The 120509-nt window shown below is 33.2% G+C and overlaps 14 protein-coding genes and 4 pseudogenes across 29 annotated transcripts; 8 read left to right on the forward strand and 10 right to left on the reverse strand.

Moving 5' to 3' along the window:
* The first annotated feature begins 5855 nt into the window (after window positions 1-5855).
* On the forward strand, window positions 5856-8214 carry LOC142556093 (putative WRKY transcription factor 40; annotated as a pseudogene).
* A 4897-nt stretch (window positions 8215-13111) lies between these two features.
* Window positions 13112-15127, forward strand: LOC142556092 (putative receptor-like protein kinase At1g80870; annotated as a pseudogene).
* Window positions 15128-15602: 475 nt separating this feature from the next.
* Window positions 15603-16476, reverse strand: LOC142556094 (early nodulin-like protein 17). The gene is made up of 2 exons (XM_075667343.1): window positions 16179-16476; window positions 15603-16086 (listed from the first exon to the last, which is right to left on the reverse strand). The coding sequence occupies exons 1-2, from the start codon at window positions 16348-16350 to the stop codon at window positions 15743-15745; spliced, it is 516 nt and encodes a 171-aa protein (XP_075523458.1). The 5' UTR covers window positions 16351-16476; the 3' UTR covers window positions 15603-15742.
* Window positions 16477-18117: 1641 nt separating this feature from the next.
* Window positions 18118-19787, reverse strand: LOC142556095 (chaperone protein dnaJ 8, chloroplastic-like). The gene is made up of 3 exons (XM_075667344.1): window positions 19358-19787; window positions 18821-18889; window positions 18118-18494 (listed from the first exon to the last, which is right to left on the reverse strand). Exons 1-3 carry the CDS (start codon window positions 19580-19582, stop codon window positions 18336-18338), a joined length of 453 nt encoding a protein of 150 aa, XP_075523459.1. The 5' UTR covers window positions 19583-19787; the 3' UTR covers window positions 18118-18335.
* Window positions 19788-24114: 4327 nt separating this feature from the next.
* Window positions 24115-27789, forward strand: LOC142556096 (proteasome subunit beta type-4-like). Of its 2 annotated transcripts, none has more exons than XM_075667346.1 (7): window positions 24115-24260; window positions 24351-24415; window positions 24920-24996; window positions 26307-26436; window positions 26560-26719; window positions 26826-27011; window positions 27466-27789. In XM_075667346.1, the coding sequence occupies exons 1-7, from the start codon at window positions 24249-24251 to the stop codon at window positions 27577-27579; spliced, it is 744 nt and encodes a 247-aa protein (XP_075523461.1). In that variant the 5' UTR covers window positions 24115-24248; the 3' UTR covers window positions 27580-27789. The 2 variants fall into 2 exon arrangements, with proteins under 2 accessions (XP_075523461.1, XP_075523460.1); XM_075667345.1 differs by having other exon boundaries at window positions 24161-24260; window positions 24342-24415.
* A 4825-nt stretch (window positions 27790-32614) lies between these two features.
* On the forward strand, window positions 32615-36684 carry LOC142556099 (AP2-like ethylene-responsive transcription factor At1g79700). 2 transcript variants are annotated; one of them, XM_075667348.1, is made up of 8 exons: window positions 32615-33021; window positions 33174-33256; window positions 33435-33443; window positions 33646-33734; window positions 33850-33923; window positions 34194-34244; window positions 34900-34976; window positions 35859-36684. In XM_075667348.1, the coding sequence occupies exons 1-8, from the start codon at window positions 32870-32872 to the stop codon at window positions 36377-36379; spliced, it is 1056 nt and encodes a 351-aa protein (XP_075523463.1). In that variant the 5' UTR covers window positions 32615-32869; the 3' UTR covers window positions 36380-36684. The 2 variants fall into 2 exon arrangements, with proteins under 2 accessions (XP_075523463.1, XP_075523464.1); XM_075667349.1 differs by lacking the exon at window positions 33435-33443 and having other exon boundaries at window positions 35859-36683.
* A 165-nt stretch (window positions 36685-36849) lies between these two features.
* Window positions 36850-39655, reverse strand: LOC142556098 (tubby-like protein 8). The gene is made up of 9 exons (XM_075667347.1): window positions 39089-39655; window positions 38771-38885; window positions 38469-38645; window positions 37993-38045; window positions 37821-37917; window positions 37389-37478; window positions 37216-37311; window positions 37059-37126; window positions 36850-36970 (listed from the first exon to the last, which is right to left on the reverse strand). Exons 1-9 carry the CDS (start codon window positions 39547-39549, stop codon window positions 36895-36897), a joined length of 1233 nt encoding a protein of 410 aa, XP_075523462.1. The 5' UTR covers window positions 39550-39655; the 3' UTR covers window positions 36850-36894.
* Window positions 39656-42606: 2951 nt separating this feature from the next.
* On the forward strand, window positions 42607-50470 carry LOC142556100 (uncharacterized). 7 transcript variants are annotated; one of them, XM_075667353.1, is made up of 21 exons: window positions 42607-42736; window positions 43344-43525; window positions 43894-44148; window positions 45147-45271; window positions 45663-45707; window positions 45795-45876; window positions 45981-46049; window positions 46131-46301; window positions 46411-46476; window positions 47002-47070; window positions 47163-47345; window positions 47434-47483; window positions 47871-48032; window positions 48355-48464; window positions 48569-48663; window positions 48741-48782; window positions 49293-49415; window positions 49496-49544; window positions 49626-49675; window positions 49836-49897; window positions 50157-50470. In XM_075667353.1, the coding sequence occupies exons 2-21, from the start codon at window positions 43361-43363 to the stop codon at window positions 50224-50226; spliced, it is 2043 nt and encodes a 680-aa protein (XP_075523468.1). In that variant the 5' UTR covers window positions 42607-42736; window positions 43344-43360; the 3' UTR covers window positions 50227-50470. The 7 variants fall into 7 exon arrangements, 6 of the variants coding, with proteins under 6 accessions (XP_075523468.1, XP_075523466.1, XP_075523467.1 ...); XM_075667351.1 differs by lacking the exon at window positions 42607-42736 and adding an exon at window positions 42889-43213; XM_075667352.1 differs by lacking the exon at window positions 42607-42736 and adding an exon at window positions 42889-43055.
* An 8830-nt stretch (window positions 50471-59300) lies between these two features.
* On the forward strand, window positions 59301-63055 carry LOC142556101 (very-long-chain aldehyde decarbonylase CER3-like). Its single transcript, XM_075667357.1, has 11 exons — window positions 59301-59458; window positions 59568-59788; window positions 59884-60116; window positions 60280-60499; window positions 60756-60883; window positions 61036-61286; window positions 61497-61604; window positions 61926-62132; window positions 62243-62353; window positions 62502-62675; window positions 62801-63055. Exons 1-11 carry the CDS (start codon window positions 59342-59344, stop codon window positions 62954-62956), a joined length of 1926 nt encoding a protein of 641 aa, XP_075523472.1. The 5' UTR covers window positions 59301-59341; the 3' UTR covers window positions 62957-63055.
* Window positions 63056-65767: 2712 nt separating this feature from the next.
* LOC142556102 (4-coumarate:CoA ligase 1-like) lies at window positions 65768-68637 on the reverse strand. The gene is made up of 5 exons (XM_075667358.1): window positions 67576-68637; window positions 67174-67372; window positions 66499-66712; window positions 66298-66400; window positions 65768-66016 (listed from the first exon to the last, which is right to left on the reverse strand). Exons 1-5 carry the CDS (start codon window positions 68569-68571, stop codon window positions 65903-65905), a joined length of 1626 nt encoding a protein of 541 aa, XP_075523473.1. The 5' UTR covers window positions 68572-68637; the 3' UTR covers window positions 65768-65902.
* Window positions 68638-71296: 2659 nt separating this feature from the next.
* LOC142556103 (uncharacterized) lies at window positions 71297-73846 on the reverse strand. Its single transcript, XM_075667360.1, has 5 exons — window positions 73789-73846; window positions 72448-73297; window positions 72202-72363; window positions 71864-72099; window positions 71297-71519 (listed from the first exon to the last, which is right to left on the reverse strand). Exons 2-4 carry the CDS (start codon window positions 73267-73269, stop codon window positions 71884-71886), a joined length of 1200 nt encoding a protein of 399 aa, XP_075523475.1. The 5' UTR covers window positions 73270-73297; window positions 73789-73846; the 3' UTR covers window positions 71297-71519; window positions 71864-71883.
* Window positions 73847-77537: 3691 nt separating this feature from the next.
* LOC142556104 (chromophore lyase CRL, chloroplastic-like) lies at window positions 77538-81128 on the forward strand. The gene is made up of 9 exons (XM_075667361.1): window positions 77538-77798; window positions 77875-77924; window positions 78412-78472; window positions 78567-78602; window positions 78806-78856; window positions 79604-79696; window positions 80521-80625; window positions 80729-80821; window positions 80903-81128. The coding sequence occupies exons 1-9, from the start codon at window positions 77601-77603 to the stop codon at window positions 81035-81037; spliced, it is 822 nt and encodes a 273-aa protein (XP_075523476.1). The 5' UTR covers window positions 77538-77600; the 3' UTR covers window positions 81038-81128.
* Window positions 81129-81393: 265 nt separating this feature from the next.
* Window positions 81394-87404, reverse strand: LOC142556105 (putative beta-1,4-xylosyltransferase IRX10L). Its single transcript, XM_075667362.1, has 4 exons — window positions 86908-87404; window positions 83458-83846; window positions 82634-82875; window positions 81394-82175 (listed from the first exon to the last, which is right to left on the reverse strand). Exons 1-4 carry the CDS (start codon window positions 87011-87013, stop codon window positions 81662-81664), a joined length of 1251 nt encoding a protein of 416 aa, XP_075523477.1. The 5' UTR covers window positions 87014-87404; the 3' UTR covers window positions 81394-81661.
* A 1291-nt stretch (window positions 87405-88695) lies between these two features.
* LOC142504504 (pentatricopeptide repeat-containing protein At5g50990-like) lies at window positions 88696-91474 on the reverse strand (annotated as a pseudogene).
* LOC142556106 (mitochondrial import inner membrane translocase subunit PAM16 like 1-like) lies at window positions 91336-93800 on the forward strand. Of its 2 annotated transcripts, none has more exons than XM_075667363.1 (4): window positions 91336-91475; window positions 92767-92854; window positions 93227-93357; window positions 93455-93800. In XM_075667363.1, the coding sequence occupies exons 1-4, from the start codon at window positions 91473-91475 to the stop codon at window positions 93578-93580; spliced, it is 348 nt and encodes a 115-aa protein (XP_075523478.1). In that variant the 5' UTR covers window positions 91336-91472; the 3' UTR covers window positions 93581-93800. The 2 variants fall into 2 exon arrangements, with proteins under 2 accessions (XP_075523478.1, XP_075523479.1); XM_075667364.1 differs by having other exon boundaries at window positions 91353-91475; window positions 92205-92854.
* Window positions 93801-94850: 1050 nt separating this feature from the next.
* On the reverse strand, window positions 94851-105637 carry LOC142556107 (protein BONZAI 1-like). Of its 4 annotated transcripts, XR_012822525.1 has the most exons (17): window positions 105327-105637; window positions 103623-103670; window positions 103051-103199; window positions 102898-102947; window positions 102059-102114; window positions 101347-101532; window positions 101119-101253; window positions 98665-98726; window positions 98484-98586; window positions 98292-98406; window positions 96711-96787; window positions 96496-96633; window positions 96257-96421; window positions 95941-96054; window positions 95706-95802; window positions 95436-95624; window positions 94851-95285 (listed from the first exon to the last, which is right to left on the reverse strand). XR_012822525.1 is itself a non-coding variant. In XM_075667365.1 (16 exons), exons 1-16 carry the CDS (start codon window positions 105465-105467, stop codon window positions 95191-95193), a joined length of 1731 nt encoding a protein of 576 aa, XP_075523480.1. In that variant the 5' UTR covers window positions 105468-105637; the 3' UTR covers window positions 94851-95190. The 4 variants fall into 4 exon arrangements, 3 of the variants coding, with proteins under 3 accessions (XP_075523480.1, XP_075523483.1, XP_075523481.1); XM_075667365.1 differs by lacking the exon at window positions 95436-95624; XM_075667368.1 differs by having other exon boundaries at window positions 94851-95592.
* Window positions 105638-106938: 1301 nt separating this feature from the next.
* Window positions 106939-111561, reverse strand: LOC142556108 (uncharacterized). 4 transcript variants are annotated; one of them, XM_075667372.1, is made up of 6 exons: window positions 111397-111542; window positions 109787-110026; window positions 108698-109157; window positions 108277-108390; window positions 107779-108170; window positions 106939-107473 (listed from the first exon to the last, which is right to left on the reverse strand). In XM_075667372.1, exons 3-6 carry the CDS (start codon window positions 109145-109147, stop codon window positions 107227-107229), a joined length of 1203 nt encoding a protein of 400 aa, XP_075523487.1. In that variant the 5' UTR covers window positions 109148-109157; window positions 109787-110026; window positions 111397-111542; the 3' UTR covers window positions 106939-107226. The 4 variants fall into 4 exon arrangements, with proteins under 4 accessions (XP_075523487.1, XP_075523484.1, XP_075523485.1 ...); XM_075667369.1 differs by lacking the exon at window positions 109787-110026 and adding an exon at window positions 111213-111294 and having other exon boundaries at window positions 111397-111541; XM_075667370.1 differs by lacking the exon at window positions 109787-110026 and having other exon boundaries at window positions 111397-111561.
* A 1212-nt stretch (window positions 111562-112773) lies between these two features.
* Window positions 112774-119636, reverse strand: LOC142556109 (uncharacterized; annotated as a pseudogene).
* Between the last annotated feature and the right edge of the window lie 873 nt (window positions 119637-120509).

The following is a 120509-nucleotide window of genomic DNA, read 5'->3' on the forward strand; positions in this document are numbered from 1 at the left end:
CATGATTTACTCATGTTCGACAATCAACAAAAATCCAATCAATCTGGGTAAACTTTGTACTGTGCCAGATACTTGGATATAAGTACTTGATGGATGTACCTGGGATACTTTATTATACTAATATGATGCACGTTTGTTGCACGTAATATCATTTTATTATTAAAATTTAAAAAATTTGATTTTCTAAAAAACAATTTAAATCACCAAATTAAAATTCAAGCGGTTGATTTTACGTTATATAATAAATTGTAACGAATATAATATATTGAACAAAATAAACTGAAACAAAGTATGGATAAATGACATTGTTTTTCAATTGTGCAATGACAAAATTAATCTTCTATACGCACTTCAAGAATAGAATGTAAGCCTTATATTAATTTTATCAAATAACTCATCTATAGACTAGCATGATGCACGTGCGTTGCACGTGATATCAATTATATCATAAAAATTAAAAAAAAAATGATTTTCTAAAAAACAATTTGAAGTATTTTGTTACTTACTTTCAAATTTGTTTTTCAAATTAAAATTCAAGCAATTGATTTTATGTTTATAGTAAATTGTAATGAACATAATATATAGAACAAAATGAACTGAAACAAATTTTTAAAAAAATATATTCAAACACTACATATAAAGCATAATAACCTAAAAATTAATTAAATTATAGATTTTATCAATGTATAAATCATAATCTACAAAAGCGAAGCGTACTAAAGACAAATAATTATTAATTTAAAATCACTGTGACCAACTCATAAAAACAATATTAAAACAAATGAAATAGTAATATTGATAGTAAAATATAACTCATAATATTTAATTTAACCAACTAAAAAAAATTCTTTTTTATTTTTACAATTTTATATCATGGATAACAAATTCTATATATCGATCTTTCGTAGACTAACATTGATGACTATTAATTTCTTGTTAAATAAGTTCTAAAATAATAAATAAATCAACGTATATAAAGAAATTTAGGTTCAAATAGATTATATAATAAATATCAAATAAACTCATGTAATAATTATTAAATATATATTTTAAACTATTGATATGATTTTCACCATTAAAATTTGAAATATAACAAAAAAAATAAACTTTCATAAAAAAATATTATTTTTGTTCAATTGAATTAATTAGTTTGATTTCAAAATAATTAAATAAAGTCATTAAATATCATACGTAAAAATTCTGATACTTTGACAAATGCTAATCAATAATCATTATAATTATATTCATTATAAAGATTATATCATATATTGTTTTTACAGTAGAAAATAATTTAGAGTCTTTTTATTGCTCATTAAATCTTTTTTGATGAATTACATATTCAAAATTTTGATTGATGATTGATTTTACAAGCAATACAAGTAATTTTTTAGTTATACAATTTAATAAAAATAATTATGCCTATAAAATATATATTCGTTATAGATGATTTTTTTATATTTTTTTGAAATCGTATTATCTTTTAAAATCAAAATTAAACTCTTTACTTTCAATTTTTTATTAAAAAACTCATAAAATGTGTTAGTTATTCTACTATTGCACGTACAGTTATAAATTTTTCATATATCTTTTTGTGAAACTATAATTTATTACTTAATTGGAAATTGCACTAAAAATATAATTACAAAATTACAATAAAATCATTAGAAAAAAATATAGAGAGAAAATTAAAATTATAAAACATTTAAATGTAGTATAAAGATGAGTTATTTGATAAAATTATAATATAGGAGTTACATTCTATTCTTGAAATGTGTATAGAAGATTAATTTTGTCATTGCACAATTGGAAAACAATGTCATTTATCCACACTTTTATATGTATATAGATAGATATGCTAACGTAGATCCGAAAAACAAAACCCATACACCGAATTTAACATGATTAATGATCGGATCTCGATCGTATCCGATATAAACATATATTTTTTGTTATGTAAATGTATTTTTAAAAATAGTAGGTTTTTTGTTAGATAATTTTTATAGTATTGAATATCTTAATTTTAAATTTTATCATCTGCGATTAGTTTGTTTCGGTATCGCCTCATCATCGTCATCATTCATCACACGAGGGGATCAAGTCACGTAATATTCCATGAAGAAGACTTCATCCCTTTACCAATTCCACGTTGAAATTTTGACGGTTTAACAGGTGAAGCACTTAAAAAACAGAAAGTGAAGACAATGTTTGATTTCTCGACTTTTTCCTAGTGTGAATAAGTAAACGACACTTTTTCATTTTCACTACTAAATGTATTTTGAGGCTAAAATTGGGTATTTTAGTGACCAAATGTTTTCATCTTATCTTACGTGATAATGGAATAATATAGGTAACATGGATAATTTTAGAATAATCTTTTATTAAATCGTAAAGGCATAGATCTTCCTTTTCAAATATCTGATTTAGTCAGGCACGTCAAAGTATGGAGTTAAGGTCTCAAGTTCGAGTCTCATAAAAACATTATCTGCTCAAGTCGGTCTTCAGTTTTCTAAGAGTTTATTTGATGTACGTGGCTAGTGAACTTTTGCATATTTTCATAATTCAAGCGATGCTTGTTGTAGGTTTATGTCCCAAATAAAGCGGTGACCCTCCAATCTGAGTTATAATGTTGTGTTACGGTTTTCTCAAATTGTTCATTATGGGAAAAAAAATCTAAATAAAAATATAATATATGTAGAAGTTATTATATTTATTTAATATAAATAAAAGTGAAAATATTCAGTGAATATGGACATGAGGAGTTAACCAGATGTTGCAATTGGTTATTCAACGAACACGACGTCCATCACCTAGTTGTACCTGATCTAGTCTTGGTCCATGCCCAAAGTCTTGGTCTGAGTTTACTTCATCCGACTTTTTTGACAAATTCCTTTTTTCAATATTCTTACTTTCGATATATCAATTATCTATACTTTTGTAAAAAATTTAAAATTTCTAAGAAGTTAAATTTCAGTGTGCTAATATATAATGTAAAAATTTTATTTAGTGCGAAAAAAATAAATAAAGAGGGGAAGGAAAAAACAGTCATACTTACCCTTTTTTTTTTACTTAATTACAACTTGGAAGTAATCTTGGTTAATTCATGCTGATTTGAGTGATGACATCATTACTATGACCTATCAATATCATACTACACTTTAATTAATATCAATTATTTTGTATTTGTTGGGTTACAGTTACGTCAGCACTTCAATAAAAAATGACTAAAATGACAAAAAAATATAATGTAATTTATTAAGTATGTAAATTGATCGACAACATGATAAAAAATAAAAATAAAAATATATTGCATAACCAAATAATCGGTATGATTTAGTTAGGGCCTTTCTTCTATTTAAATATTTATCTAACATAACTTAATATAGTCTGAGTGTAGTCCAAGTCTTCCCATGGGCATAAGAAACATTTTTAATGTAGACTGTATTTGTATGATGGAAAAAACTTGGTCCTAGTTATGTAGCTTGTGCCAATGAAAATATGGTATGGTGCTTAAAATCACGTGCACGTGTAGCTAGATATCCGTAGTTTCCGCGAAAATTCAATTTAGAAATGGCAAATACTCCTCTGAGACCGTCTCACAGGTCGTATTTTGTGAGACATATATTTTATTTGGGTCATCTATGAAAAAATATTAATTTTTATGCTAAAAGTATTACTTTTTATTGTGAATATCGGTAGAGTTGACAAGTCTCATGGATAAAGATTTGTAAGATCGACACACAAGAGATCTACTCTTTAGAATCTCATAAGAAACATATATACGAGAAATTGCTTGTTTATTTTGTTAGGAAATTGGTTATTGGGGAATAAATATTGTTCGTACCGGAACAACAATCTAAATATGACATTTATGATTCATGAAAATTATAGTTTTTATTATTAACAATGAAACGATAGATTAAATCTTAAAATCATATCATATTTATTTATACATTAGTTACATAGAATGAATTTCAAATGCATATATTATTTGGTGAACTTGAAATTCATGTCAATTAACATGAAACATTATATATTTGAAGTTTATGATTACATTTCAAAATTTTAGATTAAATATTTTATCTAGTCGTGAATTATATCCACACATGTATTTTACGAAACTCCACGAAACAAATCTATTTTTAATTTAATTAATTAATTTATGACAACGTGTTAAAATCAGAATATATATGAAGTTCATCATACATAAATTCATTTAATTAGTCAATTAAAATATAACTTTAAGAATAGATTTTTTGTGAGACGGTCTCACGAATCTTTATCTGTGAGACGAGTCAATCATACCGATATTCACAATAAAAAGTAATACTCTTAGTATAAAAAGTAATAATTTTTCATGGATGACCCAAATAAGGGATCTGTCTCACAAAATACGACTATGTGAGACCGTCTCACACAAGTTTCTGTTTAACTTTAACGAGTATTTGTGCACTTAATAATAAGAAAATTTAGTAATTTGATGATATAAATTGTTATTAATCAATATTGACAATTCATTAATAATAAGATTTAATGGTGGAAAACGCGAATACAAACGTGACGGGACAGTCAAGCAATGCCATAAAATAAGGCCCACGGACGATTAATACTTGGTTATTAATACAAAAAAAATAAAATATTATTATTTGGAGGTAATCAAGGTTCGCACGTTCTAATTCGGTCAAAGGTGGGCGACGACTTTGACTTATATAACCAATATTTGAAAGGTCTTCAACACCGTTTCTTCATTTAATAAATGCGATCTTGAAAACTATTTTAAAACGAATAGAAGAAATTTTGTTTGCTTTTTTTTTTTTAAGAAAAATAATTTTGGATTTTTTTGTCTTTCGTATTTTTAGAAAATTACTTAATTTTTTAAAAATTAAATCTGAAAATATTATATTCATATATTTTTTAAAACAATTACTTAAAAATTTATCGTTCTCGCTTGTTATGAAGTTTGAAATTTGAAGTTTGAAACAATAATACAAGAATTAATCATTTTCAAGGGAAAAATGGAAAACTACGTAATCCAATAGAACTGATCCATTCCCTCCCTCTCACTCTGAATTGAATGTTATTTCGGTGTTTGTTGAAAAATTCGAAATTTAAATATATTTTAAACTTTACGGTAACTCATAACACTTTAAAATATTCTACTTGTCTCCATTATATAGATTTGTTTGTTTTAACATACATATATATTAAGAAAAATCAATGGAAAAATAAATTTACATACAAACTTCCGATTTTATCCTTATTTAATTAATTCAAAAATAATTGTTCGTTTTTCAAGACTTAGTTAGTAAAAATATATTAATAAAAAAAATATTGTTAAATACGGTACAAACTTATAAATTTGATACATACAAAAAAGTGAACTGTATAATATAATGACAAAATTTGTGTGAGACGGTCTCATGGGTCGTATTTTGTGAGACAGATCTCTAATTTGGGTCATCCATGAAAAAATATTATTTTTTATGCTAAGAGACCATATCAAAAGAGACGTACTCTAATATAATTGAGAGGAATGTAGTGTTAAATACATTTATTTTGACATCATCGACTCATTAAATGTCTGTTTGCAATAATTGGGAAAACAAAACATATACTATCAGCACAGTTTCGAAACCGATTTATTTGATGTACTTTACAAATGATCTTATGTGTTGCTTACTAGAAAGTTGAAAGACCCAAACCTTAAAATTTTTAAGGAATTGATTTCAGCTTGGATTACTCCATATCTCTGATTTTCTTTTCAATTTTTATTTATTTATTTTTTGCCAATTTTATAATCAGCTAGCCGACCCGAGTCTTAACTTCTTGCTATATCCAACTAAATCCAAACTACTCCTCATCTTTCAGGAATCCATCCATCCATCCACCTCCCTACTACTTGTCGGTTCAGTTGTATTTATTTACTGTTTTTTTCTTTCTCTATATGTATCTATCTATACACACACACACACACGCATAAACATATGATATTGATCTCTTCAATGTATTGACTATTGGGCAGCCAAACGTTACACTATTGAATATATTGAACATATCAAAGAGAACCATTTCTAGAAGAAATAAACTGCTTTAAATTGTTTGGAAAACACCTTCTTGAATCTGCGGGAGATATGGAGTTCTTTAGTTTGTTGAATACTTCATTAGATCTGAATTTGAAACCTCTTCGAATTCTTGATGAAACTCCCGAAATGGTTAGTATGTACTCTTTATTAGTAGTCATTTGTGATGGTAAATTGAATGCAGTTCAAGTTGTATTTGGTTATGCAGGTTTGGTGATTGATTTTGTTTGTTCTGGATTTCAGAAACATGAAGTGGATAGCAGTTTGAAATTGGGTGTCAGTACCGTAGGAGTGAAACAAGAGGTTAGAACATGCAGCGTTTAGTCTCAGAAACACATAGTAACATGCAACACACACACACAAGACACACACATATAGACACACTGTAGCAACTGAGTAGCAATTATGTTTATATGGGATTATGGAAGAAATTTTGTGGGTTAATGGGACATTTTTCATTTGGAATGTGATTGAAAACTCAAATTTGGTTTCCTTTAATTTCTCCTTTTGTATAGGTAAACATATCGATGTAATTATGTAAACATTCTGAATTCACCTCTGACTGTGTTCGAGTTCTTGAAAGTAATGGCCAAGAAAAGCATGAGTGAAATTCGTGTTTAGTTGCCGCCCCGTCAAATGAAAACGCAACACACACACACACACACACACACACACACACTGCTGAATTACCTTTGATATTGATGGAGCGAATCAGAGTTCTCGTAAAGATTTCCTGAGTAACTTTATTGTATTTATTTCTGGTCATACAGAGTGGTGCTTTGTTAGAGAAACTAAACAGGGCGAGTGCTGAAAACAAGAAACTGACTGAATTATTAACAGTCATGTGTGAGAATTACAATGCATTACAAAAAAGATTAAAGGAGTACACGATCAAGACTTCGGAGTTGGATTTGATTTCAAGAAAGAGGAAACCTGAGAGTGGTATCAACAATATTCATGAAGCAAACATTAGTGGCTCTTCTGAAAGCAGCTCCGGCGATGAAGAAAATGTGTGCAAGAAACCAAGAGAGGAAAAAGAAAACAAAGGAAAAATATGGCGGACTCGTGTTCGAACCGAAGCATCTGATGCAAGCCTTGTAAGTTGTAACGAATATAATCACCGCAAATTCAAGAAATGAAAGACAGTAACTTCTTTGAATCAAATTTTGTTAAAAAAAAATTGGTATGTTTCTTGTATTCAAAGACTGCAAATTTAAACGGTTTCAGATAGTAAAAGATGGTTATCAATGGAGGAAATATGGGCAGAAGGTGACTAGAGATAACCCTTGTCCACGGGCTTACTACAAGTGTTCTGACGCTCCAAGTTGCCCAGTCAAAAAGAAGGTAATTCAACATGCCTATCCTCTACAAGCCAATATATAGACATGATATCATGGTGTGATTATTGGTGATACATACATGGTAATAGCACTAAGATTAATGTTATCGTTTTCTTTTCATTTACGTGTACCATATTTTTCTGATTATGGTATTGCATTTTTGTCTATTCCCGTCTTGTGCATGCAAATGTATCTAATATGATTCCATCTTTTGCTAATGTAGAAAAATAAGTTGCTCTCATGTACAAATTAAATCAATTTCAAAGGAACTAACCTCTACTTTGTATACACTCTCACAGGTTCAAAGAAGTATAGAAGATCGAACAGTTGTAGTTGCAACTTATGAAGGGAAGCATAACCATCCTCAGCCGTCGGCAAATTCCACCCCCAACAGGAGCGTGACTCTTGGAAACATGCCACGCTCGACCTCTCTTAGTTCATTCGGACCAACGGTCACGCTCGATCTCACAGTGGCAAAGACTAGTCACGACGGAAACTACAAGGAGTAAGTCAAGAGGCAAGATTGCTGCACCGGAGCGCCGACACTCTTTGGTGGCACATATGGCTTCTACTTTAACAAGAGATCCAAATTTCAAAGCAGCTGTGGCAGCTGCCATCTCTGGAAAGTTTCTTCAGCTAAATACTCACACACAAAAGTGGTAGAAATTTTTTTTTCGCTTGTCGTTTATCGGTTGTTAAGATTAGAAATACATTTGAGATAGAGATTTACAAAAGATGTCACGCGAAGCGTGGAATCCACATGATTCTCCAAAATTACAAATCAAATTTCCAAGAACACCGAATCTCGTATTGTAAAAAAAAAAAATATATATATATATATATATATAAACTAGAAATTAATTTCTTTAGATTGATGTGAAAGCATTCCAGTTATAATCGAATAATTGAGAACATAAGATGCTTCTACTAGAGTACAAGAAACAACTTTGTCTTGAACGAAAGTTACCAGCCCCAAAATTGCAAATCATAACTCAAGTCAAATTAGGGACTAAAATGCTAAAAATCCCAATGGGACAACTAATACCAATCCTTTAGAAATATCCCATCAAAAATTAGATCAAAATGATTCCACCTAGGTACTATATCAGGGTTCTCTCAAGGACAAAATAACTGTCATTTTCTTGCAATAACTGTACTTACTTCTCTTGCAATTTTAGTAATTTTTTTTTGTCTGAGTGCTTAATCACCAATATAGCGTCGACATGGTGTAATGAATCCTGCTCTTGCAGGTTATCCATAGTTGTTGAGTCCAGTCTAAGATGCACAAATATCCTGTGGCCCCTTTTGTCATCCACTGGCCATGTTCTCTGGTTTCGTTCTCCCAAGCACAGAGAACACGATAATAGATGATAATGAAATATATCGAGTACCTAATATTTGTTAAGATATCTCAATTAAGTCATTGCTAGTTGTATACATGAATTTGGACAATTTTCTTCTCTAATTTTCGAGTTGTATTTGGTCCAAATCCCAAATCTTATCTAACGAAATTTATCAAGTAACCTAATATTGGTATAATTCAATATATTCTCATTTCGAATTAATGCCATAAATCACGATGCTTTAAAATACAAAAACATTAATCTAACTTTGTAAACAAAAATACAAAAGCTACTAAGACAAATTAAAATAAAAACAAACAAAAAGATATTTACATAAATATTTTATATATATATATATACACACACTAGCATGATGCACGTGCGTTGCACGTAATATAAATTATATTATGAAAATTAAAAAAAAATTGATTTTCTAAAAAACAATTTGAATCATTTTGTTATTTATCTGGGCTTAATTTCTTATCATATTAGACGATTTATAAGAATTTATATAACTTACTTTCAAAATTATTTCCCAAATTAAAATTCAAGCAATTGATTTTATGTTATATAATAAATTGTAATGAACATAATATATAGAACAAAATGAACTGAAACACATTGTTTTAAAAAATTATATATTCAAACACCATGTATAAAGCATAATAACCTAAAAATCAACCAAATTATGGATTTTATCAATGTATAAATCATAATCTACAAAACCGAAGGATACTAAATACAAATAATTATCAATTTAAAATCAATGTGACTAACTCATGAAAAAAATATTAAAACAAATGAAATAGTAATATTGATAGTAAAATCTAACTCATAATATTTAATTCCACGTCCTAAAGAATTTTTGCACTTTTTATTTTTACAATTTTATATCATGGATAATAACTTCTATATATCGATCTTTCGTACACTAACATTGATGACTATTAATTTCTTGTTAAATAAGTTTTAAAATAATAAATAAATCAACATATGTAAAGAAATGCACATTCAAATAAGATTATATGATAAATATCAAATAAACTCATATAATAATTATTAAATATAGATTTTAAATTATTGGCATGATTTTCACCAGTTAAAATTTGAAATATAAAAAAAATAATATAGATTTTAAACTATTGGTATGATTTTCACCATTAAAATTTGAAATATAACAAAAGAAATAAACTTTCATATATCTTTTTGTGATACTATAATTTATTACTTAATTAGAAATTGGACTTAAAATATAATTAAAAAATTAAAATAAAATCATTGGAAAAAAATGTAGAGAGAAAATTAAAAGGATAAAACATTTAAATATAGTATAAAGATGAGTTATTTGATAAAATTAATATATGAGTTAAATTCTATTCTTGAAGTGTGTATAGAAGGTTAATTCTGTCATTGCAAAATTGGAAAACAATATCATTTATCTACGCTTTTATAGGTACTAGCATGATGCACGTGCGTTGCACGTAATATAAATTATATTATGAAAATTAAAAAAAATTGATTTTCTAAAAAACAATTTGAATCATTTTGTTATTTATCTGAGTTTAATTTTTTATCATATTAGACGATTTATAAGAATTTATATAACTTACTTTCAAAATTGTTTCCCAAATTAAAATTCAAAGCAATTGATTTTATGTTATATAATAAATTGTAATGAACATAATATATAGAACAAAATGAACTGAAACACATTGTTTTAAAAAAATTATATATTCAAACACCATGTATAAAGCATAATAACCTAAAAATCAATCAAATTATGGATTTTATCAATGTATAAATCATAATCTACAAAACCGAAGGATACTAAATACAAATAATTATCAATTTAAAATCAATGTGACTAACTCATGAAAAAAATATTAAAACAAATGAAATAGTAATATTGATAGTAAAATCTAACTCATAATATTTAATTCAACGTCCTAAAGAATTTTTGCACTTTTTATTTTTAGCAATTTTATATCATGGATAATAACTTCTATATATCGATCTTTCGTACACTAACATTGATGACTATTAATTTCTTGTTAAATAAGTTTTAAAATAATAAATAAATCAACATATGTAAAGAAATGCACATTCAAATAAGATTATATGATAAATATCAAACAAACTCATATAATAATTATTAAATATAGATTTTAAACTATTGGCATGCTTTTCACCATTAAAATTTGAAATATAAAAAAAAATATAGATTTTAATCTATTGGTATGATTTTCACCATTAAAATTTGAAATATAACAAAAGAAATAAACTTTCATATATCTTTTTGTGATACTATAATTTATTACTTAATTAGAAATTGGACTAAAAATATAATTAAAAAATTAAAATAAAATCATTGGAAAAAAATGTAGAGAGAAAATTAAAATGATAAAACATTTAAATATAGTATAAAGATGAGTTATTTGATAAAATTAATATAGGAATTACATTCTATTCTTGAAGTGTGTATAGAAGGTTAATTATGTCATTGCAAAATTGGAAAACAATGTCATTTATCTACGCTTTTATAGGTACTAGCTTGATGCACGTGCGTTGCACGTAATATAAATTATATTATGAAAATTAAAAAAAATTGATTTTCTAAAAAACAATTTGAATCATTTTGTTATTTATCTGGGCTTAATTTCTTATCATATTAGACGATTTATAAGAATTTATATAACTTACTTTCAAAATTGTTTCCCAAATTAAAATTCAAGCAATTGATTTTATGTTATATAATAAATTGTAATGAACATAATATATAGAACAAAATGAACTGAAACACATTGTTTTAAAAAATTATATATTCAAACACCATGTATAAATCATAATAACCTAAAAATCAACCAAATTATGGATTTTATCAATGTATAAATCATAATCTACAAAAGCGAAGGATACTAAAGACAAATAATTATCAATTTAAAATCAATGTGACTAACAAATGAAATAGTAATATTGATAGTAAAATCTAACTCATAATATTTAATTCAACGTCCTAAAGAATTTTTGCACTTTTTATTTTTACAATTTTATATCATTGATAATAAATTCTATATATCGATCTTTCGTACACTAACATCGATGACTATTAATTTCTTGTTAAATAAGTTTTAAAATAATAAATAAATCAACATATGTAAAGAAATGCACATTCATATAAGATTATATGATAAATATCAAATAAACTCATATAATAATTATTAAATATAGATTTTAAACTATTGGCATGATTTTCACCATTAAAATTTGAAATATAAAAAAAAGAAATAAATATAGATTTTAAACTATTGGTATGATTTTCACCATTAAAATTTGAAATATAACAAAAGAAATAAACTTTCATATATCTTTTTGTGATACTATAATTTATTACTTAATTAGAAATTAGACTAAAAATATAATTAAAAAATTAAAATAAAATCATTGGAAAAAAATGTAAAGAGAAAATTAAAAGGATAAAACATTTAAATATAGTATAAAGATGAGTTATTTGATAAAATTAATATAGGAGTTACATTCTATTCTTGAAGTGTGTATAGAAGGTTAATTTTGTCATTGCACAATTAGAAAACAATGCCTTTTATCCACACTTTTATAGGTAATAAATATATATATATATATATAGATAAGGACATACATACATCCCGTGCTACCAAAACACTACCACAATACTGTATGTAAAAGACTAGGGCATATTGCAGAGAGACTCTTTTTGACGATTGAACTTTAAAAATTATAGTACTTTTTATGAGTTAAAAAGACATTATCATTATTGTTATGTTCAATTAACCAAGACAAGTAATTTGGAGTACTATTTATTCAAAATATGTAATTAATATCTCTATATATGCAAGAACACTTTCCACCGATGTTCAATTAACCAAGACAAGTAATTTGGACTACTATCTATTCAAAATATCTAAAAAGAGTTAAATTTTTAGTTTTGTTATATATTTCATTGATGTTCAATTCCAATAAAAATAGTTATATATTTCATCCATTAATGGTAATGGTGCATAGTTAATAAAAGCCTTGGTTGCGTCATGGAAGGCCTTTATATATTTTCAACCGGACAAAGGCTGATATGGTCGAGTTATTTTTAAGGCAATATACTTCGATTGTTTTTTGAAAAAAGTTGATGAAAAAGAAAATAGAGGAAGCAATATTAGCATTATCTCTATGCACCTTCAAATTCTCACCCCAATATTAGCATTATATCCATATTTTACCTTAAATTAATAGGAAATGCTAACCAAAATACTTGTTTAATGCGTGGAATTATAATAATTGAAGTAATATATACCCTTTTCACAATAATAATGTTTTTAGCTAACGTATGCATGGACAAGTTGCTTCCTTCCCTTCACTTATTTTCTTAAAATTTTGAAAATTGAATACTGAAATATTATCTCAACTTTGCCTGTCTCATCCCTGTGATTGTGAATGACTCATATGGACTACTGTATATCACATATGCTTTGTTGGTACTCATCCATTGCATGGTATATATATATGAGTAAATCAAGGAATCAGGCATCAAGAACGTTCCACCACATTCTACCTGAAAAGAAAAATGGCTTCAAGACAGCCATTTCAACCAAATTCATGCCCAAAACCAAGCATTATTTTACTTGCAATTACGGTCTCCACTTCTCTCGTTGTTTTGTTTTCCATTCTGTATTTTCTTTATTATCTTTGGTACTCTTTGTTGCGCAAATCACGCACTAGCCCGTTGGATTCCCCCTCACCGTCACACAAGCTACGAAGATTCAATTACAAAGAGCTCAAGAACGCAACCCACAACTTCAGTGACTCCAACTCAATAGGTAAAGGGGGCTCTGGTACCGTTATCAGAGGTATTCTAAAAGATGGGATTGCAGTAATTCTTGATGTTGCAAGGGCATTGGCTTTCTTGCATCTTGAGCGCGAGCCTCCAGATCCATGGAGATGTGAAGTCAAGCAATGTGCTGCTTGATTCAGAGTTTAGAGCCAATATTTCGGATTTCGGGCTATCAAGACTGAAGCTTGAGGGTAAATTTGGAGTTGATTTGTTTAGCCAAGACTTGGGGAGAAGCCAAGAATTGTGGAAGAGTCAAGAACTTTCGGTTAACTCGAATGCCAGTGGAGTAGGTGAAGCCATTGGTACACCAGTGGAAAGCCATGAAAACGATGAGGTAAATTTTGCTTTAGCCTTACAAGCATCTACTTGTTCCTAAAATAGTTGTAAAGTTTATCATAATGTGATGGGATTAGGATAGGCAATTAACTCTTTAAATTTTAACTGTAATCTTGGTAATGAGATTGATGATAAGTGTGAAAATTTGAAGGGGAGGGGGTTGTCGACTTTGGAAAATGATGGGGATGATTGGAACGTGTTTGTGCCTTATGATGATGAATTGAGTAGTAATGATCATAGTAAGGAGTTGAATTTGAACGTTGCTTTGGTTGATTATGATAATAATTGCATTAACGAGGGTGCCAAACAATGGGGGAAGGATTGGTGGTGGAGGCAGGATGGGGATGGCGAATTGTGTAGTAAAGATTACGTGATGGAGTGGATAGGGAGTCAAATATATATGTCCCTCGACTAATAACGGTTGGGATGAAGAAAAGGGTGGTACCACAGAGAAAACAAACTTGGATAACTCTACAAAGTTGGATACATGTGAGGAAGTGAAAGAGACTAAGGTCCGAGAACATAGGCTCAAGTCTATTAATGGTGTCGTTGACAGGGACGAGTCGAAAAGGTGGAAAGTGCGCGTCAAGAAGCATCGAAAGTTGCACGAATGGTGGAGAGAAGAGCACTTGATGAACTCAGGAAGAAAAGTGACAAATCAAAGAAGCTTGATATACTCAAGAAAACGTTCAAAGTACCTCATTTCAGTTTGGCAAAACGCTTACGATTCAGAAAGAGAAAGTTTCATCAAGAAAACAACAATACCAGTGAATCGAACGAGAAGTTTAGCTTCGGAGGCATTTAGCTCACGGTGGGAATGTGCTAGAGCTCGTGGACGAAAGAATTAGAGATGAATATGAATAAAGCAAGGTTGTGCATCAACTTGGCAGTTGCTTGTTTGCAGAAAATGCCCCAGTTGAGACCGGATATCGGGGACGTTGTCAAGATATTGAAAGGCGAGATGGAACTCCCATCGCTCCCCTTTGCGTTGTCACCTTCTCCTCCTTCCAAGTGTTTTAGCATATCAAGGAAGAAACAAAAGGGAAATCAAGAATATTAGCTATTGAAAGTGTAACACAATAATGTAATGATGTGAGTTAAAAATATGGTGTAGTTTCATATAAAATAGCGGTCTTATACATATTTTAGGTGCTTCAATGACCTGCTTTGTAATTGTCCCTTTTTTTCGTTCACATTGTTCTTTTAGATAATCCATTTTTAGAGTTAGATCAGTTAAATACATAAAATTATTTAAAACTTATTGAAATGATTTTTTTATATAAAATTGTTAATAAATAGTAATAATCTTATTTTGATTATTTGATTTTTTTAAGTGTGATCATTATTTAGAGTAACTGTTATAACATTGGCCAATGTTAAAATCTCAATCTAGCTTTCAGATAGCAATTTAACTTCCAATTTTGCCCCTTTAATTTAGATAAATTTGAACTATCCCCAAAACTTCAAAGATGGTTCGGGTCCCACCCTGTCCTATAATTTTACTCTAATTATTGCATTTCATTCATTGTACCAATAAACAGAATTTTTTGACATATTTAAAAAGTTTTCATCAAAATAATATATTATAAAAAAATATTTATTAGTATAATATACTTCCGCCACAAATTTAAAAAACCAAAATACGTGCTTGTTGTTCTCAAATTAAAACAATGAATGAGCAAATGGAACAGACTTGTAAAATTGAAAAACAGAAACTAGAAAACTAAAGGAAAAAGATTATTTAAAAACAAGCACTCAGTCACCGCCACGGCCACCGCCGGAGCACCGCTAGAACAGTCCAAATCCAAACCATGTCGTGAACAAGCCACTCAAAACAGCTCCAATCAAGTCCCATCCACCAACAAGCGCCGTCGCCGGAGCAGAAGAATCCTTAGGGCCCCCAGCCAAGGCAGCTGTCGGCGGCGGCGGAAGCGCGTGGACGAGCACAGAGACCTTCATGCCGCTGAAGCATCCCCCAGTCCCACAAACGAAATAGTACCTCTTCGCCTTGTTGAGAGGGATGAAGTCCTTCCCGCTGCTCCAATTTCCCGTCGCGCTTTCGACGGTGCAGTTATCGTACCCTGTCTGGTTCACTTCAAACACATTGTACTGTGTTTTCTGGTACCTAAATGCTACCCAGGGAAAAAAAATTGTATAGAAATCAGTTAAAAATTATTCAGATACCTCAAGAGTCATTAATGAAAGAGAAATAAAAGTAGTTTACAAATGAGGTCGCCCACGTAGAACGTATGGTTGTTGGCCCAAAGAGTATAGTTGACGCCGGGGTTCCATCCCTTGTTGGCACCGACAATGTGGTCCGTTGCTGCGGCGCAGTGGGGGAGGAGGCAGAGCAAAGCGGCGGCGAGTTGGAGGATAAGGGAAGATGAGGTGGCCATTACTAAATTTGTGGGTGTGGCCAATGGATAGCCAAGGGGATTTGATTTGTTCAGATTAACAGTTATTTCAACGGATACAAAAAAGTTATTTTATGATTTCAAATTTCTACTTCATGCGTCGTATATAATAAACATTTATGTAACTTTTATTTCCTTTTTTTTGTAATATAAGTTGGGTAAAAATGTTTCTGTATTCAGTAGTCCATGTATAGCTGGTGTGTGTGTAATTAAGAATAATTGACGTAATAAATCAAAATGGAAAAGTGATCTGGATCGCAATCAGATAATGCAAGTGGCCGATATCAGATTTGAAGTTGCGAATGTCAGACAGCTAGCTCACGCGTGTCGTAAGACACACCTCAATCATCTCTACCCTTTTCTCTTCAGAGCAACGGAAAAGTTCAATACACTTATTCAAGTCCCCCTGTTTTCCATAACCCACAATCATCGCACCCCATTGTCACTGTGTTCTTTGTTTGTCATCTCGTCAAAAACAATTTGTGCTAAATTTGCATCATCGGATTTGGCATACAACTCAAGAAGAGCGGTGCCAACATAAACACTACTAGATGCCAAAAACCCTTGTTTGATGGAGTCAGCATGAAGTGGAGAACCAAATCAAATATCTCCTAAAGAAGCACAAGCAGAGAGGACAGCCACCATGGTCACGGGATCAGGCTGAAGGATAGTGGATCTCATTCTATTAAATAATCTCAGAGCTTCGTAACCATAGTTATTTTTAGAATATCCGCCAATAATCGAGTTCCAAGAAATGACATCCTTGTCTACCATAGAGTCGAATAGACAAACGGCTTCTTGCATCCTACGACATTTTGCATACATGTCCGCTAGAGCATTCATCACATTAGCATCATCCATCTCAATCTTAATCCCTAGACCATGAACTGATGAACCCAATTTAAAATTGCCCGACTGTGCGCAAGCTGAAAGAACGCTAGCCCATGTGTCTGAACTGGGAGAAATGTCCAGCCATTTCTTGTTTGTGAACAACACCAATGCTTCGTGAGCATAGCCACTTCGAGCATAACCTACTATCATTGCCGTCCATGCAACAAGATCGATGGTGGAACAAATGGCGGGAGTTCTTAACCTGCCCAAACAAACCGTAAAGACCGAGCTACTTGACTTCTAGTGAAGGGTCATCCGCTTCTCCGCTGACAATTAAAAGAGCATGGATTTTTCGGAGAGAAGTGAAGCTTCTGCAGGAGATTTAACAGGCAAAAGAATGGATTTTTTGAGAATGATTCGATTAGAGGACAGTGGTGGATGAACTTCGAGCTTACGGGTCGGTTCATGAGCAAAGGTTGTGAGATGAGGGTGTGATTTTGATAGCGCGAGACGAAGGGTGTTTCTGTGTACTGATGAGAACAATTTCGTGTTCGTTATTTGTATTTGCTTTGCTTGCTAAAATCTGCCGCCATGAGGAATCTTCTGTATTTTGGGAGCAAAGCCCAGTTCCAGTTAAACTTTTAAATAAAAAAATTGAGTATGATCTGGTCCCAAATGGAACATTCAAAATGATAGCCACCCACAACACTAGAAGAAGCCCCTCTTCCACTATTTGTTGAAATTAATTAATTAATGTCACATTCACGAGAATTGTTTTTTATCCCTTTAATGCGGTGATCTCCTTCATTTGTTGAAAATTAGCATCTATTAAAATATATCTGCAGACAGAATCTCATAGATGGAGCCATCGTCTTTATGCTGAATCTTTTTATTTTTCACAAGTTTACAACAAAATGGTAAAATAATCATCGTAAATTCATTATATCAAAGTTGAGAACACCACGTACCTAAATCCTCGAAGAACCGAAATATGTGCACATAAAAAGAAAATAAATATGAACATTATTTCTATGCAATCATCTTCTCTTGCTCAGAATACTGCAAAGATGATTTTCCCAAGACAGAACATTTACGCTTAGTAAACATTGAGTAGACATAAATTGTTCATTGTCCGATCAGATGTAAGGATTGATGTGGGATGAATAGTCCCGAATCCCGGCTCCTTCCCATCCCATCCATTCTTCCCAAAGATCCCATTCTTGATCTACCATCCCCTCGTCCACCTCCGAGTCGTACGTCTCCACCTCTGGTTCTCTCAAATTTCTCATCACAACCTGTTCATCACAAACATGGTCAGGCGGCATAAATTTGTTTTTTCGATTCTTATGTCTATTTTTTCAATTATTATTATTATTTCGTTGTAATAACATCTTTTGTTGTATATTGAAAACACATCACATCGCTAGCAAATACATCGAAATCAATCACAAGAGGGTCCACTCAAGTTACGTCACAAACTTTAAAATTATTATATTATAGCATTTGTACTTATTTTAATATTTATAATTATATTTTAAAATACTTATCTAGTTGAAAAGTGAGCTAAACACCTATAAAAAAGAAAAGGGCATTATTATTAACTATTGAGTTAAATACTTACATTATAAGCCTCGCTAATGTGGTGAAACTGGACTCCACAGTTGTTTCCTCGGCATACATCAGGATGATACTGCAATCATACAACACAACCAGTGATCAGAATATTACCAAATAAAGGTTATCGACAGTCAATTTTAATTTGTGGCAGATCATAGAGAGACCTGAATTGGTAGAAGACTTCAGTTCATTTGCATTTTTTGAACTCACAAGACATTCAATTCAAGAAATTTGAAAAACAGAACAAACTTTTGTCTGGCTTTGAATGGCTTAAAAAAACAAAATTATCTCTATTTCTATTATTAATATTAATAATAAAAAAGGGGAAATCATCCACCAATAATAGCATCACTGTTCTCATCAGTGCATTAAATTTAACCAAACAAACAAAGCGCTGAGTCCCGTGGATTGTAAACTAATTTCATCCCATTATAACATCTTTAGATCTTCCCCAAAGACCAAATCTTCAGTAAGAAGTTGGATTTAAAAAAAAGATTAAAAATATTTCACGTAATGTGGATTGTGGAGTCAAACGAATCACCTGCAGAGCGAGGCGTCTAAATGCCTTCTTCACCTCAGATTCAGAAGCACAAGGGTCGATTCTCAGCGTCTCGTACGGATCACCGACAGCAGGCGAGGAAGAAACACACGACACCCTGACTTTTTTCTTGCTATTATTATTCCTCAAATTTCTCAGCGATGAAGTAGAGTCTTTCAGTTGACCCCACGAATTAGATGTAGGAGTACAACCCACAGCAGCGGCCATTAAATATATTTACAGGAATTCTCAATCCAAGAAATAAGCAATTTGAATATCCTTAAAACGAGTTCTGAAGAGGGAATGAATTCAATGATTTATATCAAGTCAATCAAGGGAAAAAAGATCCGAGTGTGTCCGTAATAATCGAAACGGAAAGAAGGAAAAACAGTTGAATTGAACAGAAGAGTCCTGTACATACGAGATATGGAAATGGGGTTGGTGGGGGAATATATACAAGTGTGGGGGTGAAAAAGCGTCCTTATCCAAACCTCCTTGGGTTGCGTGCCACCGTAATATCTCATTGGGTTTACATTTTGTTTTCGCCAATCAAATTCGGATTTTTTTATTTAAATAAATAGAAAGAAAAAGGTGAATTCAAAAATATTATTTATGACCATGTATCCGTATAGGATTGGGGCCACGTGTCTTAAGGTAATGTTGTGGTGTAAGCAGGATAAGAGTTCGGCGTTGACGATCTTATCCGTTTTTAAAGGAAACAATATTTATTTATTTTAAATATTTAAATCTGCTGATATGAATATAGAATACTTTCTATATTATTAATATATTGATTATATAATAAATACTTGCTATTTGAGGGGATAATTTTAAATTTTATAATATATATATATATATATATAATTGTTTGTGTGTTCCAAAATGTATGAAGCTTATAAAATAAAAATACAATTCAGCGGGATGTGACGTGTGATAAATATCTGATAATATGATATTTGTTTCGTAATTTTATATTCATCTTCAGATTGTAAAATATCGTATGGATGAGCATGTTTCATCGACTTTCATTATTTTATTATTAATATATTATCGAAAATAGATTTAATACATAAAACAAAACTAAAATAGTACAACTGCTGATATTAAAAAAAAAATTAGAGAAAACTGAGAGTGACTGCGTAAACTTTACATTTGATATATACAGTGATTTTATTTTATTTTTTGTTTTGTTTTAAAAAAAGGATAAGCCTATACAAATAGCTGGCCCCGTTGAGCTCGCATATTCCATGAAATATGCGATTTTGGGTAGAGAATTGTAATTGAGCACAAAAACGAAGAGCAGAATTGGTTGGCTGCGTTCTTGCGGACGTCCAACCTGAGACCGTACATTAGGCACGGGAAACACTTGTCGCGTTTCTATGTTGCTTTTGTTCTTTTATCTTCTTAATATTTTATATCACGCTTGTTATATATTTTTTACACGGAAATCAATTGAAATGATTATATATTTAAGTGGCATAATGTTTTATCATCTTCGAAAGTGGTGATGTTTTATAATGATTCGTTTGGTTTTTCAGCTTATGAGATCATATAAATGACATAGAGTTAATATAATTAGGTTGTATCTTTGAAGTGCACGACATCGTTGACAAGATGGAATCTTTGTTATCTCAAAGGGTGGAGAAGTTAAACGTTTAACAAATGATTATTAGTTTAATTTTTTTTATCAATATTTTTTCGCGCGAAACTGTCACATATGGTTTGTTCAGTTTGATTTATTTGGTTATCTTTGATTTATAGACTATTATATTTGTTCTGAAGTTTATTTTACGCGCACAAAGACAATTTATGCAATTTATTTTATTTTAGAACTCAGAAAACAGATCAAGATAGTTACAAAATATGCTTCAAACAAAAAATCATCCGGGCAATTTGTTAATAACGACAATGCGAAATCATACACGTTTTTTTTATATGTTTAGATTACAATTATAATACAAAGAAGTAAAAAAAAATTTGTCTCGTAACCCTTATTTAAAATATATATTTGACACTTTTTAAAATTTATTCACTGGTTCAATTCAATAGCCACCTCCCGTGGATTATAAGATACGTTTTGTATTTTTTTTCCCAGTTAAAATATCCCACGTTTTAATAATGATGAGATAATGACATATAATATGAAATCTATATTTTTAATAAAAATAATAACACCACAATATTATATTATTTGTAGTAGTCTCACTTATACAAGTCCCAAATTTGAAATTCAATTATAATATTTATATTTCAAATTTAAAAAATTAAAATATCGTACACGTAACAAATTTCATGACTAAATCAACCCATAAAAACTCTATCGCATACTTTTCTTTAATAATCCATCTTGTCATTTCCCGTAAAAAAAAAAATCAATATTTTGAAATTTGTTAGTTTAAATATATGGATTTAAAACATAGACATGAAAATTTACAAAATATTTTATATAACTTTTATTTTTTAATATAAGTTTTTAATCAAATATAATTAATTTAATTTGAATTAAAGAAAAAAATATAAATATCGAGATATTTATAATTATGTTAAGCATTAGCCAATTTATGATATTTGATTGATTGACTGCAAAATTAGACAGACAAAGAAGATATTGAAGGGAAAAATGTAACCCTCATATGGATGGATTTCAAATATATCAAAATATATTTTTGTTGTTTTAAAAGATCAAGATCGTGAATTTCAAATTTATTGACTGCATGTTTGTATAGTGTTTCATTTTAATTATGATTAATTTCAAATTCACTCAATAATAATATTATTTTAAATTCATTTTACTTTATGTAATTAATATGTAAATAAATAAAATATTAATTTAATATTCGATAAATTGCTTCATTCTTAACAATAAACTCTAATCAAAATTCCTGGATTCCAATCCATTTCCACAAATAAATATTTAATTTAATATATAATATAATTACTATCTATTAAGAATCTCTCCAATATAAACAAAAAAGTTAGTCTGTTTTTTGATTTCCCAGTTTTACCATTATTTTATATCAAAATTACATTTTTGTTTTTATTTTTTTAAATACAGAAAACATTTTTTTTATTTTTTTTAATTCAAATAGCATTTTAGTCTCTCGATAATTTGTCAAATTTCACTTTAGTATGTAGATAATTATAAAAAAAACTGTACACACACGTATCGTGTGTGCAAAATAGGTAGTATAATATAAAGTATAGATACACATAGCCGGATGGATGGTCAATAGGGCTCAACTTATTAATTATCAAATTCAGGAATTTATTTCTTCACATTTAGATTTTAGATTATCCTGTTGACTTGTGTAGCCTGATCAATTTATTTATTTTCTTAATTGCGTGTACAAAACTTATCGAACTTAAATGGGTCGTATATATTTAATAGGTTTATCGGTTTTACATGTCTTTATCGTGAGATAGATTAACTATATCTATATTTACAATAATAAATAATATTTTTTTCATAAAAAATAATTTTTTTAGAGATGACAAATATGAGATTCGTCTAACAAAATTAACTTGTGAGACATTCCCATAAAAATTTGTGTGATATTTAAAAGACAAAAACTTGTGTGGGACAGTCTACAGGTCGTATTTTGTGATACGAATCTCTTATTTGAATCATCCATGAAAAAATATTACTTTTTATGCTAAGAGTATTACTTTTTATTGTGAATATCGGTAGGGTTGATCCATCTCACATATAAAGATTCGTGAACCTGTCTCACAAGAGATCTACTTTATTTAAAACACATATCATATTATTATATCCACATAGATTAGAAAGAGACCATTTTAAAATGTATCTAACAAACATTCATTCAAATAATAATGGTTTTTTATATATCCAATGATAAGTGTCATTTTAAATCTACCATCATATTAGAGTTACTAATAAATTAAATGTTCAAATTTATAAAATCATCTTTATCGATAAAAAATTGATCCTCTTGCACCTTTTCATAATATAAATAATATAATATAATCATAGTGTGTTTTTTTAATATTTATTCGAATGCGAACGGATCCACGGGCATATCCATGATTTCTAAACGGGGATGACGAATATTAAAAATTTCAAAGTTTCTTGTGTGACGATACATAAAGCAGAAAAAATAATTTTTCTAGAAAAAAAAAATAAAAATTTTAATGAGTTGGATATCCGTTTCACAAAATTAATACGTAAGACATTCTCATAAGAGTTTGTGTGAAAATGTAAATGTTCTTCATTGATTTTTTTTTTTTAAAAATTATGTTATAATCCTTACGATATGAACAAGATAAAATTTAAAATTAAATAACATTCTATTGGCAAAATAATTCAAAAAATGTAAAGTATCAAGATACAAAATAAATATAGTATATAACAATGAATTGTTTAAATAAATACTCGTAAGAATAAGTAAAAAAAAATATATAAATTACGTAAACATCATTCAAATAAAATTTAGCTAAACAATTTTTACTACTTTAATAGCGTTTCGATTAATTTTATTATTTATATTTGTATATATTTTAATTTATTGAGGATATTTGTGTATATACATAGTTAAATTAGATACAAATAAAACTATATATCAAGATAATCATATATCTAATATATATAGAATATTCAACTGTTAATAATAATGACATTATTAATCCGTATTTAGTTGATATCGATACCTCTAACACCAATGTAACATATTGGGCTCAATTTGTATGGATATAAATAAAATGGGCCGCATCCAAAGCCTTCAATTGCCCTAAATCCGAAAGAGGCCCAATAATGTTTTCTTGGAAACCCGATGTTCAAGTGATCAAGGATCCATCGTGATAAACAAACCTAAGCTAGAATTCAATATTTTTTCAACTGCATTTCGTTCGTAGCATCAAGATCGCAGCGCAAATCATGGCAACCCATGTAAGTTCATCTTGTATTACGTAGCATTGAGTTAAATTCGGTTTGTGCGATCTCGTATTTATATATTTTTTTGGGGTTTAATGCTTTCAGTTGGTCGATTCAAATCCAGCAATGAACTGTTTGCTCGGCTCGGAAAGTGATTCTCAGAGAACTCTGTATGATTTCTGCATCTTTTAATGCATCGAATCTACTTATGAGCATGTGATACTTTAATTTTGATCCATGGTTAAGAACCCAGAGTTTTGGCTGCCAGTGTGTAAGGTGCTCTTTGGTCGGGATTTTATCGTTTTGAACTTAGTTTTTTCCAGTGTGTAGTGTGTAAGAATTTTCTGGAAGTTCATTAAATTCTTATTATCTGCAGTTTTTTTGTTTAGTAGTTTGGTTTTTGAATTCGAGCTATATATTTTGAAAATTTTCCGTGTTTGTTGTCTTTAATATTTTATGAATGATGCAATGATAGCAAGATAAGGTATTTTGAAAAGCGAACTGAGTCCTAGCTCTCAGCTGCCAGAGTATAGAGTTTCTGAACTTTTTGTTGTGGAATTAGATATTCTCGAATTTAGCTCAGATTTGAGTTGTTTTCTAATTTTATTATAAACGATTAATTAAGAATGATTGGTTTTCACAGATATGCGTCTGTGTTGTGTTTTTTGGCGTAGGTATCCATATGTGACGGGGACCTCAGTGGTTGGTCTCAAGTACAAAGATGGTATTCTTTTGGCCGCTGATATGGGAGGTTGGATCCTGAATCTGCCTCTTTCTTTATGCTCTATTACCATCTAAACATATGTGTCGATTAATGAATTGCTTGGTCAAGCTTGGTGCCAATTTTACCAAGGTCTGCCTTTTTTTGTACAGATTTCCAGGCTAAAACTCCATCCTACAGTATATACTAGAGTTCTAATACTTGAAAGATGGATATCAAAGGTTTAAATCTTGGATGTCAACATGAGCAATTGCTCAAGCTTTCAATCAAGTATTTTTTTTGTAGACGTATTCTCGACACGTTAACCTAGTCCTATTCTTCTTTGATTAATTCTGACATCTTCATTTTATGTCTGGCACATTGAACTCCTGTTGCATATTTGCTCTGAACACTAATATTGTTGCAATTTTTCACCTATTTCTGAAAATCTTGATCTCAGACGGTTGCCATTTATCATGAATGGATTTCTTACTACTAGTAGTAGTCCCAAATGTCGTGTTTACCATGTACTGTTTTCATGGAAACATCGCCTCTTGATCTTGAATTAGCTTCACAAGTTTGTTGAACGCATAGTTGTTAAAAACGAGAGCCTGGATGCGCCTAGGCGATAGGTGCCCCCATTGCGCCTTGGTAATTACCCAAGCGCGCGCCTATGCCCAAGCGCAAGGCCTGGGTGAGGCGCAAAGGCTAGCGCCTCATGAAGTGGTCTGCAAATCTTGTACATAAATAAAATTTAACTCAAGCCCAACCAAATTTGAAGCTCAATTACCAAAGCCCGTAGCTATTTAATGATAAAAAAACCCTATATTCATGTAAATTTTAACGATGAGCAGCAACTTTTCAGCTCCCTCGACCCCAAAAGGCCAAAACTACAATTTCGGTTCTCAATTTCTAGCGATTCAATTAAGGCAATAGGCTGCCCTTATTTTCTTTTTCCAATTGTTTTTACAGCTTACTGCTTTCAATTTCGTTCAATTCCAGAAGTTCCAGTTTCTTTCCATTACAGAAGTTTTTTATGTGTATGATTTACGTCATATTATCTATTAATGAATTTTTATTTATAGTGTTTGTTGTTTTTGTGAAATATATTTAATTTATTTGATATTATAGTATAAATCATTTCATATATGTTGAATTTTAAAATTTATGATAAATGCGCTTTACTTAGATAAAGCGCGTGCTTCGCCTTACGCCCAGGCTCGGGAGTACCCTAGTGCTTTAGTGCGTCTTGCGCCCTAAATAACTATGGTTGAATGTATGTATTTTTTGACGCATTGATGCCTCATATACAATTCTGTTATGCTTTGTTCACGCTAGTCTCCTAACACGTTCATTAATAGGTTCCTACGGATCTACGCTTCGGTACAAAGGCGTGGAGCGATTGAAGGCGGTTGGGAAACATTCTATCATAGGAGCTAGTGGTGAGATCAGCGATTTTCAGGAGATAATGCGCTATCTTGACGAGCTTATGTAAGTGTGTATGATATTTAATAGTGGTAATTTAATTTTCACATGGCTTATTTTTTCTAAGACAATTATTCGCGTGTTGCGGTACATTTTTTACTCTTTCTTTTGCTTGCTCTGCGAATGTAGCTTGTATGATAACATGTGGGATGATGGGAACTCCTTGGGCCCAAAAGAGGTGCATAATTATCTAACAAGAGTAATGTACAATCGCCGTAATAAGTTCAATCCATTGTGGAATTCACTTGTGCTTGGTGGGGTTAAAAATGGGCAGAAGTATCTTGGAACGGTAGTTTTTCTTTTTCCTTTTTGATATTTTTATTACTCCCCCCCCCCCCCCCCCTCTATTTTGTCATGTCGAGCGCACAGGTTCATTATTTTTTGAATGCATTCAGGTTAGTATGATAGGTGTACATTATGAGGACAACCATGTCGCGACTGGATTCGGTAATCACCTAGCACGCCCTCTTTTACGTGATGAATGGCATGAGAATTTGACTTTTGAAGAGGGTGTGAAGTTACTGGAGAAATGCATGCGTGTGCTACTGTATCGTGACCGATCAGCTGTTAACAAGATTCAGGTTCGATTTATCGGGCGTGAAATATACCTGAAACTACTATTTGGTTATATAAGATATTTTGATACTCTGTTGACGTTCCTTTATTTTTGTTCTTTCTGGGGCCCACTACTCGTTGCTTGAAATGAAGCACCGAGGACTAGTTTTAAGATTATGTAATTTATCAGAATTTTGTAGATGGTTTGTTGAACTTATGCAATCATATGTGGATCTTGCATGATACTTATGTGTGGACTGGAGGTCCTTGAGCAAATTTCATTAGAACTGAAAGAGTCGGGGATTATTTTGAGCATACCTGACGTCCTTTTATTTACCGTATGTATGATCATCTATTTCCAAATAGCTGAATCTATCCCCACGTTAAATAGTGCTGGAGTGGAATGCATGGATTACAGTTTTTTGGTTGTTGGGGATTAACTGTCATACTTTTTCAGTGACAATTAATATTACTCCACAGATATCAAAGATTACAGAGGAAGGAGTTGCAACTTTTCCGCCATACTCGTTGAAGACTTATTGGAATTTCTCTGCTTTCCAGAATCCAACTATTGGTGCCGAGGGATCATGGTAGGAGGATCAAGTTATAAACTGTGTTTTGCATTTGCTAAATGTTTTTCAGGTTTTTTTGGTTCGAATTTGGCTGGATACATTTTAAATATGTAATTTTGTATGTATGTTTTAGTTGCAACCCTTGGTCTGCAACTAATTCATATCAGCTACCCGAATTTCGAATCCATGTGCAATATTTCAATCAAAGAATCATTCATTCCTGTCCCTTAAATCATGCTTTCATAAACTCGGGCAAGTTTTTTTGTTTTCCAATTTTTCCGACCATGTTTCCCTTTTCAACCAACCTCATTATTTCTCATGATGTATATTGCAGTAGCGAGTTCCTTGTCATTTTACATGATGTAAAATGCAGTAGAGATTATATGATGTAAAAATAAACAAGTTCAACAAATTATCGAGGAGTACAAAGCAAATTTTATTCTGATCAGTATAAGTTGGGTGGTTTTAAATATTCATTTTGCTACTGCAATGTTGGAGTTTATTTAATCTGACTGGTTTTTTGTTATTATTCTTTGTGCATATTTTCTTCAATTTGCTTGAGTGTAGTCCGGTTCACTGAGTCTATGTCATATCTAGAGTATATTTTTATTTTGGAATTCCATGTTATATTAAAATATAATATACGTGTTACTCTAGATATATCGTATATTGTACAACACACTTAGACCAAGACAATCTCTCGATCGATTTATATCCCATTAATTAAGATATAATTTTTATCCGAAAGTTTTAGGTCGAATCTCGAGAAAAAGATTCAACTGATTTGAATCTCCTATTGCAAATATAAATATGTTCAATTTTCTAGTACAATCTTCTTCAAGCCCTCCAATGGGGTGTGTATTCGTAATATGCAAGATCGCTGGGCTCAATTATATAGACTTTAATTTAATGGTTGTGCTCGATCGTTTTCTGAAGAAATAATTAATTGAACAATGACATGAATTGAACGTTGCTATTTTTTCATTATGTTTTAAACACAAAATATATATTGATTAAATAATCCCTAATTAAGACTTTTAAGTAGCTGATCAACACATTATTTATATACGAATTTGGTATATATATAAATACAGACAAAAATTTGTGTAAGACGGTCTCACGGGTCGTATTTTGTGAGACAAATCTCTTATTTGGGTCATCCATGAAAAAGTATTACTTTTTATGCTAAGAGTATTATTTTTTATTGTGAATATCGGTAGGATTGAACCGTCTCACAGATAAAGATTCGTGAGACCGTCTCACAAAAACCTGCTCATAAATATAATCGGTCTTCATCCATGCCATTTTCAATTATAGCATGATAGGGAAAGTTACATGTAAGAACATAATGGTTCAACTTTAATTTCTGGATGTTAAACAAACTAAGTATGATTTTAATCGAATTAATTTCCTGTGAAAACTACCACATCGATGAAATTATAATTAGTTTGTTTAGAAATTAAAGTTGAATCTTATGGTCTTAATTAATATATACATACCTATTATTCTACAAGCTAAGTACTTTCTCTGCCATTACTACACCATTAATTAAGTTGCTTGACTCGACTCCAAAAAGTCAAATATATCTTTTCAAATATTCCATCACAAATCAATAATTTTAATAAAACATGATTTAAATTATTAGTTAAAAAGTTGTATACGTAATGTAATAATACACGTAAATTTCGAGCGACAATACCATTTTATTAAAATATCGCGTATAAAACTTAAAAAGGAGGGGAAAAAAAAAAAAATATATATATATATATATATATATATATATATATATATATATATATATTTGTGTCAAATGACTAGCAAACTTGGCTGTCACTGAACAAACATCGGCCGATGCCATCTGAAACTTGCAGGCTTTGCCATTCATCGTTCGAGAGATCGGGATTGTATGATGTTTCTTGCTCCGATATCCGGCTTTCTAAATGGCTAACTAAATCACTCATTGACATGGAGGAACGGGGCCCAGGTACCATAATCTGGTCCCAATTGTCGAGTGCCAACAGTTGCTTGACGCAACCATATTTGTCAATATTTACCACTGTCTGACCATCCCTAGCTGAGTGAGAAGGCAATAAAAGTCGGTTAGACATGAAAGGATGCTCCAGTTCCAAAACAGGATAAAATAGAGACCAATAACCTTTTCCTCCACCTCCTTTCCAAAAATGAAACAATAATCACGTTGGAGAGGGAAAAATACAAGGAGCAACTTAAAAGATTGTGCCGTATCGTTCCATGAAGCTCAGTTTTATATTTTCACTATATAACATGTCATTGTACGAGTATCTTACCAAATATCTAATCTCAAGAGGAAGATCGCTGTAAACATGAATTCTAAATTGTATGACCCCATGGCAATGTTACCTGAGCACGGTGAGGGAATATCACGAATGTAAGACCCTAAATGCCCCCTGAGAGTATCTTGATCATTCTTTGAAAAGGAAGATCGAGCGTGAAGTAGAATCCTGTATTCTGAAAAATGAAGGGCTCCCCTGATTATTCAAGTCAACTTCATTATCGTTTTTAGCTTGATCATCTAATATAGAGAGTTTGGGTTCAAAATATATATGGTGAATCCAATGTAATTTCTTCTTGCTGACTGAGAAAGTTTAAGTGCGGATCATATTGAACAAGTTTTTCGAAATGCTTCCCTAACAAGCCATGCGGGCATTCCAACTTTTGGCATGTTTCCTCGGGAAAGTTTAAATTGGATCAACTCCAAAAGTGATGGGCTTTTTTCCTCAGGCTCGATACCATGGACTCGGTTCATCAAGCGGACTGTATTGCGAAGCAGGCCGTGCATATCCACATATTCCCGCTTTCTGCTGCTGGAAAGAATCAGGAAACAATAACCCATGATGCAAAGCCTTATTATATTCAGTAGTCAAGTACTTTTTCATTACAAATTAGTTTTCATTCGTTTCTGTCAAACAAACAATTAAATTACTAACTTTCATGAATCTAAAACAACATCAAGTGGCAAGAATCGCAGCTCGGGTAAAAATATCAAACAAACTATTGGTAAACAATACGGGTTTTATCAAACTTACCAAACAGAGCTTAATCCATTCGTTTATTCGTACAATTTGAATTTATTCAATTAATAAATCAAGTTAATCTTTGTATAAATTCTAATTATGTTGTAATAATTTTATCTAATCATGTACTGTGTTTGAGTTTGTACTTTAATATATAATTTTTCCATCAAAATGGGGTATTATAGATATAAATATTTTGGGAAGAAAAGTTTATTTGTTTTACAAACAAATTGTTCTAAGAGTTGATAATTAATTATATAGTTGGATAATATCAACTATTGTTGTGGGCTCAACATATGTAACATAGATTTCATGTTTTAATGATTGAAATATGAAATGATTAACTAGAGGAAAATAAGTTTCTTGTCCGATTAAATTGTCTCCATTAGACGCAACAATGAACTACTTCATTAAATATCAGATTATTTAATTTGGTATCTCACCAAATTAAATATCCAAAATTAAAAAATAATATTTTTTCATGGATGACCCAAATAAAAGATCCATCTCACAAATACGACCCGTGAGACCGTCTCACACAAGTTTCTGCCCAAATAAAATTGTCGAACACACACACAGATATGTGTGTGTAGCCAAAAGCATTCCATTAAACCAGGTCGTATCAGTTATTAATGTATATGTATCATGCGATCCGGTCAAAATAGTCTGTTTGTCACTGTTTGCGGATATAGAAAAGGGACTTCATAAAGAAATGAAATCGTTCAATTTTTTTTTCATAATGACGATGAAAAAAGTTGGAACAAGTATGAATTTTCATCTGATTTGTTCGTCGAGGAAGATAACATCAAATAGCATAGATAAGTTACAACATACAGTAGACAAAACTGACTCATTGTATCATCTTATTTTTATTTTACGTGGCGAATGATAGATAAAAAGAGAGAGAAATATTTGTAAAATATGGAAGAAGAATGAGCATGTAAGGATATTTAGACTTTTTCATCATTCATCGTCTTTATTTTTCTTTGTCATATCCTTTGGTGGACGAGGGACGCGTAATGTTCCAAAAAGAGTGTTCGACACGGGGTTTGAATTTATCAATCGAATAACATCCAACTGAATATCTTTTTAATTATTCTCAATCCGTATGTGTGATCCATGCAATGCATGCGTGTCAAATATCACATAATATTTTCTTTAATACACAAATATGAAATAAAAAACAACAAAAGAAATAAATATATATATATATATATATGTATATATGTGTGTGTGTGTGTAGATTTTGCCAGCCTCTGCCATTCCGGCTTGTGGGAAAAAGCTTTCATGCCGTACGTAATGTCAATCAATGTCAGCGCCAGTCAGTAACTACCCAAACTGTCCCACCTATATATAATGGACCTTAATTGATTCTATTGTATGGTAAAATTCATCAACAGTCAGTTTAATTCAACTACTGCCATAGTTTATTTTCATGTACAAGATTATTTCATTTTAATCAAGGAAGGGAAACTATATATCCATGCATGTTAAAGCTTGTACACAAATATGGATTATACAAACCTAATTACATGAAACCAGATATTAAATCATGGATAAACGATTTGACTTGACTCAATATTTGTATTATGTTATTCTAGTGGTAAGTTAATCTAATGTTTCAGATATATCTATATGTGCATGTGAATAGTACTCATCAATTAAGAAACGTGCGTGCGCACGAACACACAAATATACATACATGTATATTAGTTCATATAAATGAATGATTAAATGTATAATTGTCACATTATTTGTGGTAGAGTGACATAAACATCTCATAATAGACGAGAAATATGTGTTTGATCCCAACTGATTATAAAAAAAAAAAAAACCCGACCGTTATAATAAAGAAAAATGTAAAATAACCAGATGTGAGTATGTAGGCAAATGCATTGACTAAAATATGATGACCAGAAATTGCAGCTGCGAATTAAATTTTGAAATGAAAAAGTTTATTGGATAATCACGACCCAATAGCCCACATCAAATGAAGACAACATACAAGAAAACTCAGCCGTTTTCAGACGGCCACTAAATACCTACAAAACCTCCCTTTACTCCGCCGGCCACCTACCCTACCCCACCTCACTAACGCTATAACATTGTTTCCATTATCATTGGAGGACTTAGTCTTCTTTTCTGGTTAACAAATCTCATCAAACCCCGTATAATCTTCTTCTTCTTCATTTTTCTTAATAACATTACATTTTAAAAACGTGTGGATTTTTTAGGGTCTTTCGCTGCACTGAAATTTTCATGGCGAAAACCTCAAAGCAAAACCTTAAAAACAATGCTGTCAATTCGACAGAAAAGAATACTAAGGCTTCTCCAAAGGCCAAACGAACACGTAAAAGTGTTCCGAGAGAGTCTCCTCAGCAACGTAGCTCTGTTTATCGAGGGGTCACAAGGTAATATAATTCTCTATGTGATTTATGTTTTTCTGCATGTTGAATTTGTCGATTTATTACTGATTGTCATGAATTCTTAATTACTTTTTTTTTTAATTGGAAAAACGATTAAATTAGTGATGAATGAAAGATGTGGTGAAATAATATTTCAGACACCGGTGGACAGGTCGATATGAAGCTCATCTGTGGGATAAGAATTGCTGGAACGAATCCCAGAACAAGAAAGGGAGGCAAGGTACGTCAAGATTTCATTTCTTCTTTTTTTTAATAAATATTTTATTCATGATTAGGAAGATCAGTAGCAGAATTTATTTAATTAAAATACGCCATCACTGATGCGGATTTACCTTTTTTGCTTTTTGTTGGTTTGCATTGTTGTCAATGGTGGTTGATGTGATCCTACAAAAATGCAGTATATCTTGGTAAGTATATTGACCATAATTATCGTGTAATTTAAATGTTCAAACAAAAAGCCAAGAACGAAAAAGAAATCCCACTAACAAATTTAAACAAATCGGCAATTAAAAAACTTTTTTAGTGATGAAAAAGCTTGTTGATTTGATCACGAATCGGCCCTTTTCACTGAATGTTATCCCATGTTATGATTTTAAATTGTGTTTTTAGGGGCCTACGATGACGAAGAAGCAGCTGCACATGCATATGACTTGGCTGCATCGAAGTATTGGGGACAAGACACCATCCTAAATTTTCCAGTAATTCGAACTCCAGACAATTTTGATTATCGATGATCATCGACTTCATGAAAATAACGATTCATTTCAATTTAACGACTTATTTAAAAAGCTTGAATTATTTTTATGTATGTAGCTTTCCACTTATCAACAAGAGTTAAAGGAAATGGAAGGCCAATCGAAGGAAGAGTATATTGCTTCATTGAGAAGGTACAAAATAACCAGAACCAAGTTAATACTATTCGTTGCAAGAGTTATTAGGAAAAAAAACTCCAATTTTAATGAAAAATTGATTAAAATTTATGTAATAATCATTAAAATTTAAAATTTTCCCCCTTAATTTTATTTTATTTTTATAGATTTTATAGTAAAATTTAAATTCTTCATTTTGGTCAACATTCTTGTTACATTTTAGGTTATCAACGAGTCGATCTAGGTTGTTAACGTTGTTTTGACATTTTTCATTAACTTTGATGGCAGGAAAAGCAGTGGGTTTTCTAGAGGCGTGTCCAAGTATAGAGGAGTGGCGAGGTACGTAGTCTACTGAAATTCATTTCATCTCATTAAAAAATTAATAATGTTTTATTATCTTTAAAAATAATAAATATTTTAGCCTCCACAAATATTTTCTATTTCTCTTCTTTTATCTTTTCTGAATGTCCGATTTCATGACAAAACATATGAAAATGACTCACATAAATCAGGGAAATAATTAATGGCTTTGAAAAAGTTCACAATCTCCCAACTAAAATAATTTGATGCGTTTCATAAATACAATAGGGTCCTATACCAAAATTTGAATTCACAGAGCACTTATTGCCAAAACGGTTAGTTTATCACATATCAAAGGTTCAAAATTGTGCCACTAAGTTGTGAACTCTATATATGAATAAATATTTAAAAATTTGAATGATATATACATGTATTATTATGATATAGATTAGAGGCGATTTCACGTGTCATCGGAAAAAATATTCAATTTATACGCACATTTTTAAAAAATCTATATCTATTCTATATATATAAAAGCCTCCTCACCATGCACTTACCCAATTTTAGCTTCTCCATCCAGACTAATGCCGATGACTAAAAATTGGCTCTAGATACGGGAAATTAAATAGGCATGATGAATGTGAAGATTTTTGGGCATTAATTTGTTTGCCTTTTTTTTTTTTTTTTTGCCTAGACATCATCACAATGGAAGATGGGAAGCTCGCATAGGAAGAGTCTTCGGCAACAAATATCTTTACCTTGGGACATATGGTACGTCATAAGATATATTTGCTTATTTATGAAGATATTTATTTATTATTTTAAATTCTCGAACTATTTTCACTCACTATTAAATTTATTATTTTATTATTATTATATTAAATAATGGGTGATTGAACTTGAAAAGGCCCACATAGATGTACTTGAGAATAGTTCCTCAAGCGTACCTGACTTGTAATGAAATTTGATAGCATAAAAAATCAAAACTATAAATAAAAACGTACACATGAGCAAAAATGCAATTTTCCTAAAATATATGATATTTCTATTAATTATTAGGCAAAAACTTGTGTGAGACAGATATCTTATTTGGTTATCTATGAAAAGTATTACTTTTTATGCTAAGAATATTACTTTTTATTGTGAATATCTGTAGGGTTGACCCGTTTCATATATAAAGATTCGTGAGACCGTCTCACAAGAGACATACTCTTATTATTATAGTTTTGGGTGTGTAACTGGTCGAATACTAAACCAACATGTTCACATGTATAAACGAGCATTAAGTATAATGGCAAATAGTTAGTAAGCTGAAAGCAAAAGAATATGGTTGGCTAATTATATTGCGTAGATCACCAACCCTCAACAGCTAGCAAGATCTGCTATTGTACATTGTAAATGCAATTAAAACTTCAACACTTGCCCACCAAATTTTTCATGCAATTTGAAATCTTGAATTTATTATATATAGTTACGTATTTAAAACAACCGAATTTCCCAAATCGCCCTTGAATAAATTCCGTTTAGGTTCTTTGAGTTGAGCTATGAGTCTCGGACTAGCTCGTTATCTCGTCCTAAATTTAAGATCTTGATGTTCGTTGAGCTGTAACTGATTGAATTTCATTTTGGTTCTTACATTTTGATTTTGTGCAGCTACCCAAGAAGAAGCTGCGGCTGCATACGACATGGCAGCCATAGAATATCGCGGGATCAATGCTGTTACTAATTTCAACCTAAGTCGTTATATCAATTTGTCGCAACCTCTGGCAAGCGATGCACGAGCAAACCCTGATGACAAAGTTGACATTAACAAGATCCACGACCCTAATCAAGAGTCAGGATTGGCCTACCTCAACTACCACGAGCAAAGCTCGAGCTCGGCTGAGACCACCACCGAAACGCCACCATATCTCAGTGGCTCATCCATCACTGCCATGTCGGCCCTAGGAATATTGCAACAATCCTCCAAGTTCAAGGAAATGTTGGAGCAAACAGCAACCTGTGACAGCCCTTTGAGCCTCTATGAACGCGATGTCCCTCCTCGAAGTTGCTTTCCTGATGACATACAAACCTCGTTCGATTTTCAAGATTCGAGCAGGTTCTCTGAGGAGCAAAGCATTATTTTCGGGGACTATGATTCCTTTGCATTGCCAATGTACGAGCTTGATGATTAGCAATAAATTAAAAGTGATATTATTTCATTACTTAGTGACTGAGATTAATTGATTCCTTTTTTGAAGCCAACAATATTCTAAGGCAGATTGACACTTGGTAACTTGGAGCATGCAAAAGAGGCTAGGTTTTTAATACTATAATAGAAATGAGAGATTTCCCCTCTCTATTTGATGATTAATCAAGTGTAGATATAATAATGTTCATTTCTCCACTTCATTTCTTTAATAGATGGGTTTCTTACAAAGGAATTTCATTAAAGTTCTATTTTGGGCAATCTTTGTCAGTGCATGATTAGTTTTTCCATCTCACAATCTTAGTTCTTGAGGTAACTGCTGCTATTTTTTTTTTTTTTTGTGTCGAAGTGTAAAAAAGTTGCTTGCATGGAACTGAACTCTATTATGGATGAAAATCTAGCACATAAGCGCATAAAATATTTAGTGCGGAAAATTAATGGGAAAATAGTGATGGATTTGATCCTTGCGGTAGAATTTTGATTCATCAAGAAATGCTCGAATCATACTGTGCAGCAGAGTTTTGAATCTATGGAAGCCAAACATATGCAGAAGGCTTGGTATCCAGTTAATGGATATCTGCAAAATAGATTATTTCTGATTCTCAGTAATGTATCACGAAAAATAACACCAGGGATACTTGACATTTATATTTGATGTCACCTACCTATAATCCATTTCATATTTGGACTTTGCCACTCTTCCAAGTTGAAGGATTGTTTGCTTTCCGTTCCTCTAATGTTAATCACAATACGATTTTGATCGGTCTCTTCAAATAATTCGGTAGCTTAAAGCAAAAGTCGTATAATGAATGATTTGATTACCTCCAAAGTTAACTGGAAGTTCTTTATCGAACTTTGAATTTTAAGACCTGCCCTTCCTCCTCTGTCTCTGAAATCCAGCTCGTATTGCTTCGAGGTCTAAGCAAAATAATTGAGTTATCTTACGTTCTGTAAGAGAAGGAAATGATCAGATTAAATTCACTATACACACCTACCTTATTGTAATGAGGAACTTTTGAGAACAGCTGATGAACTTTATCTTTGTTCATCTCCCATTCTGTGGGTAATCCATTAATATGTTGTACCTAATACATGAAAAGCTACTCGATATAATTATAGGATCACATTTTTTTCTAAAAGTTCGATGAAACTATTGATTAAAAAAGCACCTTTCATGCTGCAGAACAAAAGACACCAAATTTCAGATATAACTGGACCATACTTGGGATTGTTAAGGTATAATATAGTGGTAGAGTCGGAGACTCAGAGGAGCCTGAGGGGGCACGGACCCCCTCTCTTCAATTTTCCTCGTAACATATATTATTAGGTATTGCATATAAAAAAAAATTGATTTCTATTCTCCTAAATTTTTTTTGAGTTTATATATATCCTCCATGCTCAAAACTTCGGGCTTGCATCAAGTTTACCTGATTAGTATTCTTCAGCTGCATAGAGTAGTGCTTAGGAATCCATGCCTTCATGCTTCGGTAACTTCCAGTCCAGGTAGATATAGTAGGCACGAATCTGCAAAATCCATAGTCGAGCTTTCATAACTTCATCAGGAACCTGTATAAAATGGTTCCTAAAGATTCAACTTACTTCACAGCAGCCAATAATTTGGGGTTTCTATTCAACATATTCTGACTTTGCCCCTGTAAAATACAGCAAATACTGTAAAAGAAAATAAAATGAATTTACTAATGCAGATGAAGCTAACTCACGACTCTTTTTCAATAATCTGCTTAGTTTAGATTTTAAATTATCAAAATCAGGACAAGTTTAAATACGTGATAAAGTCAAATTAAAATATGGCTCATTGTGGTCTCGTGACTTCAACATGGGAATCAATTTGACTTCTAATTCTAATTCAAGTGACTCGATCGGACCATTGTATGAGTCGTTGGGATAGGGATCCTGAACGGTTTCTAGTTAATTTTTTTTTAAAAAAAGGACATACAATGCTTCTTTAAGCTTCAAGCTCAGATATAAAAGAACATATTGGAAAAAGTACTCGTATGAACCCATATGTGAAGTGAAATATGCCTATAGCTAAATTTAGGAAACTTTATGCTTACCTGATCCCATATATGGTATTTTGATCCCATTATGTTGGCAGTCACGATGCCAATTAAGTTGTCATCTAAGCCAATATTTTTGGCCTTTGGATTTATAGATATTGTGAACTCTGATCTTCCTTTGGATCTTCTGTGATGAGCCGCCGCAAGTTTGCGATTTTGTCGCCCCTGACCCTCCTATCATGTGACATAATCAACAATTATAAGTCTTGTGCATCAAACCCAAAATTTTCATATGATACTTGGTCAAGTGCCAAACATCAAGTCGAAAACCAATTCCATAAACTCGAAATTGGTCTTACGTTTGTATAAAGTGTGTACAATGTGCCTCCATCGAATCCATCCGGCGACCTTTCTTTCACTATAATACATGTGCATCTCCCTACGTCCACCGGCAAAGGCCTACACAACAAGGACCTGCAAAGCACAATCACCAAGAACCCCGCCACCTTCAATGATTAAATCCAGAGCAGGTATTATCCGAACATTTTGATTTTTTTTCCTATTCCAGATGGCCAATTGATGTTTCTGTTGTGCCTCTTAATAAATAAAACTTATTTCCCTTTACTAGCATTATTTCAAGCTGAAATCTTGAATAAAATTCATTGAGTATTACCAACCTATTCGGCAAAGTCGACCATGAAGAAACGGGAGCAGCTTCGGAATCAGAATGGTCCCAAACATTGACCGAATCCTTGTTCTCTGAATCAAAATTATCCCAAATCTTCAATCCAATGTTCGAATCGGGCACTTGCCTCTTCATGCACAGCTGCAAAGAAGATGGCTTCAACAGATTCTCCTTCCCATTTGAAGATTCTCTCAAGAAACTGTCTTTTTTCCCATTTTCATTAACCTTGTTTTCTCTCCCATTAATTTTCTCGGGTGTGATATTTGGTGCTGAATTCTCTTTATCGTCGTTATCAAAAGATGAATTACAGCGCATTCTCACAGAAATTGAGGCCCCGTTCCAATCTCCTTCGCTGGAGCTACGGCTATGTTTCCTCTCGATAAGGGGGTTCCGATACAGGGAAGAGCCGCACAAAGATTGGCGAGAAATTGTGGTTTCCTTGCAACAAGCCATGGTTCAAAAGTTTGGATTTTGGAGGAAGTACTTGAGGGGTTTCGGAGAGTTGGGTGGAATTACAGATGAAACCAACGGCTATTTGAATTTGAAAATTTGAATAAGGAAGTGTTTCGGTTTGTGTGTAAAATCTGTACTTGGAACTAATCGGGTAAATTTATTACGGCTTGACAAATGATTCAGCCCGTGTTTTGGTTTCGTATCATTTCTCATCCAAATAATATGAATACTATATTATTAAGTGTGAGGATATGATAATAACTACCTAGATATGACAAAAACCAATTTTACCCTTATATGATACTAATATTACACTTTTGTTTTTTTTTTAAATTTGAACACACACTGTCTGCCCATCTCAGCTTACCTAAATAATTTGAAACTTCGGAATTTTGAGGGTAATTTCATTTATTCTGCTGTAGAAATCATCTCTTGTATATAACGAGGACCATTTGATATGAACATTCATAGAACGATCCACTATTTTAAATTGTTGAACTCTGACAGAATATTGAATGTAAATGCAAACAACTAGGCTAATCTAAAACTTGCAACATTAGGTGTCTGCCCTTATATCTGAATTGGCAGCCGCTGCTGCAGAGAAAGGTATAGTCTTCGAAGAAGCAATGGAAGACCGATGATGTGCTTACTCATGTGCGGTTGCACACTTCCCCACTGCAGTCAAGCAGGTAAAGAACTTGATTTCGCGTTTGGTAAATGTTGTGTTTGCAGTTCAAATGGCGGAATGGTTGGTTTTACTCACTCTCAGAGAAAGCAATTGCAGAAGGAAAACAGGATCCGTACCCATTGCATACCACAGGGCTCCAAGAACCAAAAAATTGTGTAGAAATCAAGTTACTGTTTATATCTAAAAACATTCGTATACAATTTAATTTGATTTACAAGAATTTTGACCATTCCATAATTGAACAATTTAGCACCAACTACATGATTATTAAGTTAAAATTGACACCTTGATCGTCCATTCCAGATCAGATGCTCACACTTTCACTATGTTGGTGTGTGGACCTCCTCACCCTCTACAACTTGCTGTTGCTTTAGGATTTTTCTTTTTCTTTTTGTTTCTTGAAACAGCTGTTTGCTTTAGAGTTTGTGGAATTTGGTTTTCTCCTTGTTCCAATTTGTTCCGGAAAAGTGGCTCCTTTTTTCTTTTGTAAAGTAATTTTCACAGTATTGAACATTCAGTGGCATAAACAAGAATGATTGATGCACCTATAGTCCAATACAAGAAATCATGAAATGGGCCTCCAATATAAAATCACGATTACTGCCCTATTTAAATATTGTATCAAAAATCAATTTTATAATACATATTTTTCATTCGTTCCGATTCATTAAAAATTAAATTTGTTTTTACTTCAAATATAACTTGAATTGACTCGTCTTACATTTGAACTTTATTTAAATAGGTTATATATGACAAAATTGTTTTGTTATCTAAATCTAATGGTATTATAATACTATCTTTTGTTAAGGAAGATCTAAGATTAAATTTCACGAAAAAAAAAAATGAAAATTCGTCTGAACAAAATGAGTAAATCTCTTGTGAGACGGTCTCACGAACCTTTATCTGTGAGACGAGTCAATCCTACCGATATTCACAATAAAAAAAATACCTTAGCATAAAAAGTAATATTTTTTCATGGATGAACCAAATAAGAGATATGTCTCACAAAATACGATATGTGAGACCATCTCATACAAGTTTTTGTCGAACAAAATTGAGAGGTGAGTAAACTTTGATTCTAGGTTAAGCTATCATACTTAAGAAGGTGGGTGAATAAATATTGATGGATGGACCCCTTTTAATGTAAATAATTCCGGACACATGATTATTAGTAGTTCTCTTGTGTTTGAATACTTTATTTTATTAATTAAAATAATTTCACATGAATTGGAATTTTCATAATTTTTCTTGATTTGTTTAATAATATTTAAAAATACCTAATATTTGCTTTAAGGGATTATATATATATTATTATTATTATTATTATTATTATTATTATTATTAATTTCATGAGTCCATGACTGGGAGATGAACCCGTGTGAGGTAAGTACAACCGTTTTTCCAATTGAAATTTATTAAAGTTAGTTCATATATATATATATATTTGAGTTACGTGATATTAATTATATTGTTATAATTAAATTTCGAACTCAAGATTTTATATTAAATTTTTATGATTTCGATGTCAACAGAAATGTTATTTTTTCAACAATCGAATATTTTGGTCTGCCTTTTCAAAATAAATGACAAAAATATACTACAAGGGGCAATTTAAAGAAATGACCACATTCCAATTATAACTACCCCCGAATAAATTTGTGTAGGCAGTAGGCTTTGACTTGCAATGATTTTAATATAATTATAAATTGACACTTTCATCCAATTAATTGAAAATAATAGTGATTTTTTGTTGTTGCCATATTTGGTTAGTGAACGCAAATCGTATCCATGTGATTATATTCCATATCGGATGAAAAAAAGTATATTACGCTGAATTTTTATGCAAATATAATTGAGTAGGTCTCTTGTGAGACGGTCTCACGAATCTTTATCTCTGAGACAGGTTATTCCTACCGATATTCACAATATAAAGTAATATTCTTAGCATAAAAAATAATACTTTTTCATGGATGACCCAAATAAGAGATCCGACTCACAAAATACAACCTGTGAAACCGTCTCACACAAGTTTTTGTCAATATAATTTTATAAATATACATATATCTTACAAATTTTTGATAGAGAACAGATATTTACAAATATATTATAATAATAATAATAATTTTGTTATGTCGTGCACTAGTCATATCAATTTTTATATCTATGATTGACACTCATCTAATAAACATATAATTTTGATATATTTTGTCGGATTCAATAAATAGATATCACTTCTTAAGGAAGAACACCATAGATGAAAAACATAACAAAATTGTAAAAAAAATCTTTTCAATATATACATGAAAAAACAATCCACCTAAAAACATGCGTACGTAAAATAAAAAAAATAACATAAGAAGTGTAAGAGGCTGAATACGAACGTAATAGGTTGCGAAATTCTCTCCCTTCCATTTTTCACCCACGATGCTATTGATCTCTCCTCTATGTAGATACGTATATATCTTTATATCAATCGACGTTCAACTCCCTCGATTTCAGGTTTCTGCCACTATCTGTTTTCAAGTTCTCTTTTTTATTTATTGTGTCATCATTCCCCGTGATTCTTTTCCTGCATTTATTAATGTACTATTATTGCCTGTTAGCATCACATGCAAGGGATGAAGAGCAGGAAAATATCGAATAAAGTTTGAGTTTTTACGTTATTCTGTTCTGGGTTTTTGGAATCGGTTTAATTTGTTGATGAATTTTGGATTCTAGGATGGTTCTGCATTTATTCACACTCTTGGTTGATATCACATGCAACAGATGAAAAGGAGCAAAATCGCAAAGAAAGATTGAATTCAACGTATCTTCGCATGTTTGTTTTTGGGTTTTTCGTTTTGTGTTTGTTTGTTCATGAAATTTCGAACGTAGGATGGTTCTGGGTTTATCCATCCACGCAACCGATGATGATGAGGAAATTCTCTAAGAATTTTTGAATTCCAACGAGTCTGTTTGCGTGGGTCTAGAAGTCAGGTTTATTTTTTTTTTTTTTTTGATGAATTTAGGATTCTAGGACGACCAGATAGGCGTAGTTATGTATGTATCGAGCTTCGAGGTTGTGCTTTGGGGTTGATTTGTATTTACGTGAGTGTTTTGATTGTAGATTGAGGTTTGAGTTCAATGGAGAAGGAGAAGAAGAAATATCCAATTGGAGCAGAGCATTATCTTCTGTTTGAGGAGATTGGGAATGGTGTCAGTGCCTCGGTTCATAGGGCGCTGTGCAACACACTGAATGAGATAGTTGCCATCAAAATTCTGGATTTTGAACGGGCTAATTGTGATCTGGTAATTCATCTCTTTGCCAAACTATGGCTACTATCTATGTATACTATTCCTATGGATGAAGACTCATGAATTTTAAATGTTTATGATACCTGTTTAAGGTGTTTTCCTTGTGATTTTAAATAGTGTTTTGTTTAATAATCGAAGTTCTATTTTTATTTATGCTATGATGCTTTCACCAAGAGCTAATCTGATCAATTTTATCAGTTCTATACTTCTATTAGAGGCAATTTCACTTAGTTGCTTGTAAGACATCACTGAATATGTTCTTATCTGCTTAAACTTATCATTCTAAATGAATGATGATTGATCCTGTATCCTGAAACTTTAGCAAAACAATTTTCTTATTCAGTTCTGGCATTTACATCCAGAATAATGTTTCACGGGAAGCACAGACAATGGTCCTAGTTGACCACCCCAATGTTCTTAAATCACACTGCTCTTTCGTTATCGATCACACTCTGTGGGTTGTCATGCCTTTCATGGCTGGAGGTTCTTGCCTTCACATATTGAAGGCTGCACATCCAAATGGTTTTGAGGAGGCAGTTATTGCTACCATTTTACGCGAGGTGTTGAAGGGCTTGGAATATCTTCATCAACATGGCCATATTCATCGTGATGTCAAGGTGAGTAGATGTTTGTTTAATTGTCTCAAATACAATCTACTCTTAAATGCCTATTTTTTAGGTGCAGTTGGAAATAAGAACTTTAAATGTCTAAGACTAATCTCTTTAATAGCTTAAACTTTTAACTGCCATTCAATATGAGATCTTTGCCGTTTATTTACGAAAAAGAGTTTCAAAAAAGGTTTAATGAAAAGGATACTTCCAGCTCATGATAAGACATGTTAGAGACACTGGATCATGTCTTGTATCTCGAGGGACTAGATTAACGTAGTGCTCAGTAGCTTCCATGTTTTCATAGGTGGTTGTTGCATAGGTTCTAGTGAAATGAGAACGCGAGTCATTATTTTTGCATAGGTTCTAGTGAAATGAGAACGCGAGTCATTATTTTTCTGTTTCACTAAGGATAAGGATATGAAAATATTGATCGCGGCTAGCCATTTCTTAGTCTTGTTTTTTTCTCTCCAAGTCATAACGTCCCCTTCTGTTAATGATAACAATAATATTGTTCAAGTGCAACATTCAAGGGTTTTGAGGAAAAACCTTGTGTTATTAATTCAGTCTGCTCCTTTAGTATTAAAATTTGTTCTCTGTTTTTTATGGCTAGTATGAGTTTCTTCACAAAAAATGTCAGGGCATGTGTCAGCCGGTTTTCAACTCTAGGGATCCCATCATCATCCAAACCAGGTTCCCTTCAAGTTATTCTGAGGTTATACAAAGGACATTTCCTCTTTAAAATGGTGTCATGAAAAACTCTCGTGTGTAATGAGATATAGCATTTTCTTGTCCAAAATGTCAAAAAGTTAATAGAATATGCAAATAAGAATTCTTTTGAGCTGAGAGCCTGTGTTATCATGAGCATCCCTGATAGATTGGGCACTTGTTTAGTACCATCACAATAAATTAGCACCAAGCCATTGACATGGCCGTTAAGATAGTGCACAATATATCTTTTTATCATGTGAATGTTACGCGTTACTTATTTGATTGCATTCTCTCAGGCTGGTAATATTCTGATTGATGCTCGCGGTGGTATCAAACTCGGGGATTTTGGTGTTTCTGCCTGCTTGTTTGATTCTGGTGATAGACAACGTATGAGAAATACATTTGTGGGCACTCCTTGCTGGTATGAGTAAAAATGATTTGGTGTTCTATACATTTCCTCTTACTAGGACTCTTGGTAATGTATTTTTTTATGTTGGTCCGGTATCTGAATTTTATTTGCACCAGACAAGATTGACAACACATAAATTGATAGGATAATATTTGACAATATGCACATACAGGCAAAACAAAACCTATTCCTTGGAATTTAGAACTTTTAACCCCATTCCACTATACTTGTGCAACTGTCAGTGACTGTCAGTGGCAACATCAAACTGACAGATAAGCTTGAGTTGATGAAATTTACATTGTTTGAAGGATGTTGCTCGTCATAGAGTTCAATCTGAGCTTGCACTTTCACCATTTGTCATTTTTGTGTCTGTATTATGGGAGTGAATTTTGTACTTGTGTAGGATGGCTCCAGAAGTCATGGAACAATTGCATGGTTATGACTTCAAGTCAGTGAATAAGTTTTGCATTCTACAGTTGCTATAATAACCAAAGATATGGAATTTTTCTTACTTAAAAGGGTAAATGTTTTACAGAGCTGATATTTGGTCTTTTGGCATAACCGCTTTGGAGCTTGCCCATGGTCATGCCCCTTTCTCAAAATACCCTCCAATGAAGGTCTTTATTGATTTAAGAAGGGTTTTCTTTCAACATGGGGAGCCCTTTGGTAAGCAGGTTATCTTTTGATTCAAGAATATTCACAGTATGGTTTGTTTTTATAGGTATTGCTCATGACCTTGCAAAATGCACCCCCAGGTCTGGATTATGAGAGCGACAAAAAATTCTCAAAGGTATATTAGTGAAAATCATGTCTGATTAGTTATCAATGAAACATTTTTTTACATGTTTTATGTGTATATTTGCGTTTCCAGTCCTTTAAGCAGATGATTGCTAGTTGTTTGGTTAAAGATCCTTTAAAAAGGCCTTCTGCAAAAAAGTTAATGAGGCATTCTTTTTTCAAGCAAGCAAGATCCAATGACTATATTTCTAGAACTCTTATAGAAGGGTTGCCAACTCTCGGTGATCGTCTTCAAGCATTAAAGGTCTGTTATTTTATAACACCATGCCAAAATAATACTTCATAGCTGTCATCATCATCATATTTTTCTATGTGATCATATTCTAAATCGAAAAAAAGTGTGATATGTTTAGAGAAAGGAGGAAGACATGCTTGCACAAAAGAAAATTCCAGATGGGCAGAAAGAAGAAATATCACAGGTTTGATTCCACGTCCTTGCCCCTCGGTAACAATGACATTTTGATGAACCCAATCTCTACAGCTGATTATTTGTTTGATATTTATAGCAGTTTATGTACATGTATATTATCTGAACTTAACTTCATACTTTGAAGCAACGAGACTCCATAAAAATATATACCTAGCTTATAATATTTCCTTCTAGCAATCACCCTTTTTTGAAATGATGTTTACTTTTGCAGCCCCAATTATTTCTCCTGTGTCCTTTTTTCAAACAACATATTTTCCAATCAAATAGGTTACAACTTACAATCAATACCTGACACCTGATATAAGATTTTTTTAATAACTTTGATATGCGAAGTTGATTGTAAATCTACCCATAGTTTTAGCGAGATGGATGCAATTCCTTGACAAGTGTATAGAAGGTCTTTCATTTGAAGAAAATCTGGCCCTTGTGTTAAAAGATAATGTGGGAATTCAACTTTTTTGTACTTGGTGTTTGTTGCAAGTTTTTTTTTAAATTTGTTCACAAACATCTGCAGAATGAATATAAACGTGGGATTAGTGGTTGGAACTTCAACCTTGATGATATGAAAGCACAAGCGTCATTGGTATTCAATATTTTGAATTTTGTTTACTAATATGATTAAATCGATACAATTAGTTACCTGGTGAATACATATACGATATCTCATGCTTTCAGATTCAGGATGATGATGTTATAGCAGAAAAAGATGTAGATATGCAAAGCAAACAACTTCAGCATCAGATGTCTCTGTCTAAGCAAGCTTCACAACTTCAACATCAGTCGTCTTTGTCTAAACAAGTTTCACAACTTCAACACCAGTCATCCTTTTCAAGTGGATATTCTGATGCTGCAGATTCAGTATGTTTATGCCATAATGTGGTTTTGGAAAAAATTACTCCTGGATATCTTTTTGGCATCAAGGTTCTAAGTTCATAGCTTTTTGCAGGACGATAATGTTCATGCTTCTCTTTCAATAGTTGACTCCAAATCTAACACGTATGTCTTCATAATCATAATCATAATATGATAACCGTTTCCTTTATATCATGTTTATACAGGATAGCATAGCAGCATGAATTATTTTCATACTGCTTATTTGCGTTTTCATTTTCTAATATTCAACTTTTTGTTTTGTTTTGTAATGTTCAGACATTGGATAGTTCATATGTTTCCTGTTTTATTGTGCCAAGAATATACATAGTCCTGCATATGATGTCTCTCCCATTGTATAAAGCTCACAATATTGCAACTCCATCACTTTATTGAACTGCTCTTATCTAGCGGTTATCTGTTACTGGGCCATTCTTTGTCGTTCTCATAATTCTGATCTTGAAAATGAATATGATTGCATGTGCTTATGAAAATCATTTTTTTTCCCTTTAGAGTCAAAGATGAAAAGGCCGATGATGATCTGAATTCCCTGGGTTCAACGACTGAGCAGTTAAAATCAAGTGCATCTCATGAAAATGAAAACCTGTCGGAAAAACTTTTGTCCAATATAAATAGACCTTTATCAGATGCGGCTCCTACAAGTTCTCATATGGGGTACATTTTAATTCGCTTATTCACTCGTCCTGACAACCAGCGATACTGTTCTTTATACATCATGTCATTCATTTGTTCTCTCTATATGCTTCAAGGATTCAGTGCTTCGCTTTTGAAGTGGGCAGAGTAATTTATTAATTTTTTTGTTTAGTTAAAATATGTCTAGAGAAATTTTTAATTTCCTCAAACGTAAATTTCTACCATCTGGTTGAAAAAGTTACAATTATTCACATATGTAGATCTAATTACACAAATAGTTTCTTATTGCATGTTTTCAATGTTTCCCTCATTACCTTGACATTTTTTACTCTGTTATTCTTAGAGGTAAAGCCCAAAACCAATCACAAGTTTTGTCAACTGGTGGAGTTTCCAGTCAGCAAACAACGGATAATGGGCATTCAGAAATTTCATCCAAAGGCTTAAAAACATCAAGTAAGAGGTGCCCTATATTTCAGAACTTCTCATTATGACAGAAATGAGCTTTTCAAGTATTTAAAATTATAACATTCTTGCTTGACTGCGGATTTTGAATGCAGCTAGTGTTGATGACCTTGATGAGAAGGCGAAATGTGCAATGGTTCAGCAAAAAGGACGATTTAAGGTTACATCAGAAAATGTTGATGTGGAAAAGGTTGTTATTCTGGTCCTCTTGTAACTTGTATGTGATTGTGCTTACATTTGCTTCAGATTAATTAACTTATTCCACAGGTGGTTCCCTCTCCAACACTACAGAAAAGCTACAGTATGCAGGTTGGTTACAAATCTGTGTCAATGTAACATAAATATTCTCTTCCAAGCTATTTACTTGATATTTCTTTAGATCTTTTTACAAAGTGACAAAACAACTTTTTTGACAACTTAAATATGCTAATATTACTTCTCTGATAAAAGGAAATATTCTTTGATGTTGAATCAAATTCTTCAATAACACAGAAATAACTTCTATCACTGTTTAAATATAAAACATTGAACAGATAAAAAATTGTTTATAAATTGATGGATTATGTATGATCGCTTTATTGAAAGTTATAATTGATAGTAACGGTATAATTCAAAACTTTTAAACCTTACAACGGACAAGCGCCACGTTAAGATCACTATCTTTGTAGGAGCAATTATTCTAACTTAGAAATGAAAAATTTCGGCAGGTGTTAAAACAGCATATTGAGTTCTTTGCTCGAAAACCTGATGTGTGTAATTATAGTTTCCGCATGATTATATGTCCTTCCTAATCACATTTCCACTTGTGTCGATTTTTAGGTGATCAATCAACATCCTGCTAGTCCTTTACCATTTCCTTCTGATGCTACACCATCAAGTCCTCTTGGTCATGCCATTTTTCCTATGCTGCACTCTGTTTTACAGACGAATATTTCTCAAAGGGTAATTCATCTGAAAAATAACATTGTATCGAGATGTTCTTCTAAAAAAATTTATTTACGTATTTATGTTTTTCTTGATAGGATTGCATTCTTAATCTTTTGAAGCAAATAGTTGTTGCTGATTCTACGGGTAACCAGTATAATGAATCTGGAAATAACGTAATTTTATATGTCTATTCTTAGTACTTCATTTGACTAGTCCTCTTTGTAGATGGAGGCAGCATGCCAATGAATACAACTGTGACAGATAAATCTTTGCCGGTATGCAAAAGTACAGTGTTTATATGAATTCACTATAACTTCTTAAACTTTAAACATGTCTTTTTCCTTTGGGAAAAAAAACTTGAGTGTGAAAATGGCCCCATTAGTTTCCACTAGCTACTTATGCCCAGATTCCGTTCATTGGATTCTGTTTTTGCAGTCAGAGGCAGCTCATGACAGGGAAAAAGAATTACTCCGCGAGATATCTGATTTGCAATGGAGGTATTTATAACCACCAAAAACCTCATGTTTGATGATCATGCTTCCTTATATGTATGTCCATTGGATATAGATAATTGACAAGCTTAAGAGATCATATTTGAATTTCTTACAAGAACAAGATTCGCTTGTCTAGGTACAAATAAAGAAAACAAAAAGGGGGAATGTATGAAACCGTACCTAAATTGATTCTTGACTCCACATACTAAGAGCTTATGATTAACCAACTTGACATAAAGAAACTCATATTCTTTTTGTGCAGGCTCATTTGTGCCCAAGAAGAGCTTCAAAAGTACAAAGCTGAGAATGCACAGGTCAACTTCATGAGTTAAATTTGGATTTGTTTCTTGATACATATAATTCCTTTCGGTTTGGTATGGGTATGGCTCAAAATACAGATAGTTACTATTTGGAAACCACGTTTAACATATATGCTATTCATTTATTGTGTACGAATACAAGCTATAGCCACGGACATGAGTTCGAAAATGGGCATTTGTGGGCAGTTTGGTATGCATCGTTTACATCTACTGACAACAGGCCGTATGTTTTGATGAGGTGCATCAACTTGGTATATTTTTACATGAAATTTGTTTATGTTCTTTTCAGTGGTAAAGTACAAGTATGAAAAATGTAATTTCTCTAATACATCTCTATTATTAAAGAAAACTACAAATAGTTTTAAAACTCATAATTGTCTTGGTATGCATATTATTTTGTTAAGTTATAAAACATGTTACGTGTTTCATCTATTTCTCCCTATAACGATGATAAAAGGTTTAATTAAACATTAGTTTCTGAAATTGAACCATACTGGTACCGCTCTGCTTTAAATTATTATAAAGAAATAGCGTGTAGGGTCCCCTTCATTTGTTATAATAATAATACACAAACACTCTTGTAAGACAGTTTCATGGGTGAATCTTGTGAGATATATTTTATATTTGGGTCACTCATCATGAATAAGTATTACGTTTTATGTCAAAAATATTATTTTTATTGTAATTATGAGCGATTCATCTCACGAATAAAGTTATGTGTAATCGTCTATGAGAGGCATACTTATAATAATGATAATAATAATAACAATAAGAGGATATTAATTTGCGAATGAACCTTATCACAACTTGGAGGAGGGGCGCGCACCGAAGAAAAAGTGGCCAAGTTGCATTACAAACCCAGATATGTCGAGCTTTGGAACGGAGGACTGATTAAGGTCCAACCAGATATTCCAATTTCCAAGACACCCATTTAGATAAATCCATGTGCAGCACCAACCCAACAGCAAGCAAAGGCTAGCTAAAGATAGATATGATATTCAATTCATCAACACATACTTCAATATGATCCTTCCATTCTCGATTGTTTGATCAAATAATTCTGATTGCATCCATCCATACGCTTCCTTGCCAATTCGATTTTCGGTGGCGCATAGTCAGCTGGATGTCCATCTCATGCGCCATAACACACACATACACACACTAGAAGACATGTACGTGCGTTGCACGTGTGAAACATACAACAACCGTAATTTTTAAATTTCTCATGATATATTTTGAAATTATAAAGATCTATACATAAATCGCGTCATTGAAAAATTAGCTACAAGTTCTACAAGTATTTGCCGAAAGAAATTTAACAGGACATAAAACATGAAGATAATTGTAATATTTTAAAAAAAAGTATTTTTCGAGCAAAAAAAAATATTTAAAAAACATAAGTAAAATCTTATAAATCATTTTAAGTAATTATAGATGTAAGAATAATTTGTTTCACATAAAAAGGATTTGAATTCTTTCTTATTCCTGATCATTTTCTATCACTTTGATGTAAATAAAAGTAATTATTACAGATAAAATCAATTTAAGCTCATTTCAATTCTTTTGAAGTGTTCTCTCATGGCACCAAATAATTATTTGGGTCTGTTATGCATAAAGTTTTACGGTTTGGCCCATTGACACTCAAGTCAGTGCAATTCTCATTATGTTTGCAATTAGCTTTGTATATGACTTTGCACGGTACATCACAATTATAAGAAATAAAAGTCTTGTCTTGGGTAACAAATATAACATTTGACCTGAAGATCAAAGAATGTTTGAACTAAACTATTAATCTTTCATTATTATTTAGTTTTATTGGGTTAAGCATGCACGAGTGAGAGCAGTACTAAGATGGATGAAGTCTTAGGAAGTTCTTGTGCGTATTGCTGACATTGTGTCGTTTGTTTTAAATTTCATTAAAAATATAATTATTTTTTAAAAAAATAATGTAAATCTTATTCCAAAATAAAATTTCAGTTTTCTTTAATTGATTTTAAAATTCATCAATGACTGAAAAAAAAACATGTATTTATTAATACTATCTAACGAAAATAAGGACATACATGTAAATTCAAACAATTTACGTTATTTATGGATGTTAATTCACTTAAGTTAAAAATAAAATTGTCACAGAAACTCATATGAAGCTGTTTCGTGGGTCAATTTTGTAAAACATGTCTCCAATCCGACCTGAATCATGAAAAATATGGTTTTTAATTCTGGGAATGATTGGGTCGACCCGTATTAGGATATATATCAATGAAACCGTCTCACAGAAAACCTACTCAAAAATTGGAGAACTATAAAATTTTGAAGAATAGTGTAAAATTCATCTTTCTTCGATTTATTTTAAAATGCATTAACATTAGTTGATAAAAAATGTCGACTCGTCTTAGAGATATATCAATTTGATACCGTCTTACATAAGATTTACTCAAAAATTGGATAACTATAAAATTTTGAACAAAAACATAAACTTCATTTTTATTCTATTTATTTTAAAATTTATTAATTAATGAAAAAATATAAATCAAACAAAAAGACATCCTAAAAAAATAAAGATAGAGTTCACAAAAAAAAAAACAGAGATAAATAAAACAAAAATAAATATTTTAAATATAAGAATATAATTCAATTTTTTAAAAAAATGGAACATAAATTTTATTATTCTTTTATTTATTTTAAATTTCATTATATATATTGTTTTTTTTAAAGAAAAAACATAGAGTGTAAATTTCATTCTAACACGTGGTGACTGAAATTTATTTTAGAATTCACTAGTAGATGTGAGAACAAACCAAAAAATATATATATTATTACTATTATTTTAAATTTTATTAAAGATATATATATATATTTTTAAAAAAATTGAGTGCAAATTTCATTCCAAAAAATGGAAGGTAAATTTAAATTTCATTCTGAAAAATGTTAGCTAAATTTTTCATTCTAAAAAATTGTAGCTAAATTTTTCATTTAAAAAACGATAGTTAAAATTCATTTTTCTTCAATTTATTTTAAAAGTCATTAATGGCTAAGAAAAAAAAAACAAAAAACATATATTTATTATTGTTATCATTGTGAATTTCATTAAAGATATAATTTTTTTTAAAAATGGAGTGAAAATTTCATCACAAAAAATGGAGGCTAAATTTTATTTTTCTTCAATTTAATTTAGATTTTATTAATTAATAGATGGAAAAACAAATACAGTGACATATGGATATAATTTCATGAACATAAAAACATAGATGTAAATTCACAATTTAAAGTCATATATTTAGAGTCGTAATAATAATAATAGTAGTAGCTAGGAAAAACCAAAAAAAATATATTTATTATTGTTATCATTTTGAATTTCATTAAAAATATAAGTTTTTTTTTAAAATTGGATTATTACTATTATTTAAAATTTTATTAAAGATATATATATATATTTTTAAAAATGGAGTGAAAATGTAGTTCCAAAAAATGGAAGATAAATTTAAATGACACTACAAAAACTCTAGGCGAAATCTCACATCGTTAAACAATGGGAGAGATGCTGGGCATTTAAATGAGCGAGTAGCAACCCCTTGTGACGCGTTTTAAAGCCGTAAGGCCCTCGGGCCAAAACGGACAATATCACAAGTGGGTTGGGCCGTGACATTTGGTATCAGAGCGACTCCATGTGAGTTTGGGATGGTGGGGCAAACCTCAACGAGCACTAGGGATGTAAACGAACCAAACCGTTTGTGAGCTATTCGAATCTCGATTCGATAAAAGCTCGTTTGAGCTCGTTTAATGAGGCTCGTTAAGATAAACAAACCAAACTCAAGGAACATGTTCGTTGGTAAGTTCATGAGTAATCTTGTAGATGAAAATATATTGGTTTTGATATTTGATTTATTGATTTTGCATATTATTTATGAAATATATAGAAAAATCTATTAAATTTATTTATTATAATAAATTTACAAATTTTAATAAGAATAATATATTTTTCTTTAAATATATAATTTACTTTTTATTAATTTAATGAAAATTTAAATGTATAATTCTTACTTATTAAGCTTGTTTAGGCTCGATAAAGGCTTGAATAAGCTCGTGAGCCATGCATTTATTCGTTAAATAAAGCTCGAGCTCGGTTCAATTGTAAACGAACCAAACTCAAACATTCAAGAGTTCGGCTAGGCTCGGCTCGACTCGATTACATCCCTAGCGAGCACGCTGAGTCCCGAAAGGGGAGTGAGAAGGCCCCTTAGGTGAAATCCCACATCGCTAAACAACGGGAGAGATGTTGGGCATTTAAATGAGCGAGTAGCAACCCCTTGTGACGCGTTTTAAAGCCGCGAGGTCTTCGGGCCAAAGCGGACAATATCACAAGTGGGCTGGACATGATAACTAAATTTTTCATTCTAAAAAATGGTAGCTAAATTTTATTTTTCTTCAATTTATTTTAGAAGCCATTAATAACTATGAAAAACAGTTCCAAAAAATGGAAGATAAATTTAAATGACACTCTAAAAAATGGTAGCTAAATTTTTCATCTAAAAAATGGGAGCTACATTTCATTTTTCTTAATTTATTTTAGAAGTCATTTAATAGCTATGAAAAAACAAACAAAAACGTATATTTATTATTTTTATCATTTTGAAATTCATTATATATATAAGTATTTTTTAAAAATGGATTGCAAATTTCATCACAAAAAATGGATGTAAAATTTTGTTTTTCTTCAATTTAGCTTAGATTCTTAATTAATAAATGAAAACAAAACAACTAAAGAGACATGTATTAATGAATATTCAACTCCTATATTTATAGTGGTAATAGAGTAATAAATTTATTAATTAAAAAATGAAAACAAAACAACCAAAGAGACATGTATTAATTAAGATAAGGACATAGATGTAAATTCACAATTCAACTCATATATTCTTAAGGACATAGATGTAAATTCACAATTCAAATCATATATTTATAATGAAAACAAAACAACCAAAAAGACATGTATTAATTAAGATAAGGACATAGATGTAAATTCACAATTCAACTCTAGATGTAAATCCACAATTCAAATCATATATTTATAATGAAAACAAAACAACCAAAAAGACATGTATTAATTAAGATAAGGACATAGATGTAAATTCACAATTCAACTCTAGATGTAAATCCACAATTCAAATTATATATTTATAATGAAAACAAAACAACCAAAAAGACATGTATTAATTAAGATAAGGACATAGATGTAAATTCACAATTCAACTTTAGATGTAAATCCACAATTCAAATCATATATTTATAATGAAAACAAAACAACCAAAAAGACATGTATTAATTAAGATAATGACATAGATGTAAATTCACAATTCAACTCATATATTTATAATAGTAATATAATATATATATATATATATATATGTATGTATATTCATATGGAATTCGAATAGGATGTGTTGATGCAACTTATTATGGTACTGAGACCTTTTCTGATGTGCCTGGCCACAGTTTCGGATGCTGTAAAGTTCATAGAATTGTTGGTGAGTGGGAGCGGAGCGCTTGACTTGACAATGTCAATTACTAGTATTGAAAAAAATTGAGTCAAAACAAACCAATTTCTGTGTTCACCAAATGAGCACGATGTGGTAGTAGGCATGCTTATTGGTTGTTTCGACACGAACCGACCCCTAAAAACCGGAACCAGAACCGGTCCAAAATCGCATATAAATAGAGTTGACCGGTTCAAATAAAAAAACCGACCAAATTAGGTTCCGGAACCAGATCCGAAAATTGATCCGGATCCGGTTTTGGTTCGAATTTTTTTTAAAAAAATAAAAATAAAAAACGAAATCACAATTATTTGCAATCACAATTATTTGCCATCAAAATGCTAAATAAAAAATTGTCCATTAATATTACTAATTTTAATTATACATTAAAATATAATAAATTAGAGTTCGGAACCGGTTCGATCCAAATCAGAACTGGTTTATTAACAGTCGAACCGGTCTTGGGTTTGGAAACTTGGAACCGGTCCAGAACCAGTTCGATGGAACCGATAAACATACCTATGTGGCAGTACGTTAAAAATATCGAGGACTTGTCGGATTAGTTGGTGATCATCTAGAAAACACGCGTTAGGCAAATGGTTATCAGTTGTTGTGTTGGCCAGTAGTGGTTATTGTCACTTAATTAGGCGGTCAAATCCACTATACATGAATTGAGTTAATTTTGCTCCATCGGTGATTTCATGTTATCTTCAGAGCAAAATTTTAATAAATGCATGAAATTTAACATTACAGGTGGAGTTTATTGACTCCAAAATGTCCTAAATTAGCATCTCATCGACTCGAATCGTCTTATTCACACTTATGATAAATTAAGTAATAAATATTTAGCAACTACCAACACTTTCTCGAACGAATTTATCACACAAGATTTGTTCAATGTAGTTTACCTGACTAGGCCCAGAGTTTATTCAATATGCACCTAAAATGACTACGTGTTCTCACATCATCAAATAACAACAATAATAATAACAAATATTTATGGTATTCCAATTCTTATGATTTCTAACTCTTAATCAGGTTTCAGTATTCTGAAATAAGATCATACACCATCTATTATAAAAAAAACAAAAATTACATCGAGATAACTCGTGGATTATAACAAAATATTTAAGTTGTTTTTGCATTATTAATCCACTAGCTAGATTAATTTTAAAAAGACAAAAGTCTTCTATAAGAAGATTTCACATATTTATATCAGATAAGTTGCTCAGTTTATATTTGCAAAGAAAAGTAACATTTTTTTACATAAAAGATAATATTTTTTATAGATCAAGCCGGATTGGAAATCTGAATAACGAAATTGACCCATGAGAATATGAGTTTTTGTAAAAAAATATGTACCTAGGACGTAGTAAATGAAGCTAGCTATACTACTTAGTAAGCCAAACACTATTCAATTTATTTTTAGATGTATTAAATTCTGAATTTTCAATGCTCGAATTAACTACCATTTTTACAATAATAGATCATATAGCTTGGTGCTGTGCATTTACATATAGGTGGTAGACTGGACTGGTAGTATAATAACATTCTTTTGCAATAAACTAATAACCTATGCAACATTTAAATATCCCCATTAAGATTTTTAATTAATTAACTAACATGCCTTACTAATCCTATATACGAATTTAAGATTGGGTGATGTGTTGCAATCATCAAGTAATGAAAAAAACAAGTTATAATTGAGCAGAAACCGTCCAACTTCTCTGCTGAAAATTTTGGTATCGAATTGGAAATGGGGGAGTAAATTAATGGCTACTCGTTGAATTTTGTTTCAAAAAAATTAAAACAATTTTTGTTTTTTTTTTAAATATAAATAAATGGGTTTATTATTTTTTTTGGGACCTTTTTACATGCTGAGTTTTAACTTAATTTTTTCCCCAACGACTGCATCAAGTGGTGAATAGCCATATGAATGATCATCTTTGTGTGTATTTTACGATGGATGAGGTTCGCAGGGCAGTCTTTGATATGCATCTTCAAAAACCCCGATGCCTTCTTGATTCTTAATTCTCAAGGGTATCTTTCAGAGTGGAACTCAACTCCTATTATAACTTTAATTCCAAAGGTAAGGTAAGGGAGCTGATGTCACTGAAAGAATTTAGGAACATCAGTCTATGCAATACTTGTTATAAAATTGTGTCTCGTGTAATTACAAATAGATTTCGGATTGTTGTAGCTCAGGTTTCGTCTTTATTCCCGATAGATTGATTTTGGACAGTGTGATTATGAGTTTTGAATGTATGCATTGGATTCAGAATAATAGGAAAGTCATTGATTTTGTGTGATGAAATATTTATTAGTCGGCTGTGAGTGTTGACACGATCTTCTTGGCAATGCGTTTGTGCGTAAAGGACCAATTATTCTAAAAACTAGAGGTAGGGACGGTTTTACTATTCGACAAGCATCTCTATCGGATACGTATCCCTCCATAATTCGTGGGCCTTCCTGTCTTAATGGAGACTAAATATTGGCCAAACTTTAGAGGAAGCGATTATTGAGTTCATTATCAACATCTCAACCGTAACCTACAATCTGCAATCCACCACCGATCTCTGTCATGGCTTCATGTACATTCTAACCATATTCATTTCCTTTATTGTGTGATGTAACACCGACTGGGGTCGACCGATTCGACCGATCGTTTGTTTGTTTATTTATCTTTAGTAAGTTTCAAACTGAGTTTTTTTGCATTTACCTTGCATTTAATGGATTTGACAAGTACGACATCATTTTTACATTTTACAAAAAAATAAAATGCCGAGTACTATAAATACGAGAGAGGTGAATTCAAAGATCTCATTTATTACTGTAGGCATGCATAAACTCTATATTTACAAAGTGTGAATACAATCTAAATTTCGTCTAAGCAGCCCCTCTCTAGGTGACACCTATGACCTATATACTCAAATCCATGATAAGATTATCGTTGACTTTTACCCATCACGTTCCAGAATTTGAATGTTTTTCTTGGATCCCATAAACTGAGGAAATATTATCGGAGTAATTTTTTTTAATTCCTCTCTCTCTCTCTCAATATATATATATATGTATATATATATATATATATATATAGTTTATCCTTGCCGGTTGAAGGGTCACTCAGAGATCATTGAGGCTGTGTTTGGTTGGGGTGATTAAATAATGAAATCATTAAGAGAGAAATGATAAAAAAAATGATTGAAGTAAATAAAGATAAAATAATATTATGTTTGGTACGATTTTTAAAGATGACATAAATAATAATCTTTTGATAAATTGACAAAATTGCCCTTCAAGTTATGTGGCGGTAGTCGACGGTGGCTGGCCGGAAGCGGCGGCGGCAACGACGTTCCGACGATCGGTCGACGGGGGTGGGCGGCGACGGCGGCTGCGGTTAGTTTGGATTTAGGAGAAGGGTAACATTGGAAAAATAGGATGAATTAAGAGTGAGATAATCCTAGAGGGTGAGGAGTGATCTACCAAACATGTAATTAGATGGGTTAAAAAAAATAAACCCACCTAATCACCCGTACAAACGATCCCTAACAGTTTTTGTTTATCTGTGTATATGTATATATAGACAACAAGAAATGTCTGAAAAAGAAAAAGAGGGAAAGATGTCATCAGAAAACAAGAGAGTTTGCAGTCCAAACAAAAGGGATGCTCCATTTTTTCCTTGGCCATGGGAGAATTTGGATAATTTCAAGGCAAGTATTTCAAAGCCCGATCTTTTGTTGACTAGAAAATGATATATTTAGTGTATGATATTTTCAAAAGTACACGGTCTGATTGTTTGTCAGTTTGTTCTTGGAACAGTATTTGCTGTATGGACCTTTAATAGCAAAAGTCGTGTATTCTATCTACAAAGATGAAATGATGAAAGGTGCTTGGTGCTTGCATATTCTTATCTTGTTTGGACTTAGAGCACTTGTTCATCAGCTATGGAGCACTTTCAGTAATATGCTTTTCCTTAATCGTACGCGGCGAATCGATCAACGAGGCGTGGATTTTAAACAAATCGATGCGGAGTGGCATTGGTTCGACTTCATGTTCTTTAAGATTTCTATTTATTTATTGATACAATTTTTGTGCTTGTTGATGACTTTAAGTTTCTTGATAATATGTGTGCCAGGGATAATTTCCTGATTCTTCAAATTATTGTGGCTTCATTGTTGTACTTGAGTTTCCCTTCCTTGGCTAGTCTTCCAATCTGGAACACGAGGGGTGTTCTATGTTGCCTGATTCTCCACATAGGAATATCGGAACCATTGTTTTATTGGATGCACAGATTATTGCACTCTCCCGATTTATTTCAACGGTACCATTGGCTGCATCATAGCTCTAAAATTACTAATCCTTTCACAGGTACCAAGTTACACCGGTCTTCTTCACAATACTGATATATAATTATTGTGTTACTGGATTTCTTTATCATTCATATTTCACCAATACGTTTTTTAATTTTTCATTTGACACAAATGAAAAAATGTGAAAACTTTTGATGGGTATTTCGTTCATGGTGGCGCAGCCGGGCACACAACATTCTTGGAGCAGCTGTTGCTATGTATGGTTGTGGGGATTCCGACTTTGGGAACCGCCTTTCTTGGTTATGCATCGATAACTATGATGTATGGTTATCTTTTGCTGTTCGATTTTCTTCGATGTTTGGGACACTGCAATGTTGAAGTATTTCCTCATCGCCTTTTCGAGGCCATCCCTATTCTGAAGTACCTGATCTACACACCAACGTAAGTTCTCGTTATTTCTTTTCTTTGAGAAACATGAAATAACTAAATTAAACTAAGTGTTTGAGTTGTCTCCCTAACAAAATTTCAAATATCAATCACGGGGCTTTACAAGTGTCTGATGTTGAAGTGGCATTAGTTCAATTATTTTGTTCATGTGTGTAAATCATTGTTATCCATGAGCTAGTCTTAAGGTTTTTTGGTAGTTTGTGCCTCAGTTTGGTTTTCTTAATAAAGTATCAGCTCATTGACTCTGCAGATACCACAGCCTTCATCACACGGAGATGAGGTCTAATTTTTGCCTCTTTATGCCTCTTTATGATAAGTTATGGAATACAATAGATGCAAAATATTGGGCTTCTCATCAAGAAATCTGCTCCAGGACAAGTGAGTTTCTTCTAAATTTTAGAGTTGTCCATAACAATTTTTTATAAAATTCCTCTGAATATAGTTAATGGTTGTAGATATTATAACTTTCGCATATTTAATCCACGCTGTGGTTTTTAACAGTTGTTTATACCTGTGACGCCATGGCGCAGGTAGCAGGGTACCGGATTTTGTGTTTCTAGCACACGTTGTAGATGTGATGTCAGCAATGCACGCACCCTTTGTTTTCCGATCATTTAGCTCGATACCTTTTAGCAACAAGTTTTTTTTGTTTCCAATGTGGCCTTGTACATTTTTGGCAATGCTTGTCATGTGGGCCAAGTCAAAGACTTTCTTGTTTAGCTTTTACAATCTCAGAGGGAAACTGCACCAAACTTGGGCAGTGCCAAGATTCGGTTTTCAGGTATCTTATTTTTATGGATCAAATCTTATGCTAAATTTGCTACTCTATATTTTACTACATCTAGTCCGTATGTTGGATAATACAGACAAATGATAGAATACAATATGTAGCCGGAGATTTGAAGTGAACCTTGTATTCGCCTCAACCAATCACAGTCATATTTTTCTATTGAAGTGTGGCTCCTGACGTTTTCGGTGTTAAATATTGTAGTATTTCCTACCTTTTGCTGCAAATGGCATCAATAACCATATTGAAGATGCCATCCTCACGGCTGATAAGCTTGGAGTTAAAGTCATCAGCCTTGCTGCATTAAACAAGGTAAGATTTGTTTTTTTTTTTTTTTTTTCGCTTTTGCTTTTTCTTTTGCTTTTGCTTTTCATTTAAGAGGCAGATTAACAATGGACAAATGTAACTCAGTAATTTTGCCACAAAAATATTTATACAGTGCAATAGCCCAACACTATATTTTACCATTTTATTTAAGGCTTGTTTCATCTTTTCCTGGGAGAATGACATGGGTTACTTCAGCACAGTAGCAGTTGGTGGTGGTAGATTTTTTCTGCCACACATGCAAGGCAATCATTACTACCCAATATTGTGGTTATTTTCCTATTTAAATTAAATAAATGAAAATTCCAGAATGAAGGTCTAAACGGAGGTGGAACACTCTTTACTTCGAAGCATCCTGATCTTAAAGTCAGAGTGGTTCATGGGAACACCTTGACGGCTGCAGTGATCCTACATGAGATTCCTCAAGACGTTGATGAGGTTTTCTTAACAGGGGCGACCTCTAAACTTGGCAGGGCTATCGCCCTTTATCTTGCTCAACGCAAGGTTAAAGTTATGGTATGCGAAACTTTACAAAATTTTCATGCCGTCCTCTTCTAATCTGTACGTAATGTGATGGAATATCATATAAAACTGAAAGAACTTATGTAAACATCCGATTTATGCAGATGCTAACACTGTCGACAGAGAGATTCATGAAGATTCAGAAAGAATTACCAGCGGAGTGCCAAAAATACTTAGTACAGGTTACCAAGCATCAAGCAGCTAAGAACTGTAAGGTAAACATTTTGCCGTCATTTTATGCATGCATTCTGCTTCAAGTTTGTGGTACATAACGAGGAACCATCTGAAATGTATCGCGAAATCCATCAATCTATATACACACAAACAAGCCATAGGCAAAACTTGAATCATGCATTTTTGCAGACATGGATCATCGGCAAATGGGCAACGCCACGTGAACAGTATTGGGCTCCATCAGGAACACATTTTCACCAGTTTGTAGTTCCACCCGTTATTCCATTCAGGAGAGACTGCACTTATGGGAAGCTTGCCGCAATGAAACTCCCTGACGAAGTCGAGGGACTGGGATCATGTGAGGTAATTAACTTTATTTCTTCTTTTTAGGTAATTAACTCCCTGACGAAGTCCCGGCAAGTACCTTAAATTTAGATGTGAAATCGAGCCTTGTTTTTAACTTTATTTCTTCTTTTTATTATTTGTAGTATACATTGGAACGAGGCATAGTTCATGCTTGCCATGCTGGTGGGTTGGTTCATTTTCTTGAAGGGTGGAAACATCATGAAGTTGGGGCAATCTATGTTGATCAGATTGATATTGTGTGGGAGGCCGCACTCAAGCATGGACTCAAGCCGTTATAGTCTCCATGTATATACTGCACACACATTAGTGATTTTACTAGATGATCTGTATGAGTGTATACATACATATACACACACACACACATACATATATATGTATGTATATACTGCACAAACATTAGTTATTTTACTAGGTGATCTGTATGAGTGTGTGTGTGTGTGTATATACTGCACACACACTAGTGATTTTACTAGATGATCTGTATGAGTGTATACATACATATATATATATATATGTATGTATATACTGCACAAACATTAGTTATTTTACTAGATGATCTGTATGAGTGTGTGTGTGTATGTATATATATATACTGCACACACACTAGTGATTTTACTAGATGATCTGTATGAGATGAAATAACATGCATAATATATAGATGATACAACATACGTCAATTCAAATTTATAGTTTGATCTCAGACGCAATTTTCAAAAAAATATCAAACTTTTCAATCTTAAGTCCTTAGCAATTAACAATTACTCTAAACAATAATTACACTAAGGTGAATCATTTGTGAGTATTCAAAGAAATTAAAAAGGATAAATAATTATTATAGAATTTAAATCGTGATTGATGTTAGCATTTAATTTGATATTCATGATCATTGATCCATTAACCTAATAATAAATTATGTTAAAAAATTAAAATTAATACAAAATAAAAATAATATAGAATACAATTTTCATCTATGTCTTATGATATTAAAATTTTAAATATGTGTACATATGGAGTATTTCAATTTATGTAGATATTTTGAGATTTTCACAATTGGACAACTGAATTAGTTAAAATAATTATAAATATATTTGATTTTTCATGAACAATAATTATATATAATAAAATGAAAATATAAATTTAATAGTAACAAATGTAAAATAATAAATAGCTTAAATTAAATACTAAATACATACAATGTAAGAATAAGTGGAGATGGGAATGTAAATTTAATATTATCTAAATCATTATAAATCAATTCGTTTAACTCACATTCATATTAACAATAGCAAATAATCATAAATTTAAAAACTTAATGAATTTATTCTCCTAATTAACTTATAAAAATTTCATTAAAAAGCAAGTTGTTATATTAGTTAAATAAATATATGCAATGAATCAACAATTCATAATGATTATTATTTGTTTACATTCGAACAATAAAAAAAATAAGGTTAATTTATTAAAAAAATAACAGAAGCGAATGAATCCAAAATATATTATATTTTTTTGTTCAAATTAACATATTTATTGTATTTGTTTAGTTAATATTTGATTACTTTTTTGTCAATATTAATTGTCATTATACATGTATATGCGATTGACTCAACAAATGCAATTAAATGGTCATGACACTATTGTATGTTATCCGCACCTGCACCTGCACCTGCACCTGCGAACCAACATGCCACCCTTGCTTGTACAATATCCCAACCCTCAAGAAAATAACAAAGGAAATTCCGAAAGATGCGTCATAAATCAAATGTTTTACCTTAGATTAATGAAGCTGGAACAGTATACGGACTTGTCGACGTAGGTCGATGACATGCATCAAGCTCACAGATATCTGCACCAACAAGAAACACGTAGCCAGAAGGGGGCTCCCAATGCCTACCATAACCGATGAAGGGCCCGCAGGAAGGTTGACTTTCCGACGCCACTCGGCCCTATCACACCGAATATCTCTCCTTCAGGAATATCCACTTTGACTTTGCTTAGTATGCGTTGATCCTTATCAGACACTTTCGTGAGATCTCTTTTTTGAATCGATTGCACGACTATTTTCAGGTTTCGCCGATAGTATAAGGTACTCTTTTGCTCCTTCGAGGATCATAAATGGCAAAACCCAATCAAGATCAGTTCAAATTTCATATTTCTGGTAGCATTAACATGTCGATTTAGGTAATGCATAGTCTTAAAAAAAATTAAAAGTCATCACAAAACGGAAGATTAATACCACATTATACACTCATACTAGAAATTAAACTGTTTCATCAAACGTAAGATTAAGTTCAAGGTATGATTTCGCCTAAGCTTCAAAATCAGCCATTGCTCAAATCAAAGTCTCACAGGAACATATAGGATGAGAACTAAATCTGGCATGTGCTGCGGCCGTTCATTATTCCATTGAAAATCTTCCCCAGATACAATACATAAGGAGAAATAAGAACGTAACTGGCCCGCAGTACATGAGCTTATAACATGTGCTGTCGCCACTCATTCCATTTGACCTGTACGTAATAAATGTCTTTTTTCTTGGTGATTACGACCTCTATTAAACATTATATTAATAAATATAAGTGTGTGTCTTAATATAAACTGAGTAATAAAGATTAAAAAGTTCAATATCTATACGTGTATTATCATGTTTTCTTATTACCACGTCTCTAAATTTGCATATTTTGTGTTTTGGTTTGTAAGTTCAATTTTGGATTTTGATCATGAAAGTCATATTGTATTTTATAATTTGGTCCTTAGAAGATTATTTTGTTTTTTTTCTCAGATAAATCTTATTGTTTCGAATCAACTTTTTATATCCTTTACTTTTGTGTTTCATAATCAATGGCAATCATGGAATTACTTCTCGATCTCCACACTTTTGACACCTTGTATTCCCAATTGAACTTTGTTTACCCAAAAAACAAAATAAAAAACGAATTTATTGTACATTATTTTCCATCGAGTGACGCATAACTAAATTAAATAAAGCCATGTCTTCCGCGTTTTACTTTAATTTTCATTGATAGAGAAACCAGATGACAAATTAAACAAAAATACTGATGTATATGTCGTGATTCGAGGATTCAAGTTCCTTACACATACAAATTTACAGGCATTTGATTGATTTCCCAAATGGGCACTTTCAAACAAAAATACATGCATCACAATTATGCAGAGACGGGGTAATTATAGTAATTCTTCTGAAAATCTTTATTTTTAGTCATGCTTTAAACACCAGCTGCTAATCTTGCTCTGAGATCCTTTCTCAATATTTTGCCTGATGGAGACTTGGGAATCGCATCGATGAAAAATACGCGATTTATTCTCTTGTAGTATATCACCTACCACAAATAACCAAACAATTAACAGCTATTAATATATATATACTAGCGCATCAAGTGCATCAGCGCCTGCAGATACAATCAAATTTGAGAAGAAAAATATCGCGATGACAATTTTGAGAAAAAACGTTGATGTAAAAACAATTTGTGAAATAAAATATGGTGCCTTTTGTGAGATTCTTTATATAATAATATAGAAGATAACACGTACTAATTAATATAATGAATTTTATGAGAAAGATTTATCAAAAATAAATCCAAATGAAAATGTGAAGTCTAACCTGTTTAGAAATAAACTGTTTAATCTCATCCTCGGAAATTACCCATCCATTTGATCTCACAACAAAGGCGACCGGAACTTCTCCCGCGGCCTCATCTTTCATGCTGCAAATTAAAATAAATTAACCCCGAATTTGCTTATTAACTCTACTTCTTCATACTTAAATGTAATGTATAGGTCTCCTGCATGTTGATTGACTTACGGGACGACGGCCGCATCGGAAATGCAAGGATGGTTGAGGAGTATCGCTTCGAGTTCGGCTGGTGCCACCTGAAATCCTTTGTACTTAATTATTTCTTTCAACCGATCGACGATGAATAACTCGTCGTCCGCATCGATGAACCCGATATCGCCTGTGTGTAGCCATCCATCTATATCTATTGTCTTCTCGGTAGATTCCGGATCATTCAAATACCCTAAATTCATAACAATACAAAGAGTTGATCGATTACATCTCATCGCATCCAATTTTTTAGAATATCATGGCAAAATAATGGCACAACATAAACATAAATTTTAAAACAAGGAGTGGGATTGGTACGATTTGCTCGATGCCATGATTACAAAATGGTTCGACTTTTTATTTTATTATCATATATATACACTACAAAATGTAAAAACAAAGTAAATCGAGGTCACCAAATTCACCAGATTTTTTAATTTAAAGTTTGTGGGGCAGCTGAATTATACGTCATTCATCTAGGTGGTCAAAGGCAAATAAGACCTTTTTCCGGATATTGCTATATTTGATTTTTATTATCACTTTTTCGCTGTGCGGCCGGTTGAAAATTGTTATTTTGTATTTTGTAATATATATAATACTCCATAAATTTAAGATATAAAAAAGATCACATTGAAATAATAATAAAATGTAAACCTTTCATGATTTGATCGCCTCTGACGCAGATTTCACCAGCGTGGTTGCGTCCTAGAGAAACTCCGGTCTCCGTGTCCACTATTTTCATCTCGGCATTTCTGACCACCGTCCCGCACGCGCCCGATTTTATCTCGAACGCTTCTTTTGCAAATGCTAAGCACATCGCCAGCACCGGCCCAGCTTCCGTCATTCCATAACCCTGCACCGTTTGTATATAATTTAATGTATGCGGAAATTTAGATGCATGTTATACTATTATTCATTTTTGGCGCTGAGAATCATGATTAAACTCATTTTTTTTATAAATGGGGTTGCTGTCGAAATTTTTTGGAAAATCGAATTTTCTAAATAATTAATGAATATTGCCGAGAAGTAAACCAAGTAAGGATCCAACGTACGTACCTGCCCAAGTTTCGCGCTTGGAAACTTGATCCTCACAGCATCCTCCAACTCCCTCCCCAGAGGCGCCGCGCCAGACATCACAGTCCGCACGGACGAAAGATCGTATTTATCCACCACCGGGCTCTTCGCAATCGCCAAAACAATCGGTGGTACGAAGGGCCCAATAGTCACTTTATACTTCTGCATCAGCTCCAAAAAGGGGACGATGTCAAACTTCTTCATGATCAAAATGGCGGCCCCGACTCTCAACCCGCAGAGCAAAACGGAGTTCAAAGAGTAAATGTGAAACAAAGGCATCACGCAGAGCATGACATCTTCGCTGTGTATGTACAAATTCGGGTTCTCCCCGTCAACTTGCTGGGCCACGCTGGTGACCAGACCTTTATGTGTGAGCATCACGCCCTTGGGGAGCCCGGTCGTCCCGGAGGAGTACGGCAGCGCCACCACGTCGTCGGGGTGTATCTTCACTGCCGGTATGTCCCTTTCATCGGCGGAAGTGAGCTCCGAGAACTGGTGACACCCCTCCGTGGGCGTCGAGTCAATGCACATCACCTTGATACCACTATCCAAAGCGTAGTCTCGGACTTTATCCACATAACACCCTTGTGTAATGATAAGCTTGGCATTCGAGGCCTTGACTTGCTTTAAAACCTCGGCAGGAGTGAAAAAGGGATTCGCCATAGTGGAAACGGCCCCAATATATGAAGCACCTAAAAACGCGAACACAAAATGGGGTGAATTCGGGAGCAAGAGCATAATGGTATCCCCTTGATTGATTCCAAGCTTGCTGAGGCCGCTCCCGACTTTTCGGGACGTAAGCTCAACGTCCTCGTAGGTGTAAACCACGTCTGTGGAGCCATCTATAAGACACGGTCGCGAACTAAATTTGGAAATGTTCTCGAAGCAGTAGGAGTGCAACGGGAGATGCTTTGGGATGTAGATATCGGGGAGCTTTGATCGGAATATGATTTCTTCTTGCTTTGTAATGGTCTCCATTTATATTTCTTGGGATTTTGGGTGTCAACCTTTCTTTCTTTTAGAGTTGAACCTAAGTATGATACGTCGTGAGTTAGGGGTATAAATATTAATTTGGCATTGGCCAAAGGGTTGGTAAATGAGGGAGTTGATTGGAGTTTTGGGTTGTTCAAGGGTAGATCAGGGAATTTGTCTTTGTTGGGATTTGAGTATGGAATCTGTAACGGGTGGTTGGTGAGTAGAAGTGGAGGTCTGGGGTCCGTTTGAGGTAGGTAATATCGAAATATAATAATAATCTCTTATTTATTATTGTGTAATAGAACATTATATTATATTTAAAATTTATATAATACAACATTCAACAATATACAAAATATGACTATCGACTTATTTGGTGGATTCGGTCGTTTATATCACAATAGAAGAATCAATTCAATATATGGTCAATCAATCACAAATGAAATAAGCCATACATCTAACAAATCGTGTAAAATGTGTCTCTTATTTTTTTAAAAACGAGGGGAAATACGATTTGAATATAATCTATACATAAAATAAATGAATAAACGTAATTTTATTTTATAGAGATTTATTCATTTATGTGTTGAACATTTCTTTGACTTTTGGATGTCATCGTGTGGACTTTTCCGACTTGTGATGTATATACCTACCAAGAAGCGCGGTTGTTGACGGCCAACATCACGGCGACTGTCTTCACCTACTACAACGACGTCGTATAGCAGAGACTGGATTTTTGTACTCGTTTTCTGCACTAACGCCATTCATACACGTATAATTTATTGTTATATTATCAAATTACAGATGCGTTTTTGACATATAAAAAAATAAATAGCTGTGAAATTTTAACATACTATACATTTATTGATTTAAGTTAGTATTAAAGGAAGTTGTAATTTTAAAAATTAGAATACTATGCCGAAAGCTTAGCCATTATGAGTTATTCTAAGACGTATAAATCGACTTTGATAATTTTATATAAATGGACTTTTAGGCTACATTTCTTGTATTAATTTATGTCATATTATAAAATGTATATGATGATTGATCTATATGAAAAAGGAAGAGATTAAGCAACTGATCATGGCGAAATAAAGTAAAATATACATTTTAAATTTTACAAAAGTGAAATTTTAAATTTTACAAATGGTGGATTGATCTATAAAATTCATTCAAATACTCAAATGTGAAATAAAGTTATATTTAATTTATGCACTCGTCAACTTTAATGAATTTTTTGAGATTTTGAATTCATTACATTGCCCGTTTTCGATTAAATTGAAGCCGCGACATGCTAGTCATCTATTAATATCGATCTCGTCGATGTTAGATCATGTTGTTTGGATATCAGTCGTGCTTCTGATTGACCTGTTTGCCTTCCAAAGTTGTGGGACTAGCAAAGTTAGCTTCTTGTTCTCTCCAATTATGCTAATTTGGTTTGCTACAAACGTTTCAATTGGTATATACAATATTATAAAGCATTTAGGATTTTAGCAAATACTTTTTATAAGAAAACAATTGTCTTGAGGAGAAAAAGAAAAGAAAATAAAACAAAACGAGTAAAGAAGACAAAGTCAAGCAATCAAAAGCGTAGCATATAATCTGTGCAAGAAGTGATTTTCCCTTTTGAAAGCAACGGAAGATCCTGAAATTTATATTTTCTTTTATAGATGCTAGACACCCTCAATTAATCATTTTTGGATGATTGTCCAATTCCATTATTGGACAATAAGAATAAACGAAGAGGCTTTAATCAAAAGTCAAGCAATCAAACATTCAAAATATTGAACCAAACAATCTTAATGGTATTACATAACATTTGATTAAAAATATAATATCAATCCTTGTTATCTGTAACATAATCAATATTTATCGCATCACTAGTACCAATTAAACACACCATATCTATTTAATTATTAGACATTATTAGTGGCGTGGTAACAGCAAAACGTGATCAACGGCTCTAATAAACTTCGAAAATATCAGGTTGATGGGATTGTAAACAGGTAGGGGCCGGGTTTCGCAAATTAGCCCGACATGATAAAAATAAGATTAAGGTTTGGGGTTTTCGAATTCCGGTTGACCTGAATTGAAAATCAGGTTACCTATAAACTCAAATTCACCCGACCCATTTTTTTTTCAAAGCTTAAATCGTAAAAAAACTTGTAAAACGATGTAGAAGTAGAGTTTGAAACTTGAAAGTTACTTTGTGATGCTCGAATATTTTTTATATATATTGATATCATAAATTTTCATCGTGTAATATTTATTTTGTGAAATATTTTCATTTTCTATATAAACAATGGCCTTTTGTGGAGCAAATAATTTTTCAGATAATTAGACTCTTAAATTAAAATATTTAAACTCATGAAACATAATTATAATATTTATGTAAAGTTTTGTTAATATGCGTTTAAAATTAAAATATTATTTTTATGTGTTTTGAATTTTTATTTAAATATTTTGTTAAAAAATAAAAAAATAATATTGCAAAGTAAAAAAAAAACAGATCGGGTTGGGAAATTTTTTTTATACTCTTACTTCAGTCCGACACGGCCGACCTGAAAACATGTTTAACTTATCATAATCATAGTTCTTGATTGTTAATTTTAATTTACTTCCGTTGAATTTATATATGGATTTGTTGAAAGATAAACAGATAAAATTGTGGGCTTAGTTTATACTATATAAGAAGAAATATTAATAATATGTAGTATATGAATCATAATTCAACACAAAATAAATATCCACATAAATTATAATCTGTAAGCATATCTTATTGGTTATGATACTTTAATACAAAGTGAAGATTAAAGACATTACATTTCCAATAAATGATTAAACTACAAAATCTGCATGTAATGATGAAAATTAATGTGCTGACTCGAAACAAAGAAGTTTATTACGGTGTAACCAAAGTACATATCTTCAATATCCTCCTAGCTGTGTGCCTGTACATGCAACATATAGAAACTGTGGTCAGATTAAGTTATTAAGCTTCAAAAGATGTAAGGATGCTAATGTAATCACGAATTTGCATAAACAAGAATAAAATTTGTATACTTTATTAATTCGAAGAGATTTTTAATTGTGTGCAGTAAAAATATATGCCCGCGTTAATTTTGTCTATTGAGATATAATTAACACAAACGTATATCAGAATATATATGTTGGCTAGCTTGCAAGTTTACAGCTTTGAATTTTGAAATAACATATTTTTTTCATACCAAATTATTGATTATATATATGAAACGAGGGGGAAAAATATGAGAGCTGTGGGAATTGAGAACCGTACGAGTAAGGTATAATTCATGATCAATCAGCAAGCAAGATGTTAAAGAGTCCCATGACTCCTGCATGTCTTCTTGCACTGCTGTATTTAGATACGAGCGTCAGAGTTTCCCCATCACTAATTTTGAGTGAGCCTGGTTTAGGGTAACAGGTCGACATTCCCACAACGTAGCCAGCTTCGTTTCCAGGTTTATGTCCTCTCCCGTATTTTGGAATCGACGTACATAGATCTCTTCCTCCCTGGAATATCCATTATGATAAATTAATATATGGTTTGCTATATTTTATTATCAGGTTCATCTGGAAAAAAAATAAAAAGTTATATACTACCGTAATACGTACCTGTCCATAGAGGGCAATACCCACGCCTCCTACATGCTGATGCCCAACTCCATATACGAGATTGCCGCCTCTTGGTAAAGTAAAACTCACGGATTTTGTGTCAATGCAACGAGTCTTAGCCAAATCGATAATGCTGGAGCAAGATTTTACTTGATACTCAACCTGTACGATAATATAAATACACATTCGTTAATACCACTTGATTTCATCCATGTCCATCAGCAAAAAATTATATTGCTTGATTACCTGACAGTCATGTCGATAAACGATCCCTTGTGAATTGTTAACCTTTGTCACGATATCTGTTACATCGAGAACAAAGACTCGAACAGGCACGATGGATGTATCCCATTCCAAATACCTCACCGTATATTTCAAATAATAGGTTATATTGCCACTCTTGTTATACCCTTCCTCCATCCTGCACCTACTCCCATCAAGGCAACAGCTCAACCCACCGTAGTAGTCGGGAGGCAAGAGCTCACCGTTTCCGTCTCTCGTCACGTTGTACAGCTCGCACGTACACTCGAGACATCCTACTTTATCCACCACCCCTCGAGTGTCGATAACGTGCACATTGAGCAACCATTTCTCCTCATACCCCGCGGGAGCATCCGACGGATTGCCGACGACAATACCATAAGGATCCGGCACGGCGCTCGGGGTCCTCCGTGTCTCAGCCCCGGATCCAAAATACTGTATGAGAGCATTACCGCTGCACACTCCACTAATGTTCCCGAAAATCGGTGGGAGGCTGGAGTTAAGAGTGGGTTGGAAATATTTGTCAACGATCCAATGGTGCAGATAAATTTGGTTGAGAGGGACCGATTTTCCATCTTGGTCGACTATTTCGGCGTCGAAGCTCTTGATGGCGACGTGGCCTTGGGGGAAATCGATGCTCGGGTAGTTTTTGTTGGAAACCATGCCTGGTTCCAACTCGATTTTTGGTGAGTAGTACACTTTGGTTTTGACTTCATTTTTGGTTTGGGCTTGTGAGTTATGTGCTGAAGCTAGGAGAAGAAGAAGGATGGACAGGTATGGCAGCCGGGATTTTGAAAAGTTGACCATTGCGCAGGTTGAGCTAGGATGATGAACTCTGCAGAAAGATATCGAAACACAGTTGATTGTTAAACTACTTGGGACAAGATATATATAGACACTTGAAAAAACTATTTGTTAAAAAGAATCAAACTAATATTTCTCGTCAGTTCTTTTGTTCTTTCAAAAAAAACATTTATGTAAGTGGGAACACTTATTGAAGTGGTTTTTTTGAACAATTTTTCGATCAAAACATGAGAATTCTTGAAAAAGAATCATTTTTGTGTATCAAAGTATGCTTCATTAACTGTATAAAAAAATGTGTGATATCATGTATCAATTTTGTGAGACAGATCTTCAATTTTGATTACTCATACAAAAAACATTACTTTTATGTCAAAAACATTATTTTTTATTGTAAATATGGACATGGTTCATTCGTCTCATAAGATACGTGAGACAATCTCACAAAAGAGACATTGTGAGACCTACTGAATGAAATATCATTCAAAGCGGAATAAAGAAGAAAGAGTTCGAGCACAGACTTACGAAGTATAACAGTAGCGTCCAATGAAAAGATATGGTTCACAATACACACACAACTGAATGTGGTTTCAACTTTGGGTGCTATATATAGACAGTTTTAAAATAGTATTATATATATAACTCTTTTTATTATTGGTCAATTTTATAATAAAGTTGACCAATATAATTATATGATAATATTCTTGAAAGTATTTTTTCCACGAAGTTTCTGGGACCGAGTTTCTTGCTGGTCACACTAAATTAACACGCGCGCATGCAGGGTTTTGAAGAAATCTCCACCACATTGAACGACGGAGAGTCAGAATAGTCGCAAATTATTCAAAAAAAGAATGAACGAGGATAGTCGCACATTAAAATTTTCATGTTTCATCTACTTTTTTTTGGTTTTTTTTTTAATAACATAGATTTTTTACAAAAAAAATTTATCAACCCGTTTCTCAGTTCAATTTTGTGAGACGAATTTTCTGTTCTTTTTATAACAAAAATATGAATCAAATTGATTCGTCTTAAATCACCTCACAAGATACATATCCTTGATTTTAAAGAGCTCTCGATAATTAATTGTTGAAGACATTATGTCCTATGTATTTATATGGACAATACATGAATGAAAATAAGTTGCTAGACGAGTGGTGCATGAGTTATAGGAATACGAGGATCGTAGTTTTCTAATTAACTCATGTACACATGGAAGCTTCGTAAAATGGGATAGGTGTAATGTTGTTATTTGATCACTGTCATCTCCACAAATAAAATAATAGAAACGTGTTTTTTCCTCTACTTTTACGTATTTATTATTATTATTATTATTATAGCCGTGAAGATCGGCTTGGATATGAGTTTTTTTCCTTTCAATCGGCCAAGACAAGATTTCACTGGTTGATTTTGCATAGATATGAAGATATATTAACAACATGTGTATACACATGTTTCTATGTGCTTGGATTTATTGACGGTTTACGTATCCCTTGATTCCCGATATATTTATTGCGATTCATTTAGATTGTATTTGGAATTTGGACGCGTGACTGAGCTCATCCAGATTAGATTTGAGATTAAAACAAAAAATATATACATTAGTAATTGAACAAAACGAGTTATTTCATATATATCTTACAATCTTGTTTCGAGTCATGAAATTTGAGATGTAAATTTGAAAATCAGATCATTCGATTCAAAGACAAAATTAGATCTTCATTTTTTCATTAACGCTCTAACACCAACTCCGGAATTCAAGATATCAGGCATCCCAGGCCGACTAGCAAAGGATTCTGGTAAGATACTTTATTTGTCTCTACAATGTTTAGTTTCACATTTGATTTAATACAAAAACTCTCATGAGATTATCTCACGGTTCAATTTTGCGAGAAAAAATCTCCAACTTGACCCAAGTTCCTGAAAAATATTAATTTTTATGTCAAAAATAGTACTTTTTATGGTATATATGAATCGAGTTGACTCGTCTTACGAATATAATCTAATTCTTTATTTAAATAAAGAAAACAAAAGTACGAGTAAAATATTGTGAGATTTAATATTATGGATATTAATAATTTTTTACGTAATTTATGATTGAGTAGTGTACTAAAAGAATATATATTATTTCAAAATATTGTCAGCCAAACGACCAATTAACAGGCTATTTGCATGTTAAGTTAATTGTTTTCTTTGAATTTATAACACATTATCAATATTTATTAATTATTATCATTTAAATTGATGGTGTTACATTAATATTATCATTTCATGTGTATACAGTAATGCATTGCGTGGTGTTTAAATATTAATATGTCAAATTATTTGCTTTCTCTAAATATATATATTCTTTATAAGAAACAATATAATCAAACCAGGTTAAGTTGACCGTTTGGAGCACAAAATCAAATCGAATACATAAATTGATTAGTCAAACTCTCTCAAGCTAAGAAACAAACTTTTTGTGCAGTCAACAAATGGGGACAGAAACATTTTTTTGGATATACATATCTGAAATATTAGGTAGTTTTCATGGGGACATGCTGCATTAATTAGTTAATAAAAATATTGAAAGTCAAAAATTGCTCGATTACAATAATTTGTCTTCACCGCGTGAAATTTTTCCTCCGAAGCTACCAAATACTTAGCAGAGAAAGTTTGAATTAACAAAAGCATGGAAATTTATTTGCATCGTCTCCAAGAAATATCCTCACATGCACAGTGTGATCTTTACAGTAATTAAGAGGATCCTCGGAAAATAAGACGTCAGTGCGTATCTTTTATTCGGATCACCTGTTTTTTACGCTATAAACATTACTTATTATCATAAATATGTGTATAGTTGACATATATCACGGATAAAGATTTGTGATACCGTCTCACAAGAGATTAAATATATGACATCCCTTTCATATTTATTTATTTAATAAAACATATGTGAATATAATTTTTTTAACTCAAAATTGTGTTGAATTGTTGGCTCAAATCTCAAATATAATCTTCATTTTAGACAATTCCTACATTATTACCTTTTATAAAAGTTCTCTTGTGTTTTATGTTCAATTACCAAGTTTGAAACTCAAAACTGCCAAACAAGTCTTGATATATTGGGCCAAACATATGGATTCAAAATTTCTACGATAGCTTGAAACTAAAAATAGCCGAACAACAGTTTATTGGGTCGAAGCATATGGATCCAAAATTCAATGGACCAAAACATCTGGCTCATTTTCATGTATTTTATTCTAAATTCACCCTTTTATCTTAATATTAAATAAATATTAATTATATTATCATTCGCATTATCTTTGAAAAAGCGCTATAAATCAAACGAAATACGTGTGGTGACAGTTCAAAGAACTAAAAAACAAAATTACAAACTCTCGAAATAGTATCGTATAGATATTTTTTGAGACGTAGATGGATTAACTTGATCCATATTTATAATAAAAAATAATATTTTTGATACAAATAATAATAATTTTTTTATGAGTTTTGTCGGTTAGAAATCCACTCGTATAAGTTTTTGTGATAATATTTATGTACAAAGAGAGACGAGTAAATTTTTTAAAACTTTGACACACATTATAAGTCATGTGAGATTACTTGAATTATTAATGTCTATCAATAAAAAAAAGGAAAGTATTTTTTGGGAACAAAATTTAAAATTTAAATCGGCATATTTTTAAACATAATCTAATAAGTTTTATCATACAAACATTAAACCATACCTTTTCATACATATAGTTCAAAATTATCTTGTCAAGAAAAACTTCGATTTTTAATACCACGGTATAAATTATCGTCATTTGCATCTTTAGCACGATAAATAAATATTTGCCGACTTTATTAGATATTGTATTTGTATGTAGAGTAGGTCTCTTGTGAGACGGTCTCACGAATCTTTATATATGAGACGGGTCAATCCTACCGATATTCACAATAAAAAATAATACTCTTAACATAAAAATAATATTTTTTCATGGATTACCCAAATAAGATATATGTCTCACAAAATACGACCGTATCACATAAGTTTTTGTCTTATATATATACTCATATAATTGTGCATTATACATGTTTTAAATCGTATCCGAGACATTAACAAATTAGTACTGAAATTGTGAGTCCGATAGAATTGTGATCTCTCAAAATATAGTGCTCCTGTTTTAACTAACTAAGAGATAAATTAATAATCAAAAGGACTTTGGGGGTGCAGAGTGCAATTCACATATTTTTTTTAAAAAAGACCATTAAATTAAATTCCATAATATTAAATATTTTTTCTTTCTAAAAATTGAATGTGAATGAGCAGTGTGTGGATTGAGTAGCGTTATACTATGTGCACTGGCTCGGCTTCGGGCTCCGGCTCCGGCTCCGACACCGGCTCCGACTCGAACGGGTGGAACAAAGCTCGCGGTGTGGTGCTGAAAGCTCTGGTATTGATTGGCGGCGCGTTATTGCTAAAGCGCGTCACCAAGTCTACCACGCGCTGGGACCATACTCGCATCGTCGCCGACTCTCTCGCCGGTGAGAAGGTAGGTTTCTTGATACTCTTTTTTTCTGCGATTGAGTTATCTTTTTTATAAAAAAATTGTTTTTCAAATCTGTTAGTTTTCGAGGGAGCAAGCATCGAGAGACCCGGAAAATTACTTCAATATAAGGTATTGCTTGTTTTCAACCACGTAAATTTGCTCTAGCAGCGTTTTAAAGCTTCATTGGTGAGATGGGGTTTGATTAATTGATATACGCTTTTTAGTTTTTGTCTGTGTTGTTAAATATGTGGGAGGAAAGAAATGGATGATGCTTGATTTTTCTTTACCACTTTGTGAAATCGGTGAAAATATATATTACGGTTGAAGCTTGAAACTTTCAAATATGTTTGTTTATGTTTGAAAGCTCGAGAATTTGGGGACTCGGAATTTGAATATATGAAAAAACAACTGAAAATCGGATAATTGTTTTCTTGTTTCGAATGTTAGTTTGCCATTTATTGCTTCCATGTTCTGGTCAGTTTAGAAGTTTCTTATCCACAAATTCTTTTTAAAATGGGCATTTTTAAGTGAAACGCAATTTGAAACAGTTTTTCTTTTTCTTCTTTTCTTCATTGAAAGATGTTAAATTTCTTTGACTTCATATGTTGTTTTACAGATGGCTTTCATGTCCAGCTGCAGAAATGGTGGATGGTTCAAAGGTTTTATATTTTGAACAGGTGAGAAGTTGTGGAGTCATCTTCAAGAAGCTTTGGCCTTGGATTCATTTTTCACTTGCGTGATTGGGCTTTTAATTAAATTTTCTGTGTTTAGGCATTCTGGAGAACTCCTCGCAAACCTTTTCGGCAGGTACCTCGCATGGTGCCATTTTATTTATGCTGTTCCTAATTCCTTTCTATCTCCATTTCTTCTTGGTTCTGAAACTATAATAAGGCAATAACGTTGAGATATTTGCTTATATCTTTTGAATAGTTGACGTTATAATTGCTAGGATGCCTATATTCCAAAGTTTCTTACTTTCTTTCATTTATATATGTATTGTCTGGATGCAGAGATTTTTCATGGTTAAACCTTGTTCGAAGGAGATGAAATGTGACGTTGAGGTCAGCTTCAAGTCTGTATTTCACTTAATTTTGTAGCTGTTACCTTTAATTTTATATGCAACTTTACTAGTGTTCATTTTCAGTAACACTCAAATACTGCATTAATGTGGTGCAGGATACAAATTCTTAAATAAAAACTAAGAATTTTCCATCATAATATATATTCCATGCAGATATTTTAGAAAGTGGTGGATTGAATTGATCTTTTGGGTCAGGATGTTTTTGGAGAATGAAATATTACCAAGAAGAATGATTCTCTCTAACAATTTATGCAGTCTTAATTTAACATGTTTATGGTCATGAAACAATAGTTAATACCCAAAATGAAGGATGTCTCTTTGGTTTATCATGCATTAAGAATATGATCAAACTGTCCGTGGAATAATGCTTTGACCTTGTTGCCTATATTATTTATTTGCCCTGTAGGCGTACTCTTGTGATTTCTCATCGATCAGTGATGGTTATTTTCATATTTTTCAATCTGGCAGAGTTTTATTGCAATAATTCTACAGACTCCCATTACGGATAAGTGGCCACAGATAACTTCTTGGATTTTGTTTGTCATGATGTGTACTCACCTTCTCTTTTTCTTGGTCTCAGTTTCTTCGTATACACTGTCTTTAATGGTTAAAGTTGAGCGGTGGTGGAATCTTAGGACCTTTCAAAAGTCAATTTTGTTTTTTTTCTTCTCTCCCTGAGAGCCAAGTTGTAATATTTTGAGATTAACACCCACTGCTCAATGAACAGCTGCGTACATATGCAATAAGGGATGCAGAAGAGTACCGGAACTTTTGTGATCGACCAATGGAACAGCGGCCTCAACCTGATGAAGTTATCGGAGTAAGCTGTCTTTTATATTTGAATGTGAAATTAAAGGAGTAGTTGTGATTAATGCTATTTATCTTTGCTTCCTTTTACTTTTGGCTAAAAGAACCTATCCTTTATAAGTTTATAACTTGTGTGATGCTATTATATATTTGAGTATCGTTTGGTTCGTTGTATAGGACGATGAAATATGTATGATATAGAGATGATGACTCAATACATATGGATAACATAATGATTTATAGATCTAATATTTTGTAGAATTTGAGTAAAATGTTGAATGAAGCAAAGATGTGCAATCGATTAAGAAGAAATACTTTTATCATCGTGCATGATAAAGTGAATTAATGAAAGCATCTTTTGGTGATATATTCCTTTCTTTGCTGCCTTTTCCTTTGGTTTTGAGGAAGAGGTGTCCATTTACAATTGTTTTGAACTGAATCGATAGTTGGCGACATTGACATTTAGCAGACAGAAAGAGCGAAGTACTCAAATCGTTAAAAATAAGCCAAAATATACTCAAGATTAGGCTAAAAGATTCATTGTGTTTTAGGACAGTAGATTCTTAAAGAAACTGAGATGGTTAAATTTCTCGGTAAAATTTGTTCACACGGAACGGCAATGGATTACAGGGGATGTGCCAATGAAGCTGCCAAATATCTGGGGCAGTTAGATTTTTAGGCCTACAGTAGGGGTTTTTTTTAAAAAAAAAAAAAACTCAAACGGATGTCTATTTTTTAAAGGGCAGCTGTGAGGGTATATCAGAGGCAATTGGTTTGGTGGCAGAATATTTGTCAGACAAGGGCATTTTTGGAGAGTAACTTCAACTTTAATTGTAGGACATTGCCGAGCATTTGACAACCATTCATTTGAAACGTTGTGAACGAGGGAAACGTTGCTTGTATGAAGGTTCAACTCCAGGAGACGGATTTCCCAATACATGGGTATGTCTACTGATCTTTCTTTTGAATTGATAAATCTGCATCAGGTTTTCATAACCGTAGAATTTGAAACACCAATGAATTAATGATGTCCAACATATTGCAGAATGGTGCTTCATACTGTACCTCAGAACTCGCTGTATTGAAAAATAATGAAATACACAAATGGGACAAAGGACACGATGAAGATGGGAACCAAGTTGGTTTGACTCTATAAAACTTTGTTTTTTCAACTCTTTAATGCTTTAGTAATTTAGAATATTCTTCACTTGTTTTCCAGGTTTGGGGTGTCAAGGGCGGCCCATACGCGTTTAAACCTGCGCCACCCTCGAGTTTTAACGACCCTTTTGCCCCTTTAAGTTTTCCTAAATTCTTGGAGAAAAAGATAGAAGGTTCATTTGTTCTACAAGAGTGATGATGGTTTCTTTCTTATATTATTTCTTAAATGAATCCTGTTGTGTAAATAACACACTGTAATTTTCGAAATGCCAGATTATTTTCGAGTATTTACTTTCCCGTTTCACAATTTTCCTGTGTCCTTGTCGAAATGAAACAAACCCGTTTAGTTCCATTTATCACGAACTATATCGAAAAAGTATAATATATATTTACTATTTTTTAAAAAAAAAATTAAAATAAACCCACAAACTAAAACCATAGCATCGATCTCAACTTGATATCTAACTTTAAAACGAAAAAATCGAACGCCGATTAAAACAAATTTTAGCTCAAAATGCTATCTGACTCGAATCATAGATAAATTTCAAGATCAAATTCAAATAAAAAGTTGACTCCATTATAGTAAGATCTTTATCAACACACGAACATTTATGCTGTAACTCAAAGATCATATCCTAATCCTAGATAAACCATACTCCGTCAAACGACATCAAGAAATGAAGCTAACACAAAGCCATAAAGAACCATTTGACAAGAAAAAATAGAGTCGTCGAATATATTTCAAGATACGCAAAATCCTGCTGCAAAAACAAAAAAGGTAGAAATTCGTGTGTAAAAATCTGAATTACCAGTCAGCAACTTACCAAGGCTTAAGATCAGTTACTGGACCTGCTGTCCAGTTCAATATTTTTTCACCTGGTTTCAAGAAGACACCATTACCATGTGGCAACTTACGAGCAAGCCCATTCAAGATTTGATGAAAAGCATCCCTAGCCTGAGCAGGTTGCGGGAAAAGCATCGCCTGTTTCATGGAAGGGTTGGCGAGCAATCTCTGCTTCCTTAGTATTTCGTCAATGGGAATCGAGGTAAGAATTGTATCCAGCTTAGGAACGTCATTTTCTGCTACAAATACCCCAATTTCTTCCCATGGAATAGCATCAGCAAAGGGTAAGACAATGTCATCAGCTATAATGACAGGGATGCAACCAAAAATAACTGCTTCCACTAATCTGGGGCTCCATGGAGCCCATCCAAGTGGGCACAGACAAAAGATAGCCCTCTGCATATCCTCATAGTAGGTGGTTGGGTGCTCCGTGGAGATGTCAAACAAAGGATTGTCCTTAAAGTTTTCCCACACTGACGCTCGGGCTCCTCTGCGAAGTTAGTAGCATAGATATTACTACAAAATCTAGATTTCAGATGGGAATATAAAACTTTAAGCATGATGGTGAAATTTTAGATGAATGTTTCACAAACTAAATTTTATGAACTTGCCCCCTTGGTTAAATTGCTAGGCCCACCTTTATTCAATTGGGTGAGGAGGTTTTTTGTGTTCACAAAAAGAACCGGGCATGTCTCTCAATCCTCAAAGAAACCATCAAGTGATTATCGTAATTTTCATAATTCAGAACAGGCGAGTAAACAGTGATTTCAAATAACTCTAATAATGAATGACTCTACTTGAATGTGACAGCAGCTATATTTATACGATAGATTATGTTGTTTGCTTATTTAGTTATTTTTTAACAAATGCTTATTAATGGACTCACCGATTTAGATTTTCTTGTTTTAAAAAATATGCATTCTAACTGAATAAAGAGTGAGAGAATACCTTGCGTAGTAACCACCTTCAGGATCATTACCAACATCATAGAACAAACCTCGAAAGTAAACAAAGATCGACCGAGGAGTACTAGGAGGAATTAAATGGGCTTGCATTTTCTGTGGAGGAGCATATGGAGGAATTGTGATAGAACCATCCTTTAAGCAAACATGGTTTCGTTGTCCAAAAGTTTGAACCAAGGTAGCCCGTTGGAGTAGTGAAAGAATCCCCCTTTCAATAGCTTTCTCTTCCTTCAACAAGAATGGTACATACATTTAACAAAGAAATATTCTTATGTAACAAAATTATTTCCAATATTTTATAATAAGTTCAAGACATTTAAGCTAAAACTGACATAAACACTGATTTAACTCCTTATTACAATATAGGACTTGACATAACTTTTTTAACACAAAAACTCTTACAAAACCGTCTCGCGGGTAAATTTTATGAGACAGATCTCTTACCCGACCCGATATGTGAAAAATTATTACTTTATATGTCAAAAATATTATTTTTTACTCTGGATATGGACCAAGTCGACCCGTCTCATGGACATTGATCCGTGACATAGATCGTCTCACGGGAGACATGCACTCTTTTTAAATATATGATATAATTTGTTTATGTGATGCTTATTGACATTTTGACATACAAATTGCACTGGATGATATTCCGTCAGTGATAACAAGAAAAGATTTCTTTAATATACCAAATTCTCAAAGTTTATAGTCTAGTAAATGATATCCACATCTTTCCGTCAGAAAAAAATGATAATGGAATCCTGAATTTGTAAGTATAGAACACAGAGATGCATTGAATGAATTTCTTACTTGATAGTGAAAGCATGGACCAAAATCATGAGGCACAATGAAAAAGTGATCTGCACCTTCAGTCCGGTTCCAATAAGGCCAATTTGAAGCAATAAGTTGTATCGCACTCCTCATCATACGAGGCGATTTGAAAGGCAAAGGGAGACCATTTGGTGTGAGGTCACAAGTAGTATACACAGGCGTGTAAAACCAATCAGCCTCTTCAGGATTAAGAGTTCGAACAGCGCTTGATAAAAGAAAACGGTGCATGTAAATCTCTGCAGCAAACATATGATTGAGACATCTTGGATCCTTATGTAGAATCTTTTTGTTGTATTTGCTGGGGAGCTCGTAAATGAAAACTTTTAACCTTCCAACAGGGTCATCTTCCAAAACATCACCGGCACTTCCTGAGATTCAATTGATAGACATATTAAGCATGATTATAAGTTCACGTTAATAATATCTCAAAAGAAGTTGAAGCTTGTCAACTGAACTAGTAGATATATGTTCACATTTAAAAAAACATAGGGAATCAATTACCCAGCCAGGTGTTTTTTGCTCCTAACAGTTTGATGTCATGTCAATTCACACAGTACGAGTTATTCTTTCGACTGGGAATACCTTAAGAATGTGAACAAATTGAAGAGCTAGCAACAAAGTATAAAAAATGAACAGGGCATGCACTCATTTTTTTCATAGAACCGTTTTTTATTCTTGGACTTTCAGTTAAATTCTAAATTAAATTAATTGTGTTATTTATTGGTATATTCACTATCATTAGAATGAACTCAAAAAATTATTAAAAATAATTATAATGTAATTAAATTAAAAGATACTTCAAAAACTTATATATATGAAGGATCCAGATAAAGTATCTGAATGCTTTGAATAGAGAGTCGTCTAAATAAATTCAAAATTTAATATATTGGCAAATGAAAAAACAAAAAAAAGGTAAAATCATTTTAATTAAATAAATGAACTGAACTGAAAGAAAATTATATTTAGACAATTTTTTTAAAATTTATTTTGTCAACTTTCAAATTTCTAACTTCATGAACAAATATAATATTTTATAACTCAAAATTAATTGTGAATTTAAATATTATTAATCAATAAAATTACTAAATTTGTCACAGAAATAGTTATAAAATCATCTACATACATAATATGATATGATGCGAGAAAGATTTTATTGTAAAAATGTTAAATGAGAAAGAGTTATGTGGAAAATCAAATCAATTTTTCATTAGTTTTTTCTCACTAATTCTAATAATAAATCAAATAAATTGAATAATTAATTGTTTTAATTCCTCTCTTAACTTCTGTTTTATTTTAGCATCTCCAAAATTATAAATTATCAAATAGTACTTAATTATAAGAGTAATGACATGACAATTTGTTGGCAAAAACTTGTGTGAGACGGTCTCACGGATCGCATTTTGTTAGACGTATCTCTTATTTGGGTCATCCATGAAAAAGTATTACTTTTTATGCTAAGAGTATTACTTTTTATTGTGAATATCGGTAGGGTTGACCCGTCTCACAGATAAAGATTCGTGAGACCGTCTCACAAGAGACCTACTCCAATTTGTTTGCACTTGTAAAGTTAATCTATACACATATATAATGACAATTATATTAACAAAAAGGTAATCAAACATTAACTAAACAAATACAATTAATTTGAACGAAAAAATATAATATATTTTGGGCTCATTCATTTATGTTATTTTTCTTTAGTAAATTGACTACATTACTAAAAAAAATTCAGTATGTGCAGGGCTGAATATGGTTATCTTATGTAGCATTGTTTGTCTTTTTGTTATTCAAATATAGACAAATAGTGATCGGTTGAATCAAATAAATATGTGCAAATTTGAGTTGAAAGAACGTAAATAGAATAATTCGGTGTATATATTTATTTAACTAATATGTCAATTAATTGGTTTATAATGAAATGATTATAATTTAATTAGGAGAATATATGAATTAAGTTTTTTGATTTGATTATTTGTTATTGTTAATGTGAATGTGAGTTAAACAAATTGATTTGTAATGATTTGGATATTATTAAATTTATCACTGTCTCTTCACTTGTCCTTGCATTATATGTGTTTATTATTTAATTTACGTTATTTATTCATTTCATTATAATATGATTATTGCGCCTGAAAATTTAAATATTTTTATAATTATTTTAAATAACTTTAATTGTCCAATTTTGAATATCCCAAATCAGCTACATAAATCGAAAGACTCCATAGAAACATCTTTAAAATTTTAATATCATAAGACATATATGAAAATTATATTCCATATTATTTTTATTTTTATTACTTTAATTTTATAAAATAATTTATTATCAGATTAATGGGTATGACTATGAATGTCAAATTAAAGGCTAATATTAATCACGATTTAAATTATATAACTTACTCTTTAGTTCCTTTGAATACTTACAAATGATCTACCTTGTTTGGAGTATTTGTTAATTGTTAAGAGCTTAAGATTGAAAAGTTTGATATTTTCTGGAAAATTGTATTTATGATCATAGTTTTAACATCGAATTTATCTCAAGGAATTGCACATAGGTAAGTGCAAAATGAAGAGAGAGCAATTCATTTAATTTACTTGTTTGGTTGTCGTTTTTTTCAAGTGTCACGTCATCCATTTTTTTCCGTATTGCACTTACTAATTACTTCTATGATATATATTTAATGGGATGTTACAATGATAGTAAATCTTTGAGGTAAAACTATAAATTTTAATTGACATATGTTGTATTATCTATATATTATGCATGTAATTTCATCTACATGTAAATTGTTGATTTTTTTGTTACTTTCCCTAATGTATGGTGAGTGGAAAGATAAACATTTTTTTGAGTTTGTTCCAATCTATATTGTTTTATATGTGTTTTGTTTATTATCATTTGCTAATAATATAAGTTTTAGAATTGAATTTTTAACTTTTATATATTTTCTTTTCTTTTAATTCATATTATATATAATTAGTGTAAATGTATATCGCACGTACTTCATGCTATTATTGAATAGAAGTCCACAAAACCCTATTGAAGCAAGTCATAATGACGATAAATACAATTGTTTCTTCCCCACAATGTACTGTGTTATATGAAATCAAACTTCAATTCACCAATACTTCTCATGGCAGTTCAAACAAAGCCAAAAATCACAATGAAAATAACCCCCAATTTTGTTGTGGCATCAGCACCAAGTCACAAACCTTTTGAAACTTGCATTTCAAAAAAAAATTGAAAATTGAATTGCGAACAAGCAGTCCTCGCTTTTTCCCAAATAAAAAATAGTTCAACAAGAATGAACCGAAAACAAACCATAAGATGTTAATCAAACTTAACTGATAATGGTACGAAATACCAATTCAAGTTAAATGAACAAAAGAAAAGGAAAAAGGCCCACCAAGAACACAGGAAAACAAGATTCTTACCGGAGATTCTCTCAGTTTGTTGAGTCCTTTGAAACTTGAAAGCTCCGATCCTCCAACAGGAACACAAAACCAAAATCACAGCAAAAACCCATCTTCCACTCTTCATGTTTCACACTTTTCCACCACTCTCCCTCAAGAATCGACCAAAATAGACAATAAATCAAGGAAATCCCAATGCTTTATCACATTAAATCAGCCCCAAAGAACAATTATGGGAAAAAAAAACATTAACTTGGTATTAATGCTAATGGTTGGAGCGAGAGAACTTCGATAGTTGGAATGTCATCACAAAGGGTAGTTGCGGGTAAGTCCTTTCTTGCAAGCTGGGATTTTTGGCACTGCATCACCAAAAATAATAATAATAAAGAAATTGCAGGTATGTGATTTGCTTGTAGAAACAGGTAAGCTCGATATATTTTTTGGCGGAGGAAGGGATGTTTGGTCTGGATGAGCAAGTGGCTGTCAAGTAGCTTTTGGAGAGAGAGAGAGAGATACATATTCGGTGTTTAGTTTATATTTTTCATGTACGATGTATTTTTCATCGTCTTAATTTTCAACTTGTTAAGATTATATATTTGACTGTTTGAGCAGTCTGTCTCAATATGCATCTGAGCCTAATTTTAACCAAAAATTGGATCAATATATATAATTCTCAAATTTTAATTTAACACGCGTCTCCAAAAATTAGTTCAACGGAGATGATTGTTTAAATTCATATATACAACTCTCAAGAACCTAATTAAGTCGATATTGACATCTAATACATACTCTCACGCCCCACGTTAGCAGGTATCTCATTAGGATAATCCAACACATCCCGGAGCCGGATCTGGTGTATCATAAGAGTTTTTTTTTTATCGTTATGTATGTCTGTTCTGATATCATATTAAGATCACGGACTTATGCTTAACTTCATCCCAAATGGTCTTATCTCTATATCATGTTAAGATAATGGATTTGAATCTAACTTCACCCTAGAATTTAGATCAAGAGAGGATTGTTCAAGCTCATATATACAACTCTCGTGAACTTAATTCTGTCGATGTGTAACATATAAAACACATTCTCACTTGGAATGTGAGCTCTGATACCATATTGAGATTATGGACTTGAGTCTAACTCCTCCCAAAAAACTAGATCAACGAGGATGATTGTTCAAGTTCAGATATAATAATTTGTTTTGAAAACTAATCAAACAAGTTATATTATTTTTGTTTTAACAAATTGTACTCCTCCCACCAATTATCATATTGTGATAATTATCAAGGTTAATACGTTGAGGAAAAAGTTACTTAATATATATTACTTGGGGGACAAATATGATGCATGAATGTAGAAAATTGTATTTTTTTTTGTTAATTGTAACATATAGTGTCAACTTTATTTTTTCGTTGAAAAAACAAATGAACACACGTGAATCTCTTGCAAGAGAAACACGAGATTGTGCAAATTAATAATAATCGATCAGTATTTATATAGAGAAACCTCGTGGTGGTGGTGACATATTCATGGGATATTATTCATATTCTTCTTTTCTATAAATATAAATAATTAAAATCTAAATCACATACAAAAAATGTGATTGATAATATTAAATCCGTCAGGAATACCTTTCCATTTACAAGATCGGATGATGCGTCGAAATTGAGAAGGTCAGGCCTCACTCTCAAGATTGCGTTGCTTCACATTTTTTTTTTAATTTGTTGATGTTCGATTTATATCTAATGCACAAGTAGAAATATTTTTCACCTAATTAAGGAGCGACCATAGCTCAAGAATCAACAAAGGAAGGCAAAACACTAAAACATACTGCAATGGGATTAAGAAGCAACTAAGCTCAAAAAGTAAAATTTGAATATTCATGTACTTGAATTTTTTCTAACAAAAATTCTAGCTCATTGTCACTGAGTCTCGGAGAGAAACAAACCCCTCATTAGCTCATCCCATATGATGCACCTCAACCTTTGTTCACCATCAGATTTGCTACCAGGTTGAATCGACATCTTTCTTGCAAGGTCGATGCAGGACCCATAACATGCGAATTTCAAGTTCAGCTACCAATAATCTCCATAGGTACAAGAGCCCTTTTCAAAACTATGAAACCGCATCCTATCCCTTACTGTTATAATCCTGTTCAACAACACGATTTTCATCCAAGAGTGGAAGTCGGCGCAAGTGCGCAAGTTCTTAGAAATCAAAATTTCAGTTCCTGGACTAGATTTCAGGATCCCGAACCCCAAGGCCAGCTTTTCACTGTGATAATTAAAGTTTTCCTCCTTTTCTTCCTCAGATATATAAATGAAAACAGAGTCTCGTGCACATACATAACCTTCCATTCTTGTATGATGGATCAACGCTTCCCAATATTCTGTAGATCGCCTCAGTTTCAGGGTGTGACCTATCACCAGCGTTAAAGTAGTGAATGGAACCGTGCAATTCGACCCAACTTCTTCCTCTAAACTCACGGACTCCTTTCGTATTCATGACATGCCTCACAGTTTCTGCATTGTCCCATTTATTTACAGAGCAGTACATATTTGACAGCAATACGTAATCTCCAGTTCCGAGATTCTTTAATTTTTCCAACCGCAATTTCACCCAACTCGTGATTTTTGCATGTTTTCAAGCACTAAGCAGTGCCCTCCATGCAACAACATCAGGTTCCATCGACATTTCCTGAATTAATGCACAAGCTTCTTCTAGCAGTTCTGCTCTCCCAAACAGATCAACCATGGCTCCATAATGCTCAAGCTGTGGCTGAATCGAGGAATTCTTTTGCATTATGTTAAAATAATAGCGACCCTGGTCTACAAATCCGCAATGACTACATGCTGTCAGAATACAGATAAAGGTAACGGATAAGGTGAATTTTTTTTTATTTGCATGTTTAAGAACACTGATATTGCATCTGAAACAAGGCCATGTATCACGAAACCATTAATCATAGCATTACATATGGAAACATCATATCTTACAGCAGTACCAAATATAGATTAGCTATCTCAATTCTTCCACATCTTGAGTACATATCTATGAGCGCAGACGACAAAATATAATTTAGTTGAATTTTTTTCTCGATCACCAACTCATGCACCCACTGTCCATGATTAAGAGCTCCAAGCCTGGAGCAAGCGGGTAATAGCAGACGCAAAAGTAAATCCGTCCAGTTCAGTACTTGCTTTTAACATGTCTTTGAATATGCCAATTGCCACAAGAAAGTATCCGTTTCTTACACAACCTCAATTTTTAAGTTCCATGTGACTACATCTCGAGCAGACGATGACAAAAATATTTTCTTGGCAACATCAAATCAACCTTCATGAAACTATCGATAACCAAATTGGAAGAAACCACAACAAAATTAAGGTGGAAAAATTCATCTAGTAGTTTTTTAGCAAGATTGAGTTGTTCACCCGATGTATACACAGTAATCAACTGGGATAAATGGGATTCGTACATTCCATACCCATGTTTAATGATTTTTCCGTGTACAGAATTCGCTGTTCTGAAATTTGGGGATAGCTTGCACCCTTCAAGAATATAAATAAGTGTTCGATCATCTAGAGAAATCAGCCCATAAAGGAGAATCAATTATAGAACCGAGAAGAAACGTAAGCATTTTACATCTGAATACGAAATCTCGTTCACGCTGGACACAACGGAAAATTTAAAGTTGATTGATTTGGCCTTTTAATATTGGAATTCTAAAAACATCTTCAGCCACAGATCCGCAAGAAAATGCTCATTAATCAAACAACAAAACAATATCTAAAAGCATGTAAATTTAAATACAAAAGTAAAAAAACAAAAAACTTTTTCTAAGAAGTACACTCATCAAAACCAGCACACCAATCCCCAGTCGGATAATAAATCAAACAACCAAACAAAGTTGAACTTAAATGATCCACCCACTTTTCATTTTCTTCAAACGCCAAATTTTAAAAACTTCAGCTCGATGTACTGATTCCATTCAGAAAAACATAAGAACTGCGAACGATACAAGATTACACTCCAAAACAATGAAATGCCACAAACAAATAAACAAGCGGAAAAACAAAAACAAAAACAAAACAAAACAAAACAAGCAGAATCAGGCCAAATGGAAAGAAAAGTACCTGTCACTGAATGAAGGGTTCGAGCTGGAGGAATGAAAAATGTTATGGGAATGGGATGAAAGTGGAACTGTTTAGTGATCCAAGAAACGGTGTTTTTGAAGAAAATAGGTTCCTTCGCTGCAGAATCTTCATCTATTTCTCAAATAATAAATAATAAATTTCATTACATTTACTAAAAATATCCTTAAAAAATAAAAATAAAAAATTAGTTTCCTCAAGAGCCGGGCTTAGTAACCCCGGTGTTCTTCTCTAAAAATCAAAGGGACCCGGCTTACTAACCCCGGTTCCTTGTACCTAACAATTCCCCTTTTTTTAAGGTCGAATAAAATTGAAATGTAAAGCAAATAAAATCAAGAAAAGTCCATTATATCCCTCCGTTCCATCACCATCGCCCTGATCGACGCTGCCGCCTTCATCAACTCCGGTCGAAGCTACCTCCACCGCCCTGCCATGGTTCACTTCTCTGTCTTTTTCTCCTTTCCTTTTGTGCGTTTCAGTATTAATATGTTTCGCTAGTTTTTTTATAGTTGGTAAACCTATTCTCACGCACATATTTACATGAATTGCGGACATGGTTGAAACGCGGAAAAAGAGATGAAACAGGAGCTTTTTTTCCATTTAGCTTGCTCAAACCATTTTATGTGGTTTGTTTCCTCATAGTATTGTATTTTTTGTTATCCAAATGGCTTTTTGTAGGCTCAAAACAATCTTTCATGGATTCTGTATTCATCTACTGAATTAGATCTATAATTGGTGGTTGGCAGACGCTGGAAAACCCATGAATTTCGATTATAGTGATTTGGTGAATATTGAAAGCATAAGTTACTTATGAAAATCGAAGTGCTTTTAAAGAGATTTAATTGGTAGAAACCTAAAGTTAAGCTATCTATTTTATCTGATCAGATGGCTAGTTCTATAGCTCTTCATGGAATTTGAGGATGTCAATTTTCGAAGGAACAGGAGAGTGTTGTGACTTGTGCAGTAATCTGCCGAGTTTTGATTTCTATCTTTGATCCACTTTCTTTACATTTTAAACTTCTGTCACAAACTGTTATTTATTTCCCATAGAAGGTACTTTGAGAGTCAGTGGTACACACACTGGTAATTCGGGAAAGTAAACCATGGATGTAATTTATTTTCATTTTTAGCATGATATATTGATTTATCTTCAAGTGCTCATAGGCGAGGATGATATCTTGCGAGTGATCAAGTCCTGGCATGCAACTTTAGGGATATGAAATTCTTTTCCGGAACATTGAAAGGTTATTTTATATCTGTTCCTATGTTTCTGTTGTATCGATGAGGCATATTTTTGTGTTGCAAGCAGTATTTCTTGCCCAGGTAACATGGTAATGATACGACTTGGAAATGCGCTATTCGATTAGCTCTGAATGAATGCTACATTTTCTCATGCAATTTTGATCTATCTTGATAGTATTAAGGTCTTCTGCCAATTTTGAATTGAGAGTTGTGGATAACTTATCTATTTTTATATGTACTGCAAATAACTTACGTTTATCTTAACGCAATTGTATGCTTGCTTTTATGTTTGGATCTTGTTTTTATATTTGGCATTCCTGAAATAGCTTAAATGTCCAGTATTTAAACAACAGATAATCATATTTGGACGCCTGAGGTTATATTGAACTAAAGAACCAACTCCCCCACCATTAAAATCAAGAGTAATTATTTGGGAGGCTGTGTTCAATTGCTAATTCATTATTATTGTCACTTAATTTTGTAGGCTGCGAGGATTCTCGCAAACTTGATTGTGATGGGCTCTGGAATAATGGCCAGAGCGTTGGTGCAAGCATATCGTCAGGCACTTGCAAGTAAGTCCTCTTTTGGGATTCTGACTGGCGTTCTTGTGTAAGCTTATTGTGAATATCTTAGAAGCTTCAACAGATTATAAGATGTATTCAATGACAACCTTTTATATGGAGAAATAGCAAGAATGTTGTTTTATGTTAAGAAAATAGTTGGGGGTCTCTTTGTTTTCGATTCAGGAGCTTTGAATCTGATAACATCACTGTTGGTGCATATGAGCCTTCACCCTAATAAATTCAATTTGATCGAATGTATCTTTTGCTTTCATTGAATTTAGTTTGGGACTAACTCTTGGATTATGATCACGCTGTGTGGTCAGATCCTTTTTCAGGATTGGCCTTTTTCAATATTTCTTACACTTTTACTATTTATTTCAGATGCCTCAAAGAATGGAGTTGCTCAAGAAGCTGTGCAGAACATCAAAAGGGCAGGTAAGACAATGACTGAAGAAGAGGCAAGGCAAATTTTAGGTGTCACCGAACAGACAACATGGGAAGAGATTTTGAAGGTTTCACCTCCCTATACAATCACTAAAAGAAGTCTATGTTTTTTTCTGTATTCTTCAAATAATGGCATTGACTTGGAATATCACCTCTTGTTTTCAGAGGTATGATAACCTGTTCGAACGGAACACCAAGAATGGGAGTTTTTATCTTCAATCAAAGGTCCACAGAGCCAAAGAGTGTCTGGAAACAACAATTCACCGGACACAACCACCAGAAACGAATTGAATGGATCACGCGGTCTCCCACCACTTCTGCATATTTAGGGAGCTGCCCAAGAATTCTTGGCAGGTTTTCCTCTCACGCGTCTTCCAACTGTGGCTTTCATACAATTTTGACACAAAATGTTACTCTCCCGCCCCTCGATATGTATTGATATTTGGCTGATGGTTCTGACTCCTGTATAATTTGAAGACCAGAATATTTAATCTCCAAAATTAGCTTTTGATACTTTGTCCTGTTTGTAGCCTTACCAAATCTAAGTTTAGGAATGCCTAACAATTCATGGCAACTCCTTGTTTCAAAGTATTGTAATGCTTGAGCAAAAGAAACGAGACCTATGGTGCTCGAACCTTAACAGGAATATTTTTTTTTTTTTTTTTTTGGTAGGAAGCTCGGGGAGGTTTTATTTTTTCTAATTAATTTTTTTTAAGCTAAAGATTCGACTTGTTCCGTCCAAGTGAGTGATTGGGTTTGTCATCAGATTTATGTTGGATTAGTTTGGTCGGCACAAGAATCGAATACTATTTCAGTATTCACATCTTTATGTTGAGCTTAAGTTAAATTTTACTAAGGTGTCCTAAAAGTAAAACGAGCGATTTGATATATATATATATATGTAGGCTTAATTTTGCATTTGAGTTTAGGACAAGTTAATTAGAACCTAAAGCTTAATTTTGTTTGATTTGAATGTGGTTTTTGAATACTCTTATGAATTACAATAACATTAATAAATCCAAAGCAAACGGGCGATTTGATATACACCAAGCAAACGTATTAAATGAGTCATCGCCCAGGAGAAGAGATTGATATAGAAATCTGAAATATATTTGCATTTATTCAAGCCAAGTCGAGACAAGAATTTGATCGTGTCATAAAAGATATTTGACCACGTCATAAAAATATTAGGGTCAACCGGATTTGTACCATTGCAATGATAAAATATAAATATTGTAATACATCATACTGCCTTACCTTTCCATTTGGAAACCCAGAAAATACATGGAAAAAAATACCAAAATTCATTCAGATGTATATTTAGTTATACTTCGGATGACTTTTTTCAAGGATAATAGAAAATTAAAATTTGTAACAAATATGTAATTGGATTCAAGAGTATTTTGGTAATTTATCAGGTAAAATGTAAGCATGGATGCGCACACAATTTTTTTTTTAAAAAAAACAATCTTAGGTCAACAAATTGTAAACTTCCTCTCAATTCTCAGTGGAAGCAATGATATACGCAGGCTAATAGCAAAAATAAGAAATACACTCTGGATGACCAAAATATATTTCTTCACAAATTGAACAGAATCTTTATCAACAAAATGAAACTCTGTACAACTTCATCATTCAAGAAATGTTTCTGGAGCAAATCTTTTCCTACAAAATGAAACATTACACATTAAACAAGAAATATAACATTTCTCATTTAACTAGAAATATTTCTGTACTAATTTTCAAAGTGAAGAACACGTGCAAAATTGATATATAAACAACTTCAATTGTTTTCACCAGTAAGACGGAAAAAGATCTCACCAGAAGCTTAACGAAGGTGATGCTGGTGCTCCAGACACAGGCCACATGAAAAGAAATGCTGTAAGTGAATCTAAAGATTGTCATGTATTTGGAGTAATACCCCGAGCTCGCATGTAACTCAAAAACTGGGAAGGCAACTCTGCCAAAAGAGATTGAGTCACCGAGATCTCTCCGCCTGCATAAATATTAAAATCTGGGTATCAAAACAATCTTTTAGCGTAATTTTAAATTCCAACTTTAGATAACGGTTATATTGAATCGACCCCGACTGCAACACTAAAATTTATAAAGTAATAATAATGGTATCTTTAAAATGTAGGTTAACCCATGCATAACACTTTGGTTGCTTTCGCGCAAAGGTTATCAGAGAATCCAGGGATTTGGATTATTTTTCATGCCGATCCAAAAATCCCCACCCATTGCTTCGACTGAGAATCAATCCAGTACCATTGATTCTGATATTTAATTTTTTGGCCGAGCATCTGTCATCGTTCCAGAAAGCACATCTTTTGTGCTATACAACAACCAAGCGTCATGCTCGTATATTATCCCATATAGGCCAAGAGGTTCTTTATCTAATATATTTGAGGCTTACCCTGTATATCTCGGAAAGGGACAAACTGAACTATATCACGTGATGCAACCCTCCCACTCGAACTTTCAAGTTTCTCCCCTTTATCAGCATCTAATATCTGATAAAAAAAATTGGCAACATTGTACCATAGAAGTGGGGTAGATGTTAAATATCAGCAGGAAATGTTGCTACGGCCATTTTAGGAAATGCTTTTAACAAGTAAAGACCATTTAAAGAAGATAAGAAAAACATTTACCTCCATTTCCTTAAAATCAGCACCTCCAACCCCAACAATTAGTATGGACAGTGGCAGATCTGATGCCATAACGAGGGCATCCTTTGTTTCCTGAAGATCGGTTATAACCCCATCCTAAAGAGATTCGAGTGTGGAAAACAGATATTAAATGACAGGTTCAAACAAAAAACACATGAAAACAAATAGAAGTGACAATGACTTGACCTAATTGCAAGGTTATTACAGTTCTGCTACGAGATGCAGATGTATCAACAAGAACGCAATTAAACATAGACAATCCTTGTACGAAACTTGAAAGTTGCAAAATTTTCATTACCGTGATGATCAACAAAATGAAATACTTTTTTTCACTACTGGCAACAGATCCACTAGCTATCTGTGCTGCCTTTGTAACTATATGCCCAAATAATGTAGGTCCAGCCAGTGAGACATTAAAAAGAGCACTTGTATATGCCGTCATAATCCCATTAATTCCTTCAACCTGGGAGAAATGATAAGTAATGATGAAAATTTACCACTAGTGGAGAGAAACAAGTTTGTAAAAAGAAGATTCACCTCACAATAATGACTGCTGCCATTTAAGTTGAAACAATGGGATACAGGACCATCAATTGGACGTGCTCCAAAACCCCAAGAAGGAAATTTTTTGTCTGAATCATAAAACTGCAAAACTCCACCAACCTCTGAAATTGCCTAAATTTAGAGAAGTTAAATTAGTTGTGTGTTTTCACACCCATATGCATTAAAATCACTTAAGAAACATATCTCACTCTCTGATATGCATTTAGTCGTCCTGAAGGATCGATATAGTGCAATGAGTCCGGTAATCGGGGATTGCCATTTGAAGCTGGTAAACAAGTGAGCATCAGTGAAGACCTATTCAAAACCCCTGATCAAATTGTATTCAAGGATATATACATATTGACGTGCGTCCATCACTGAGAGATAGAAGCAAAAGATGCCATATATTTGAAGGTAGGGAAGGGGACACATGATATATTAGCTTTTTCTTCCTAAATTTTATAACGCTAAGGAAAATGATAATCACAAATCATGCATAATCCACCTTTGATACTTCAACCTTTTTTTATAATATTGCCTTATAGTAGCTATTGAATTAAGTAGGCCATTTCGTAACTTAGGCTTATGGTCCCTCATATGTCCACAACGAAGAGGCAACACAGTTTTAGACAATCAAATGATTACAATATTTTGCAGCAAATTTCATGTTTGATTTATTCAGAATTCCAAACAGTAAAAGATGTTAAAAAAAGGAAAGACACGTAAATGTGGTTCAACCACCTGACCTACATCCACTGTGCAAGGACCATATGCCCAAATAAACTGCAAATCTTATTTATTATTACAATCACTACCTCTTCATAGGCAATAAATTCCAAAAATGAGAACAATTAATTGATGAAATCAATATAATCTATTCATGATCAAATCAGAAAATTATTTCTACATGGTGCACAATCTTGTGATCATATTTCTACAGTTTTTCGGTACTCATTTGTGTAATAAGTAGACCGCGCATTTTCCCCCTTATTTAAGATAATGAGAATTTTGAAGCAGCTAGCATCTAGTACTTTTCAATGCATTGGGCAAAGGGACAGAAAAAAGTTAAATATGACAAAATATGCCATAGCAGCAGTAGGGAGTAATGAGCGAAACCACAAGCTTATATACAAAAAGGCGAGGCAGTCCCAGCTCTTAGATTTCTGTGGAACTCACCTATATTTTAAATGGATAAACCCAAAAATATACAGAAAATTAGTAAGTAACCTTGAACCCGACCTCTAGCCCAAACAGCCCACTGGAATCGGTTGAAACAATATCAGGTAACCACCACTATATAGCAGGATCTGCCTCAGAAACTATCATATCCCGGATTGAACCAGCAAGTACCGTTTTAGGAAGGAGAAAAATCAGGCTTAGAACAAGAAGTAACCAATATCAACTTAATTTAGAAATGTCTCAAAAATACAAAAACCACACAAAATTTATAATTCTTCCCATCCACTATTACATGGCTTGGTTTGGATTTCACAATAAGAACTCTTTATCTTAGATGCGTATTATAACAAGTCGCATGCTCTTTCCAAAAAATTTCCTTAAGACAATAAATACCACCAATGGAGCGTAATTATGACGCATGAATCTGGGCAAAACGTAGAGCAGCATAAAATGATTATCTAACTATCACCGAAAAGAATCTATAATTCAATGCCCAAATTGAAATTGAAAAAAGTGAGCAAGGTACTAATATCCAGTTCTCGGAATATTAAACAGATCTGGCAACAGTAGACAACCAAAACAAAATCAAACACACATGTAGACAATCATACCAGTGAAATCGATTGCAACCATGAAGTTCAGCTCAAAACCTCCAGCCAAGTAATCTAGGAATGTATGACAGATGTTTTCTGAATACTTGTCCACGAACAACTGACTCTTTAAGACCTATAGATTAAAGACAGACACCAAGCAACAATGACACTCTGGTAAGAAAATTTGTTGAGGAAAACTAGACGTTTTACCTTATTTTGGTGATTTTGCCCAACAGACACTGGAATGAACAAATTCTCCCCTGTGACAACAGAATGCAGCCTATCTAACTCTGCCAGTGATTTTTGAACTTTCCTGGACAATAAGGACATGGAGAATGCAAGTTCAGAAACTGTAAACATATTTGGCAAATAGAAAAGAATAGTCACTTACCCAAGTAAATCATGTTTTCCATTGCTATTGAAGTTAAAACACTCAATAGTTAATAGGCTATCCTGTAATAGTAAGAAAATATTATTGCATTGAAAACAAATATATTATTGCATTGAAACACAATTTAATTCCCCAAAAACAGAAAGAAGAAAAGCTTCTCTAAAAAGGATGAGCAAAAATAATAACTTCCAATTTTGCATTCTGTTCTATTTCAACTATCCATGTTTAATTTGAACATACCAGTGCCAGTCCATGATATAGTTCGTTATGGGGTTTCAGCATGGAATTAGTTTTTCATGGTTAGCTTGAATGAAAACTCCATATTTCGTCAGACAAGAATTGGGTAGGACTGTAATGCCCGGTTACTCGTACAAATGATAATAATGCGTTTATGTCGTTTGTTATGTAGTTATTTAGCTCATTAGATTTCACGTGATGATTGAGGTATCAATATTGAAATTGAACATGATTTTTATATTGTTCATGGTGTATTAAGAATGAATATATGTCTAAATAGTGATAGTAAGATGTGTAGGTAGAAATAGTGTAATGAAGTTGGTAGGAAATGAGATGAAAATATGGCAGTTTTTACGGGTTTTAGCATAATGATTTGAATATTGATCCAAATTGTGTGAGACCACCACCATTAGAAAGCTAAGATATAATGCTACAACTTTCATGTTTTAGGTTTTGTCCAAATCATTGTAGAAGACAAGCCAAAAGTGCCCCGAAGTGTGTCGTGTGTATTGTCATTCCTTCACTGACACATGTTGGGAGAATAAGCATAATTTTTTACTCAGACCTCCAAATGACATGAAACCAGTTGGAGATTCAAGCCAAGACATATGGCTACAACTTTAATGCTTACCACCTTTTCAAATTATGAAGGAAAGAGACGTTTCTGGAGCGATCTTTGATGTGGCTGTGCGCAGAGCGGCGCCCGAGCGGTAAGAAATGACCGCCCGAGCGCCACTGATTCTGGATTTTTGGTTTTGGACAGAATGTTCCGCGCTCGAGCGATAGAAAATGACCGCCCGAGCACCACCTTTCATGCAAAAAGATAAGTTTCGACTTCCTTGAGCCATTTTCACCATTCCTTCATTCCTTTCTCAGCAAGACTCGAGAGAAACCAAGGAAACTTCTTCCAAAAGCTCTCTTCTTCATTTCCTTCCAAAGTTTTGAAGCTAGAACTTAGTTCTCCATCATAAGGAGTTCCTAAGGGTGTAAGTTTTCTTCTCTTTTAATTGTTTTACATGTAAAGGAGTAGCTTTCACCTACTAGAGACATAGTGACTGAACTATTGGTTTATTGACAGCATAGGACTGATAAACATCGTCTCAAACCAGTGTTCTTACGTTTGGACTGTAAGTTGGCATGTTCTTGAAGTAATAAATGAGTAATATTATGATTTCAAATGCCTTCCATTGATTATTGCTATATGTACATTGTTAGTATGCTTATTAATGAAAACACAGCACCATATTCCATTTTTATGTATTAAATATGAAAGGAACTCGTGAATATTGAAGATGGGTGCTATGTCATGAACAAGAACATGAACATGAAAGGAAAAGGACTGATTTTTACATGATATAGAGCTTGTTGACATCATGGGTGGTTTTAAGTCCACCAAACCTATTGGCCAATATATGTTCATGGGGCGTGGGGTTGCCAAAAGCTTGCTCCCTGACGTCCAACACAGTAGTAGCTATATAATAAAGCAAGCACGGTAGTACAGGTCAACTAATGAGGCTCAAGTACAAAAATGAACATGAATATATGCTATGATATGACATGGTTTAAATATTCATTGTCGTTCACGACTTGATATGTATGTTCCTTCTACGCATATTGATACGTATAAGTGCCAACTTATTGAGTTTTATAAACTCACGTAGCTCATGTATTACAGGATCAAGTAATGAAGATACATAGGATGCCGGTTCGCCAATGGATGCTTGTGACGTGCCTCACCTCAACAAGAACCGGGTCTTATTATTGTATAGCTTCCGCATATGTATTGTACTAAAATATGTCAGGGTTTGAACAAGTGTTACGATGTTGATGATGATACAAAGTATGCATGTATATGAGAATATGTATTTGTATAACAGTATCGTGCATGGTTGTGTATGAAAATATAGTTGATGTTGTTGTATATATGGTATTGCTTGAGTTTTTGTTTTAAACAAAATGTGGGGACATCATGTCAAAATTTTTATAAACCGTTAAATTGATGCGCTTGTTTGGAATTGCTTCATTAATACAAATATATCAGTCAAATCATATTTTGATTATGGTAATCATGTCAATTATAGAGTAAGGGTGTGACAAGGGCCATGGAGAAAGATATTTAATTCTCATCTAGCATGGAAGTATGCCACCAAGTGAGAGGATGTGGTTTCAGTTTAGGTGCAATCTATTGATGCAACCTTTTAGGACTAGTTGCAGTACCTTACTTCCAACTTGCTGAATACTCAAGAAAATTGGTTTCCATTTTGGATTATGGTCATTATTCAAGACTTCAGTTTTGCAAATTGGAACGGTTACACCACTTTCTGTGATTTTCGATATCACCAGAAAAGGATCCTGTTAACACAACGAATACAAGAACCTTTATATCAGCTCTTCCACCTTCATATGCAAAGACAAAAGCAAAATAAAAAGGAAGAACTTCCATACGCATTTGCAGAACAAATCCTTAGATTCCAAGTCTGAGCATCTCAATTTCAATTCAATTGTAGTCTTTGACGCCACAATTTCTTCGGCGTAAATTGTGAGCTGGCCATATCTTTGCACATGAGTTGGACTACGAATTTCTTTCCATCCAAGATCTAAGGTCAATGTCTTGTTTGTTTTTGTGACAATCTAAAAGGAACAAAGAAAGATGAATCACAGAGGTGAGTGAAATGACCAACTTCTAATGGTAATTTCTTGCACTGGAAAGCTCTTTAACAAATATATTTCTTTGTTGCCAAAAGAAGCTGGATGATTGAATAATTAAACCAGAATAAAGAAGTTGCTGAAACAGACTTGAATCCTGGCAACACTCCAGTCAACTAACAAATTCGATATCAGAGAAGCCATGATGGAAACTTATAAGCAGTACTCATGAGATTAATGAGGCATTCCAATCAGGATAACATATCAAAGAACTTTGACTATGATAAGAACAATCCTCTAAAGCAGTTACTGCTTTCTGTATTCTGAACTATATCATAAAACAAAGCAGGCTATAAAAAAATTGGAATCAGAAAAACAGAGAGCCATTGTAGCGCAATTAGTCTGGGTTCTCAGAGGCATTGAATGTGCAATGCATACTGGTAGCTTTATTTACATTTCTGCTGCATTTCTTTGATAAAGGCAACATGGATAGAATGATAAAAAATTATACCTGTGATAATGAACAACAGGCCTCACCAAGAAACTGCTGCTCCTCCAGCTTAAGTGCCCATGCAAGACAAGAATATAATTATCCAAACATAAATACAAACTTAGCAGATAGGAGTGAACATTAAACGAGCATAAATCACATACCAGAATCCATGTAAAAGTATAGAGCTCATAAAATTGTAAAAACATACTCCATATACAGTAAATACATGTAAGAGAGCAAAGATCGGCGACCATGATAAAAGAGAATTTGAAAAACAGGAAACGGAAAAAAATAAGATACTAAACAACAGCTTCAGATGCACCATTGAGAGAACATCCCAAGTGCAATTAGGCTCAGAGATACAATTTCTCCTTTACCATATCCTTCTAAAAGATTTTACATATTGCCATTAGCTAGTGAAATAAAACAGATACAATGAAATGGGATCTTTTCTTTGATACATAAAACTACTTTTTGTTTCTATCGCGATGCACGAAAACTTAGAGAGAGAGAGAGAGAGAGAAAGAGAGAGAGAGAGACGAAAGTAAGTTGAAAAATGGAAGTTAGAAAAGTTGAGCAGATAATTTAGCTAGATGAATGTCAAACAAGAATTGCCAAATGAAAGAACCCGGCCAACCAAAAGTCAAAACCATAGACCTCAAACATTGCCTCACTGATTATTCAACAAAATCCCCGCATATCTTCACTAAAAATTGTTTAGCTGTAAATGTCATCCAAGAGAGTTATAATCTGACATCCGATCAGAGTAATGGTACATCTGTGTAAATTAAATTAAAATATTTTAAAAAGCGCCATCTCTCTTTAATAAAAACCATACCGAAAAGACAATTGATATACCTTCACGTCAACATCGTGAAACTGAGTGTCAACATCATAGACCCGAACCCTGGAATGAATACAGTTTCTTTGTTTTTTAAGACACTGAGCCACAAAAATAAGGAAGACTGATAATTTTGTTATTAAGGCAATGGTAAAACATGAAAACTCACACCAAATTCTGCACCATCTCAAACTGATAAGTAACTATGTGCTTTCTAATCCAATTGGGATTCAATGAATTCAAAACTACTTCGGTGCGTCCAAGCTCTTGAAGCAAACCATCTGTCCTTTTCATATAAAGAACCGCCATAGGATCACTCTGAAAGGTAATATCAACTGTGAGTGGCAAGAACAAGTATCCAACAGCTGCACCTTATGAGCACAGAGAATCAACAGAATTAGCATATCTGCTTGTTAAATACTAGAGAGCAGGAAGTTACATAGAAAAAAGTGTAAGGAAAGATTTACATGTATTACTCTGGAACAGATGTAATGCAATTTTACGGGCATATCTCCACAGAATTTAATACATCAGAAAATACTGGATTTACAAAAAGAGCTAATTAGTCTAGTGCTGACAAATGTACAGAAAGACATGCGAAATTGTGAGCACAAAATAGAAATGTGCACAGGGAATGGTTGCATGATAAGTAGTTGGCAGACAAAATAATATGATTGTCTAACTATTAATTGGCAGAAAATTCAATTTGTATACTTGTGTCAGTACGATACATCAACAGACCTTGGAGAGCACATCCCGATCACGCAAGTTTGATGCAGAAAGAGATAGCTGCACATGATGCAAAAATAGTAAGAGTGCCAACCTCAAATGATTCATTAACAATAAAGTAAGTCGAAAGCGGACACAGTGTATGGTCAAATCCATTTACTAAAGCCAGTAGACAACTATTAATACGGTGACAGAGAATATGAAGAAGTCAATGAAGCTGATGCCAAGTCAAAGAGAATTCAGAGTGGACCACAGGATGACATACTTGACCCAACATCAGCAATTGAGAAAATGCACATCAAATAAAATGTGTGCTTTTTGTAGCTGAAAATCGTACGCAATGAATCTGTTTTTATGAAATTGGATAATTCAATGCATCTGTCATTACGAAATTCAGATTCAAATACCTACCAGTATATTTTATTCTCATCAGACTCCTTCATTAGAAGGCCGGCTATGACTAACATTTAACTAATGCCACTGGCATAATGAGACTATTGAGGGAATGAAGCATAGACAATTCAGTCAATGAATTTCTCTAAGAGAGTTGCCATTAACATTGTTCCACTCTGCCATGTGACTAGACGACATTGCAAATATCAAGCGCCCCACAGTTCCATTTGTAAGAGACTTAACCTCCCATGTTAGATGTCACACTCCCTTTTACTTGCTCATGAAAAGGAGGTCACTCTCCACATGAGCCAGTGATTTGCATTGGTACACAAACTGAAATGAGAATTATGACAAAGCAAAGAAGGACAATAAATCCAGTTTAACTTTGACTAGTTGCCTCGGAAGTTGACTGCTAACTGGGATGACAACCAAATACCAAATTGGATAAATATTAATTTTCTGCCTGGACTCCAATTTTTAAACTTCGACAATAGACAAAAGGAAGAAAGAAATAAATGTTCTAGTCATTCAGTCATGAAAATAAAGAAAACATACATGAGTTAGGGATCGCTGATCAAAATAGAAGAGGAAAGATTGTCAGATTCTACTCCATTGAATAAGGATTGAACTCTAGGTGTGGTTTGGTGTTTCAACAATATGTGCAAAAAACTATAGTCAACTTCTGTGGGCTCAGACATGCGTATAGGGGTACCCTTTTTCCTTGGATCATTCAGTGTGACAATTATCTCAGTGATCTCACCACACCCTTCTCAGGTAAGAATCCACCCTTCAAGTAGCCTACATGATCCTACACACTAGTATTCGGACCAGCCCGAAAAATTCTACACCTTTGTAGTGTGCATAATAACTATTTTCGAAAGACCATGCGCATTTCACTGGTCCTCATGTGCTGCAAGCCTATAAAGCATAGCGTCACAAAGCCTAAAAGCCACCATGCAACATCGCAACTTAATTAAAGCTAGCTCGTAAGATCAACTAAGATTTTCAGAATCTGCATTCATGTGCATATTGGTATCGCAAAACCCAAGAGTGAATACTAACATGACTCGGCATCACTTAATGATTTCATATTTGTTACCCCGAATCCAAGCAAAGAGGCGGTTTCGTTGGGGAAAAAATCAAACCGTTTCCACAATCGCGACTTCTGCATACTATGAACAACAGAAAACAACAAACTCCAATCCGATTAATGAACTCTAAACAATCCCATCCCCGTCAAAGTCGCATTTCACTTTTTCAGTTCACACACCCAAATATGAGAAACCCGTGGAAAAAAAAGAAGAAGAAAAAGAAATAACGCACCTCGATCCGGGAGAAGAGGCCGTTCCTGCCACGAGACCTGAGAAAGGCGTCAACGGCGTCGTTCGTAGGGTTGGCCACCGAGCTGGTGCTTCCTCCGACCGCCGACCTACCGCCGGAGACATCGGGAAAGCAATTTCCCATCGCCAAGCCTCCTCGCCCAAGTAATATACGAAATTGAGATATAAGGCGAGGCGATAAAGAGATTTGAAGAGCCAATAAATTTAATTTATTTATACACAATTGTGTATCGAACAAGAGAGAGTTGAATGGATTGAGTTTCCACTTTGACTGCCCCAGTCCTCATTCTTCTGTCATATATATATATATATATATATATATATATATGAACAATTATTTTATTTTATTTTTTATAGTAGTTTTTAAATTATTTTTCGGATAATAAGTAACTACTTAGATTCATTTTAACGTATGGACACCCTTTTTCTTTATCCAATTAAAGTTATCACAACTTACTTAGTAAATTCCAAAAATAACTAAGTGATTTGTAATGATAATCAAGTGTGTTTAAAATACATTATAGAAGTTCACTTTTTAAAAACAATAACCGACTAAGTTTAGATAACAAAATACTCATTAATTTTTTTAAAATTAAGAACACGATAAAGACTTTTTAAAAAACTGACCCTTTAAATGCCAAATTCGGAAAGGTCATTCGAAAACATGTTCCGTTTAACGTGATTGGCTGAAAGGCTCATCCGAAATGAAAAGTGAGATGTTTGAATCCAACTCTTCCCATGTCATGATCGTGGTCGACCAGGTCAAGGGGTCAACCACTAAATTCATTATTCAAAATTAATTAAATAAAGAAATGTCTATAATTAGGCAATAATGAAGCTAGGTTTTGCGTGAATCTTTCTTTATATTAAAAATACGCATATATTTTGTTTCCAACAAAATTCGAGATTCAATACAATTTCATACTATTGATTTCTTACTCCATTTCATTCATAAAAAAAAAAATCAAAAATATTACATTTGATATTGAATATATCGACTCATCTTATGAATAAAAAAATATGAGACTATTATCTAACAAGAAACATGTTTTTTATTTTTTTTCAATGACATATAAACCCTAGAACACTATGATTCGATGCAAATTTGATAAATACTCGAGCTAGTACAATAATATACAAATTATATTAATCAAATAAATTGCAATAGATTAATCGTATGATATGCACAATCCAACACTTTACATGAGTTGCTAAGGTTTTATCAAGTTTTATTTATTTATTTAAAAAAAAAAATCTCGTCCGAACACAAAATCGATTACCTCGATTACTCCTACAAGATCAAAACATCAAACAAACAAACAAATTATTTGAAAATTTTAAAACACAAAATATTCAAATAAATTAAATGAAACCGTTAGAAATGTTACTATTTTACATAAATATTTCGTATACATGAAAAATACTGTATATTTTGCCATAACAGCATTTGTTGTATACACACACAAAATATATGGTCTTTTTTATATGTAAAAAAGTTATATAATTGTCGATGTATAACTAACCATACTGCACATGCTATTTAAATAAAATTTAATTTGCAAATTCGCGTCATGTTTGTAATTGTAAACAGATGCTAGAATCAACGAGGATAACTTCCTCAGTCTCGGAGTTGACTCTGGATTTAGGAAACAAAAGCCCATAAAGCCCCATTTGTGAATTTCTTCGCACGGGCATCATCTCCTATCAAGTGTCATACACCTACAATATTAGATCGTGTCGACATACATGGGATTAACATAGATTTAAAATATAGGACCACACGATCGTTAAATAGTTGACACACCCAGAATATTATTTAATGTGTACTAGTCAGTGCGGCAAAAAGGACATTGAACAATGTTTCATCTAAAGATGTAGTAGGATTATCGGCTCGTCCATCTTGGTCCAGTATAGTAATTGGAAGAGAGGGAAGAACTTCCTTGGAGTGTAACAGGCGCGCTTAATTGTGGTTGCACTAGGGTTGAGACATACGAGGATTGAGCACTGCCTTGATATGGTACTCGACACTGCAAAGATGATTGATGATGCTCCCTTCCCAAACTGGTGCCTTGATCATGTGAAATCCCACTTCCTTGAACATGATGAGCGGTCTCTGGCATGGTCCGATATCTGCAAGTAGCAGCTCAAAATCAGCAAGATGTTTTTCATGTAACTTCGTACTCGATTGTTGCTCCAAGATATTCTCATCACTAGTTACTTTGTATTCTCATAAATTCATGCCAAAATATAAACAGAAGAAACTCGTGTTTTACGGAAGAACACAAACTCACACACGCTAATTTAAATAAAAAAATCCCAAACAAATCAATCAACACTAATTGTAACAATCAATGGCCAAAACTTAATTTTTTTCAAAAGGTTGACTAGAAACTCTAACCGCCTTTCAAGAACATCAAAAGTTAGGAAAGATATACCTTGAATATGGATCCTCATACTGATGGGTTAAGCCTTCAGGAATATATGGTTGATGAGCATTGGCGACATAATAATTGCTGGAAACCGGCAAGCCTCGATGATCTGAATTTGCTTGTACGTGACTGACATATGCTGCTGTTCTTTGGCCTACATGCTGTGGAAAAGACACATTCGGGACAATTTGAGACCGCACAAGTTGTGGAGCATGGCCATATTGCATTCCAGTGAAATATCGATTCTCCAAAGCTGGCAACTGAGATGTGTACTCAAACTGATCTTCAGGAACTCCACGAGGCATTGCCAGTGATAGGGGCTTGTTTGACAAGGTTTGCGGAGCAAGTTGAGATGATGACGTAGAAAGAGGGTGAAATGATGACAACAAATTGCTAACCTGAAGTGGAAATAAAGTCTCTTTACCAAGTTACAACCATTTCATACAAATACTATCCTAGAGTGCATAAGATAAGGAAATCACTGTTAGTTACACACAGTCTTACTTGCTGTCCATTGAGTTCTTGGTTAAATTTTGAACCCCTATAGTTCTCCCTTATTACATGTCTGAGAGAACTCTCAGGAAGGGGAAGACACTCCTTGAAAATTCTAAACTTCACCTGAAAGAAAGGAGAGAAGAAGAACCTCACCTCACAAGAAAAAAATCTACCTCGTCAGTCTGTACCAAAGAACAGCTACTGTTGACTTAAAAAAAGAAGTTACTGTTTAAAAATTGGTGCATATATTGGCCTCCTTCGTGATTTTATAATTATAAATTGTACCGCCAAATTACAAAGAGGATAGCTAGCTTGAGACTAAAGTTCAAAAAGAAACTAGAGGTACCTTAGTATTTCGACTTCCCTGAGATAAGACTGTAAATCGATGTCTTGTCACTTTGGACATGCAAAGAACAATTAAACAAAGTACCTGCACAGGAAATTTTCCTCCAAAAGCAGCCGGTTCTATATTCAGTTGACCAGTGGAGGTAGCCTCGTATATGCCGTATAGAAGCTTTAATTCAAAATCAAACAAAAAAAGCTTTGCTCCAGGCTTTATCTTCTCCACCGCAGTCATTTTTCCCATAGGAAGTCCAAAAACACGGTACTGGTAACAATCTGACTTTGTACTCGAACTACACATGAATATAAAACCAGAGAGTCTTTCTTGTATTTTCTCTTTGCCCAGTAATACACCACCATTTCTGTCAAAAACGTAGTTGGAAGAAGTTGCTTCTTCAGGATTGGTAAGTTGGGCAGCGATGGGAACAATACTATCCGTAGGCTTGATCTTCTGAACTTTCAATTTTTTTATTTTAGCACTTGGTTGGCCAATATTTTTGCCATTTCTTTTAGACTTCTTGCCTCTTCCCCTGGCCATAAGCAAAGAGCTACAGTGGAAAAAGAAACATCTTAAATGGATGGAAACAAAAAGGAAATCAAATCCCAGGTGTCAAAAATGTGCAACACCAAATACTGATGTCACATCCTAAGGAGCAGTTGACAGTGTCAGAAACTAAGAAACTTATATTACCTCGTCACATCCTAAGGAGCAGTTGACAGTGTCAGAAATTAAGAAACTTATATTACCTCAAAGGTAATAAAAAAAGCTTATTCAACGAGGTTCGACTTCACCTAACAGGAAAATCTCCAAGATGCTTAAACAATTTACAATGTTAGTAACATTGTTTGTTAAAAAATGATATTGATCTCTGTCCTTTTTTATTTCTTTGTTTTGGGTACAACATCAAGAAAAATGTGCTAACAGGCAATTCAGAGAATAAAAAATAAAGATATCTTTCCAAATCTCACAATGGCCATTCTAAAATTAAATGGTCTCGGTTTACCCATTTGAGTGATAATTAAAACCTCAGAATCATTTTCAATGACAACAACACTATTTTCAAAACATCTTATTCTGATATGTTGTGCTAATTCTACATACAACCTCGTCCCACGCTTTAAGGTTGCAAAGACAACGAGGCACAATAGAAGACATTTGAGAATTAGGAACCCAAACCTCGTGAAAAACTATATGTAGAAGGCATTTGAAAAAGTGTCCATGCTATGCTTTGTGAAGTCAGTTAAATTCTTGATAAGGTGGAAAAATAAATCTTAAATGAACTCGTGAAGCTTGAGCTCAGCACAAATTCCTAAGATTCACATTACGTTAACATCTAACCATTTAATTATGACGCAGCGACAAAAGGGAAGTAACTTATACAATACTCTGAGTAGAGCTTCACGTCTTCAACTCCATCTACGATTTAAGGTCAGTAAAACTGTTTAAATAAACATACGCTGATCAACAGCGTAATAAAAAAAACAGACTTGATGAAGTAACTTTGTGAAACCAAAAGTGGCGCCTTGTGTAAGTCTGGTCCAATTCATAAAATGGTTCTGGTTTAAACACTTGAACAATTTTAGATCCTACCAAGATACAATTTCCTCAATCATCTAAAATGAACCATTTCCTTTGTTAACACACTATTCCGAGGTATCCATTCATCAATTACATGTGGTGCCGATAACACCACAACAAGCCATGATCATACTCTGTTCCATTTCAAACTCCTCGATTATCCCCCACTGCTCTGCATTATTTCATCAGCTTTCATCCGATGAGAGATTAGCAGCAAACATTAGTCAAAAACTATTCCAAAATATTTCAATGTTATCTACTGGATCAAGAAATTATCGAAATTCCTATTATACTTGATTTCATTTAATCTTATATGTGATTAACATCTCAATCATCGATTTCTCTGACCAAATTAAAGGTTTCTATTCCAAGTATTCGGCTTAAAGTCATTTGAAACTCAAAATATATCTTATCCCCTGCCCCCATATCACATAACAGGGTTTTGAATTTGTTACTTTCTTTGAGGGGAAAGTTTCCTTGTCCTTCAGTTTTTCATTTAATATTCAGATCAATTGCCTACCTGCCTGGCTGCAGCCTCTTTACATAGTCGGTCCTTTATAATTTACTTAAAATAAATATTGAAATAGCTAATTTCATTATTAAAATTTACCAAGATCGTTTAAACACTAAACCGAGCTTAAATTATGACTGAACAATTAATGTTACTCCCAAGCATGCCAATGGCAGCTGGATTTATTCTGATAACAGAGAAGATAGAAGGGAATATACCCAGACCTAACTGAAACGTACTAGAGATGAACAAGACCAAGACCGACCACATTGATTGGAAAGTTGATAGAAAATCAAGTAACTAGAAATGGTTATTACAATTGTTATTACTGTTTTTGGGACTGAAATGGAAAAGGTTTTGAATTATGATGGAAAAGGATATCACAACACATTACATAAAACAAGCCAAACGAGAGACCAACACGCTTTATCTCAAGCAGAACCGCTCGGCATCGATTCAAAAAACATGAAACTAGTAAAAACAGATAACGGCACAAGCGAAACGAGCACTAACCTTGACATATTCATCCAGAAATCACAAATACAACAGCCGAAAACAAGGTACAAGATTCGTGAGGGTATCCACACATTCACAACTACGTATAACCCCCCCTTCGTCCAACAATTAGAAAGCGACCGAGAAGTTTTACCTAGAATAATAGGATTATAGAACAATTCATGTGAAATTTCATCGTTACCTGTGAAAAATTTCGGTAGAAATCTAGTTTCCTGGTGGCGGAACTGAAATCAACCGGACGGTCGGTAACACTGAAGTGTGTTCTCAGATTTCTTCAAGCCCTTTTTTGGTCCCGAGTACAGGATATGTAGTGAACTTTATGAAAACTAGTGGACGCCTGCGATAATATCGAAAATAAATTTAAGAAAAAAATAAAATATATAATCTGTACTCATTATAATAATTTTTTTAAAAAAATGTGTTTGTTAAATGATGATACTCTAGGGATAGTCTGGATTGTGCCCGAGTCATGGACGATTCTTGTGTCCGAGGCATGGACGATCCAGGATATTGGATGGATGGCCAGAATCAGGACAAGTCGGCAGGAAAAGTTCATCAGGAGCCGGGCGGGTGAATGCCTGGGACGTCTCCTCCCCGGGCTACCGGATGCCCGGGTTCTCGTTCAAACTCCCGGGAACTTTCTACCCGGGCCACCTCGATATGAGCACCGTACTCGAGTATACTAGCATAATAGGATGTGGACGACTGTCTCATCTCTGACATCGATCCAAGTGGTTGACGGAATCAGACAGCCAGGATGTGACTAGTATATGATTTGACATGTCAGAACATAGGGTGTGCTCAGCCGTCCTACTATAACTAGTAGGTAGTACGGAAAACGAGGTCATCATTACTTCTCCTACTATAAATACCAGGTTCTCTCTTTACATTTACATTCATTCATACACACCAATATCACAACCATCACTTGGTTACATTGGTTCTTGGCTTGAATCATTCACTGACCTAAGCATCGGAGTGGCCACGCCGAACACCCCTCCGGCGCCCATTCACGTGGTTACCTTCTTGAGTGCAGAAAATCCTCTCCGCCCGGGGAAGAAGCTTCTGGTTCAGATATCTACATTGCTCTTATTTCCTTCATCATTTTGATAGCAGATCCGGTGGATCACCGACCCTACTCACTCATTTCACCCGGATCGCATCATTAAACTATTTTATCGGTTCTCGTTCCGTATAAATCGTATAAATAAGATATATTGTGCATTTTATTCGTTCAGACTCGTAATACGAGCCACTTTTGTAGCTCTCTCCGTTAGAAAAATAGAACCAATACTGAAATTGACTATAACATCCGGCCGGAGGAAAGACGGACTACTACAAGGGCTTTCTGCACTAGATGCTCGAGACCAAATAGTCATGTCCATCTAACTGAACGTCGTCATCGGGTTGTATCCTCTTCAAAATATGATCTCAAACTTAAGACTTCATATCAATTGATTCCAACAACTTAAACACTTTGTTTAAATACTTACTCTTTCCTCTTCGAGGATGAGAAAAATGCTAATATTTCCCACTAAAAAAAAGAACTCTGAACCTAGCCTGAGTGAATTGAAGGTGTTTTTTATTTATCATCCTTGAAAGAATCACACGATGTTCAATTCTGGTGTATTACACTTGAAAATTTGTACGCTAATAGTGTATTCAAAACTTGTTTTGCTTCATAAATGGTATAAATATAACATATAAAATTTGAAAATGTTTTATTTGATGGGATCAACTCCCGTCCCTCGCGTTGTTGAATTTCCTGACTAGGATGCAACATCAGTAACAAGTATCCCAATGCCTCATGATAACTGCAGAATAAATCCTGTTGACCATCTCGGCGTTGGGCATTAGCAAACATGGTTTCTCATCAAGACAAAACTTCCCCCGATCCTGGAGATGTGATTAGCAAAAGAAATCAAGTTTTGATGCCTGCCCTTTTCTTAAAATCTTACAAGATTTTGTGAAATCCGATGTTTAAGTCAGAAGAAATCGAGATGAGAAGCGGGTGAGCGTGATGCCACACAGCTTTAAATACTCGTTTCTGATGAGCTCGTATTGATTGAGAAGGTCTGTGGCTTTTGTATCTTATGTCAAAGATGTGAATAGTGGGATCTGCCGATCCAGACGCTATGTACAGACCATCAGGAGACCACGACTGGTTTATAAGGGCCGATTGTGAGTCGCTATTCTCTTGTTTCCACCCAAAAGCGTGAATCTCTGTTTGCCTTATCCTAAGATCAAACAGTTTAAGCTGCCTCTCTGGGGTCCTGCGAAGACAACACATTTTCAGTTCAGCACAAAGGATTATAGTACGCGTAAATGGAATCCGAAACTTATTCCAAACAAATGCGCCATCGTACAGAATAAAATGCACTACTGATGTAGAATTCATTGAATGAAATTGCATATTATAGATGTACGGGCATAGTTACTTAATCTACAACTGTTCTAGTAGGTATAACATAATGCTTTGGCTAATGAACTCTTAAAATTTTTGAATTTCATTATTGTCATCAGCTATAATTTTTTATATATTAACAGGCTCTCTACACCGCAGGTTTACCTTAGAATCATAGAAACAATTATTTCTCCAACACAAATCTAGGAGACCATTCCTACTCCGAATGGGGGCAAAAAACGAACAGGATAATGAATTTTGTACAAAATATAGCATCCACTTTCAAAGATTTTGGGACCATGGCAGCTAACTGGAGATAAAACAAATCTTCGCAACATATGCTACCATAAGATATCTAATTAATAGGAACACAGATCACAGATTGGCAGAATTTAACCAAAAAAACGCAAGAGGTGAAAATAATAAACTAAACGTTAGGGAGGCAATGATATAAATGATTATATATTCCAAAAAGGTAATGCAAAGAAATAATTGCTGAAATAAAAATTGCAGTGAAAAACTTACCCAGTCTGAACCATAAAGAGGTTGAAGTCAGAAGGATTAGTTAGAATACTCATGCATTTGCTATCAATTTGATGTTTGTAATCTGTTCTCCCACTCATCACATCAAATCCAATTATCCGTTTATCAGCACCAACAGACATCACCATGTTCTTATGCCGCATTCCAGCAACCCCCATTACAGCAGAGGAATGAATGTTTCTGTGTAATGATTTAGGTTTCCATGAGCCTCCTCCAGTATCTTGCTCAGTCCAAAGGACCACAGCATGGTCACTACCACCAGTAACAAACCGTGTTTCATCCGATGGCATGAAGATTATGCTGTTGATAATGCCTTTAATATGAGGCTTGTCTTCAAGAAAGCTGACGCGTGTTCCCTGTGAAAGTACCAAAGAAGATGAGGTGTTACTAGAATGAGTTGGCTGTCAGAGTTTTAATTTTTTAAATAAAAAGCACTTTACAAATTGTTCTTTGTCATCACCTATTTAATTAAATGCAACATGGATGTTCATATGAAGGTAAAAGGTACTTATATGACAGATAAGAAAGTGATGATAATAAAGGAATGCATGTAAAGCACCACTGTAGTGATAGATACAAATAGTTTGGTTTCCCATTCCCACAAGGCCTAATGGACACAAACCACTTCAAACCAAGCTTCCTTCCACAAATTCATGCTTTGGTTTCTGTTTATCATAATGAATACACCAAATGCCAACATAAATTTTAAAATCAAGATCAAATTTTATAAAAGTTATCCTCACTCAAACCTAAGGTTCCAACAGGCATAATGCTGTCAACCATTTTTCCACTTCATCATAATGATCATGTCAGTAGAGCAAGTGCGTTGTCTCATTTTTCACCCCACTTTTCCCAAATGTTCTACTAATCTTAAAGCTATGATGTTAGAATTAGCAAATCATTCCAAAATTGGATTTACACAGATGAGTGGGCAGATTTATGCAGGATCTGATGTAATTTTGTTCGTGAAAAATTCAGCACAGTAACACCCAGCTCTAATTTGAAAGGTTTTGGGCCAATGACCATGTTTGCTGAGGGAGAATCAAAAAAAGCTTCAAAGATTTTGAGAGATTTCTCCATTCTCCCATCAAATTGCATTTATCCCTTGTTCACATAATCTGCATGGTATTTTGTCACTTGAACTATTTTGATCCAGAATCAGCGAGACAGAACTTCCAGAGCATATGATAAGCAAATATTAATGCTAATGCACAAGCCAATTGCTCAGATAAGCGACCAAGTTCTGTCCTAAAACACACCAACAGCAAGAAATTCATGTGAAGAATGATACTGCATACTGATGCAAGGAATATTACCTCTCTTCCTTTATTCAGGTTCAAAATTGATATCTGGGAATCTCCACCATCTGCAGCATAAACCGAAAAAAGTTTGTTTCCCTGTGGATGCCAAGCTATATCTTCAGGCCATCTCCTCTGCTTGTTAGATTGACATTCAGTAGTACTTAAAAGATTGGCACTGGAGCTGCAATTTTATGTAATAGAAGTAAACAACCAAAGCCATTACTAAATGGCATCCAAGGTAATATAAAGGCAAGCAACTCTCCAAAAAAAACTGGAACAAATCGATAAAGCCAAATGATATTGACACAACTGTAATACATACCATCTCCCCTGTATTTGCCAAAGGTTGACCAATCCATCCAATGCACTGCATACGATTCATGGATATTATAAAGGGGTTATAATCAATAAATTACACACAATTAAAAAAGGACTAAGTCATATCAATGCCATTTATTGAACTCGCCAAGGATAGAATAACCAATCATAACAAGAGGGTTGAAGAAGATGACCATGTCAAATTTCATAATATTGACCAATACATTGTAAGTTCTATGATAATTCTTGATTCAAAGAGAAGTGCAAGTCGTGAGGTTGAAATAAACCAAGTACAAACTTTGGCAGGTAAAGCAAGACTCAAGAGTCAAGGGACAATCTTAATTGCATATTATGATGACCATTCACGATAGAAGCACGTAATCAGAATTTCATGAAACGATTTTCCATTCTAAAATTTTGAAACTGAGCACGTTCAAGATTAAGAAAAACAAAGAAAATCGTTCCTTCAGTGAGACAAATAAAGTAGGTTAATATAATACTAGATAACCTGAATATATATAATCTCTCAACAAGTCAAAAGGATGCTAAGTCAAAATGCCATAACATACAAAGCATTGTTGAGATACAAGTCACCACTATGCCTGCCAATATAATTATATCTTTCTTTTGGTTTCATACTAGTTTCATTTTGAGGGGTCAAAAGGGGACAAGGAGCAAGGGTTGTGGACCCTGTTACAATCATGAAGAAAATCACGAAGACTCAAGCTTCACAATTATTAAACCAAGAAAAAATAAAATAAAACAATTCACTAAGAAGAATCAAGTGGCAACAGTTTGAAATAGGATTTACACTAAGATTATAGCAACAATAAACTGAATCAATAATCTACATTAATTTGCCTGAGCTATGCAACTAGTATATGATAATGTCATTATGCACAATAAGGGAACAAACTACATGAAATCATTTGTTTACTCTTTCCTTTCTCACATAACAATAACAACTTTAAGCAACCAACCAAGTTCTCCCTTCTATTTCTGATTATTCCAGTGAGAGATTGTCAAAGACCTAATCACCTGGTCACAAATAATTGATCATTTGTCGGACAAAGAACAAGACTTCTCAGTTTCCTTTTGTGTTGACTCGACAAAAGGCAACCAGTCTGGCATCGAATGGGGCTTGATGAAGAGCAGCTGCTTATTAATGGAATCAAATCTTTATGTTCTTTCTCCTCTGCATTAAAAAAAAGAACGATCGGGAATAGTTATTGAACGATCAGGAATAGTTATTGACCAAACATATAATGTAAAAATGCGAAGCTTTCCATGACTAAAAAATTTCATTCATAAAATGCAAATTTCCACTGTATCAGTACACAAATTAAATAATAAAAATACTACTTTCTTAGTCCATTATCAAATAAGCCATTTGAATCCACAAACTTTAGGTAACAATCATTCTTGCCCTCAAAAGTAGTGATTATGGACTTTAAGTAAAATTAGTTTTGAATAAAAAATTACAATTTAAGGCTGAAACAATATTTGTAGATTCATAAAAGGACAAATGGGAATTCAGGTAGCAGCTAAACAATTCTTCAGAATCATACCAAGCTTTGCCTTTTTCCCCTTAGGTTCGGATTGCATAGTTTCTTGGACTGAAGACAATTTACGAGCTTTGTCTCCTTTTTGCTTTGCAGTGCTATTAATATGAGTTGATACTGATGTACCAGGCAACGATCCAGAACCATCGGTAGCTTTATTTCCAGATTCTTCCATCTTTGGGGTCACAGCAGAACGAATCAAAAGTTGTGATTTGGACTGGATTTGGCTTCGAGAAGATTCTCCATTTTGATGGGAAACACTAGCTGATTTTTGTGAAACATTAAGATTATCTCCGGAAGACTTAATGGTATCCCGACCTAAATTCTGTGGCTTGCATTGAGACTGCTTTTAAAAAGAAACTTCATTAACAAAAACATGACTTCTCCAGAAAAATTAAAACAGAGAGAGAGATCAAGACTTGTTGGTCTTTCACCTTTTACCTCTTTAGTAAATGTTCCCAGATGTTTCGGAAGCCACTGAAATGTCTTGCCCTCGATGACGAGCCAACTTAGTTTGTGTATCCTCCAGCCTCTTTTCTGCTTCATCAAGCTGCAGACAAAACGCAAGGTACATCAGTCCATATTATCCCATCGATAGAAAGAGTACAGATCATGTCACTTTGGAGGAAACTAGATGCAAACTGTCACATTTGCATAAAACAATGCATAATTTATTAATCTAGTTATAAACTTATAGTAAAGACATTGATTATCACTTCAAAAGTCAACTCAATCCACAGTTTCAATGGGATTATCTAAACCCACAGAAGTTTCCAAAAGAAAGTTGCATTGAGACCAAGTGGTTGCATGCTATCCCTTTCAAATTATGTTGTAACCAAACACTAGGTTATATAAAATACCATTAAACGTAACGATGCTACCATACTTACAGGATTCCATAATGTGCATATCTTCCTGAAAAAAGGTGGCAAAGAACTGTAAACTTACCCCTTGCTTCAAAGACACGGTATATGCTTTAGGCTGCTCCATAAGCGTGCATATTTATCAGAAATTAAGAGAAGAGGGCACACAATAGAGAAGGGGAATAACAAGATTATGGGATAAACCTGCATTTAAGCTTAGCTTACGTGAAAAGATTTTGAAACCCGGGGGCATATAATATACTAGTCATTCATATTCATTTTCACATGAATCATAACTTTTTTTATTTATGTTCATTGGTTTGCCAAGCACCTCTTATATGTTATACGACCTTATTTCTTTTCATACACCTATATTATAAAATATGAAACCTTAGCACGCCTATTTAATAGGCTGTGCACCTTACTTTATGCCTTGGTTGTCCACCCATTCGATCCTCAGTGCACCTTCAATAACTATGGATCTCATCAAAGAGATCATTTTATCTCTATTCTCTTTGCTCTAAACTACATAATAGCATTTACTGCACAATTCTGAGTATTCCCCCCAAAAAAAAATTCCTATGAAGCTCAGCTCATAACCAGAATAAGTTTTCCAGTTATCTAAATTGATCTCGCCAATTCATTACCCACGAATCTTAGATATTAGCCTGTAGTATTAACTGTACAAAACAAGGAGCAAAAGGAACATTTTACGATAAAGCACTGTATTATACTGTCGTCATTCATGCATTAAATACACATCCAACCAAACGCAATCCACTACCAAAAAAACAAAGGGCACTTAGTGCAAAGGGATGTCTATCATACGAACTGATTAATTCCATAAAACAATCAAATTCATGAGTAGATGATTCCACGGAGTTTAATCAAACTACTGATACCTATCACACTACAAAAAAAACTCTGGCTCCCCAATACACCACGCGCAGAGGTAATCAAGAACAGACACGAAAAAAGAACGTATGAAAAAGCCAGGAAATTAAAAGGTCAGAAAAAGTTAACATTTTTAGAAAAGCATAAGATCAAGAAAGACAAAAGATCCACCTGGGATTTGTAATACGTGATGCGCTGACGAAGATGCTCAACTTCTTTGGTGCGATGTTGGATAAGGGCTAACAGTGCTTCTTCTTGTTCTTTCCTATTTTGTTCCTCCTCTGCTCCTTCCTTCTCTTGCTCTTCATCCTCCTCTGCTTCACTGCTCGATTTTCGGCTTCATCACTAACGGTGTCGCATTCATTTTCTTCCTTCGAGTACGATCACTGATTCTACGTGTGGTGTGTGTGGAAGAATACTGGGAGTGTGTGTAAGAAAGGAGGCTTCTTGTCTTACCTGCGGATCATGTAGGGGTGCGAGGAGGTGCCTAACTTGGGACACAGAGGTTTCATTTACAATTGTGATTGTTGCTTGCGTTAAACTCTTTTTTTTTTCTTTTTCTTTTTTTTTTATGTAATCTATTTATGGAAATTTTCTGGGTTATCTGTTTGCGTAAAATTTTCCTTGTGCTACATATTTTCTGGATGCTTTTACTTATCAAAACAAGTTTGAAAATAATTTCTTAATCACAAGAAAAATAATTCATTGTAATTCAAACACATTCTCACGTGATAAGCCACCATCTTCCATCAACAAAATAATATGTTGGAGGCTCTTTTAGAACCTGCCAAGTGTTACGTGGTTTGAAGTTTACTCGTTAAATTTGATAGTTTAACTAATGTATACCTGAAATGATAGCAGCCCGCACGACCAAAAAAAAAATGAATCTGGGAAGATTGTGTCATATTGATTTGGAATTATCATTTCCATTGAAAATGGGATTTTTACGAGAGCATAGCACATTCCAATTCAACTTTTACTTCACTACTCGTTATCTGCGTAATTAGTTTTAGAATTACAAAAAATCTTGTGGGAAAGTTTTACTTGTCGATTTTATGAAATTTGTATTTTATTTGAGTCGCAGATGATAAATATGAACAGAATTGACTTGTTTCACGAACAATGACATATAACATCGTCTTACTCTTTAAGAATACTCTAACTAAAAATAAATGTTTGTCGAATACCGTGTACTGCTAGTATGTGTAATTGGTTTGATATTTGGCACGGTTCAAAAACAAATAATGCCATAAACTGTTGGGTGATCCAAATATGAGTAAAAGCCCGATGAGAGATTGCGAAAACAGGTAATGGCCCATATGTTGTAATCATGGCCTAAAATAGAGGCCCACAGAGGTGCGTAACTCAAGTCTCATATTCCATTCGGCCCAAACTGAGACACCTCGCTC

The sequence above is a fragment of the Primulina tabacum genome, chromosome 9 (assembly GCF_025594145.1).
Source record: "Primulina tabacum isolate GXHZ01 chromosome 9, ASM2559414v2, whole genome shotgun sequence".
Taxonomy (NCBI): domain Eukaryota; kingdom Viridiplantae; phylum Streptophyta; class Magnoliopsida; order Lamiales; family Gesneriaceae; genus Primulina; species Primulina tabacum.

Bases quoted from the DNA above. Each gene is read 5' to 3' on its own strand.
- LOC142556094 (XM_075667343.1), bottom strand. From the start codon at position 16,350: ATGGCCACCTCATCTTCCCTTATCCTCCAACTCGCCGCCGCTTTGCTC. The intron at 16,087-16,178 runs GTAAACTACTTT...TTCCCTGGGTAG, and splicing joins CTACGTGGGCGACCTCATTT to CATTTAGGTACCAGAAAACA.
- LOC142556095 (XM_075667344.1), bottom strand. From the start codon at position 19,582: ATGGCCGCTGCTGTGGGTTGTACTCCTACATCTAATTCGTGGGGTCAA. The intron at 18,890-19,357 runs GTGATTCGTTTG...GTATGATTGCAG, and splicing joins TTAGACGCCTCGCTCTGCAG to TATCATCCTGATGTATGCCG. The intron at 18,495-18,820 runs GTAAGTATTTAA...TGTGATGAACAG, and splicing joins ACATTAGCGAGGCTTATAAT to GTTGTGATGAGAAATTTGAG.
- LOC142556096 (XM_075667345.1), top strand. The intron at 26,437-26,559 runs GTAAGTGTGTAT...CTGCGAATGTAG, and splicing joins CGCTATCTTGACGAGCTTAT to CTTGTATGATAACATGTGGG. The intron at 27,012-27,465 runs GTTCGATTTATC...ATTACTCCACAG, and splicing joins CAGCTGTTAACAAGATTCAG to ATATCAAAGATTACAGAGGA.
- LOC142556099 (XM_075667348.1), top strand. From the start codon at position 32,870: ATGGCGAAAACCTCAAAGCAAAACCTTAAAAACAATGCTGTCAATTCG. The intron at 33,735-33,849 runs GTAATTCGAACT...TTATGTATGTAG, and splicing joins ACACCATCCTAAATTTTCCA to CTTTCCACTTATCAACAAGA. The intron at 34,245-34,899 runs GTACGTAGTCTA...TTTTTTGCCTAG, and splicing joins AAGTATAGAGGAGTGGCGAG to ACATCATCACAATGGAAGAT.
- LOC142556098 (XM_075667347.1), bottom strand. From the start codon at position 39,549: ATGGCTTGTTGCAAGGAAACCACAATTTCTCGCCAATCTTTGTGCGGC. The intron at 38,886-39,088 runs GTTGGTAATACT...TGTGCTTTGCAG, and splicing joins TGGTCGACTTTGCCGAATAG to GTCCTTGTTGTGTAGGCCTT. The intron at 37,479-37,820 runs GTAAACTTGATG...TTCATGTATTAG, and splicing joins AGCTGAAGAATACTAATCAG to GTACAACATATTAATGGATT.
- LOC142556100 (XM_075667353.1), top strand. From the start codon at position 43,361: ATGGAGAAGGAGAAGAAGAAATATCCAATTGGAGCAGAGCATTATCTT. The intron at 45,272-45,662 runs GTATGAGTAAAA...GTACTTGTGTAG, and splicing joins TTTGTGGGCACTCCTTGCTG to GATGGCTCCAGAAGTCATGG. The intron at 49,898-50,156 runs GTATTTATAACC...CTTTTTGTGCAG, and splicing joins ATATCTGATTTGCAATGGAG to GCTCATTTGTGCCCAAGAAG.
- LOC142556101 (XM_075667357.1), top strand. From the start codon at position 59,342: ATGTCTGAAAAAGAAAAAGAGGGAAAGATGTCATCAGAAAACAAGAGA. The intron at 60,884-61,035 runs GTGAGTTTCTTC...GCCATGGCGCAG, and splicing joins AGAAATCTGCTCCAGGACAA to GTAGCAGGGTACCGGATTTT. The intron at 62,133-62,242 runs GTATGCGAAACT...CGATTTATGCAG, and splicing joins AACGCAAGGTTAAAGTTATG to ATGCTAACACTGTCGACAGA.
- LOC142556102 (XM_075667358.1), bottom strand. From the start codon at position 68,571: ATGGAGACCATTACAAAGCAAGAAGAAATCATATTCCGATCAAAGCTC. The intron at 67,373-67,575 runs GTACGTACGTTG...CAAACGGTGCAG, and splicing joins CAAGCGCGAAACTTGGGCAG to GGTTATGGAATGACGGAAGC. The intron at 66,713-67,173 runs GTTTACATTTTA...TTATGAATTTAG, and splicing joins AGGCGATCAAATCATGAAAG to GGTATTTGAATGATCCGGAA.
- LOC142556103 (XM_075667360.1), bottom strand. From the start codon at position 73,269: ATGGTCAACTTTTCAAAATCCCGGCTGCCATACCTGTCCATCCTTCTT. The intron at 72,364-72,447 runs GTAATCAAGCAA...ATTATCGTACAG, and splicing joins TTTATCGACATGACTGTCAG to GTTGAGTATCAAGTAAAATC. The intron at 72,100-72,201 runs GTACGTATTACG...TGGATATTCCAG, and splicing joins GTATTGCCCTCTATGGACAG to GGAGGAAGAGATCTATGTAC.
- LOC142556104 (XM_075667361.1), top strand. From the start codon at position 77,601: ATGTGCACTGGCTCGGCTTCGGGCTCCGGCTCCGGCTCCGACACCGGC. The intron at 77,799-77,874 runs GTAGGTTTCTTG...CAAATCTGTTAG, and splicing joins ACTCTCTCGCCGGTGAGAAG to TTTTCGAGGGAGCAAGCATC. The intron at 78,473-78,566 runs GTGAGAAGTTGT...TTCTGTGTTTAG, and splicing joins AGGTTTTATATTTTGAACAG to GCATTCTGGAGAACTCCTCG.
- LOC142556105 (XM_075667362.1), bottom strand. From the start codon at position 87,013: ATGAAGAGTGGAAGATGGGTTTTTGCTGTGATTTTGGTTTTGTGTTCC. The intron at 83,847-86,907 runs GTAAGAATCTTG...ATTGAATCTCAG, and splicing joins ACAAACTGAGAGAATCTCCG to GAAGTGCCGGTGATGTTTTG. The intron at 82,176-82,633 runs GTATTCTCTCAC...CTAACTTCGCAG, and splicing joins GAAGGTGGTTACTACGCAAG to AGGAGCCCGAGCGTCAGTGT.
- LOC142556106 (XM_075667363.1), top strand. The intron at 92,855-93,226 runs GTAAGTCCTCTT...TATTTATTTCAG, and splicing joins ATATCGTCAGGCACTTGCAA to ATGCCTCAAAGAATGGAGTT. The intron at 93,358-93,454 runs GTTTCACCTCCC...TCTTGTTTTCAG, and splicing joins CATGGGAAGAGATTTTGAAG to AGGTATGATAACCTGTTCGA.
- LOC142556107 (XM_075667365.1), bottom strand. From the start codon at position 105,467: ATGGGAAATTGCTTTCCCGATGTCTCCGGCGGTAGGTCGGCGGTCGGA. The intron at 102,115-102,897 runs TATATCAATTGT...GTCTTGCATGGG, and splicing joins TCACGATGTTGACGTGAAGG to CACTTAAGCTGGAGGAGCAG. The intron at 96,055-96,256 runs GTAATGAAAATT...GAATCTCTTTAG, and splicing joins TCATTTTGTTGATCATCACG to GATGGGGTTATAACCGATCT.
- LOC142556108 (XM_075667369.1), bottom strand. The intron at 108,391-108,697 runs GTACTTTGTTTA...CCTTTCTTTCAG, and splicing joins GAGGAAAATTTCCTGTGCAG to GTGAAGTTTAGAATTTTCAA. The intron at 108,171-108,276 runs GTAAGACTGTGT...TTTCCACTTCAG, and splicing joins AAGAACTCAATGGACAGCAA to GTTAGCAATTTGTTGTCATC.